At 38.0% G+C, this 144179-nt stretch overlaps 1 pseudogene; it reads left to right on the top strand.

Annotated features, from left to right (window-relative positions):
- Positions 1 to 134733: 134733 nt before the first annotated feature.
- On the top strand, positions 134734 to 135499 carry LOC101123012 (S-phase kinase-associated protein 2-like; annotated as a pseudogene).
- The last annotated feature ends 8680 nt before the right edge of the window (positions 135500 to 144179 follow it).

Genomic DNA, 144179 nt, shown 5'->3' with positions numbered 1-144179 from the left:
ACTGATTCATCCATTTCCAGTTTTTCAGGCTATGGTGTGGCAAGGAAGAAAAAAAAACCCAGAAATCTCAGTGACTTAACATAATCAACATATGTTTCTCTCCGTTTAGATTGGGATGTGGCTGAGGAGCCCTTTTCCACCTTGTCGTCACACTACGGGCAACATGAAAAACAGGAGCTTCCCTCTTGCTGTTGAAGGAAAGAAGTTGGCGAGGAAAGCACACTAGTTCTTAACTGCTCCAGCCCAGAAGGCAAGTGACTGAGGGGTAAAGAATCCACCTGCCAGTGCAGGAGAGGTGGAGACGTGTGTTCAATTCCTGGGTCAGGAAGATCCCCTGGAGGGGGAAATGGCTACCCACTCCAGGATTCTTGCCTGGAGAATTCCATGGACAGAGGAGCCTGGCAGGCTACAGTCCACTGGGACACGACTGAGCAGCTAACACTTTCACTTGAATCATCTGCAACCCACAGACCCATGCTGTTGGACAAAGGAGAAATTCTGTTCATAAAAATGCTTAATTAATTAATTTTCTGTTAAAAATGCTGCATTGCAAACACTTTTCTTCTTCCAGTGAAGTGCTATTTTCATTCTTGGGTCAGGGATTTCTTAATCTATGCTTCTTGCTTTCTGAACTCAAAGAATGTTCCCTAAAGTCTATTTATATATTCAAGGCAATGTTTCCATTGCCTTCTTCTGTCTTCTTTCTGCCCTCCTAGTCTAGAAAAGTTAGGAGACTAATGAAACAGGATTTACTATGTGATTTAAACAGAAACCTCACCAATTATATTTCAAAATTAGTATTAAAAATTAATATCCAGAGTCACTTAATAGTTGTCCCAACAATTCAATGATGTATTTTTTTAGTCTGTCATTTGGGCTAAAAACTGCTTTGAATAGCAACAAGTCATCAGTTTGATTTCTATGAATTTCTTAATACTACTAGAAAATATGTTTGCATATAACATACTAATATGGCATAAGTGTCATTTAGGGTTATTTCATGAGGAGTAAAACAAGGACCATTTCTGAGTCTATAAAGCATAAGACATTCTTTTGGTATGCAATTTATTTTCACACTCTGCATATATACTCTGCAGACACACAAACACACATAAAATGGTCAGAATTTCCCTTAAGGCTGGATTCTCCCTCTGTCCTGAGAATTCTACCTTGTTACATTTATCTGACATTGGATTAAAACTCTCATCAAACAATGTGTTATACCTGAAGAAACAAGAGTTACCTTTGCTCTAATAAAAGTTTTTACTGATTTGTCAGTAACTCTATTCAATGACCCTTACTAGTATCTTTTTTTAATCATACATTACAGCCTCTTATTGCAGAGTATAATATAGGAGGAATATTGTATTAATTTGTTGATTTGGTTGCAAAAGTCTTCCCCAGTGATGCAAATGTATGTAAATGGGCATCTAAATTCTGCTCTTAACATTCTGCTATTTCAGATTTGAGTTATAAAAAAGAATGAGAGTGAGAGAGAGAATTAAAAAAAAAAGAAAAGAAAAGAAGGAAAGACCATAGATTGCTACAATCTTTTTTCTTCACTTATAGAACTGCAAGTTACTGCCCTACTCTCGGTTTAAAAAAATCTTTAGGTTAACTCTACTAAATAATTGTCATTTATCATATCAGAAAATTTGGTATCTAATAGGTTTGGATGGTTTATTGTGCTGTTGCTGATACATTTACAAACACAGAAAATGTCACTATCTTTCTAAAATTTAAATTCATTTTCAATGTGCTGAGTGTTTCCTTTTTTTTTTTTAAAAAATATTTAGCTAGTACAAATTTTGCCTGGCTAAACTGAACTTGTTTGAATATTAAGTATTTTAGGAAACAGAAAGGACAAGGTATTTAGAAGGGTAACTTGGGATATTCGCTTAAATTTCTTTGGGTCATAAGCATCATTCCTTGGCAACATAAAATTATTATACCTTTGTACAATAATAAGATATTGAAAAGTTAAAAAATGGATGTTAAGTCTAACATCCATTTAGCAAAGCCTAAAACTGGGATACTGGCCCATGCTATTTTATTCTTTTATCACTTACATATGCCAGTAACCTTAGTTGCTCTGATATTTTCTGTATTGGATTTATGTGAGGAGTACAATATATAGAAATGATTTTCTTTCAGATCAGTTTGCCATCTGATGCAATAATATATGCTACTTAGCTGAGATATCCCATTAAACAGATGCTCATCTACTGCCTGGCTTGCTCTAAGATTGTTACCAATATTCTTTTGGCTTGTGAATGGTCCACTATATCTTCTTATCCCAGTGGACTACACTTTTTAAATTGCTCATCATTTAAGCAGCTTCATTCGTTTATATGATAGTTCACTCTTTTTTAAATTGTTTTTATTGAAGTATAGTTGAGTTACAATGTTGTGTTAGCTTCAGGTATACAGCACAGTGTTGTTGTTTAGTCGCAGCTGACTCTTTTGAGACCCCATAACATGTAGGCTCTTCTGTCCATGGGATTTCTCAGGCAAGAATACTGGAGTGGCTTACCATTCCCTCCCTCGGGGGCTCTATCTGATCCAGGGATTGAACCTGTCTCTCCTGCATTGGCAGCCAGGTTCTTTATCACTGAGCCACCAGGGAGGGCTTCCCAGTGAGCTTGATCCCTGGATCAGGAAGACCCCTAGAGGAGGAAAAGGCATCCTATTCCAGTATTCTTGCCTGGAAAATTCCATGGGCAGAGGAGCCTGGTGGGCTACGGAACATGGGCCACAGAGTCAGACACAGCTGAGCACACAGACATACAGAGCCATCAGGGAGTGATTCAGGGATGTATATCTATATCTATCTATCTATCTATATTATTTTCCAGATTATTTTCCCTTATAGGTCATTACAGAATATCAAGTATAGTCCCCTATGCTATATTGTTGGATGGGTGGTCCTTGTTGGTTATCTATTTTATATATACTAGTGTGTGTGTGTTAATCCCAAACTTCATCTCTCCCCTCCAACTTTCCCCTTTGGTAACCATAAATTTGTTTTCTATACCTGTAGGTCTACTTCTGCTTTGTAAATAAGTTCATTTGTATCTTTCTAAAATTAAATTTTAGTGTTTGACCACACCATGTGCCATTTCCTGACTGGAGATTGAACCAACACCCCCTGCATTGGAAGGGTGGAGTCTTAACTGCTGGATTGCTAGGGAAGACCTTGTATCGTTTTTTTTTTTTTTTTTTTTTTAAGATTCCGCACGGAAGTGATAACATATGATATTTGTCTTTCTCTGCCTGGCTTACTTTCTTTAGTAGGGGAACCTCTAGGTCCATCCATGTTGCTGCAAATGGCATTATTTCACCCCTTTCTTATGGCTGAGTAATATTCCATTGTGTACATGCACCGCATTTTCTTTATCCATTCATCTGCTGATGGACATTTAGGTTGCTTCTATGTCTTGGCTATTCTAAATAGTTTAGACTTTACTCCTTGAGATTATTTATTGGGGGATTATTTGTGCTAAATTTGTCTTATTGTAGAAAAATTTGAGAACTTTTGTTATGATTTTTTTAAATTCAGTTTAATATTGCCACATTTTAAAGAATGAATGGCTGAAATAGCAGGCTTCTATTTCTGTTGTCTAAAGGCATCGATCACAATGTTTGAAACATATTGAACTTTTTTGTTGTTGTTTGTAAATAACACCCTGAAGCTCCAAGTTAGTGGACATTACCTCCTTATTTCCTCTGTCCTTGTTGTATAAAAGAAAAGAGCATTCAGAGCCCGGTAAGATGGTCCTCTAGGACATTAATCCACCATCTTCTCAGACCTCCTGGCTTTCCAAATAAAGTTGTTATCCCTTGCCCCAACACCAGGTCTCCTGATTTACTGACCTGTCATCGTGACACTTACCATTCCAGACTGCAACCACCCTTCACCTCCTCTGTAATCCTTCATACAGTTAGCTTACTGAGAAGTTTCTCATGGTCATTTTTTCATCCTTTCTATTCAAAACAGGGATCAAAATCTACTAGAACCTCAATAACTTTCTTGAGCGAATGCCTGTATTATTTCTCAGTGGGGAGCCAAGGGTGGGGCAGTCTGTCTCTGGTGTAGGTAATAAAGAATGCACATCTGCAGATAATTTCAATACAATAATAAGGCCAATGAAAAGCTTGCCTACTTTTTATTATAACTATATGGAAATCTATGTTAATAACTTCATGATAAAATATTCCTCTCTCCTGGGAGACACTGCTTTCTCTCTGTGGTGCACCACTGTATTTCCATTATCAGAAACAGATAATACATTTTGTTATAGCTTAATTCTCAACTTTCTTCCATACCCTTTCCAAGAGTTAATGCCTGCTAGAAAATATTCAGAAAAAAAAATTTATTTTATCCTTCTTCTAGGGTACAGATGAAATATTACTTCACAACCCTCTGGTACTTCCTTCCTTTCAGCCTCATTACAACCAGCTCACCTTGATGCTCGTTTCTGTCTGCAACTCCTGGATTCAATCACTTCAAAAAAGGAGAGGTATGTAAAGGTGTGTCGCACCTCGCTTTACCTCTGTGGAGATGGCCTTCAGGTTCTCCTCAGTGTGACTCAAATTTAGAAAGATTTCTTTTTAACTCTAGGCACCTGATCTCCCTTCACTTAGAGCACTTACTTTAGAAAACTTGTGATTTTAACTTTTCTTTCTTTGCTCCTTTGAGATATAAATCTTCTACAACTCAGGAATGCTTTTCTCAAGGACCTGGGAGCCATTTCTTTGAAATATAATCAAGAAAGCCAGTGCCCCTGTGTGCCAGTCTCGGTGGGAGGGTACAAAACTAACTTCTGTGACCACCAGCTATCAAATATAGATGGCCTGGTCACATTGACCAACCTCTCAAACAATGTCTCCCAGATCTCCCCAGGGCTTCAAAATTTGTCTGCCTTTTATTTCAGTGGGGTTGTGTTCAGTCTCTCGCCCCTACTATAGAACTCTTTCCCCCGACCACAATAACCTTGAATAAAGTCCTCTTGTTTAGCTGCTGCTGCTGCTGCTAAGTAGCCAGTGCTATTTTTCTTTTACACTTCTATTTCTCTTTACAGAAGCACAAATAAAGTAGTATGAGTTTAAATAAAATCCGCACTTCAATCAAACAAAAAAGACACAATATTGGGAAGGAAACTAATCCTCAATAGGAATTTCTTAATAACTTAAGAGAAAAGTATCTCCGTAATCTCATAGATGTGTCCAATTACCGGCATACCTCATTTGAGGTAATTTTACTCTCCTTTACTCAGGTACACATTCAAAAAACAAAAATAACAATGACAACACACAATAAAAGCCTCCCTTTCTTCTTGAGTTGCACTGAGCTTTATAAATTGTTATTATCTTCCTTTGGGGAAACCTGACCCTTTACTGTCATGGTTCCTTTAATAAGCAGCCCCTGCTACCCTTAGGATGTAGTACCTTTCTCCACATTACTCAGTCAGTAGTGCTCAGGCCCTCTAGGGACAGTCTGGGGACTTAGGCACCTTTCTTAGGGCTCGCGTGGGCTCTGCAAGTCAGCTCCTCTTAGAGTTTTCACCAACAGCACGAGTTTCAGACGTGCGTATTTATTTGTCACTATGTACAAGGTAACTGCTGAGTCTTACACCCAAACACATTTCCCAAATGACAAACATTTATTCTCAGAGACAGTACATTCTAAACCTAGTGGAGGAAGAGAAATGTATTCCTAATTGCCGCCATAATTTACAAGGCTGCCACTTTCACAGTGAAGTCAGATTTTGGCATTATCATGCAGAACACCCTGAATTCTTTTCCTTCCATCCCTTCCTCCCCATCTCCCCACCCCCAGCTACTTTGTGCCTCTTTTGTTGGCTGAGAATAAAAAAGGGACACATTCTGAAGTCAAATACCACCCTCCTTTGCTAAACAAAGTCCCCCTAAATGCAGTTTTGGCAGACTATTTGTAATTTTTAGATTATATTTTATCTAATAGTCATCTTTAACTCTTTTTTACAGGGAAAAAGGTTTTTTTTTTTTTTTTTAATTTATTCTAGTTAAAATAAAATAGCAAATAGGTGGGCAAGAATTAAGCAAGTATTTAGTTACTTCTGTTTGTTTTTAATTTTAATTAGTCATTATGAAATTTCTAGATTTCATTTAATGCTTGATGTTATAGCTTATTTATTCTCTACCTTCCATAATGCCTATTCCATTATTCTATATGAACTATCAGGGCCTGTGACTATGAAAGGAAAATAGTATTTCACTGACAACAACATTTTAATAACATCTGTTAATCACAGTAGTTTTTCAAATGTCTTAATATATTTTTGAATTATTATACCCTTGCCATTATAAACATACATATTGTCACTATGCCATAATGACTTTGGATTCCAAGTTTGTTAGGGGAAGCACACTGACTGAAATCGCCCACCCTGGCCAGGCAGCATAGTAACCATTTGCATGAGTTGTTTTATAACAGGAGGTCCTGGTAAGGAACACAGAACTAATAAGCCACCACCAACCGGAAGAGTTTGGGAAAGGTCTAAAGGAGACATCACATGTCTGACCACCTCCCAGAATTCTTCTCTCTTGCATCCATCTTGGCTGAACAATGCGTGCACCACCAGGAAGGACTCTTGAGTCAGAATGATTGGCTAAAGACAACTGGGAAACTAATCCCATCACCATAAAACCCGAGACTGCAGAGCCATGTGGCAGAGCTATTCTCCTGGGTTCCCTTACCCTACTGCTCTCCACCCAGTGCCCTCTCCCAATAAAATCTCTTGCTTTGTCAGCACATGTGTCCCTTCGGACAATTCATTTCCAAGTGTTAGACAAGGGCCCAGTTTCAGGCCCTGGAAGTGATCCCCCTTCCTGCAACAAATTGACTTTGGAGAATGAGAAACAGATATCTTTTTGTTCTCAAGAAATGAATATCTTTCTGAAATTCACTGTTTGCACTTTTTTGCTTTTTGACTTCTTAGAATGAAAATTAATGAACACTGGTAAAATTAATCAAGAAAAAAAGTGGGATGAGCAGCATTTTTGCAAATTTCATTGTTGCTACAGACTGAGAGGGTTATGATAGGAGTTTCATTTAAATAATGCTCTTAACTTCTTAATAAAATCTCTTAGTTCTTTAGCCAACTGCTCAAACTGTGACAGAGTGGAATTCAAGTGCCAGATTTTAATTCTGCCCACTGATGACAATATTTGCTTATCTGTGAGGTGTTTAGAATTTAAGATTGATTAAACTATTGCAAATTTAGACTAATGTCAAATCTAAATAGTTTTGTAATGTTCATGCAGAGGAAATGAAAGTACCACCATAACCACTGATTTTGCATCCAGATTAAACAAAATATCTAAATACCTAAAAGCCTGCATTGTGTCTGGAAATGGTAATATTTATCTCCTACTTCCAGTAAACCATGCGGTAATTGTTAAGAAAGTTGGGCTGAATGCTATTCTATTAGTCTTCTAGGACCCTGTCTGACTCTAGGATATAGAAAAGATACTTCGTAGAAGAAACAAGGGGGCATCTTTGTCTTATCCCCATTGAAGATTTATTAATTCACTTATTCCATATAATGACCATTACTTGTGTTTGTGGTAGCTACTTTGGGATTACTTGAAGGTTATAATTATCTCAGATGATCTTCACTTCCAAAAATATGTTGGATTACGACTTTAGTACCATAGTCAAATAAAATAAAATAAAAAGATGAAAATGTTCTCTACCATTATCAAATCAGGTTGAGAGTCATAGTTTTTATGATTCTCGAATTCAATGCAATTAGTAGGGAACAGTGTTATGATTACTGTTCAGAGATGAGATTCTTTTGTAATTTTTACCACAGCATTACTTGTAGTATTCTGATGAATGTAGAGGATTTCTAAAGTATCTTTCACGTCTATGAATTTGTGAGCCATGATAAAATATGCTTTCCTGAAACTGCAACAAAATAAATAAGGAAGACCACTTTCTAATAAGTCTGATAGTATCAAACATATGTTATCAGATACAGACTTTGGAATACATTAGAAAAAGCATCTACTATAAATTTTCTAATGATACAATATATAGCATTTTTGAAGTTTACCAGTGGGCTTTATCTTGCCATTATTTTATAGTCTTTTTATTTCTCTAGCAAAGAGTTACTTGAACTAGAACATGCTTAAAATGGATAAACAGTGTTCAACAAACTTAGTACGAAACTGTGTAATAATTCCTGACATGTAAATGTCATAATGACAGTATTCATTTGCAGCATTGGTTTAATTTTGGCCTTAAAAAAGATGAATAGTGGTAGCTTGTAATGAACGGGTGTCAGATTCATGATCTCTGAGGAAGATTTAGTTTCTGGACCAGGGACCAGTCTTGATCACTCAAGAGCTTTTGTGTAGCAGAATTTTATTAAAGTAAAAAAGAGACAGAGAAAGCTTCTGACATAGATAACAGAAGGGGGATGGAGAGTGCCCCCCTGATAGTCTTTAGCAAGGAGGTTATATAGTTTTTAAATTAGTTATTACAATAAATCAAAAGAATGTCTGAAGGCTGTGAAGATCTTACTAGACCCAATCCCACAATTTACATTTTAAGATAACAGGATTAGCCAGAGGATTTTCAGGGAGGGGAAACTGTCCTCAAACAGGATACATTGTTGTTATATAATCCTTAGCGCAGAGTCCCTGATCAACACCAAAATCAGATTGATTATATTATTTGCAGCCAAAGATGGAGAAGCTCTATACAGTCTGCAAAAACAAGACCAGGAGCTGACTGTGGCTCAGATCATGAACTCCTTATTGCCAAATTCAGACTCAAATTGAAGAAAGTAGGGAAAACCACTCGACCATTCAGGTATGGCCTAAATAAAATCCCTTATGATTATACAGTGGAAGTGAGAAATAGATTTAAGGGCCTAGATCTGATAGACAGAGTGTCTGATGAACTATAGACAGAGGTTCGTGACATTGTACAGGAGACAGGGATCAAGACCATCCCCATGGAAAAGAAACGCAAAAAAGCAAAATGCCTGTCTGGGGAGGCCTTACAAATAGCTGGGAAAAGAAGAGAGGCGAAAAGCAAAGGAGAAAAGGAAAGGTATTCCTATTTGAACACAGAGTTCCAAAGAATAGCAAGGAGAGATAAGGAAGCCTTCCTCAGAGATTAATGCAAAGAAATAGAGGAAAAGAACAGAATGGGAAAGACTAGAGATCTCTTCAAGAAAATTAGAGATACCAAGGGAACATTTCATGCAAAGATGGGCTCGATAAAGGACAGAAATGGTCTGGACCTAACAGAAGCAGAAGATATTAAGAAGAGGTGGCAAGAATACACAGAAGAACTGTACAAAAAAGATCTTCACGACCCAGATAATTATGATGGTGTGATCTCTAAGCTAGAGCCAGACATCCTGGAATGTGAAGTCAAGTGGGCCTTAGGAAGCATCACTATGAACAACACTAGTGGAGGTGATGGAATTCCAGTTGAGTTGTTTCAAATCCTGAAAGATGATGCTGTGAAAGTGCTGCACTCAATATGTCAGCAAATTTGGAAGACTCAGCAGTGGCCACAGGACTGAAAAGGTCAGTTTTCATTCCAATCCCATAGAAAGGCAATGCCAAAGAATACTCAAACTACCACACAATTGCACTCATCTCACACGCTAGTAAAGTAATGCTCAAAATTCTCCAAGCCTGGCTTCAGCAATATGTGAACCGTGAACTTCCTGATGTTCAAGCTGGTTTTAGAAAAGGCAGAGAAACCAGAGATCAAATTGCCAACATCCGTTGGATCATCGAAAAAGCAAGAGAGTTCCAGAAAAATATCTATTTTTGCTTTATTGACTATGCCAAAGCCTTTGACTGTGTGGATCACAATAAATTGCAGAAAATTCTGAAAGAGATGGGAATACCAGACCACGTGACCTGCCTCTTGAGAAACCTATATGCAGGTCAGGAAGCAACAGATAGAACTGGACATGGAACAACAGACTGGTTTCAAATAGGAAGAGAAGTATGTCAAGGCTGTATATTGTCACCCTGCTTATTTAACTTATATGCAGAGTACATCATGAGAAATGCTGGACTGGAAGAAGCACAAGCTGGAATCAAGATTGCCAGGAGAAATATCAATAACGTCAGATATGCAGATGCCACCACCCTATGGCAGACTGTGAAGAGAAACTAAGAAACCTTTTGATGAAAGTGAAAGAAGAGAGTGAAAAAGTTGGCTTAAAGCTCAACATTCAGAAAACGAAGATCATGGCCTCTGGTCCCATCACTTCATGGCAAATAGATAGGGAAGCAGTGGAAGCAGTGTTAGACTTTATTTTTGGGGGGCTCCAAAATCACTGCAGATGGTGATTGCAGCCATGAATTAAAAGATGATTACTCCTTGAAAAGAAAGTTATGACCAACCTAGTTCAGTTAGGTTCAGTCTCTCAGTCATGTCCGACTCTTTGTGATCCCTTGAATCACAGCAGGCCAGGCCTCAATGTTCATCACGAACTCCAAGATTTTACCCAAATTCATGTCCATTGAGTTAGTGATGCCATCCAGCCATCTTATCCTCTGTCATCCCCTTCTCGTCCTGCCCCCAATACGTCCCAGCATCACTGTTTTTTCCAATGAGTCAACTCTTCACATGAGGTGGCCAAAGTACTGGAGTTTCAGCTTCAGCATCAGTCCTTCCACTGAACACCCAGAAATGATCTCCTTTAGAATGGACTGGTTGGATCTCCTTGCAGTTCAAAGGACTCTCAACATAGCATATTAAAAAGCAGAGACATTACTTTGCCAACAAAGGTCCGTTTAGTCAAGGCTATGGTTTTTCCAGCGGTCATGTATGGACGTGAGAGTTGGACTCTGAAGAAAGCTGAGTGCTGAAGAATTGATGCTTTTTTAATTGTGGTGTTGGAGAAGACTCTTGAGAGTCCCTTGGACTGCAAGAAGATCCAACCAGTCTATCTTAAAGGAGATCAGTTCTGGGTGTTCATTGGAAGGACTGATGCTGAGGCTGAAACTCCAATACTTTGGGCCACCTCATGTGACGAGTTAACTCATTGGAAAAGACCCTGATGCTGGGAGGGATTGGGGGCAGGAGGAGAAGGGGATGACAGAGGATGAGATGGCTGGATGGCATCACCAACTCAATGGACATGAATTTGGGTAAAATCTTGGAGTTGATGATGGACAGGGAGGCCTGGCGTGCTGTGAATCATGCAGTTGCAAAGAGTCGGACACGACTGGGCAACTGAACTGAACAGAGTTTAAACTGAGTTTTTTTGTTGTGTAATCATCAGTTCCATGCTGAATGTTTTATGTTACTAAGACTAAGGAATGTAGAGGGAAAAAAAAAAAGTGTTTGTCCTTTCTTCCTCCTTGAGAATTCCAGACACCTATCTTTGCTTCAAGAGTTCTTTTTCTCTTCCTCGGGGACCCTGGACTTCTTATCAACCTGCCTAGGAATTGACTTTCTCTTTCCCCCCTTTTCTTTTAGAAGAATTATGTTGCCAAGGGAAAGGGGCATCTTTTTCATTCCATAACAACTTCCTGCTATTGAGGGGCACAATTCCTAAATTGCTGAGGCACATATTCTCCCAACTGTCATATCGAGGGTCTCTGATCCAGGAGCCCCAAGTAATAGTTGGAGGAGGTTGCAGCACTCATAGGAGCCTGGAGAACCACTTAACTTAAAAGCATTCAGAAAGTTAGAAACAAATCCCATTTTACATTTACAGATGTAAGGCAAAATAATCATTAAACCAAGTTAAAACCTAATCAGAATTAAAAGTTATACTATGTCCATAGTTACATCTGTCCATCTTAGGATTGTTAGATGTCATCACAGAGTTGAAGAAAGCCCTTTCCTTGAAGTGAGAAACCCACCACATTAAAACTTCAGTTGATGGGGAAGAGGGGTGCTCCACAGACTCAGCAGTTAAAAAGAGTTCAGAATAGGAAAGTGTTGTATTTAGGGTCAAATGGCAGACTCAGGAGTTTTGGAGTGAGCAGAAGCAAGCCCAGCTAGATTCTCAGGCCCATCTCAGTTCCTGGCTCAAATAGCAGCTTTTTTGACTCAAAGACTGGGTCAGGAGTTAACTTCCTGGTAATGCCTTTTGAAAAGCTAAAAGCTGAGTCACATAGTTAATTTTAAGGCTTCAGGATCTATGACAATATCTGTGCACAAAAAACAGTCTGTCTTAGAGACAGTACCATTTTTGGGGGGCAGTTCGGGCCCTCATTAAAGCTACGAGTAAAACTTTAAACCAACTGTCTTGTGTTTCCTGAGTTACTTTACATGGGTGTCTTTTACTAATGTCATTAGCCTTTTCAACTTTTTCTGAAGACTGGGGTCTCTAGGAACAGTGTTAAGTGATATTCTATTCCTAGAGCTTTTGACACCCCTTGAGTTACAGAAGCTTTAAAGGTGGAGCATTGTTGCTCTGAATTTTAGAGTTTAAGATCCCACTTACATCATGAGAAGTCAGTACAGTAAGATTTTGCCCATTCCTTAACCTCAGGCTTTAGTGCATACTGCTTTTAGTGTGGAAATAAGTGAGGGTCATTGAGCTTGATAACAATAGGAGCATAATTTTGTGCTCAACCCACAGTTTTCCATCAGTCCACACTCTAGGATTGACAGTTGGTTCATTAAAAACAGCTGGTTCCTTATTCATGAAGACAGAGGCCTGGACCTTGTTCAGTAAATCCCTCCCTGAAGGGGTGAGGGAGACTCTGGCATGATTAGAAACTCGTGAGAAAACAGCAGAGTCCCAGTTGCCACTTAAAGGATGACTAACATAATAATGTTTGCCTCATCCAAACAGTCCGATTACGGTAGTGGATCAGGAAGAAAGCAGGCCAGGGGCTTCAGTGAGCACAGAGAAAGTTGCCCAGTGTCCAAAAGAAATCAACTGATTGGCCCTCCACAGCTATTAATACCGGGGTTCCTCAGGTGTAATTAGGACAGGAGCTTGTGTGGGGAACCCCGGACATCTTCAGTCCTGATTACCTTGAGAGTCTGACCCCTGGGTCCTATACCTCGGAGGGCAGTCTCTGCTCCAGTATGGTCCCCAGACTGGACCTGGAGCTGGGGGCGGCTGAGATTCTTGAAGGCAATCCCGCTTGAGATGCTCCTTCTTTCCATAGTAATAGCAAGTCCATCCCTTTTCACCTGGGCTCCTGTGGGCATTTTTCCTCAGGCTGTTTCAAGAGCAGATCCAACAGCCATTTTGGGGCTTCAGTCTTTCCCCTGGTTTTTTTTTTTGTCTCTTATTTTCCTCCTTATATTCTCTACCATTATATACCATCTAAGGCAGTTGCAACAGATTATCGAAAGACTGATTTGGTCCAAACACCTGTTTCCATAACTTACAGTAGATATCTGGAGCTGACTGAGTAAGAAATCTCTTTTAAGATCATTCCTCCTTCTGCACTTTCAAGATCAACATCAGTAAACTTGTGGAGAGCCTCCCATGGTCTATCTAGGAAATTACCAGAAGTTTCCTTCTCTCCCTGTTCTATGTTAGCCAACCTAGCATAAAGTCTTAGCACATGCTCACCTGAGTCCTACAAGAATACATCCAACAAAGTGACTCTGTTATGGGAACTGCTTGGCTCCCAGTAGGAAGGAGGCTATTTCATGTTCCCTCTTTTCCCTTGCCTCACACTCAAGCCATTCATCTCCAGAAGTATTCAGTTCAGTTCAGTTCAGTCACTTAGTCATGTCCGACTCTTTGCGACCCCATGAATCGCAGCACGCCAGGCCTCCCTGTCCATCACCAACTCCCGGAGTTCACTCAGACTCATGTCCATCGAGTCCGTGATGCCATCCAGCCATCTCATTCTCGTTCATCCTCTTCTCCTCCTGCCCCCAATCCCTCCCAGCATCAGGGTTTTTCCAGTGAGTCAACTCTTCGCATGACATGGCCAAAGTACTGGAGTTTAAGCTTCAGTATCATTCCCTCCAAGGAAATCCCAGGACTGATCTCCTTCAGAATGAACTGGTTGGATCTCCTTGCACTCCAAGGGACTCTCAAGAGTCTTCTCCAACACCACAGTTCAAAAGCATCAATTCGTCGGTGCTCAGCCTTCTTCACAGTCCAACTCTCACATCCATACATGACCACTGGAAAAACCATAGCCTTGACTAGACGGACCTTAATCGGCAAAGTAATGTCTCTGCTATTGAATATGCTATCTAGGTTGGTCATAACCTTCCTTTCAAGGAGTAAGCGTCTTTTAATTACATGGCTGCAGTCACCATCTGCAGTGATTTTGGAGCCCCCAAAAATAAAGTCTGACACTGTTTCTACTGTTTCCCCATCTATTTCCCATGAAGTGATGGGACCAGATGCCATGATCTTTGTTTTCTGAATGTTGAGCTTTAAGCCAACTTTTTCACTCTGCACTTTCACTTTCATCAAGAGACTTTTAGCTCCTCTTCACTTTCTGCCATAAGGGTGGTGTCATCTGCATATCTGAGGTTATTGATATTTCTTCCGGCAATCTTGATTCCAGCTTGTGTTTCTTCCAGTCTAGCGTTTCTCATGATGTACTCTGCATATAAGTTAAATAAGCAGGTGACAATATACAGCCTTGACATACTCCTTTTCCTATTTGAAACCAGTCTGTTGTTCCATGTCCAGTTCTAACTGTTGCTTCCTGACCTGCATACAGATTTCTCAAGAGGCAGGTCAGGTGGTCTGTATTCCCATCTCTTTCAGAATTTTCAATAGTTTATTGTGATCCACATAGTCAAAGGCTTTGGCATAGTCAATAAAGCAGAAATAGATGTTTTTCTGGAACTCTCTTGCTTTTTTGATGATCCAGCGGATATTGGTAATTTGATCTCTGGTTTCTCTGCTTTTTCTAAAACCAGCTTGAACATCAGGAAGTTCACCGTTCACGTATTGCTGAAGCCAGGATTGGAGAATTTTGAGCATTACTTTACTAGCATGTGAGATGAGTGCAATTGTGTGGTAGTTTGAACATTTTTTTGCATTGCCTTTCTTTGGGATTGGAATAAAAACTGACCTTTTCCAGTCCTGTGACCACTGCTGAGTTTTCCAAATTTGCTGGCATATTGAGTGCAGCACTTTCACAGCATCATATTTCAGGATTTAAAACAGCTCAACTGGAATTCCATCACCTCCACTAGCTTTGTTCATAGTGATGCTTTCTAAGGCCCACTTGACTTCACATTTCAGGATGTCTGGCTCTAGATTAGAGATCACACCATCATAATTATCTGGGTCGAGAAGATCTTTTTTGTACAGTTCTTCTGCGTATTCTTGCCACCTCTTCTTAATATCTTCTGCTTCTGTTAGGTCCAGACCATTTCTGTCCTTTATCGAGCCCATCTTTGCATGAAATGTTCCCTTGGTATCTCTAATTTTCTTGAAGAGATCTCTAGTCTTTCCCATTCTGTTCTTTTCCTCTATTTCTTTGCAATGAATACTGAAGAAGGCTTTCTTATCTCTTCTTGCTATTCTCTGGAACTCTGCATTCAGATGCTTGTATCTTTCCTTTTCTCCTTTGCTTTTCGCCTCTCTTCTTTTCCCAGCTATTTTTAAGGCCTCCTCAGACAGACATTTTGCTTTTTTGCATCTTTTCCATGGTGATGGTTTTGATCCCTGTCTCCTGTACAATGTCACGAACCTCAGTCCATAGTTCATCAGGCACTCTATCTATCAGATCTAGGCCCTTAAATCTATTTCTCACTTTCACTGTATAATCATAAGGGATTTGATTTAGGTCATTCCTGAATGGTCTAGCAGTTTTCCCTACTTTCTTCAATTTAAGTCTGAATTTGGCAATAAGGAGTTCATGATCTGAGCCACAGTCAGCTCCTGGTCTTGTTTTTGTTGACTGTATAGAGCTTCTCCATCTTTGGCTGCAAAGAATATAATCAATCTGATTTTGGTGTTGACCATCTGATGATGTCCATGTGTAGAGTCTTCTCTTGTGTTGTTCGAAGAGGGTGTTTGCTATGACCAGTGCATTTTCTTGGCCAGACTCTATTAGTCTTTGCCCTGCTTCATTCTGCATTCCAAGGCCAAATTTGCCTGTTACTCCAGGTGTCTTGACTTCCTAATTTTGCATTCCAGTCCCCTATAATGAAAAGGACATCTTTTTTGGGTGTTAGTTCTAAAAGGTCTTGTAGGTCTTCATAAAACCGTTCAACTTCAATTTCTTCAGCGTTACTAGTTGGGGCATAGACTAGGATAACTGTGATATTGAATGGTTTGCCTTGGAGATGAACAGAGATCATTCTGTCATTTTTGAGATTGGATCCAAGGACTGCATTTCGGATTCTTTTGTTGATCATGATGGCTACTCCATTTCTTCTGAGGGATTCCTGCCCACAATAGTAGATATAATGGTCATCTGAGTTAAATTCACCCATTCCAGTCCATTTTAGTTTGCTGATTCCTAGAATGTCGACATTCACCCTTGCCATCTCTTGTTTGACCACTTCCAATTTGCCTTGATTCATGGACCTGACATTCCAGGTTCCTATGCAATATTCCTCTTTACAGCATCGGACCTTGCTTCTGTTGCTAGTCACATCCACAGCTGGATATTGTTTTTGCTTTGGCTCCATCTCTTCATTTTTTCTGGAGTTATTTCTCCACTGATCTCCAGTAGCATATTGGGCACACACTGACCTATGAGTTCCTCTTTCCGTATCCTATCATTTTGCTGTTTCACACTGTTCATGGATATCTCAAGGAAAGAATACTGAGGTGTTTTGCCATTCCCTTCTCCAGTGGACCACATTCTTTCAGACCTCTCCACCATGACCCATTCATCTTGTGCTGCTCCACGGGCATGGCTTGGTTTCATTGAGTTAGACAAGGCTGTGGTCCTAGTGTGATTAGATTGACTAGTTTTCTGTGAGTATGGTTTCAGTGTGTCTGCCCTCTGATGCCCTCTTGCAACACCTACCATTTTTCTTGGGTTTCTCTTACCTTGGGTGTGGGGTATCTCTTCACGGCTGATCCAGCAAAGCACAGCCGCTGCTCCTTACGTTGGATGAGGGGTATCTCCTTACCGCTGCCCTTCCTGACCTTCAACGTGGGATAGCTCCTCTAGGCCCTCATGTGCCCATGCAGCCACAGCTCCTCGGGTTGCTCCTCCTGGCCCCCACCCCTGACCTCAGACTTGGTTAGCTCCTCTCAGCCTTGACTGTGCCTTCACAGCCTCGCACTCTCGGCCGCTGCCCCTGACCTCGGACTTGGGGTAACTCCTCTCCACAGCGCTTAGTGCACCGGGTCGCAGCCACCTGCGCTTAAAACTCGAGTTTTTGAGTCAGGAGTCAGTGTCTGTCCCAAAATGTACATTACATCTATCCAAGTAAGGTCATGAAATAAAGTTAGTCCCATAAAGTCTTCTACATACTTTTTGGATCCTCTGCTGCTGCTTCTGCTGCTGCTAAGTCGCTTCAGTCGTGTCTGACTCCGTGCGACCCCATAGACAGCAGCCACCAGGCTCCCCGGTCCCTGGGATTCTCCAGGCAAGAACACTGGAGTTGGTTGCCATTTCCTTCTCCAATGCATGCAAATGAAAAGTGAAAGTGAAGTCGCTCAGTCGTGTCCGACTCTTACTGACCCCATGGACTGCAGCCTGCCAGGCTCCTCCATCCATGGGATTTTCCAGGCAAGAGTACTGGAGTGGGTAGCCAGTGCCTTCTCCTCTACTGAGACTGAGGCAACCCCTACTGGAAGGGTGCCCTGTTGGGAGCCCCTGATACAGGGGCAAAGAAAGAGGACAGAGGTAGCCGAAGGTTTCACACCCAAATCTGCACCCTTAGGACTTAAGCCTGGCTTGTCTCACAGAGAGATAAAGAGTAACACATATGGCACTTCTACCCATTTCACTCATTTTCGTCAAAACCAGTCTAGTTGTAAAACTTGATCGTAATTAAGAGACCTTCATCAGGTCAGCATTCCCCATCTTCCAAAGAATACTGTGGGCATTCATCAATATCACAGAAGAAGATCAGGAGTGTCTTTTCAAATTCTAGGGATCGAACTTGTCCCAGTTTTTAAAATACATTTTAAAGGAGTGGTTCTGGAACTGCTAGCTTCCATCTGTAAGAGAGAAAAAAGCAACACCCACAGCTGTGGCTTTTTTCCACTGGAAGCATCCTTCCCTGCTCTAGATGGGGGTCTAGACAGACTTTCCACAGAAGCTCTCCTTTCCTGATCGGACTTAGTCTGTCCCTTACTGACACAGGTGTCTTACTCATCCCTGCCTGTTCTACAGAGGCAGCGTGGAGATGCAACAAGGGTGGACCTGATGGCATCCTAGAATGATTTAGTTCCATATCATCAAGACTTTTATTTGATTTGCCTTTTTCTCTAATGCCATTCGGGGTGGAGCAGAGTAGTTTTTCAGAATGTTTCCCAAACTAGTACTCCTGGGGAAGCATGCATGTTATGTGCGCCTGTACAATTCCTGAGTACAATCTTGACTACAGTAGAAATGGTGAGTCACAAAGGGATGAACGACCAAGATGTCCCTTCTGAATGTCACCATGCCAGTATATGTGATAGCAAAAGCGGTGGCAGAGAGTTGGCCAGTGAGGAAAAAGTGATTTTTGTCCTCAAGCTACTAGGACCAACCCTTCCAGTTCTTTCCCACTGATTCCACAGAAAGAAATATCTAAAGAGTTGAGACAAAAGCCATCAGAGAGCCTCCTCTGGTATACTAAGAGCTAGTACTACCAAAAGAAGCCCATATCACTTCCAATCTGACCGTATCTTGCAATTCCTGATCTGCATCCTCAAAAACCTCATGATCACCAGCAGTGCTTCTATCCATATACATAGGAGGCACAGCCATGACAAAGACTCACTTTCAGGCCACTGGCCCCTGAGGCAGGCAGCCAAGAGAGTAACCTCTAGCCTGAGAGGTGTTTCTGGAGCTAGAGTTCCACCTCTGCCCATATATGCTCCTAGTAACGTTCTAGCAAGGCTTGCCTAGTTTAGCAAGGCTAAGCGCTTCCATACATGGGGTCTAAGTAAAAGTACACTGTAACAGCATAGATCACAAGTCCCTTGAAAGTCTATTTCTGAAAAATTATGTTAGTAGTTCTAATTTCCCACACAATTATGCAATGCTCAAAGAGACCAGGAAAAAGTGACCTAGAAAGGAAACTTCAGTCCACATGCTTTGCCCGTTTCTGGCTGCTCCCTTCACAGGGATGTTGGGGTCTCAGCATTGGCAGGTTGGTGTAAACCCCTGACAAGGCTCCCCTTTTGGGGGTTCCCTTCAGACATTACAAGGCATCACAAAACCACTGAGCAGGGTCCATCACTTGCTTCGTGCAGGGTGTGTCATTCATTCACACAAGCACACCGTAGAGCTACTAAAGTAAAGCAGAAAACGTGTGTGCTGAGAAAGAGGAGAGTCTAGAGCTCTGAGCATTCTTATCTTGTACTGAAGATCCTGGATGAACCCCCAAGATGATAGCTTAAGATGAACGGATTCAGATTCGTGATCTTCACAGAAGATTTAGCTTCGGGACCAGGGTTGATCACTCAAGAGCTTTTGTGTAGCAGAGTTTGTTTAAAGTATGAAAAGAGGCAGAGAAAGCTTCTGACATAGACATCAGAAGGGGAATGGAGAGTACACCCCTGTCTTAGGCAAGGGAGTTATATATTTTTTAATCAGTTATTACAATAAATCAAAAGAATGTCTGAAGGTTGTAAAGATCTTACTAGACTCACTCCCATAATTTACATTTTAAGATAGCGGGATTCAGTTCAGTTCAGTTCAGTCCCTCAGTCGTATCCGACTCTGCGACCCCATGAATCACACCACGCCAGGCCTCCCTGTCCATCACCATCTCCCGGAGTTCACTCAGACTCACGTCCATCGAGTCCGTAATGCCATCCAGCCATCTCATCCTCGGTCGTCCCCTTCTCCTGCTGGCCCCAATCCCTCCCAGCATCAGAGTCTTTTCCAATGAGTCAACTCTTCACATGAAGTGGCCAAAGTACTGGAGTTTCAGCTTTAGCATCATTCCTTCCAAAGAAATCCCAGGGTTGATCTCCTTCAGAATGGACTGGTTGGATCTCCTTGCACTCCAAGGGACTCTCAAGAGTCTTCTCCAACACCACAGTTCAAAACCATCAATTCTTTGGCACTTAGCCTTCTTCATAGTCCAACTCTCACTTCCATACATGACCACAGGAAAAACCATAGCCTTGACTAGATGGACCTTAGTCAGCAAAGTAATGTCTCTGCTTTTGAATATGCTATCTAGGTTGGTCATAACTTTTCTTCCAAGGAGTAAGCGTCTTTTAATTACATGGCTGCAGTCACCATCTGCAGTGATTTTGGAGCCCCCAAAAATAAAGTCTGACACTGTTTCCACTGTTTCCCCATCTATTTCCCATGAAGTGATGGGACCAGATGCCATGATCTTCATTTTCTGAATGTTGAGCTTTAAGCCAACTTTTTCGCTCTCCTCTTTCACATTCATCAAGAGGCTTTTTAGCTCCTCTTCACTTTCTGCCATAAGGGTGGTGTCATCTGCATATAGAAACTGTCCTCAAGCAGGATGCATTGTTATGTAATCCTTAGTACAGAGTTTAAACTGAGTTGTTTGTTGTGTAATCATCAGCTCCAGGCTAAACATTTTATTTAACTAAGTCTATGGCTGGATGGCATCACAGACTCTATGGACATGAGTCTGAGTGAACTCCGGGAGATGGTGATGGACAGGGAGGCCTGGCGTGCTGTGATTCATGGGGTCGCAAAGAGTCGGACACGACTGACCAACTGAAGTGAGTGAGTGAGTAAAGAATGTAGCTCTTCTGTTGACCGGGATGGCTACTCCATTTCTTCTGAGGGATTCCTGCCCACAGTAGTAGGTATAATGGTTATCTGACCTGGTTTTAGAAAAGGCAGAGGAACCAGAGATCAAATTACCAACATCTGCTGGATCATCGAAAAAGCAAGAGAGTTCCAGAAAAACATCTATTTCCGCTTTATTGACTATGCCAAAGCCTTTGACTGGGTGGATCACAAGAAACTGTGGAAAATTCTGAAAGAGATGAGAATACCAGACCACCTAACCTGCCTCTTGAGAAATCTGTATGCAGGTCAGGAAGCAACAGTTAGAACTGGACATGGAACAACAGACTGGTTTCAAATAGGGAAAGGAGTATGTCAAGGCTGTATATTGTCACCTGCTTATTTAACTTATATGCAGAGTACATCATGAGAAACGCTAGACTGGAAGAAACACAAGCTGGAATCAAGATTGCCGGGAGAAATATCAATAACCTCAGATATTTAGATGACACCACCCTTATGGCAGAAAGTGAAGAGGAGCTAAAAAGTCTCTTGATGAAAGTGAAAGTGGAGAGTGAAAAAGCTGGTTTAAAGCTCAACATTCAGAAAACGAAGATCATGGCATCTGGTCCCATCACTTCATGGGAAATAGATGGGGAAACAATAGAAACAGTGTCAGACTTTATTTTTTGGGGCTCCAAAATCACTGCAGATGGTGATTGCAGCCATGAAATTAAAAGACGCTTACTCCTTGGAAGAAAAGTTATGACCAACCTAGATAGTATATTCAAAAGCAGAGACATTACTTTGCCGATTAAGGTCCGTCTAGTCAAGGCTATGGTTTTTCCTGTGGTCATGTATGGATGTGAGAGTTGGACTGTGAAGAAGGCTGAGCGCCAAAGAATTGATGCTTTTGAACTGTGGTGTTGGAGAAGACTCTTGAGAGTCCCTTGGACTGCAAGGAGATCCAACCAGTCCATTCTGAAGGAGATCAGCCCTGGGATTCTTTTGGAAGGAATGATGCTAAAGCTGAAACTCCAGTACTTTGGCCACCTCTTGCGAAGAGTTGACTCATTGGAAAAGACTCTGATGCTGGGAGGGATTGGGGGCAGGAGGAGAAGGGGACGACCGAGGATGAGATGGCTGTATGGCATCACGGACTCGATGGACGTGAGTCTGAGTGAACTCCGGGAGATGGTGATGGACAGGGAGGCCTGGCGTGCTGCGATTCATGGGGTCGCAAAGAGTCGGACACGACTGAGGGACTGAACTGAACTGAGTTAAACTCACCCTTTGCAGTCCATTTTGGTTCACTGATTTCTAGAATGTTGACATTCACTCTTGCCATCTCTTGTTTGACCACATCCTATTTGCCTTGATTCATGGACCTGACATTCCAGGTTCTTATGCAATATTGCTCTTTACATTATCCGACCTTGCTTCTATCACCAGTCACATCCACAACTGGTGATAGAAGGAAGGTCTAATTTTTTTGCTTTGGCTCCATCCCTTCATTCTTTCTGGAGTTATTTCTCCACTGATCTCCAGTAGCAATTGCACACCTACTGACCTGGGGAGTTCCTCTTTCAGTATCCTATCATTTTGCCTTTTCATACTGTTAGGGCGGGCACTCTGATTGAAACCACCCACCCTGGCTGGGCACCATAGTAACCATTTGCATGAGTTGTTTTATGACAGGAGATCGTGATAAGGAATATGGAACTAATAAGCCACCACCAACCGGAAGAGTTCAGGAAAGGTCTAAAGGAGACACTGCGTGTCTGTCCACTTTCCGGAATCCCTCTCGCTAGCATCCATCTTGGCTGAGTGATGGGTGCACCACCAGGAAAGACTCTGAATTAGAATGATTGGCCAAAGACCACCTGGAAACTAATCCCATCACCATAAAACCCGAGACTGTGAGCCACGTGGCAGAGCAGTTCTTCTGGGTTTCCTTACCCTGGTGCTCTCATTCGGGTGCCCTTTCCCAATAAAATCTCTTGCTTTGTCAGCACATGTGTCTCCTCAGACAATTCATTTCCGAGTGTTAGACAAGAGCCCAGTTCCAGGCCCTGGAAGGGGTCCCTCTTCTTGCAACAAATGGCTACTCTGGCAGGGACTCTTTTTCTCTAAGACTGACATCCTGACCACTTGGGGTACTCAGGGGCCAGCTTGCCTGCCAATGGACCAGACCCAGTGGCCGCAACTGGGACCCTTTTGTCCCTGGTCTCCTCCTGACGTGGACAGCTGGCCAGAGTGCCCTGACCAGTAAGGAACAGGAGACTTTATTGACATCTCTCCCCTTCCCTCTCTCTTTCCTCTCCTTAACCTTTCTTATACTTCCCTGTTTTTCTAGTCCCTTGGTCATGGATGCCGGAATCTGGTCGAAGGGCCCTCAGCCTGAGCTGAGAATTTGAGACTGATCACCTCCTCTTGGCAGAAAACTCGAATTCTGGTTCTGGTCTGGTCTGATTTCTGGTAGGGCCGAGTTCCAGACCTCCCTTCTCTGGAGGCCCAGGGAAAAGTCCCATAATGCCTGGGTGTCTGTAGGTGGCAGGAGACGTCTGTAAAGCCACACCTTTTGCCCCCCTCTCCCGCCTCCTCCCCCTTCTTCTTTCAACCTGGCTTCCTTTCCTCCCTTGAAATCTTTGATGTTAGTACTTAGATCTGAAGTTCTGTGTCTCTATAGGAGGTTTTCTGGAGACTATATTCTTGTATTTAAGGGCTTTCCTGGTGGAGCTGATGTTAAAGCATCTGCCTGCAATGTGGGAGACCTGGCTTCGATCCCTGGGTTGAGAAGATCCCCTGGAGAAGGAAATGGCAACCCACTCCTGTATTCTTTTCTAGAGAATCCCATGGATGGAGAGGCTTGGTGGGCTACAGTCCATGCATAGCAAACAGTTGGACACGACTGAGCGACTTTACTTTCACTTTAACTTTGATGAGGACTAGGTTTATATGTGTGTGTTTTAACTCTGTGTTCTGTGTTGTGATTTTTGATGGCCATTTTGCTTTGTCTGGCCACCATTTGGTTTAGACCTGCCGCCATTTTGTTAGAACTTGATTTTCTTTCCCTGTACCTTGAGACCAGGGCTCTCGAGAACACTTATCTAGACCATCTCTAACTCCTGACACCGAGCAAAAACAGAAAAAAGACTTGAAGCTAGATCTTGCACTGTGTCTGTCTAAATATGTCTTGGTATGTCTGTGTCTCTGGGTAATATTTTTGAGGTTAATTTGCAAATGAACTCTATTTATTTGGCTTAAAAAAGGTAAGTGCTTATAAATCAAGTAATTCTAAATTAAACAATAAATTCCAGGTTCATGTGAACTGGGAAATATTCAGTGTTAAATACCTGATATTAATGTTTGTTTGTTGACCTATCTAATATAGAAATGTCTTAGAGTAATTAACATTAAATAGAATATTTTCATTGTACCTAGGTTTAATATAAGTTAAATATTATATCTGTTATAAGTTTGTCAACAAGGAAATTATCTCAAGTGAAGAACTTCTAAAAAAATGGAAATGAGATATGAGCTTTTATATACACTCTATTAAGAATAATTATTCTTTAGAAATATATTTCTAAAATTTCTAAGGGTTGTGCTACGTGTTGAAAGTCTATTGAATAGTTAGGTAATTTCCAAATAAAATAAGATTTTGAAGCATTTACTAGGAAACACTAATTTCCTTTTACAGAGAAACTAAAGAGATTTGGGACTATAAATGAATAATGTTTGGTGCCATCCTAAAATGTTCTAAGGAAGCAAGGGTTTTAGAAATTATCGCTGGTATTTATGCTCACCAATCTATAAAATGCTAATATAAAAGTTAGTTATTGGTTGCTAAAGGAAAGTAGGAAGTATATTTTCAGTTAAAAAAAAAGATATGATAAAATACTAAAAAGAGTTATGCATGATCAGGATTTTCTAAAATTGGATTACAGTTAGTTAGATAAATGGATTTTGTTAAGAATGACACAGCCATAAAAAACTGGTTAGTCAGCTAGGTCCAAGATGGCGGAGCTGACTTTCACTAGACCTTGAACCTTGGTATTTAGGCCTATTGTTACGTATCAACAAGCTAAATGATACACCCATCAACATTGACTAAATCTGACCAAATGTTCTAAACCCTTTTAATTGATCTTTTTGATAAAACTTCCTAAATAGAACTCTTTTGAAGTTCTTTTGATCTCTAGCTAACTTTGGGGTGCTTCAGAGGGCCCTTGGAACATCCCAAAGAGAGATATTAAAACTGTGTTTATTTGGTTGGTTAAATTACATGGAAAAGATTACCAAATGAGTAATAAATCCGCTCATGTTATAACGTATGGTAAAATTACTAATACAGCTATCCTAGAAATTATATGGAGTTTTTAACATTCTGATATGTCCTGGTATTCTAATGGAAAACCTGATGACTTCACAAAAGTTAACAGAAGGACTGAATGAACCAGCAACTATGCTTATAACTTTTATGGTTTCTATCTGAAAAATTATGGGTTTGAATCTTATGTTTTCAGGGAGTAGGGAAAATCTTCCTCTCAAACTAATTATGACAATATAAGTAAACAAAACAATTATATTTTCTATCTGATGCCTCCAAAAATTGGAAGTTCTTAGGTTTCCAGTAAGTTTATCAAATGAGTTAGGTAGGTTATCTCACGGGTACAAAAATCTCAAGAAATTTTTGAGACCTTAAAAAGGGAAGAATTCACCTAGATTTGTTAGGCAGAATCTGTGATAAGCCTTTGGTGTGAATTTCCCAGCCCTGTTTTATTTTGAAAGTTCAATCTGAGACTCTATAAATGTTTTAGCAAAATAAAAAGTCTATAATCAATTATGGTTATATAAATCATCAGACCCAAATTAGTGAGAATAGACCTATTTTGTAAACAAACTAGCCTTAATTGGGTTATATTTAATAAAAATAAGGGTAACTTTAAGGAGAAAAAGACATTTCAAAAATGTTAAATCCCAGTTTGTTAATGGAGGTCTGCATCTAGTAAGACTCATCTCTTAGATAGATAGTTTTCTGCTGTTATGTGATATTAATGTAAAATTTAATTGAATTCTCGAAGAACACCCTAAGTTTATTTCTGAAGCTTATGTCAGTAATCTATCTTTGGATGAAGACCAGATGCCTCATGACCTGCAACCAGGACTGGAAAAAAAACATAATTTAAGGGACTGTCTCCGACATGGATGGAAGGAGTTTTTTTTTTTTTTTTTTTTTTTTATCAGGAGAAGCTACACTACACCAGGATGAGAAGATGACGACATCAGAGGTAGACAGCTTCCCCAAGATGCTGGACCTGATTCGTATGATCATTTATGTTTTCTTGACTTCTTAGACCTTTGCATATAAATCAAATGCTTTTCTATTATAAGCCTGATCCTATGCTAGTTTTAAAAATCAATTCAATTGTTGGGTTTGTGGCCAATTACTTGTGTCTAGTTCTGGGTTACCTTGGTAAATTTCTCTACTACCAGACTCTAACTGGTTGGCCCTGAGAAAATTTACTTAAAAAATAAAAATAGTCATATTCAGGTCACTGTGATATTACTAGATAGGATCCCCTCACCGGGCCAATTAATAATGCCTGCTCTGACTTTGGCCATAAATTTGAGCTTTTTTCTATTACCCAAACTTAATCAGAACAAGAAAAGTTTCTGCAAAGGAGGGGAAAAACTCCCACAATTATGGGATAGATTTATATAGTTAACACCAGGCTATAGTAATTTAGGTTTAAAGTCTCCTCTGTGTTGGAAACAATTAAATCATACTAAGGATAATCAGTCTAGTAACACTAGAAAACTGGGCTATGTGCCTTATAGATGGTGCCAATATATAATTTCCCTGGAAGATAAAGATTCTACAGAGCAGACTAAGTCAGATGACCTGAGATATACTGGGCTACATCTAATGGAAGTTCTTAACATAAGTCTTACTTGTGATTTTACTAATGCTGCTGTCTATGTTACTTGTATTTCACCTGTTTTACAAAATTGCTGTTTCTTACGCTGTCAAATGTGTGTCTGAGGCCTCTAATAGAATAATATATAGTCCCATATGAGATCGATGATGGTTAACAGTATAACTCTAGATATGGCAAGAAGCAACAAGAGGGAATATTTTCCTGGACCAAAAAGCTAGTAAGACAGGTGGTCCAGAGAATTTTGGATACTGTTTTATGGTCTAGTCCGGTAATAGCACATTGAGTGGCCTGTCAACAAAATCTTTGCCAAACCTGAGAATGGACATTCTCAGCACCATGGGATAAAATGGTCATGAAATGCCCCCCTCAAAATCATGGTCAAGTTTATGAGTAAAAAGGGGCTCTGCCAACTGAAGACTGACACTTGCCATCTACATCTACAAAGATTAAATCATGGCCTCTGCAACTTCTGACTTTCAACGCCCCTGAAAGGATTTCAGGGTGAAAATCAGGAATGAGGCACTCTGTGCTCTGGGAAAAACTGGCAGAACAGGCCTTCAGATAGTTAGATCTTTTCAGGAGAAGATTTTATGAGTCCCTATTCTTGCATCTTCTCGTATCTAGAGAAACACTGACGTCATTAACGGTGAAATCTGCTTTGGCTATTAAGGAAAAGTTTACAATTAAAAGGCAAAATAGAGTAGCTATGGTTCAGATATCCTGGGAAATAACTAGGTGATGCTATGGATGTACTTTCAGATTAGACTTTGTATTGCTAAACACTTGAGTTTTCTGAGTCGTGTAAGGCTTGGATGCCACCATTCTCAAAACAATGTCTGCTGGAAGATAGTAACCTTACTTTTTATAAAACTAGGCAACTGGCTACATGGCTACAAGTCTCCCTGAAGTGCCAGGTCCAGTCTGGGTTTCAGGCCTATTCTTCTAAAAAGAAATGAAATTTATTTTGTCTACTAAATTCCAGTTATCACTCCTCCAACTACTTCTAATTGGGTCTGGCAGACCAAGGGATTAGGATTTTAATCATACAAGACTCAGATCTAGAACTTGGAACTCAGAAATATTTCCAATTCAGTGTCTATACTCCAAGCTGAGGCAGTCCTATGCCCCATTTTGACAGGAAGTTATCACAGTCATAGTTGCCCAATTCCCTAAATTAAAACTGAGTGGGACTCTGTGGGGCTCTGGAGTACAGATCTGTTCTGTGTTCTCCATTTCTTATCTGTAGGATATAGGCTTTATTCAGCCTCCTTGACCTTCCCTGAATTCCAAAGCCTGGATTCAAACAATTGCTAGTCAGGGAAGGGAGGGGATACAAAAACAGAAACAATCAAAAGTTGGTACAGCCTCCAGACAGAGTCCTGGTTCCTACTCAAAGAAATATGCATAACAATGTCTTTGAGACCCAACCCAGGTGGAGGATGGTAACTTCAGATTGAACACATAGCTCTGTTGCCTCACCACCAACCAATCAGAAAGGGTCACAAACCCTGCAACCCTCACTCCAAATGTTGCCTTCTGTTTCCAGGGACCAGAGATGACCATTCTGTTAGGTCTCCTGTTTGGCCCTTGTCTATTTCATCTCTGACAGGGGCCAACTAAATTGCTATTGCTACAAGGGTGGAAGCTGGTTTCAGATGTGGAACACCCCAGCTTAGATCAGGTAGAGAGAGACTTCTGCTCTGCTAGGCAGGCCTATGCCCATGCACAGCAGGAAGAAGTTACAGAAGAAAGAGACCTCCGCCCCAATTCCCAAGAAGTATAATGAGTATGAATCTCTCAGAGGGCAGTTGTTCGGGAAACACACTGATTGAAACTGCCCACCCTGGCCAGGCACCATAGTAACCATTTGCATGAGTTGTTATATGATAGGAGATCCTGATAAGGAATACAGAACTATAAGCCACCACCAACCGGAATAGTTCAGGAAAGGTATAAAGGAGACACTGTGTGTCTGTCCACTTCCCAGAATCCCTCTCGCTAGCATCCATCTTGGCTGAGCGATGGGTGCACCACCAGGAAAGACTCTGAATTAGAATGATTGGCCAAAGACCACCTGGAAACTAATCCCATCACCATAAAACCCGAGACTGTGAGGCCATGTGGCAGAGCAGTTCTCCTGGGTTTCCTTACCCTACTGCTCTCCACCCGGGTGCCCTTTCCCAATAAAATCTCTTGCTTTGTCAGCACATGTGGCTCCTCGGACAATTCATTTCTGTGTTAGACAAGAGCCCAGTTTCAGGCCCTGGAAGGGGTCCCTCTTCCTGCAACAGTACTGTTCATGGGGTTCTCAAGGCAAGAATACTGAAGTGGTTTGCCATTCCCTTCTCCAGTGGTCCACATTCTGTCAGACTTCTACACCATGACCCGCCCATCTTGGATGGCCCCACGGGCATGGCTTAATTTCAGTTTTCATTCCAATCCCAAAGAAAGGCAATGCCAAAGAATGCTCAAACTACTGCACAATTGCACTCATCTCACATGCTAGTACAGTAATGCTCAAAATTCTCCAAGCCAGGCTTCAGCAATATGTCAACCGTGAACTTCCAGATGTTCGAGCTGGTTTTAGAAAAGGCAGAGGAACCAGAGATCAAATTGCCAACATCTGCTGGATCATCGAAAAAGCAAGAGAGTTCCAGAAAAACATCTATTTCCGCTTTATTGACTATGCCAAAGCCTTTGACTGGGTGGATCACAAGAAACTGTGGAAAATTCTGAAAGAGATGAGAATACCAGACCACCTAACCTGCCTCTTGAGAAATCTGTATGCAGGTCAGGAAGCAACAGTTAGAACTGGACATGGAACAACAGACTGGTTTCAAATAGGGAAAGGAGTCCGTCAAGGCTGTATATTGTCATCCTGCTTATTTAACTTATATGCAGAGTACATGATGAGAAACGCTGGACTGGAAGAAACACAAGCTGGAATCAAGATTGCCGGGAGAAATATCAATAACCTCAGATATGCACATGACACCACCCTTATGGCAGAAAGTGAAGAGGAACTAAAAAGTCTCTTGATGAAAGTGAAAGAGGAGAGTGAAAAAGTTGGCTTAAAGCTCAACATTCAGAAAACGAGAATCATGGCATCCGGTCCCATCACTTCATGGGAAATAGATGGAGAAACAGTGTAAACAGTGTCAGACTTTATTTTTGGGTGCTCCAAAATCACTGCAGATGGTGGTTGCAGCCATGAAATTAAGACGCTTACTCCTTGGAAGAAAAGTTTTGACCAACCTAGATAACATATTCAAAAGCAGAGACATTACTTTGCTGACTAAGGTCCATCTAGTCAAGGCTATGGTTTTTCCAGTGGTCATGTATGGATGTGAGAGTTGGACTGTGAAGAAGGCTGAGTGCCAAAGAATTGATGGTTTTGAACTGTGGTGTTGGAGAAGACTCTTGAGAGTCCCTTGGAGTGCAAGGAGATCCAACCAGTTCATTCTGAAGGAGATCAGCCCTGGGATTTCTTTGGAAGGAATGATGCTAAAGCTGAAACTCCAGTACCTTGGCCACCTCATGTGAAGAGTTGACTCATTGGAAAAGACTCTGATGCTGGGAGGGATTGGGGCCAGGAGGAGAAGGGGACGACCGAGGATGAGATGGCTGGATGGCATTACGGACTCGATGGACGTGAGTCTGAGTGAACTCCGGGAGTTGCTGATAGACAGGGGGGTTTGGCGTGCTGCGATTCATGGGGTCGCACAGAGTCGGACACGACTGAGCGACTGAACTGAACTGAAGGAATATAGTGGAGAAGGCAACGGCACCCCACTCCAGTACTCTTGCCTGGAAAATCCCATGGCCGGAGGCGCCTGGTGGGCTGCATTCCATGGGGTCACTAAAGTATCAGACAGGACTGAGAGACTTCACTTTCACTTTTCACTTTCATGCATTGGAGAAGGAAATGGCAACTCGGTCCAGTGTTCTTGCCTGGAGAATCCCAGGGATGGGGGAGTCTGGCAGGCTGCTGTCTATGGGGCCTCACAGAGTCAGATACGACTGAAGTGACTTAGCAGCAGCAGCACGGAATGTAGAGGAAAAAACAGCGTTTGTCCTTTCTTCCTCCTTCAGAATTCCAAATCCCTATCTCCACTTAGAGAGCCCCAGACCGCTTTCTCCTCCTTGGCGACCCTGGACTTCTATCAACCTGCCTAGGCATTGACTCTCTCAGATAGGATATCTGAGAGATATCCTATCCTATTTGATAGAGAAGGTTTTTAGCTTCTCCATCTATGGAGATGTCAGCTATCTGCTATATTGTCCATCAGTAGTTCAGGAACGCCAAAATTTTAGGCTTGGTTATGTTTTATTCAAAATGGAATTGAAAGAATATAATCTAATTCAAGTCGTTGTTAAGTTATTAAATTAGTCTTTGAAGCTATTTGACCATTTATTAGAGTTTAATCTTATATTTATTAATAAAAGTACTGCACCTCAATTCATGGATTCTCTTTTAGTATGACACAAATTTCAATTTTTCAAAAAGTCATTCATTTTTACAGTTTTTTGGCTGAAACCTTCCTGAGAAAAAATGAAAAAAATAACAGTATTTATGTATATTGATTTATTTAGTATTTATTGCAGTATGTGAATTCCCTTTTCTTGCTTGAGATGATTGAGTACATGTCTCAATATTCCTTCCAAGGAACACATTCATATGAATTTAGAATACATGTGGAAATTCTAGAAGTAAAAATCTTTCATAAGAAAATATTTTGCTCAAATGCTATTTCACTTCAATGAAAATGTAGTTACTCTTCTCACAGTTAGTAAGTAACAATAGAAAAAAAAAATAGTCATCTTAACCTCACATCAGACTCCCTGTTGTCTTATTTTTTCCTTCATGATCATTCCAGGAATAGTTATTAATGCCAAATTACGACTCATCTCTATATATGAAAATGTGAACTATTGCTCCATTAAAGGAATAGTTATTATTGCCAAATTACTACTCATCTCTATATATGAAAATTTCAACAAACACAGAACTTTAAATGTTTACTGAATATTTATTCTGCTCTAAGCAGTCTACCAGATTATAATTATTTTATTATTGCTGTAAGGCACATCGTTTTCTTGTTAAATGCCTTTTATTATAAATTCCATTTACTTAATAATCCCTTGGGTCCTTGCTAAATCTCTTCAGTCATGTCCAACTCTGTGAGACCCTATGGACTGTAATCCCTTATTTCCAACTAATTTCCAGTGTTTTCTCAATTGTAAATAAAGTTCTCATTAAACTTGGGTTCAGAGCTGCGTTTTTAAAAATGTATTCCCCAGTAGTATTATCATACATTGGTGAGGAAGTTGACAGAAATAATTAAATACTCTTTCCAAATTCATACAGTTTATAAGTAGACTAAGAATGATAAGTTGGATCTTAAACTCTACTTAAGTGTGACCATTCAAATATGCATACACAAACAAGAGACTGTCAGATAGAGGTGCTACTGCCTGGTTGAACGTGTGCTGTGAAAGTGCAGAATTACTGTAGAGCAAAGCGCTGAAGGAAAAACATTTTCATTCCTTTTAAGTCAGAGCTGCTGCTGCTGCTGCTAAGTCGCTTCAGTCATGTCCGACTCTGTGTGACCCCATAGACGGCAGCCCACCAAGAAAGAACACTGGAGTGGGTTGCCATTTCCTTCTCCAGTGCATGCAAGTGAAAAGTGGCAGTGAAGTCTCTCAGTCGTGTTTGACTCCTAGCGACCCTATGGACTGCAGCCCACCAGGCTTTTCCATCCATGAGATTTGCCAGGCAAGAATACTGGAGTGGGGTGCCATTGCCTTCTCCGTTTAAGTCAGAGCAGGTGGTTACAACTCTTCCACCAACAAAGACTAAACTGGGAAGGGAGGCAGTACAGATTGTTTCTATTTAGTTCATGATAGTGAAGAGAGTAGTGAGACATGGGGTGTCAGCTTTGGCCTTAGTTGAGAATACAGACATAGATTTTCTTGTGAAAAAGTTAAATACTTAATGAAAAAGGGATAGAGCACAGGCCATGGGTTATAGGTTGGTGGTGGTTTAGTTGCTAAGTTGAGTCTGACTTTTGAGATCCCATGGACTGTAATCTGCCAGGCTCCTCTCTCCATGGGATTCTCCAGGCAAGAACACTGGAGTGGGTTGCCATTTCCTTCTCCAGGGGATCTTCCTGACCCAGGGATCAAATCCGTGTCTTCTGCAGTTCAGGCAGATTCTTTACCAACTGAACTACGAGGGAAGCCTGTTATAGCCTGAAAGAATCTTAATATCAGCTCCATTTATCAGTTATGTTTCACAGATCCCTTTTGCTCAGAAAGCTGATTGTCAGTGTACAATGCATGCAGCCTATCATACGCTGAGCTAGTGGTACTGACAGGGCTGGGAGTAATTGACTTGTTGTAAATTATGGGATAAATTATGATTTGCCATCCCAGAAGGAGAGGACTGTGTGTATCACACCAGGTGCACATCATAGATCAGTGTCAATATTCATGATTACACCTGTGAGTAAACCTATTTCACTTTTCTGTACATCCAATAAATTGTATTAATATATCTAGACAGAAGATTTATCCACCATGAGGTAATGATGGCTGGTACAGAAGTAATTTTTCTCTATTTTTTAAGGAATGCTTGCTACATTTTCAGTAACAAATATCAAGAAAAAAATGTTAGAAGTGTACATTTAACATGCTGAGTACTGCTTCATTCAAATCTCATCACGTTTTAGATCAGTAGAAAAATTGAATGGAACAATATTATGAGATGAAAAAAGCAAATGAGACTTATTCCTATCTTTTCTTTGTCATCTTCAGGGGATTTATGCCCCACCAATTTGGGATATTTTCTTTCTATATTCGGAACCATCTGCTGCCACTTTTTCATTTCAGGTTGCTAATTCATTTTGTATTTTGAGAGGTGATAAACTCATTCATCTACTTCTTTAAGCCTTATTTCATGATCCGTACTATAGAAGAACTATCTTCTAGATCAGTTCAAAGAATTTGGGGGGCCTAAGATATATTTTCTATTCCCTATGTTTCCATTTTTAAGTCCATATTTATTGTTCAATGATCCTTATATCCTTCAATTGTATCGCAGACAAGTAAGATGTTACTTTCTCTTGTGTACAGGTAAAATGGTACCCATATAAAATAGTTAAGTGAATGACACTGCTGTCATCATTTACTAGTTCTTCAATTTAAAGTTCCCTAAACAGTTTGAGAGATGGCATGAATTTTGTAAATGCTGCTCAAAGGTGATTCATTATGTATGAACACCTATACATGGGAGCTTTTATAACATAGTTATGTACAATACTGTGAAGTTTATGGTTTTTGTTTAAGTCTGATCATTTTTTTTTAAATCAATCAGGTGACTTTTCTTTCTTTCTTTCTTTTTCAACGTGAATGATCTCTCAGGACTTTACCCCACAAAAAAAAAATTCCTATGGGAACTCATTCAAGAGTAAGAAAAAAGGAAAATATGTTCCTATAGAGTGTACCAAAATTTTCTTTATGTCTCAGACATGGACTTGAGTAGATGGAACTCATCATTATTGGTGACAAAATTTTCTTTAGGTCTCAGACATGAGCTTGTGTAGATAGAATTCATCATTGTTGTAATCTCTAGAGTTTGTCCTGCCTGACTCCTACAGACTGAATGTTTGTGTCTCCCCAAAATTCAGATGTTGAGACCTTATCCTCAATCTAATGGTACTTGATTGAAGGATTGGGAGTTGGATACATCATCAGCATGGAGCGCTCATAAATGGAATTCAGTTCAGTTCAGTTGCTCAGTCGTGTCTGACTCTTTGCGACCCCATGAACTGCAGCATTCCAGGCCTCCCTGTCCATCACCAACTCCCGGAGTTCACCCAAACCCATGTCCATTGAGTCGGTGATGCCATCCAACCATCTCATCCTCTGTCATTCCCTTCTCATCCTGCCCCCAATCCCTCCCAGCATCAGGGTCTTTTCAAATGAGTCAGCTCTTTGCATGAGGTGGCCAAAGTATTGGAGTTTCAGCTTTAGCATCAGTCCTTCCAATGAACACCCAGGACTGATCTCCTTTAGGATGGACTGGTTGGATTTCCTTGCAGTCCAAGGGACACTCAAGAGTCTTCTCCAACACCACAGTTAAAAAGCATCAATTCTTTGGTGCTCAGCTTTGTTCACAGTTCAACTCTCATATCCATACATGACCATTAAAAAACCATAGTCTCGATTAGACAGACCTTTGTTGGCAAAGTAATGTCTCTGCTTTTCAGTATGCTCTCTAGTTTGGTCATAACTTTCCTTCCAAGGAGTAAACATCTTCTAATTTCATGGCTGCAGTCACCATCTGCAGTGATTTTGGAGCCCAGAAAAATAAAGTCAGCCACTGTTTCCACTGTTTCCCCATCTATTTGCCATGAAGTGATGAGTTCCCAGTGCATTTCCTTGCCTCTTCTGCCCTGTGAGGGCACAATGGAAAGACAGCCATCTGTGAAGCAGGAAGATGCTCACTCATACTGGATGCAGAATCTGCCAGTGCCCTAATGAAAAGATTGCTTTCAGCATCAAGAACCAAATTTTGCCAGTTTGGGGGCAACATTGCTTCCTTTGAGAATGCATGATTTACTCCTTTCATTGAAAGCTGTTATTGTTTATAAAAGTAGAAAATCATGCATAAGTTATGATATTACAGAGAGGTGATCAATAGGATTGAGGTATACTCAGAAGAAGGAAGAGAATGATCAATTGCTTACTGAGCATCCACCAATGTGCCAAACACCATGCTAGGTATTTTGCATATATTATTTAACTAAATCTCCTAAAAAATCTTCTAATTAAGCTGCATTATTTGGTTCAAGTGATCCTATTTCTCCTATAATTCTTGGCTCTGTTAATATTGACTAAATATAATTTTCCTTTTAAGATCTCTTAATATCAACTAGAGCAGTGAGTTTTAGTAGAGTAGTATACCTTAGGGGCAGTGCAGGGCTTGGAAAACCTCTTTATCTTTTAAGCTACTGACAAATCATATTTATTGAAGTATACCTGTTGGATCAGAGAAGGCAGCCGCAACCCACTCCAGTACTCTTGCCTGGAAAATCCCATGGATGGAGGAGCCTGGTAGGCTGCAGTCCATGGGGTCGCGAAGCGTCGGACAGGACTCAGCGACTTCACTTTCGCTTTTCACTTTCATGCACTGGAGAAGGAAATGGCAACTCACTCCAGTGTTCTTGCCTGGAGAATCCAAGGGACTGGGAAGCCTGGTGTGCTGCAGTCTGTGGGGTCGCACAGAGTCAGACACGACTGAAGTGACTTAGCCGTAGCAGTAGCAGTAGCAGCATACCTGTTGGATTCAAGTTATTTTGTGTCTGTGTGTGAAAAAATGAATTCTATTTCTTTAACAAATTTTAAAAGCTGCTGTTATGGTATAATGAATCTTTGAGAGATTAGATCTTTTGCCTCTGGTTGCATACTAATTTAGTTGCACAATGGAAGTAGATTCCAACTTCTTATCCAGGAGACAAATTAATTATTATCTGTTATTTGCTTTAAGGTATTTTGTTAATGCTACTTAAATTTTATGCTAATTGTTTATTAAATAGAAAGTGTCTTTGCATTTTGATTACAAAAAGTCATTCAACTATCTTCGATAGTCTTTTGAGAACTAATATTTAGTTCTTGCTCCAAACTGAAATATATTACTTGATTCAGTCTGGTGAGGAAAAGTCAACTATCCAGTGACAGTGTTCTGAGAAGCACATAATGTAAATGAACCACAATTCTGATTTTTTTTTTTTTTACAATACTAGTATTTTTCAAAATACCATTGCTAAAATTGAGTGATGTGGAGTGAAATTACTTTTATTATGTTTCATACAAGTTCATTTTGTTGTGTATATTTTAGATATAAAGGCTTAAGATTATAATTTTATATTCAATAGGATCTGGCTTCTATGTGAACCAGCTTCTATTCTTTTTAGAAGATCATGTAGGATGAAAATGTGAATCAGTGAGATTTACATTTTTATTTTTTAGAAGGCCATAACTAATAATGTGAGGTATACTTTTAAAATAGCTTGTCAAATGCAGTGATATAATGTTTTTTTGATGACGTGAGCTTAATAGCACAAAGAGTAAGCATTAATGAGTTGAATGAATTGTTGGTTTATGAGAAGGTGGATAAGAATGGACTTTTTGGTTCATTTTGTGTTTCCCTTTACTTCTCTATCTGTTCAAATCCCCCACCTCACCACGCACAAGTATAAGTTTTCACTCCCTCCTCTGTGTGATAGGCAGAGCATTTTACTTATTCTTTTTTATGTCACATATATCTTTCTCCCTTGTTCTGCAGTTGTCCCTGTACTTGTTTTATCTCCCCTACAAGATTATCAGCCCTCAAAAATAGAGCCTGCAGCTGCTGCATTTTCCTGTTTCCTTTTTCTCTCATGACTATGGCATGTGGCCCAACATTTGATGAATTAATGGATGGATGCAGGCTCAGAGAGGTGGTTTCCTTCATTTTGTGGCCTCCTATTGCTCTCATAATAGAAAATGGCACCTTCTACTTCCCTCATTTTTCTCCCCATTGTTCAGTTGAGAGAATGAATTTATATCATTTTAACCCAATATTCTGTGAAGAAGGATACCAATTAATTCTAGTTGTGGTGGCAGCATTTAGGATGTTGTCTCTTCTTTATTAAGATTATAACCAGCAACTGAATGCAATAGGTCAGAAAGTAGCTGTCAGATGGCAGCAACTTCCAATCAATATCCACCTGGATTGCATTCAACCTGGTGACTTGGAGGTGAGCATTAATCCCTTGAGTTATCACTTCCTCAAGAAAAGAACATTTGTTTTCTTCCTAACTTAGGCATTTATGATTGCTTTTAAAATCTCCTCTGTTTCAACATGTTTGAGAAGTGAAATTGCATATACAAATGTTCATCTTGACTTTATAAAGGTTTACTGATGTGTTCAGATGCATATAATATATATTTTCTTTTACAGAGCAAATCTTGGTAGGAAGAAAAATTATGTGTTGATCTAAATGCAAACAAATAAAAAATATGTGTCAGTGTTGACTAGAGTATTTCAAAGTGCTAAAGAAGTAGAACAAAATTTTTTCACAATGAAATATAATCTCTTTTGGAGGTCTCTTTCAGTAACTGTTTTAAATCAGGAAAATGTGAGTGGACTACATGGGGTGATGTTGAGCAAAAGTGGCTATCTTGGTAGCTATTCTATTTGACTCTTTTGTTGAAAACAGGATGAAACACAAAGTTACAGTTTTAACTGTTCATAAGATTACATTTTATTACAAAAATGTAACTATTTTCTAACTTTTCACAGCACATATAAAGACAAAGCATTCCTAATATTTGTTATATGTACTCATAAACGTCTTCAAGGGCTTCCGAAAGCATGGTTTTTCTATGTAGTGACGTATATAGCTACCTGGCTACAGGAAATTCATTCAAAGTATAAATAAGTCTCAGATCTCTCCATTGGAACAACATATGTAATGCTACCATCCATCTGTCTGTACTATTACCACTCTAACCAGAGTCTAAATTCCAAACATTTCAAGGTAGAATTAAAAGATGCATCAGTATTGAAAAGAGTATTTTAAAGTGCTAAAGAAATAGAATCATTCTTTCCCCCCCAACAGTGAAATACAGTCTCTTTTGCAGGTAAAAGAGACTGGTAGGATTATGGAGCAGGAAAAGGTGGTGATGAGGAGTCTGAGGCAGATTAATGAATTCTCAGACAGAAATAATTCTTACAGAGACCCAAAACTTTTGAGGTAAATTCACCAGATTCACAGATGCAAATTCAGTGGATCTAGGAAATAGGAAAAATGTCCTTTTATTAAAAAGTAAGAATTTTTAAAAATAAATATACTGTTAGGAAGAAACTGCTACTGTATTTGCCACAGATCTTAGTTGTCTTCAAATAGCAAGACTTGATTTCATGCACACCCTTCTTAAAGAGAAAAGCAAACTGGTTTCCATTGGAGTTGTGGTGTCTTTTTTGGGAATTGCAGTAAAGATATTAAGTAACTGAGGAAACATTAAGTATCAAGAGTTTAAAGATATTTCTGCATGTTAAGTTATTTGATACATTTACAATTAGGCACTAACTGTTGCTGCTATTGGTTGCCTATTTGTTTCTGATATAAAGCTTGATAAAATGACATCATTTCATGTAGAGGAACACACAGGAAATCTTGAGAAAGAACCATATAAATGAATATTTGCCCTTACTAGGTAAATTATAAATACAATTTACAGATATAAGAGTTAAAAGAATATGACACTAGTATAGAGGTAGTCAGATTAATTGTAAGAACAGAAGGTAGAGTTAAGAAACCCATACAGATGACATTTCAAAGGGGGAAAATGAAATATTCAATACATATTACTGACACAAATGTTCCTGTAGTCACTAAAGAAAAAAACAAAACAAAAAAACAAAACAATTGACTATGGGGAGGGGTAAATAATTCATTTCAATTTTCTACCTACCTCTTTGCCTTAAATATAAAATTAACCTCAAAAGTGAAATCATAAAAATGCAAGAGAAGAATATGAATGGCTGTGTTCATAATACTAAGTCCAGAATGTGATAACGATGGTAAGAAATTCAGAATCTAGACCTAAAAAAATTGACTACATAGTAATTAAACCTTAATTGAATAATGAAGAAAGACAAAATTCAAAAAACAATCTGGGAAAGATATTCATAAAATAAAAGACTAGAAAGCTAATGTTTTTTTTCTATCAAAAGCTTTTAGCCATCAATAAGAAAAGACCCTAGAGAGTTGGGTAAAAATATCATGAGGAGGTTCAGGAAAGAAAAAATTGTCATACAATAGTAGTAGTCACATATATTGTTCAGTTGCTAAGTCATGTCTGACTCTGGTGACAGTATGGACTGTAGCCCACCAGGCTCCTCTGTCCATGGGATTTCCCAGACAAGAATACTGAGTGGGTTGCCATTTCCTGCTCCAGGGGTTCTTCCCAACCCAGGAATGGAACCCTCAACTCTTGAATCTCCTGCATTGGAAGGCGGATTCTTTACTGCTGAGCCACCAGGGAAGCCTGTAGTCTGTATTGTTGTTGCTCAATCAGTCAGTCCTGTCTGACTCTTTGCAACCTCATGGACTGCAGCACGCCAGGCTTCCCTGTCCTTCACTATCTCCCAGAGTTTGCTCAAACTTATGTCCATTGAGTAGAAATGCCATCCAACCATCTCATCATCTGTTGCCCCCTTCTGCTCCTACCCTCAATCTTTCTACATGTAAGATTAGTTATTATAAGATTAATAGTCTGTATAAGATTAGTTAGAGGTTTTCCCAGGAATTATTTCAAAGAAAGCAACATTTTATGTGAATGTTTCCTAAGTTTAAAATGTTGACTCAATTTTTAAAAATTGTGCTGGTGAAACAAAGCAAGTTTGGCCTTGTGCTATGAGTCTGAGAGTATGATTGGGCATGATTTGAGAATGATTAGTTTTTTTCAGACATCTAAGAAAGTCTGCTACTCAGCATTGGACAGCCTCTATAGAATTGAGGAAAGAACAATTCATGAGAATAGCAGTTACCTTCTACTAGTTATGGTAAGCAGACATTAAGCAGCACTATATATGTGTGGAATAATTTCACAATAAATTGTAATAGATAATTTTCTTGGGAACTTGAGATTAAAACATTTAACACACTGCTCAGAGAGGAATATTGGGTAAATATTAGAGGTAACTAATAATCTATAGCTAATCAATATAAGACCATTAAATAAATCCTGGTATATTAATATAGCAGATGAAGAGACCTTGATTTGCTATGAAGAGACACAGCATAAACTTTTAACTTATACTACAATATGTACATTTACAGCATTTTGGGATAACCAGTAAAAAGAAGCAAGCAAATATATAACTTACAAACCAACAGAAGGAAAAAGAAGACAAAAATAGTAACTCCATGCTGCTAAGTCACTTCAGTCGTGTCTGACTCTGTGCGACCCCATAGACTGCAGCCCACCAGGCTCCCCCGTTCCTGAGATTCTCCAGGCCAAAACATTGGAGTGGGTTGCCATTTCCTTCTCCAATGCATGAAAGTGAAAAGTGAAAGTGAAGTCGCTGAGTCGTGTCCTATGCTTCGCGACCCCATGGACTGCAGCCTACCAGGCTTGTTTTCCAGGCAAGAGTACTGGAGTGGGTTGCCATTGCCTTCTCTGATAGTAACTCCATAAAAAGCAGAAAAAAAGGGAAAGAATTTGTCTGTTGAAAACACAGAATAATATTTTAAAACTATATTTAAATAAATAATTTATTTTAATATTAAAACTAAAATAGAAATGGACAATGTACAAGTATTTTTGGATTTAAGCATATTTTATTTTTAGACTAGTCAAAATTATATAAAAATATGAGAGTAATTGTGTTGGAATAGAAAGAACTGGGAATTACTTGAATTAAAGGCCAGCTGGGCCATTTTCCATCAAACTACATGTTTTAGGTTTATTTCCTTACTTTCAGAGTCTGCTCTTCCCCACTTGTGGATACCAGATAATATATACTTCACAGATGCTTTGTGACAATTGTTTACAGTGAGTGCAATGTGGCTAGCACAATGCCTCATCCATATAGAGTAAGAGTACATTTTCTCTACTTTTATGTGGATACCAAGGGGAAAAGTGGGAGGGAGGTGGGATGAACTGGGAGATTGGGATTGACATATATACACTATTGATACGATGTATAAGATAGATAACTGATGAGAACCTAAGGTAGAGTAAGGAAACTGTTCAGTGCTCTGTGGTGATCTAAACAGGAAAGAAATGAAAAAGCAATGGGATATATGTATATGGATAGCTGATCCACTTTGCATATACAGTGGACTGATATGTCCACTGATCTACTAGTTTCCACGGTAGAAACTAACACAATATTGTAAAATAACTACACTTCAATAAAAATGTACAAAAAAGAATACATCTTAAAAACTATGACTGAAATTTACTCATGTTATGTAAAAACAACCCAAATTAATGATTTGACTAATAGAGCTGTCAGTTTTTAGATAATGTCCTTAGTTGTTTGTTTGTTTTTAAGACATACGATGCATTTTCAAATATTGACTTTATTTTTTAATGAGAGAAAAAGTTAATACTACTTGGGTGAATATGAGATGTATTATCTTTAGCAATTAAACTCACAAGATTCTTTGCTATTGGTGTCATTTCTTAAAAATAATTAAGGTGATAAAACACCCATTTGGATGTACTAGTAATAAGCTGGGAGTTGAGCTGGGATTAGGGGGTTTTATCTCATTTCATGTATATTATAGTACCTAGCATATTTTGATGCTTAATGAACATTAATAATGAGAGTAGTAATAATTTCAATTTAGTTTTCTATATAGAATACAGATGTAGCAGAAATTTCTGCTGATCTTTTTCTCCTAAAGGAAACTGAGTATTACTCACAATTTATTTCTGCTATTGGCTAAATCTATGTTCTCCAGCAAATTATTTCTTATCTTTTTACCTATGATTCCATCTATAAAATGGGGATAATAATACAGACCTAGTTAATTATTTAGTTCTTCAGAATGCTGAGATGGTTTATTCAAGTTAATTATCTGAAAGGTAATTCAAGTTCAGTCTTTTATTAAATGTATTTATATGATTTTGTACAATATGACTTATCAAATATACATAGCACTACACTGGATGTGGAAAATAAAAATAAAATGAATTCAAAATATCTGAACTGTAGCAGGCTAACAACAGAGATGGTAATTGTATAATGGGATTATTCAAATCTGCTAGATATGATGATTTAAATGTGAAAAAATTATCTCAAGAATACTAATTTTTTCTTGTTATAGTTTGACTAGCTAAGATAAAAAATGAAATATTTTGTTTTAAAATTTGTGTGCTTTATATATATATGGATATTTATTAGTTTAAGGTATCAGATTATTAGAATTAATATCAATTTATGGTGATGTACTGATATTCATATTTACATTTCACTTAATACTGTTTTGCAAAATAAGGCATCTACCATTGATAAAAAGCACAATATAATAAAAATAATAAAGAGGTTTTTGTCTTTAAAATAAGAATTAAGTAAAATGAAGATTGAATTAGTATCTAATACATAACAGACACTGTTAGGCAGTTTGGACACAGTGATAATCCTTAGAAGAAATGCTATGAAGTAGGAATTAATAAGTTAAATAAAGTAATATGCCCAATTCACATAAACAGTAATGAAAGTCACCTTTTTGGTCTTTAGGCATCCACAGTCTAGGCTCCTTTTTAAAAAATAATTCTCTTCAAATAATTACTATCCTTTAACTTCTACTATTTTATCTAACATATATACTTACTGATATAGTTTATCTCTCCCCCTCTTTCTTTTTCTTTCTCTCTCTTTTCCACAGACATTCTTTTCTTCACAGTGTAACTCTTACCACATGCCCAACCTCATGCAGCCTTACCGCTGATAATTCTTCATTGGCTCTTTTTTCCTTTTTCGTGTGTGGTAGATACAGCTAGTTGGGTACCAACATCCATTCTCTCCACCACCCCCTCCTTTTTTTTTCCTTTAATAATAGAACCTAAAATTTTAGCTGAATACATGGTCACCAAACACTTCCTTTTCCCAGCTTCCTTTGCAGTATATGTACTTATATGACTGCATTCTGATTTATAAAAGAAGGCAGAAGAATCATGTGGGCATTTTCTCTTAAACTTACAAAAAGAGAAAGCATACGTGGGCTTCACCTTCATCTGTTTTGCCATCATGTGTGCTGTGAATAGATGCTGCATCTTGGACCGTTATGGAGGAAGCCACAAGTAATGGAGCAACAGGACGGAGGAACCAGGGCTCCCGACGAGAAGTGCACCATATCAGCCCTGGCAGGGCCAGCTTGTGGGGTCCTATACAAAAGGAAAATTTGGGTTCCATGATAAACAGCAAGAAAAATGTCACTAAAAGGACTAAACTATGTTTTTTTCTTTTCTTCCTCAATCTGTCTCTAGACTTACAATGCTTTTATTTGCTATTTAATATCACTCCAAGTAAAGAAAACAAAGTTAAAGTATTAATGTGAACTGTAACATTCATCTTTGTATTGTTTATAATGCCACTTTTACAGGAAAATATAAGAGCATTTAACTTATGTGCATAATTAATGAAATTACACAGTTTGCATTTTATATCTTGGATATGCTTACATCAGAAGAATAGAAATGCTGTACAAAACTAACCCAACTCTTTTTTAGTTCACTTTTTGATAAACACACATTATATCAATGCCATTTACCTTTGGCTTACTAATAAGTAAGGAAGGATTGATGGAGGAGGAAATGGTAACCCACTCCAGTGCTCTTGGCTGGATAATCGCAGGGACAGAGCAGCCTGATGGTATACAGTCCATGGGGCAGCTAAAAGTCAGACACGACTGAAGTGACTCAGCACGCACTGAGTGTGTGCTCAGTTTGCTCTGCCATTCCCTTTTCTTCCTTTTCATCCTTCTTAGTACTAAGTGATGAGCAAATAAAGGGAAGTACATGAGTGAAAAAGGATTCAATGGAGTTCATGGTAGTTTGTGTTTCTTAGAGTACCATTGCCACTTTTGTGCCCTTAAAGGAAATTCTAGGTTGACCAAAAAGCATGGACTCTTTTGGGCTGTCAGCACCTCCCTTAGTCTTAGGGAATTCACACTTATATTGTACTTTGAGTTCCAATAAACTTAAGTACTTTGTGGATTCACTTGGATTCTATACTCACTGGGCATTGCAAAGGTTATACATGAATGAGAAAAAAAATCACAGTGTTTATTTCCTCTGCTCATATATATATACTCCATTTTCCCCTTGGGCTTTATTTTGCAAATATCAGTTCAAAGATAAAATTACTCAGTTTCACTGCGGCTCCTGAAGAACATTAAACCTGGTGGTGGGGGTGGGGGAGCCTTGAGTGACTACTGAGGTTGAATGTCCTACTCTGTAGGCTTTTATAAACCCTTATACTTCAGACACTTCAAACTCTTACACATCATAGTCAACAAAAGAGTCAGAAATGCAGTACTTGGATGCAGTCTAAAAAATGACAGAATGAACTCTGTTCAATTCCAAGGCAAACCATTCAATATCACAGTAATCCAAGTCTGTGCTCTGACCAGTAATGCTGAAGAAGTTGAAGTTGAGTATTTCTATGAACACTTACAAGAACTTCTAGAACTCACACCCCCAAAAGATGTCCTTTTCATTGTAGGGAACTGGAATGCCAAAGTAGGAACTCAGGAAATACCTGAAGTAACAGGCAAATTTGGCCTTAAGTATAGAATGAAGCTGGGCAAAGGCTAATAGAATTTTGCCAAGAGAACACAACAGTCATAGCAAACACCCTCTTCCAACAACACAAGAGAAGACTCTACATATGGGCATCATCAGATGGTCAATACCGAAATCAGATTGATTATATTCTTTGCAGCCAAAGATGGAGAAACTCCATATAGTCAGCAAAAACAAGAATGGGAACTGACTGTGGCTCAGATCATGAATTCCTCATTGCCAAATTCAAACTTAAATAGAAGAAAGTAGGGGAAAGCACTAGACCATTCAGGTATGACCTAAATCAAATCCCTTACCATTATACAGTGGAAGTGACAAATAAATTCAAGGGTTTAGATCTGATAGAAAGAGTTCCTGAAGAACTATGGACAGAGGTTCGTGACATTGTACAGGAGGCAGTGATCAAGACCATTGAAAAAGAAATGCAAAAAGGCAAAATGGTTGTCTGAGAAGGCCTTACAAATAGCTGAGAAACAAAGAGAAGATAAAGGCAAAGGAGAAAAGGAAAGATATACCCGTTTGAATGCAGAGTTTCAAAGAATAGCAAGGAGAGATAAGAAAGAATTCCTCCAGTGATCAAAGCAAAGAAATAGAGGAAAACAGTAGAATGGGAAAGACTAGAGATCTCTTCCAGAAAATTGGAGATACCAAGGGAATGTATCATGCAAAGATGAGCAAAATAAGGGACAGAAATGGTATGGACCTAATAGAAGCAGACGATTTTAAGAAGAGATGGCAAGAATACACAGAAGAACTGTACAAAAAAGATCTAATGACCCAGATAACCACGATGGTGTGATCACCCACCTAGAGCCAGATCCAGGAAAATGAAGTCAAGCGGACTTCAGGAAGCATCACTTCGAACAAAGCTAGTGGAAGTGATGGAATTCCAGTGAGCTATTTCAAATCCTAAAAGATGTTGCTGTGAAAGTGCTGCACTCAATATGCCAACAAATTTGGAAAACTCAGCAGTGACCACAGGACTGGAAAAGTCAGTTTTCATTCCAACCCAAAGAAAGACAATGCCAAAGATTGCTCAAACTACATACAATTGCACTCATCTCACACGCTAGCAAAGTAATGCTCGAAATTCTCCAAGCCAGGAACCAACAGTATGTGAACCATGAACTTCCAGATGTTCAAGCTGATTTTAGCAAAGGCAGAGGAACCAGAGATCAATTTGCCAACATCCACTGGATCACTGAAAAAGCAAGAGAGTTCAAGAAAAACATCTATTTCTGTTTTATTGACTATGCCAAAGCCTTTAACTGTGTGGATAACAACAAACTGCGGAAAATTCTGAAAGTTGGAAATACCAGACCACCTTACCTTCCTCCTGAGAAATCTGTATGCAAATCAGGAAGCAACAGTTAGAACTGGACATGGAACAACAGACTGGGTGCAAATAGGAAAAGGAGTATGTCAAAGCCGCATATTGTCACCCTGCTTATTTAACTTATATGCAGAGTGCATCATGAGAAATGCTGGACTGGATAAAGCACAAGTTGGAATCAAGATTGCCAGGAGAAATATCAATAACCTCAGATATCCAGATGATACCACCCTTAAGGCAGAAAGCAAAGAAGAACTAAAGAGCCTCTTGATGAAAGTGAAAGAGGAGAGTGAAAAAGTTGGCTTAAAACTCAACCTTCAGAAAACTAGGATTATGGCATCTGGTCCCGTCACTTCATGGCAAACAGATGGGGAAACAGTGGAAACAGTGAGAGACTATTTTTTGGGGCTCCAAAATCACTGCAGATGGTGACTGCAGCCATGAAATTAAAAGACACTTGCTCCTTAGAAGAAAAGCTATGATCAACCTAGACAGCATATTAAAAAGCAGAGACATTACTTGGCTGAAAAAGGTCCATCTAGTCAAGGCTATGGTTTTCCCAGTGGTCATGTATGGATATGAGAGTTGGACTATAAAGAAAGCTGAGCATCGAAGAATTGATGCTTTTGAACTATGGTGTTGGAGAAGACTCTTGAGAGTCCCTTGGACTGTAAGGAGGTCCAACCAGTCCATCCTAAAGGAAATTAGTTGTGAATATTCATTGGAAGGACTGATGCTGAAGCTGAAACTCCAGTACTTTGGCCACCTTATGTGAATAATTGATTCGTTTGAAAAGACCCAGATTCTGGGAAAGAAGGAAGGCAGGAGGAAAAGGGGATGACAGAGGATGAGATGGTTAGATGGCATCACCGACTTGATGGACATGAATTTGAGTAAGCTCCAGGAGCTGGTGATGGGCAGGGAAGCCTGGTGTGCTGAAGTCCATGGGGTTGCAAAAAGTCAGATATGACTGAGCAAATGAGCTGAACTGAACTGAACTGAACACTTCAGACTTTGTCCTGAAACCCAACTAAAAGTCTTTTACTAGATAAAGTGCCTGCCTTAGCATTTGACATTTGATAAAAACTCAGTAATAGTTTTAGTTAGTAGTAGTAGTGGTAATACTAATAATTCTTACTATGTATCACTGTTCCTTATGAATATCTTTTCTCTATAGCTACTCTAGTATTATCAGTTATTTCAACTGCATACACAACTCATCTATCAAAGTTCCATATTTATAAGCTGCTGGGTATGCATGTGATCAACCATGTCCAACTCTTTGCAGCCCCATAGACTGTAGCCCTCCAGGTTCCTCTGTCCATGGAGTTTTCCTGGTAAGAATGCTGGAGTGAATTGCCATTTTCTTTGCCAGAGGATCTTCCTGACCCAGGACTTCTTGAAAAGGAGTAGGTTGATGCTCACAAAATCCAATCCAAGATGATCACATTCCTTTATGATAATTAGCTTAATTAAGGTAAACAGAAATAATTTATTCTGAATCCTTGTGACAGGGGAAAAAATTAGCAATAAAAATATTTTTTACAGGTTTGTGCTTATCAGTCTGAACAAATTACCCCAATCAGATGAGGACTGGTAAAGAAGAGTACATATATTTACTACTGACACTAAATATGGTAGAAAAGTGGTAGTGGACCCATCATCTTCTTGGTTAAGTATTAGATTAGAGAGCCTTGACAGATTTGCTTAGCTAGAATACTGGCTACAAAACAGAGCACTCAGTGGCTTTGGTAAGAGGCAAGTGGGTTAAAAGGAGTCTTGAGGTTTATTCACCCTAATATAAAATAAAAATAATGAACATACAACTACAGAATTCAGTCATTGGATGGACTAGCAGAAATTCAGAAAGGAAAGAAGCAAGTTAATCCAACTATAGAGGTCAATTTCTTAGGCTTTATAAAAAAACGGTAACAAGTTATACCCTCTTCTATTTGTCTAAGTTCCTAGAGAGCTGGAACAAGTCTTATTTCTCTTGTCCCCTGGTGCTTAGTCTTGTGACTTGCACCCAGTTGACACCCCTTAGATATTTGTTTTATTCTTTCCACAGCAAAACACAAGACAAGCTTAGACAAAACTGCAATGAATTGAAAACATACTGACACCCTCAAATAGCTGTCAAGGATTTAGAGGCCATGTCTTAAATGGTTTGGACATCTGGTGATGTCCAAAAATAGAAACTCCAGTAGAATATTTTTTTTTTTTTTTTCAAAATTGAAGAGAAAAGAAAGAGATCTAGAAGCAACCCTTGAAATCCCTATAGGAACATAATAAGGAAAAGGCTTTAAATAGAAGCCTTGAACAGAAAGCTTCATGTTCTATAGGGGTTTAAAAAGGCGGAAGGATTGTCTCTGAGAATATGATGGATGAAAGTCTATTCTATGTATATATAAGGAATGCTGATATCATATGATTCACTCAATTAAGTACTCACTTGCAAATATGCAGTCAGATCCTAACCATTTAGAAACTATTTATCTCCCTCTTAGAATATTTTCATCTATCTATGGATAGAACAGTTTGCTGAGGTAATAACCTGTAATTTTCAAATCTTTAGACATGTCAGAAATTAAGAATTCATTGGAAAAATACCCACTTAAAATAAAAGTAATATATAACAACATCTTATAGAAAGTTCAATACTGTCCTAAATTCAGACTCTTGACAAGCTTGTAGAAACATACTAAAGCCATCATTAAGCAGTTTTTCATGGGAAGGATGCAAGTAATGGCTAATATCAAACACTTCTTGAACATTATCAATATATATAGAAATAAGTATCTAGAGAGTCTTTGTCCCATTTCATCATTTTTAGATACCAAGAACTCCAAGGAATAGGTATTATATAGATAAGTTAATTCACGTAAATTATAATTATAGTGATATCTCACCAGTGATACCTCACCTCTAACTAATGACTTTGTCTTGAGACATGAACTTTACAGTAACACTTTTTAAGTCTTAGTCCTAATCAACATCTTTACACCACTTTCATCAGTTTGGAATTTCCTTGAGGTTTTAAAAGACATAGTTGCTACATTTTAAGGTACCAAAGGTATACAGAGTTTAACTGCCATCTCTAGCCCACTTAAATCATGAAAAAATTACATGACTTCCTGACTTCCTGATTAGGATTAGCAAAGGTGTTTTGCTTTCTTTACTTATATCAGTGTAGAAAAATGCAAATCAAGCCAACAAAACTGAATTATCAACAAATAAATGTCTGGGTCAGGGAGAAATGGCCTTTATACCTTGGTCCTCTTGAGGCTTGAAGGGCTTGCTTGGCTGTGATCATAGAACTGAGGGAAGACTTCACTGACTGGAGAAATCTCAGCCTCACAGGGCCCAGTAGGCGTAGACGAGGGTCAGGAGGAGGAAGATGGCCACAGACCCAGAATGTTCTTGTGGTTCTCCTGCCAAAGCAACTTCAGCTCCCTCTTACAGCTGGACGCTTTGTTCATCAGGCTGCTTTTCTCCTTCTCCTGAGACCCGCTGGCCTCTGAGCTCAGTTCCGCCTCACAGAGCCTGGAGTTCACAGCCTCCGGTCACTCCAGCATTGTGACAGACTGCGTGACTGAACAACGACGACAAAATGAACGTGAGAAATCTGAAACTTACTAACTTACTAACTTAGAAAACGCCTAGTATTTTAGAGGTGTTTTTATTTTAGAGGTGTTTTCTTCTGTTTTGTCACATTTTTGGTATCTTTGAACTTCCAATACCTTCCAGGTAGTCAGATGGGAAATCTTGTGGGGTTAGCATTTGAACATGGACCACTGAACTGAAAAACTACAAGTTTTCCTGTTTTCTCCCATGATGACATCTTGTTTCCGTGACTTTTATGGTCTGTCTAAATAAAGTTTGCTTTTCTATCTGTACTGAGGTCTATCTATCTATACATGTATATATCTATGTATTTGTTTGCTGTTCAGTCTCTACGTGGTGTCCTACTCTTTGTGACCCTATGGACTGCAGCACATCAGGCTTCCCTGTCCTTCACCATCTCCCAGAGTTTGCTCAAATTCAAGTCCATTGAGTCGGTGATGGTATCAAACCATTTCATCCTCTGCTGCCTTCTTCTCCTTTTGCCTTCAATCTTTCCCAGCATCAGGGTCTTTTCCAATAAGCTGGCTCATTGCATCAGGTGGCCAAAGTATTGGAGCATCAGCTTCAGAATCAGTCCTTCCAGTGAATAGTCAGAGTTGATTTCCTTTAGGATTGACTAGTTTGTTCTCCTTGCTGTTCAAGAGACTCTTAAGAATGGGAAAGATATTTGTTGCAGTACTTTAACCATGTACAGGCTTCCCTGGTGGCTCAATGGGTAAAGAATCTGCCTGCAATGCAACAGACACAGGAAATGTGGGTTCAGCCCCTGGGTTGGGAAGAGCCCCCGGAGGAGAGCATGGCAGCCCACTCCAGTATTCTTGCCTGAAGAATCCCATGGACAAAGGAGCCTGGCGGACTACAGTCCACAGAGTCAGAAAGAGTAGGACACAACTGAAGCAACTTAGTACACACACAACCATGTGTACTGATTTAATCTGAAACCTTTCCTATAAGAAAATAAATTGTATTCATTTTATTATGCCTTCATTGTGTGAAAACCACTGCATGAGAAAGTGTCACCATTACAAATGCATGGAAGAGTCAGTCCCTGCCCTTAAGCAACATCTTTTATGGCATAACTTTCACATGGATATCTCAGGGTTTTCTGAAGATGAAACCAAAATAAAGTTCTTTTGAAAACAAAAGGAACTGGAAGAATGGATAGCAAGCTATATGAGAAATATGAGTTCGGTCATCCAGAACTTTCTCAAAATGTAATGTTGGTTTAGGCTCACAGTCTCAAAGCAAGCAGAGTGTAGCAAAGATTTAGCTCTAAGAAGCTGCACTGTGTCTTTCTTTAAAAAAAAAAAATTCCCCAATTTGTCTATGGAAGGCAGTATAATGTTCCTGTCACTATAGTCCTGATTATTAAAGCTCAACCTTTTTTATCAAAAATTGGCTGGTGAGAAAATTAGAAACAGAGGTGGAATTAAAGTCATCTCCCCTGGAGATCATTCAGCTGATATTTATTGAGGCTTGCAGGGTAAGTACAAAGTACTTTGTGACAGCATAGCACAAAATAGCAAAAATGTGTTCCTTTGGCAGAAAAAAAATGACATTTTTTTTTTTTTTAAGAACAACCATATAGTAATGGTCAGTTTCGCCAAATATTTTCCCCTCGGGTTAATTGTTCCAACACTATTCTAAAAATTTATTTTCATCAGTGAAATTACTAAGATGTGAATAAACAGAAACAAACAGGCATTTAATTTTTTGCTAATTCCTTTAGAATAATTATGAATTTATTTATGAATAGTTCAGCTGATTTTTTTAATTATAGATATTTACCCTGCACATATATTGAGATTATTATCGATAATTGTTGTTTTTCACTTAAACTTGACATTTGTTGAATTCAGTAGGTGAAGATTTATTTGCCACAGTTATACAAAATCTGTTGAGTTCCCTCAGGTTCTTAGACACAAAAAGAGAATAAAAGTTCAAAGCTGCTTTATTAGCCTGATTCCCTAACACTCCCACTAGAATCCGTTCCTCACACCCAGCAGGAAACACTCCCATTGCCCTCTTGGATATGAATTAAGACCTGCGGATTCTTGAAACAATTTATTCATTCACCCTCTTCCTTCAGTCACTAAGTAGTAGTGTAGTAGTGTTAGTCGCTTAGTCGTATCTGACTCTTTGTGACCCCATGGACCATGGCCCACCAGGCTCCTCTGTCCATGGAATTCTCCAGGAAAGAATACTGGAGTGGATTGCCATTCCCTTCTCCAGAGGATCTTCCCTACCCAGGGATCGAACTCAGGTCTCTTGAATTGCAGGCAGATTCTTTACTGTCTGAGCTACAGGGAAGATCCTCAATCACTGAAGTAAGTGAGAAATTGAACAGGAAAGCGGGTTAACTTTTAGATTACAGCAATTGCACTCATCTCACACGCTACTAGAGTAATGCTCAAAATTCTCTAAGCCAAGCTTCAGCAATACGTGAACTGTGAACTTCCAGATGTTCAAGCTGGTTTTAGAAAAGGCAGAGGAACCAGAGATCAAATTGTCAACATCCACTGGATCACTGAAAAAGCGAGAGAGTTCCAGAAAAACATCTATTTCTGCTATGTTGACTATGCCAAAGCCTTTGACTGTGTGGATCACAATAAACTGTGGAAAATTCTGTAAGAGATGGGAATACCAGACCACCTGACCTGCCTCTTGAGAAATTTGTATGCAGGTAAGGAAGCAACAGTTAGAAATGGACATGGAACAACAGACTGGTTCCAAATAGGAAAAGGAGTACGTCAAGGCTGTATATTGTCACTCTGCTTATTTAACTTCTATGCAGAGCACATCATGAGAAACCCTGGGCTGGAAGAAACACAAGCTGGAATCAAGATTGCTGGGGGAAATATCAATAACCTCAGATATGCAGATGACACCACCCTTATGGTAGACAGTGAAGAGGAACTAAAAGCCCCTTGATGAAAGTGAAAGTGGAGAGTGAAAAAGTTGGCTTAAAGCTCAACATTCAGAAAATGAAGACCATGGCATCCAGTCCCATCACTTCATGGCAAATAGATAAGGAAGCAGTGGAAGCAGTGTTAGACTTTATTTTTGGGGGCTCCAAAATCACTGCAGATGGTGACTGCAGCCATGAAATTAAAAGAGGCTTACTCCTTGGAAGAAAAGTTATGACCAACCTAGATAGCATATTCAAAAGCAGAGACATTTCTTTGCCAACAAAGGTCTGTCTACTCAAGGCTATGGTTTTTCCAGTAGTCATGTATGGATGTGAGAATTGGACTGTGAAGGAAGCTGAGTGCCCAAGAATTGATGCTTTTGAACTGTGGTATTGGAGAAGACTCTTGAGAGTCCCTTGGACTGCAAGGAGATCCAACCAGTCCATTGTGAAGGAGATCAGCCCTGGGATTTCTTTGGAAGGAATGATGCTAAAGCTGAAACTCCAGTACTTTGGCCACTTCATGCAAAGAGTTGACTCATTGGAAAAGACTCTGATGTTAGGAGGGATTAGGGGCAGGAGGAGAAGGGGACAACGGAGGATTAGATGGCTAGATGGCATCACGGACTCGATGGATGTGAGTTTGAGTGAACTCCTGGAGTTGGTGATGGACAGGGAGGCCTGGAGTGCTGAGATTCATGGGGTCGCAGAGTCGGACACGACTGAATGACTGAACTGAACGGAATGTCCTCTGCTGCTGCTCCTAGTTTGCCATTAATCATTTCCCCTTTCACTCAGTGACAGGAAGAAAAGTAACATGGATATCAGGAGCCCCAGATACCACGTCTTTAATCAGTGATCCTATCCTAAGCCAAGGTCAAAAAGAATTCTAAGCAAAGCCTGAGGAAATGGTGTTGAGGGCAGAATTGATGAGAATTGGATCAACCTGATACTCTTAATGAGTATTTAAGTCAAGTGCATTACCTAGTTCTGCATCCAGCAGGGGTAATTTGCCTAGTTCCTACGAACAGGTCAAGAGCAGAAGTAAAGTGTTATTTCTGGGTCTAAAGCAAGGATTACCCAAAGCATATTGTGTATGGCTAATGGGCTAAGTTTTTTTTTTTTTTTTTTTACATTTTCAAAGGGTTCATAAAAGATTATATATATATATATATGTGAATACACACACATATATACCAATATTATGTTTTCATATATGTGTATACATATGTACACAGACACACATGCAACAAAAATTATATATGATTCATAAAGATTAATTTGCTATTTACTATCTATCTGTATACACGAAAAACTGTGAGTGTATACTATTACTTCTTGTTCCAACCCGACACTTATAGAATTCATTTTAGCATCCAATTTTTTTTTATTTATAAGATCTTTCTCCACCACTGATAATCCTGACTCCTCAACCAGCCTCCCTCCCTCGTCCATCTCAGGCTTTTGTTCCTCTGCTTCAGTTCATCCCAGGGTTCCCAGAGGGGCAGAGTGGCAGAAGTAGAGGAGCTTCAAGTTACTCCAAGATCCAGGTGGTCTTTGGGGGTCAAGGAAGCTGAGGATGTAGCTTTGACAGGAAACTCCACAATTGTGAAGTTACTTCTTATCATATGGGGAGCAGGTTGGGGAGAGTTACTTATTCCCAATCTCACATCCACAATTGCCTTCAGCTACTTCACAACTCCCTCCTCCTCCTTCTTCTTTTTTTTTTTTTGACCAACAATTTAACAGGAAAAAGAGGAACAAAATGATAAAGAAGTATCCACATTAAAAGTATACATCAATTTTTAGACTGGTAAAACTATAATAAACCTTGTTCATTATTAAGTAAATACTAATTAATACAGTATTGTAAAGTAAAATACAGTAAAATTTAAAAAAAGAAAAAGAATAAAAACATTAGAAGCCAAACAAAAGAAAAGAAAACAAAAACAGATATAAAAACTTATCTGTCATATGAGAAGCATTGAAAAGATTGATATTAAATGCTAACAGACGTGGGAAACATTCTTGTGCCTCTGATGAGAGTGTGCAGGGTGTCTTATCTTGGATGGTACCTAAACGGTGTCTGAACCTAAAGTCTACCACATCTTTCGACACAGCAATGCTGGATCAAGCTGTTGTATGTTTTAGGTTTACTTGCATATGTGGTCAGAGATACAAAAATGAGTTTATTGCAGCATAATAATGATTTGGAAATGCGGTCAAGTTAAAAATGGAAGCCATCGTAGGCATTTAGAGATATCATTCCAACATTCACGGACTATTATGGTTCTTAAATATTTATAAAAGAAATGCAACATCAGAAATCTCTAGTCTTGAAAAATCAAGGGGACCAACAGTCAAGAAATATAAGATAAAGATTTTACACATTAAACTTGGCTTTAATTTCATTTTGTATACTAGGAGTGGTGGCATAGTTGTATGCTTACTTGTTAGCTTAAAAAAGCATAAAGCAACTTAAGAATGAAAAGTTTGGTCTGATTAGGTATTATTTATTTTAAATTTAAAAAGCCTTTAAATTACAATAATAACATATTCTTATTTTTGTAAATATCAAATACATATCACAATATTAAGAAAACAGAAACAACCAGTACTCACATGCTCATAATCTGATGATTTCCCTATCAGTCATCTTTTTCCATCTTATACATACACATATTTCCAACTTTACATTGCATCCTCATGAACTTTTTTCAGTATCATTAAACATTTTAGAAAAGAATGAGTTTTAAAGCTGCCTATCATTCCATATGTACTGTAATACAAAAATGTATTATATATTTAAAAATTTGTTTTGGACACATGAATTGTGGCTATGATGGCAAAATTAGCATCTCTGAGTTTAAAGTCATGTCCCATCTTTAGAAAGATGGTACAAACATGTAAATTCATAAAAACTTGGCTCACAGAGCATGAATAATATCCCTTAAAAGAACTAACAGATTTCCATAAAGGTAGAATCTTCTACTTTATACTCTGACTAAAAAAAGATCAGTGATCTTAGAGTAGACATTATGGTTGGTGGTATTGCTTAAGATAACAGCAGGTAGAGAGGTGGATGTGGGTTGAAATTTAGCTTAAGCTAGTACAGTGCCTGATAGCTTAGGATGTGAAAAGATTAGACTCTGGATTTGAACAGATTTGAGTCATAACCAGACTTCAGTTACTACTTGTGTGACCCAGGACAAGAAAATTAACATCATTCAACTTTATTTGTTTACCCAAACAATGATACTAAAAACAATTACCTAAAAATGTGATTTGAGAAACAACAAACGCAACATCTTTAAGTTTCTGGACCATGCTTTGTCTTCAGTTAACAACAAATTTTGTTATCATTATTATAGGTAGGTAAGCAGAAATATCTATGAGGAGTGAATGTATTACAATGTTATGCACCTCTATTAACAACAGTTTTTTAATTAACATGGTTTATTCTATTTTGCGCTTTTGAACTGTGGTGTTGGAGAAGACTCTTGAGAGTCCCTTGGACTGCAAGGAGATCCAACCAGTCCATTCTGAAGGAGATCAGCCCTGGGTGTTCTTTTGGAAGGAATGATGCTAAAGCTGAAACTCCAGTACTTTGGCCACCTCATGGGAAGAGTTGACTCATTGGAAAAGACTCTGATGCTGGGAGGGACTGGGGGCAGGAGGAGAAGGGGTCGACCGAGGATGAGATGGCTGGATGGCATCACTGAATCGATGGACGTGAGTCTGAGTGAACTCTGGGAGTTGGTGATGGACAGGTAGGCCTGGCTGCAATTCATGGGGTCGCAAAGAGTCAGGCACGACCGAGTGACTGAACTGAACTGAACTGAACTGATTCTATTATGTTGTCTTTTAGTCACTAAGTCATGTCTGACTCTTTTGCGACCTCATGGATTGTAGCCTGCCAGGTTCTCTGTCCATGGGATATTCTAGGCAATAGTACTGGAGTGGGTAGCCATTTTCTTCTCCAGGCGATTTTTCTGACCCAGGGATGGAATCCAGGTCTCTTGTGTATCCTGCACTGGCAGGCATATTCTTTACTACTGATCCACCATAGAAGACCATTCTTTTATGTGAAACTCCTGGGATAAAGTCAGATCTGATTAATGTGAAATCTGAAAGTGAACATGATCTCTATCACAAAACTTCACACCTATATACTATAGGTCTGCAAGATTTGCAAAGAGCCTTATCTATTTTATTTCCATCACAACATTGAGTGGTAAATGAAAGCTGTGATAGATGTAGCTACTTTTTCACATTTTACAGATGAGGCAAATCAGGTATCATTCAGTGAGTGATTTACACATAAAATGACATGGTCAATAAAATCTTAAGTTCTGGAGCTTCTTTGCACAACACCACCCTATATCTTGTGTCTGCCTCCATTTTTTTTCAATAATTATGGAATGGAGGTATCAGTTGGAATATTTAAAAAAATCCATAAACCTTCATCTTAATCTTATTTCTAATACAAGTAATAAATGAATAAAGCAAACAAAACTAAAGAGGTCAGACAGAGAAAATTGAAATAAAAAAACTCAACCCCCCTCAAAAGAACAAACAAACAAACAAACAAAAACCCAAACTTGCCTATAACTGATGTTCCCTATACCTACTTGCCAAAAGTAACTGAATAGTTTCTTATGTGTTTGTTTAAATACTTGTAATTCATATGTCAGACTATATATGTATATAAATACCTACATAATTATTTCTATAATATGTGACTTACTGTACATTCAATCATGCTCCTTTGGTTTATTCCAGTTAATATATTTTATTAAAAGAAAATGTAGCACATTTTGTTTTCATATTGTATTGTATTTTATGCATGAGTATAATACTTTATTTACACAATCTACTGTGGATGGATATTTAGGTTATTTCCATGTTTTTCACCAAGTCTTTTTTACTGTGTATTATTGAATAAGGAAAATTTTACAGAGGAATGCTTTTTAATGAATGTAAAAAATTATCTATGTGTGTAATTTTGGATATGTGTAAGAGAAACAGAAAAAAGGAAAGCTAGAATTTTACAGAAAATGCAGGGTTTTAGCTGACAGTTTTGCTTGTAAGCCTATATTTTGACCTTTCAGTACTCGCATAATACAATAAGCAGAGAGAATTTTCAGTACACTGAAGCTTGTATTCTCACAGGTTTTTCACTCCATCAATTGTTAGAGGAGGAATGATTTCTAGAGTTGAGAAGAGAAACCTAAAGGCAAGGCTGTTGGCCATTGCAGCGACATCTATGATATCAAAAATAAACCTGGAAATGGAAACTGTGATGAAGCCAGTGTCAAGAAAAGGAAAGGTCAGGGTAAAAATCTTCCCAGAGTGGCTGCTCGGAAATGCTAACATGTTCAGATTTGGATGGTTTAGATGGATGCATCTGAAAAAAAGTAGTGTGATACAGAAAACACTGCAATGGGAGTAAAGTGGCAATGCTTGGATCACTAAATGAAGCAAAATGAAGTGTTCAGTGAGAGGAGAAAGGTCTCCTCTAATGCATCCAAGAGCTCTATTTCTAAAGTTACTTGTGTGGAGGCGAAAGCATTAGGGGACTAAAACCCTTGCTGAGGTTACCTGCAATTTGATGATGCCAGGCTGTTTGTGGAGCTACACTCTGATGCATTTTTACCTTCTGTGTGAGGTTCATGATGGTTTATTTGAAAGAATTGTTTTAGCATTAATTTGTCAGTTCAAGTAACCCAAGGTCAGTTCAGGGTCTTCCATTCAAGGCCAAAAGTCCTAGAAATTCACCACCCCTTTCTTGGCCATCAAACACCTACCCAGAAACATTAATATGCTTAAAAACAGCTAAATTTCATTTTCCACTTATTTGAAATGTCATGGATCTGATTTATGAATATTAGGCATATATATTTTTTGCCAGATTATCACTCAGAACAAGGGCTATCACTTATTTCAGCAGTAAAAACTATTCTAAGCTTTAATGGTTCAGAAATAATCAAGAATACTTTGACAAGAACCAAAAAATTCAAAGTAAAGCTATTTTGTATCTTGGCTTGTCATTTATTTTTTAGCCATCATAATTCATGAGCTTTTCAAAGAAAAACTATTGCTGATTATTGAGTTCACTTTGAGGAACTCTAGGATGAGTTGTTTCATAAGCTGGAAAACTTCTGTTATTTTAAATTGCAATGTTTGTTTAAACTCAAAACATGCCCTATTTTGATTTACTTATGTCTAAAGATAGTCTTTCCATGAATACAACTTAAAAAATAATAAATAAAATATTTCTCTTATTTTATGCTCATCTTATTAGAAACCTTGCTATGATGGTACTGCCTTTGAGATTCCAAGAGCTGTTCAGTCTGTATTTTAGGACTGGCCCTGATCCATTCCCACTCAGCATGTGCTATAAAAAGAAACAAAGAAGTTGTCAAAACTGTTTAAACATACAGAACCCAGGTTAGATCCACCTGTTGCCAAAAACTTTTCCTTAAAATGAAAAACAAAAGTCAAGCCTATTTTAAAATAAAAATCTGTTAAGTAAGGATTTACTACTGTAGGAATTACTTTTATCACTGCTGGTTGTGGTGGTAACAAATAGATGGTATTCTAATGAAGTCAAGATTAAAACTGTGGTCAAAGTTGAGAAAGAATGAAACAATCTACATATTTCTTAATTTTGGAAACACTAGGAAAATACTGAAGGGCTAACCCTGACGGCAGAAAACTGAGAGGAAGAGAGGAGGGCTACTGAGAGCATGGATCAGGCCAACTTGGCTGATTGCCCAGAGAGGGCAATGGACTTGCTGATAGCTTCTGATCCTCTAGAGCCCCCTGAGGTACCAGGCTAAGGCTTTTGTCAAAGGCCTCCCCTGGAAAGGGCTTGAAACTCTCAAAACTACCTCCTGCCTAGCTTCACGGTCTTGTGCTTCTCCCTGTTTCCTGGGTTCTTCATTGATGATTCTTCCCTGTCTGTTGGTATAGTCTCGCCTCCCATGGGGTCATTAGTATGAATTGACTCTCCTACAAACTTCTGAACTGTGTCCTTATTTCTTTGCTATTTTTACCCACTTGGTAAAGAGACCACTGCAGGAGACCATCTAAAAATGGCATTTCTTTCCCAATCCTTGGAATCTCTTACCCTTATACATTGTCCTAGAAAGTATCATTCACCCAGGGGAAGTTAACAGTTGACACTTTCATTTCCACTCACTTTATTCTAGTGTAGCACGTTGAAGGTGGTCAGAAATTGACTTTCAAAATCAAGCTATATTCAGTTAACACATATAGGCTAAAGGCAATTATGTTTTTCCTTTAATCTTTTCAAAAAAAATTGTTGGCGTGACAATGTCTTACATTAATGTAATTATTTCAACTTACAGTTTATCAAATCAGCAAAAGCAATCTTTAAATCAGTGTCATTTTTAAGCCTTAAAATAAGCAGTTCTCTGAATTTGGACAGCTTATTTCTGGCAGTTTGCAGATGGACAGCCTCATGGCATTGCTGAATGTATGCATTAGAACATAATTAGCTACATATAAAGATAGGTTCAGCTCTTTCTAAATGGGTTAATCAGTTCTCACTGAATTCAGAAAATATAAGGGAAATTCAATGCTCAATGTTTTTAGATTTGTTGGCTAAGACTTTAGATAAGCTGGATATAAATAAATATGTGCCCCAATGGGAACTACTTCTGTCATGTTCAGCCTTTCTATCAAGTTATCAAAGCATGTTAATTACTTAGTTGTATTCCAAGAGATTTCTTTGTTCTGATTTCGGTTGTTTTTATTTATAATCAAGAGTTTCACATTTGCATCATTAAATAGATAACTTGTGTGGTGCTCTGCCTTTGTAGGCTGGTTTTGAAAAAGCAGGGTTTTAGTATTAGTAAGTCCAAATATTAGAATATCCTCTCTAAATGAGTTGTAAAGTACAACTCATTAAAACAAACAAACGAACAAAAAACCCAAGCTTCTATCTGGTTTTTATTCTGTGCCTTACCTGTTCCCTGAGTCTTTTGTTTCTTCTACTCTACATGCCATGTAATGTTGCTGTTCCTTCAGGGCTCTCCCTGGCTTTTCTTTCCTGTTTCCATTCTCTCTGTATTTGTCCTTACCTAGTGCTATGCCTTTAAATATTCTCTGTATGTTGATGGTTCTGTAATGTGTTCCTCAAGGACTGGCCTCTTTCCTGTGCTTCTTCATCTGTGTGTGTAATAAATGTCTCAGAGTTAAAATGCTCCAGAAAGCACCCTTGATCACCTCACCTCAACCTTCCATGCGGCTGTCCTCCACTTCCAAATCTTGTCAGTCTTGGCAAAAGATATCACCACTGATCCAGATTTCCAACAGAAATCCTGGGACCTATTTTTAATGACTTTCTTTCCTTCAGCCACAGATCCAATCAACTAAAAGTATTATTGATTCTACTTCTAAATATATAAAACCCTTTCAGTTCTCAATTGTCTCCACTACCCCCTTTTAGTATAAATCACCATCACCTCTCTTCTGCCTCATTACAGTAACCTCCTAACTGGCCTATTGCTTTCACCTAAAGTCCTCTTCAAAAGTTCCTAAATATGAGAGCTTCAAATGCCTCTTATTTTTTCTTCTAAATGTCATTATTGAAAAATGTCAGATAGATTTAAAAGTAGAGAGAACAGTACAATGCATTCAGACTTAATAATCCATTAGTATTAATTATCACTTGTTTTTATTATATTTCTATTTGATCTATAGTGTCCCTCACTCTGAAATTTTGTAATTGCATGTCCTTTATAATGACATCTTTTAACATTTTCCTTTGACTCATATGTTTTCTGAAACCTGGTAGTTAAATTAGGGATTACAAGGAATAGGAATTCATATTGTGGCAGGAATACTTCATATGTGACATTTATATTTCATAGTGCATCATATCAAAAGTCACACTCTCTGATTGTCTCTTTTTTAGAATTGTTAAAAGTGATTAGTAGGTTAAGGTTTTGTCAGCCTGGTACATTCATAATAGTGGAGTATGTGTGTACTGTGTGTGTGTTAGTGTGTGTGTGTATTGTGTGTGCATGCTAAGTCATGTCCGACTATTTGCTGCACAATGGACTATAGTCCGCCAGGCTCCTCTATCCATGGAATTTTCCAGGAAGAATATTGGAGCAGGTTGCCATTTTCTTCTCCAGGAGATTTTCCCAACCCAGGGATCAAACCTGCCTCTCTGTGTCTCCTGCATTGGCAGGAGGCTTCTTTACCAGCTGAGTCATCAGGGAAGCCCCGTAATAATGGTCTCCAACCATAATTAGTAGTTTTAGTTATTGCTGATGGGCCTCCCCAGTGGCTCGGCGGTAAAGAATTTACCTGCCAATGCAGGAGATGTAGGTTCATCCCTGGGTTGGGAAGATCCCTTGGAGGAGGGCATGGCAACCCATTCCAGTATTCTTGCCTCAATAATCTCACGGACAGAGGAGACTGGTGAGTTACAGTCTACAGTGATGCAAAGTGTCTGACATCACTGAGCATGCATATACAGCTATTGCTGGTGATTGTAAACTAAATCCATTACTTACTAAGGGTTGCAAAATTGTTATAAGCTAACTTTACACTTTTTTTTCATTTATTTGCTGGGATATGTCTATAAAAAGTAATTTTATTATCTAAGCTGTTAATATAGAGGTGAATTTATACAGGAAATATATGATAAATCTTTTCCTTTACGGATTTTCAGAAGAATAGATTTGTTTTCTAATTGAGTATTATTATTAAATCATAGATTTTAACATATTTATATTATTTTTAATATATTGCTGTTGTTCAAATTGACCCTTTTTTGGCCAGTTGAACCAGTTCAGATTGAATCCTGAGTTTCGACAACATGACCCAAATGTGTCCACTCCTGCTATGATAAGGTCTCCTATGCTTTCCTTGTACATTTCTTGCCTCATACCTGGAAGTATCCAATTTTTAAAAAACTTTGGCTCCTTTTGGAGAAATGATATTTAAAGATCTTAATTTAAGAGCTAGTGATGCTCTTTGATTGATATATATTGATATGTATTTCTAGATTTTCTCACTGGACAGATCTTAGAAAAAAATTAAAGATAAAATACACCGTGAGATCATATTCAATTTCCAACTCCAATATTAATTTGACTTTATTAGTTTTATGTTTACATATTTTTTCTTTTATAGTGAATCTCTTTGATCATAATAACAGTAGAATAAGTATTTTTTGGTCATCCTAATGTGTGTGTGTTTAAATGATTTGTATGTCAAATATGGACACGCACAAATGGGTACAGAAACAATATAATTACTAAAAACAGTTTAAGATCTTTGAGTGTTTTTCTCTTTGGGCTATATCCCACTGGAGATGTACAAATTACTATGTTTTAAAATCACTTGCCGGGAGAAATATCAACAACCTCAGATATGCAGATGATACCACTTTAATGGCAGAAAGCAAAAAGTGACTAAAAAGCCTTTTGATGAGGGTGAAACAGGAGAGTGAAAAAGCTGGCTTAAAACTCAACATTAAAAAAACTAAGATCATGGCATCCAGTCCCATCACTTCATAGCAAATAGATGGGGAAAAAATGGAAACAGTGACAGACTCTTTTCTTGGGCTCCAAAATCACTGCAGATGGTGACTGCAGCCATGAAATTAAAAGACGCTCCTTGGAAGAGAAGCTATGACAAACCTAGACAGCGCATTAAAAAACAGAGACATCACTTTGCCAACAAAGGTCCAGATAATCAAAGTTCTTCCAGTAGTCCTGTGTGGATGAGAGAGTTGGAACATAAAGAAAGATGAGAGTCTAAGAATTGACTATTTCAAACTGTGCTGTTGGAGAAGACACCTGAGAGTCCCTTCGACTGCAAGGAAATCAAACCAGTCAATCCTAAAGGAAATTAACCCTGACTATTCATTGGAAGGACTGATGCTGAAGCTCCAATACTCTGGCCACCTGATGCGAAGAGCCGACTCACTGGAAAAGACCCTGATGCTGAGAAAGATTGACGGCATGAGGAGAAGGGGGCGACAGAGGGTGTGATAGTTGGATGGTATCATCAACTCAATGGACATGAGCTTGAGCAAACTCTAGGATATGGTGAAGGACAGGGAAGCCTGGTGTGTGGCAGTACCTGGGGTCACACAGAGTCAGACATGACAAAGATTGAACAATAACAGCTAAAGGTTTTACTGTAATCAGATTGGTGTCCATGAGTTAGACAAAGTATAAGATATATGGCTGTCCTAACAAGAAAGGAACTGTTATTCCCATTTTAGAGATGAGAAAATTGGGCCTCAGAAACGTTAAGCTGTCTGATAAACAGCACATATTAAGTGATTTTGCTGAAACTCAATATCAGGTTTCTTTAACTCCAATCTTATGCTCTGTGTCTGGATAAACTGAATATGAAGACATACGATGCAGAGTTTTCATGACTTCTAACCATTAATAAATCTGTAGTTTAATAGCAAGTGCTAAAAACTTTTACAAAACATATTTCTATGGAGAAAATTTGCCCATTTCAGGGTATTTTCATTTACTTCCATCTCTTCAGGCAGGAATTTTCTGACTCCATAATTCAAACACTTAATTTTTAACCATGTGATAAACTTTTGACAGTCTCTACAGTGTTAAAAGTATTCACAAACACTTGTTAAGTTTTTGACCTAGTTAAAGTCTTGTAACTAAGTTAACTAGTTTTGAAATGCTCTTTTTTTCTGTTACAAAATAGCCTATTCAGCATTACACCACTCTCAAACTCACTACATCTGTCGGTTTTCTTCCACAGTTTCATGTCAGACTGCCATTTTACTCTGCAGCCTCTATTAAACTGTGTCTTGCATTGCATAGAAATGGCCTAAAATTCTAAAGGGACAGAACATTTAAATGGCCAGGTATGTATATTTTTCCTCATGGTAGCCACAGCAAAAATATCTGAAGCATAAAACTTAACAGAAAACTACGAAATTTCTATCAAACTGTTTTTGTCACAACTCTCTAGAATTCTGTGTAAGAAAACATATGTCTCTACAATTATTTATTAGTTTTATATCAGCATTTGTTCTTCACTGCTAAAGACTTTAAGTAGAAGGAAAATATTGGAAACTAAGGCCATTATTTTATTTCCCAATCTTCTCTAATTTTCAAAACCACCTGGAACATAAACACACAGATGCCCTGTTCTTGGAGGAGCAGGTTGAACAGGTTTGGATTGCAGCCTAGGAATCTGCATTTAAAAAAAAAAGAGCATCTGCTTGTGATTGTAGGACTAATTTGGGATTATCACAGGTCTAAATGCTCCCAATTTACATTCAGAATTATTTAAAGGCAAGAAATATATCTTTGTCAACAAAGAATGTTCTGAAACTTAAATGTGCATATGAATTAAGTAGGTGTTAAAATATAGATTTGGTACATCTTGGGCAGGGCCTGAGATTCTGCATTTCAGAAAAGTTCTCACTTGAAGCCAGTGTTGCTAGTCCATGGAGCACACTTCAGGTAACTCTCAAACCTATGTAATTTTAAGAATCACCTGAGGATTAAAAAGCATACCTATGCCTGAGTCTCACCCTGGCTCAGTGAAATCAGAATCTTCACAAAGGAAAGGTAAGGAAATACATATATATTTTTAAATTCACAGGTAATTCTAATGTGTAGCCAGAGTTTAAAATCACGGTCTTTAATGAAAATGCAAGTGAAAAAGGAAAACAAAATTTTCTTTTCGTAATTGTTAAACTCACAGAACTCATGTTACCTTAAACGCTAAAAGTAAGCAAAGGAAACATAAGTGCCTGAATAGGTATTCTCTATATCAAGAAAATCTCTGCTGGTTCTTCTCTACCTTAAATTTAGATTCCAATACTAAGGCATTTGCCTTATTATTATTATTATTTTTATTGACTGTTATTACTACAGTTCCTCTTTTATGTGCTGGGATTAGGTGAGTATGGGTGGACATCTGGGAGGAAGAGACTCAATATTTATTTTCTGTGACTATGATATTCAGAGTGTATGGGAATTACAAGCCTGGTGTTGCTATTCATGGTCCTGGTACTTGATTCATTTATTTTCTCAATTTTAGGTGTTAGAAGCCATCAAAGTTTTCCTTGCCTTATTGCATCTTCTTCCTTTATACCCCTCCCTATCTACTGATACATATGAAGTAACAGGCATTATATTGTGGACAATTTTGAAAGCACCAAAAGAGAGGGAGAAGGAAAGTGAGAACCATCACGGCACCATGAAAGGTTATTTGCTGCTGCTGCTGCCAAGTCGCTTCAGTCGTGTCCAACTCTGTGCGACCCCATAGACAGCAGCCCACCAGGCTCTCCCGTCCCTGGGATTCTCCAGGCAAGAACACTGGAGTCGGTTGCCATTTCCTTCTCCAATGCAGGAAAGTGAAAAGTGAAAGTGAAGTCACTCAGTCATGTCCGACTCCTAGCAACCCCGTGGACTGCAGCCCACCAGGCTCCTCCGTCCATGGGGTTTTCCAGGCAAGAGTACTGAAGATAAAATAGTTCTAACATTTCTCTCTTTCTCAGAACACATCAAACTCTTAAAATCTGTAGTAACACAGATAAAGTTGAAGATGTCACTGTGTATTTTTTTTTTCATGGCGGTTTAGTTGCTAGGTTATGTCCAACTCTTGTGACCCCATGGACTGTAGCCTGCCAGGCTCCTCTATCCCTGGGATTCTCCAGGCGAGAGTAGGTTGCCATTTCCTTCTCCAGAGGATCTTCCCAACCCAGGAATCGAACCTAGGTCTCCTGCATTGCAGGCAGATTCTTTAGCAACTGAGCTAAGGTCATTCATAAAAGTGTTAAATGATTTTTTTGCAACTGCTACTATCTGCCATTTGTATCCAAAATTTTTCAGTTTTTCCTTTATTTCTGCTCAAAAATAAGTTTATAAAAAGCAATTATGAATTCGATGTTTTGCTATGCAAGTAACTGCTCCTGGGTATGCCCTCCTCTCACAAACAGCTAGAAAACTATATACAATAAAGGAAAGAGCTGTTTTTATATATTGGCAACAGGCAGCCTAGGACTGTCATCCTTGAGAAAAGGAAATAAACAAGATGGACACTATGATTTCCCTGGCTTTCTGCCTGGAGGCATATTCTTGATCATGACCCAAGATAGGGCTCTCAAGTAGACCACATGGGTCTCGCTGAAAAAGATAATAGAAATCAGAGGTTAGGAAGGCTAATATGGTATCCCCCAAACAGGACAGAGTATGAAAAGAGAAGAAGCATGGGGAGTAGCTTCAGCAATCATCATAGGAGTCACATTGAGTCTATTGCTGAGTATTAATCTGCACAAGCACAGAATGAAATTACATCAGGCTGGTAAAGAATCATCAGATATGTAAAAGATGAACAATTACCAGAGCCTACACAGAACTGGGGGATACGTAAGTTTCAACAAGGCAGGTTAGAGAGTATCTTGCTGAATACTCAGGGCCTTCAAGATAGATTCCTGAAGAGTAATACTTTAATAGTTGGATGAAAGTAGCTCTAGGGCCTTTCAACATTCACAGAGGAGTGGATAAAGCAGATGTGGCACACGTATACAAGGGAATATTACTCAGTCATAATAACGAATGAAATTGGGTCATTTGTAGAGATGTGTATGAAGCTAGAGATTGTCATACAGAGTGAAGTAGGTCAGAAGGAGAAGAAAAAAATATACACTAAAGCACATATGTGGAATCTAGAAAAATGGTATAGATGATCTTGTTTGCAAGGCAGAAATAGAGACAGACATAGAGAAAAAATTGTATGGACACCAAGGGGAAAAGTGGGGGGATAAATTGAGAGATTGGAATTGACATAAATATTGATGGACTCCCCAGGTGGTTGGTGGTAAAGAGTCTGCCTGCCAGTGTAGGAGATGCAAGAGATACCGGTTCGATCCCTGGATTGGGAAGATCCCCTAGAGTAGGAAATGGCAACCCTCTCCTGTATTCTTGCCTAGAAAATTCCATGGACAGAGGAGCCTGCAGGTTACATTCCATGGGGTCCCAAAGAGTTGGACACAACTGAGCACAGAGTCCCTTGGACTACAAGGAGATCCAACCAGTCCATTCTAAAGAAGATCAGCCCTGGCTGTTCTTTGGAAGGAATGATGCTAAAGCTGAAACTCCAGTACTTTGGCCACCTCATGCGAAGAGTTGACTCATTGGAAAAAACTCTGATGCTGGGAGGGATTGGGGGCAGGAGGAAAAGGGGACGACAGAGGATGAGATGGCTGGATGGCATCACTGACTCGATGGATGTGAGTTTGAGTGAACTCCGGGAGATAGTGATAGACAGGGAGGCCTGGCGTGCTGCAATTCATGGGGTCACAGAGAGTCGGACAAGACTGAGCCACTGAACTGAACTGAACTGAACTGAAGTAACTGAGCAAGCACACACCTTTAGCTTTATATTATTGATACTATGTATAAAATAGATAACTAATAAGAACCTACTGCATAGCTCAAAGAACTCTACTCAATGCTCTGTGGTGACCTAAATGGGAAGGAAATGCAAAAAAGAGATATATGTAATGTATACATATGGCGGATTCACTTCACTGTACAGTAGAAATTCACATAATATTGTAAAGCAACTATGTTGTGGTTGTTGTTGGCTAGTTTCCCAGTCATGTCTGACTCTTTGTGACCCCATGGACTGCAGCTCGCCAGGCCTTCTTGTCCCTCACCATCTCCCAAGTTATCCCAAGTTCATGTCCATTGCATCAGTGTTGCCACCCAGCCAACTCATCCTCTGTTGCCCTCTTTGCCTTCTGCCCTCAATCTTTCCCAGCATCAGGGACTTTTCCAATGAATCAGCTGTTTGCATCAGATGACCAAAATACTGCAGCTTCAGCTTCAACATCAGCCCTTCCAATGAGTATTCAAGGTTGATTTCCCTTAAGATTGACTGGTTTGATCTCTTTGCTACCCAAGGGACTTTCAAGAGTCTTCTCCAGCACCGTGGTTCGAAAGCATCAATTCTTTGGTGCTCTCCAACTATACTCCAATAAAAATTAATAAAGGGGCTTCCCTGATGGCTCAGTGGTAAAGAATCTGTCACCAATGCAGGAGACACAAGTTCGATCCCTGGTCTGGGAGGATCCCGCATGCCACGGAGCAACTGAGGCCGTGTGTCACAACTATTGGTTCTGTGCTCTAGATCTGGGGAACCACAGCTGCTGAAGCCCAAATACTCTAGAGCCTATGCTCTACAACAAGAGAAGCCATGGCAATGAGAATCCTGCACAGTGCAACTAGAAAGTGGCCCCCATTCACTGCAGCTAAAAAACTCAGCATGCAACAAGGAAGACCCAGCACAGCCCAGTGCAGCCTAAATAAATAAATAATTAATTAAAAAATTAAGAAAAGAAAGAAAGTAGTTCTAGAGTAAAGCTACACCAAAGCAACCACCCACCACAAAGTAAAATATTAGGCTGATCCAAATTAACTACTTCCCAAAGAAATGTCAATATTCTTTGAAAGAAAGCAACACATACATGACATGCAATAATATAATATTACAGTGTCTAGAGTCCAGTGAAATATTAATAAGGCTGCAAAGAGGCAAAAAGAACATGACCATTACTAGGAGAAAAATAAAAAAAAATAAAAACAGACTTATAAATGATGGAGATAATAAAATTAGCAGCAGCAATTTAAAACTACCTATTATAAACATGTTCAAGAATTAAATACAATAAATATAATGTGAAGAGATGTAGAAGATATAAAACAGGACAAAGTGGAAATTCTGGGGCTGAAAAAAGAGAATATATCAAAAATTCTTTTTTCCAGATTTTGGGCCATTGAATAATGGCTATAGTTCAAATCTGTTTTCAGTCTCCTTGACCTACCCTTCCTTGGAGACTAATTACACATACATTAGGCTATTTGACATGATCCCACAGCTCACAGACACTCGTTTATTATTCTTTTCTGTAATTTTTATTCTGTTTTTCATTTTGGATAGTGTCCAATGATATGTTAATTCACCTTTCCCCCCTGCAACATGTAAACTGCTGTTCTCATCCAGTGTATTTTTCATTTCAGATGTTATAGTTTTCATCTTTTGATGATTTAGTTGAAGTTTTCAAAAACTATTTTTCATATATCCATCTACATTTCAGTCTGTCCCTGAGCACTGCTCAGTCCTCAGCTCAAGACTCCAGAGGCACCCTCTGTAGATCTCTGCGACTCTCTCTCTGCAACTTTCTCAAGTATCTGTCCTGCATATCCTAGCAGCTCCAGCCTCCCTGAAATGCCAGCTCCATCTTCTCAACTCAGAGTTTTTTGTCCCTTTGCTGCAGCCAGGAAACTCTCTCAGGACAGTAAATTTGTGTAACTGTGGAGCTAACCTCCTTTGTTTCCCATATCTTAGAGACCACCATAGTTGACTGCCTGATCTGCCTTGTTTAAACACCCTAGTTTCATTTATTTTGTTTGGTTTTTAATTTTAATTCCAGATGGAAGGGTATATCCAATCCCTGTAACTCCCTTGGATGAGAGTGGAAATTCCTTGATTCTTAAGAAAAAATATTGGTACTGAAGGAAAAGAAAAGCAGTTCTTTCTCTGTAACAAATCTTCCATACTGTCTTAATCTAATAATGAGAAAATTTTAAGTGTAGTTTCAATAGCAAATCTTTTTTAGTAGGGAGTCTTACTGGCTCGTATCTATTGCAATGAGTTTTCTTTTCACTGACCTCACTTTATTTTTAAACAAAGTTTTGTTACGTTAATGGGTGTTCATCATAAAAATGTGGATAATGCAGAAAATATTTTAAATGAATTTTAAAAGTATCTCTTAATAAGTTAATCTATAACACCTGTTCAAAATATATCTTGGTAAAAAACAAGTGTTACTAATAGCCTCACAAAATAATTAGTTAAAAATAGAGAACAAAATGTCTACTTTGTGTCTTATTGTATATAAAGTATTCATTAAAATGTGGATATTGAAGCAAAAAAGAACTTTCTAAAAAAGAATCAAAGCAGATTAAATGCAAAATTGTAGTCAACGTTATTCAGATGTATACAAAATCCACTGAGACAGAAAATATCATTTAGAAATTATTTTTTGGAAAAAACATTTTTAAATATGTCACTGAAAGTAGGAAATTGAATAGTTGTTTGTAATCATGAATTTAGGATCAAATAAAACAGAAAAGACCAAAGGGGAAAATAAAAGAAAAAAACTTTTAAAAAAAGTCAAGTATGCCCTGCAAGTGCGGACACTTATAAAATGACTCCACAATTCACAAACTTATCAATGAGATGAAAAAAATGAGAACACTTTCAATTAACTTGTTTTTGAACACTTTGCCATCTTAAACAGATGATTTTTGATGAACTTCTATTTGTCTTTATTGTTTGATTCTGAAAATTCTCCATGATATTTTTCCCAGGAGGGGGTGTGTGTGTGTGTGTGTGTGTGTGTGTGTGTGTGTGCGCGTGCGTGGCCAGTAGGGTCTGACTCTTTGAGACCCCATGGGCTGTAGCTCACCAGGCTCCTCTTCCAAGGAATTTTCTAGGCAAGAATACTGGAGTGGGTTGCCATTTCCTTCTCCAGGGGATCTTCCCGACCCAAGGATAGAATCACATTTCTTGGGTCTCCTGTATTGTCAGGTAGATTCTTTACCACTAGCACCATCTATGCTTTAATAGCTTTAATTTATTTATTTTCTTTTTAAAAGATTAATTCTACATAAGTGAAGTAATAATACAGAAATCATACATATATATATATACAAAATATTTTGTAATATGACATTTTAGAAATAATGTTATGATCAACCATCCATACTTTACCTAGCCATTCCCTCTTTATTAGAGATTTGTTTGAAATTTTTGCTATTATGAATAATTCCTCAAAGACTCCATTTCAGAATATTCCCTCTTTGAATTTCTGAAATAGAATTTATTTGAGTTGATTTTAAGATGACTGTTCTTAATCTGCCTTTCACAGATCATAGCTGATTTTCAAAATATATGGAATGGCCCCAGTGAGCACCAGACTCACTGTTCTCTACAGAATCTATAGAATTCTCCATAGAATTTCATCTACTTGAAGGATGCTTACAGGTAACTTAAATGACATTTCCTTTTATGCAAGATAATTATCTCTCTTTGTAGTTGACTTTATAGTTCTCTTTTGTGCAAAGTGAATTGAAGTCGCTTAGTCATGTCCAAGTCTTTGTGACCCCATAGATTGTAGCCTACTAGGCTCCTCTATCCATGGGATTTTCCAGGCAAGAATACTGGAGTGGGTTGCCATTGCCTTCTCCAGGAGATCTTCCTAACCCAGGGATTGAACCCGGGTCTCCTGCATTGTAGGCAGACGCTTTACCATCTGAGCCACCAGGGAAGTCTATATTTTGTGCAAAGTATTCATATATTGAAAAAATTTCCTTGTGGGAGATAGTTTCATTGTCAAATCTTCCTAAATATCACCCATATATACCAGATGGTAGAAGGAGAGAGAGAAAGAGACTTTCACTGCATAAATATAAATATTTCTTCACTATATCATAAACTGCTGACCTCATAACCATCCAAAGAAGTCAATGCTAATATCAAGTTTGTTGTATTTCCAGATAAGTGGCTCAGAAAGGAGAAACTATACAGAATGCCATACTTCAGTATATAAGTTCTCATAGGAGAAACAATTGTGAGGAGAAATATTGAATGTTCTCTATTATTCCAAACCTTGGTATAAATCTTTGGGAAGAAAAAGCAGATTTGTTACAGACATTTGAAAATAATTTTAGAGATTTCCATGAAAGTGACTTTGAATAACATTATTAAGCTCCCATTACATTCTCTGTTGGTGTTCTTCTCTCTTAGTTTTCTCTTTATTTCCTACTTTGTTGCCTTCATGCATGGCTGTTTTAGTCTCTTCAGTTCAGTTCAGTTCAGTTCATTTCAGTTCAGTCGCTCAGTTGTGTCCGACTCTTTGCAACCCCATGAATCGCAGCACGCCAGGCCTCCCTGTCCATCACCAACTCCCAGAGTTCACTCAGACTCACGTCCATCGAGTCAGTGATGCCATCCAGCCATCTCATCCTCTGTCATCCCCTTCTCCTCCTGCCCCCAATCCCTCCCAGCATCAGTCTTTTCCAATGAGTCAACTCTTCTCTGGGCCAGTCATATTTTTCAAACTGAGAATAATAAGAGAAAAAACTCAGGTAGAACTTATCTAGGTATTTTGTGAGTATTAACTAGTTTATTATTGCTGTCATTCTTTCACTCAGTCATGTCCAACTCTTTATGACCTCATGGACTGCAGAATACCAACTTTCCCTGTCCTTCACTATCTCCTAGAGTTTGCTCAAATTCATTTCTATTGTGTAAACAATGCCATCCAATCATTTCTTCCTCTGTCAACCACTTCTCCTCTTGCCCTCAATCTTTCCCAGCATCAGGGGATTTCCCAATGAGTCAGTTTTTCACATCAGGTGGCCAAAGTATTGGGGTGTCGGCTTCAGCATCAGTCCTTCCAATGAATATTCAGGACTGATTTCCTTTAGGATTGACTGGTTTGATCTTCTCACAGTCCAAGAGACTCTCAAGAGTCTTTTCCAGTACCACACTTAAAAAGAATCAATTCTTTGGTGCTCAGCTTTCTTTATGGTCCAACTCTCACATCCACACATGACTGCTGGAAAAACCATAGCTTTGATTAGATAGAATTTTGTTGGCAAAGTAATCTATCTACTTTTTAATATGTTGTCTAGCAGAGTACATCATGAGAAATGCTGAGTTGGATGAAACACAAGCTGGAATCAAGATTGCTGGGAGAAATATCAATAACCTCAGATATGCAGATGACACCACCAGAAAGGTGTCAGCAAGTGGCAGAAAGTAAAGAGGAACTAAAGAGCCTCTTGATGAAAGTGAAAGAGGAGAGTGAAAGATTTGGCTTAAAACTCAACATTCAGAAAACTAAGATCATGGCATCCAGTCCCATCTCTTCATGGCAGATAGACAGAGAAACAATGGAAACAGTGAGAGATTTTATTTTGGGGGGATACCAAATCACCTGCAGATGGTTACTGCTGCTGTGAAATTAAAAGATGCTTACTCCTTGGAAGAAAAGTTATGACCAACCTAGACAGCATATTAAAAAGCAGAGACAATACTTTGCCAACAAAGGTCAGTCTAGTCAAGGCTCTGGTTTTTCCAGCAGTCATGTATGGATGTGAGAGTTGGACTATAAAGAAAGTTGAGCGCTGAAGAATGGATGCTTTTGATCTGTGGTGTTGGAGAAGACTCTTGAGAGTTCCTTGGACTGTGGGGAGACGCAGCCAGTCCATCCTACAGGAAATCAGTCCCGAGCATTCATCGGAAGGACTGACATTGAAGCTGAAGCTCCAATATTGTGGCCACCTGATGTGAAGAGCTTACTCATTTGAAAAGACCCTGATGCTGGGAAAGATTGAGGACCAGAGGAGAAGGGGACGACAGAGGATGAGATGATTGGATGGCATCACCAATTCAATGGACATGAGTTTGCATAAGCTCTAGAAGTTGGTGATGCACAGGGAGGCCTGGCGTGTTGCAGTCCATGGGGTCGCAAAGTGTTGGACATGACTGAGCGACTGTACTGAGCTGAACTGAACTGAGGTTGGTCATAGCTTTTCTTTCAAGGAGCAAGCATCTTTTAATTTCATGGTTGCAGACACCATCTGCAATGATTTGGAGTCCAAGAAAATAAAGTCTGTCACTATTTTCATTGTTTCCCCATCTATTTGCCATGAAGTGATGGGACTGGATGCCATGATTTTCATTTTCTGAATGTCAAGTTTTAAGCCTTTTTTTTTCACTCTCCTCTTTCACTTTCATCAAGAGGCTCTTTAGTTCATTTTTGCTTTCTGCCATAAGAGTGGTATTATCTGCATTTCTGAAGTTATTGATATTTCTCCTAGCAATCCTGATTTCAGCTAGTGCTTCATCCATCCAGCATTTCACAATATGTACTCTGGATATAAATTAAATAAACAAGGTGACAATATATGGCCTTGATGTGCTCTTTTCCCAATTTGGAACCAGTCTGTTGTTCTATGTCCATATCTAACTATTGCTTCTTGACCTGCATACAGATTTCTCAGGAGGCAGGTAAGGTCTGGTAATCCCATCTCTTTAAGAATATTCCACAGTTTGCTGTTATCCACACAGTCAAAGCATTTGGCATAGTCAATAAAGCAGAAGTATATGTTTTTCTGGAACTCTCTGGCTTTTTCAATGACCCAATAGATGTTGGCAATTTGGTCTCTGGTTCCTCTGCCCTTTCTAAATCCAGCTTGAACATCTAGAAGTTCTCTGTTTACGTACTGTTGAAGACTTGCTTGGAGAACTTTGAGTATTACTTTGCTAGCATGTGAGATCAGTGCAATTGTGTGGTAGTTTGAGCAATCTTTGGCATTGCCTTTCTTTGGGATTGGAATAAAAATTGACCTTTTCCAGTCCTTTGGCCACTACTGAGTTTTCCAAATTTGCTGGCATATTGAGTGCAGCACTTTCACAGCATTATCTTTTAGGATTTGAAATAGAGCAGCTAGAATTCCATCACCTCCACTAGCTTTGTTCCAAGTGATGCTTCTTAAGGACCACTTGACTTTGCACTCCAGGATGTCTGGCTGTAGGTGAGTGATCACACCATCGTGATTATCTGGGTCATGAAGATCTTTTTTTGTATAGTTCTATGTATTCTTGTCACCTCATCTTAACATCTTCTGCTTCTGTTAGGCTGATACCATTTCTGTCCTGTATTGTGCCCATCTTTGCATGAAAATTTCCCTTGTTATCTCTAATTTTCTTCAAGAGAAAATTAGTCTTTCCCATTCTATTGTTTTCCTCTATTTCTTTGCACTTATCACTGAGGAAGACTTTCTTTTCTCTCCTTGCTATTCTTTGGAACTCTACATTCAAATGGGTATATCTTTCCTTTTCTCCTTTGGCTTTTGCTTCTCTTCTTTTCTAAGTTATTTGTAAGGCCTTCTCAGACAACCATTTTGCGTTTTTGCATTTCTTTTTTGGGGATGGTCTTGATCACTGCCTCCTATACAATATCATGAACCTCCATCCGTATTCTTCATGCACTCTATAAATCTAATCCCTTGAGTCTGTTTGTCACTTCCACTGTATAATCATAAGTGATTTGATTTAGGTCATACGGAAGTGGTCTAGTGGTTTCTCCTACTTTCTTCAATTTAAGTCAAACTTTGCAATAAGGATTTCATGATCTGAGCCCTAGTCAGCTCCCAGTCTTATTTTTACTGACTGTATAGAGCTTCTCCATCTTTGGCTGCAAAGAATATAATCAATCTGATTTTGGTGTTGACCATTTGGTGATGTCATGTCTAGAGTTGTTTCTTGTGTTGGTGGAAGAGGGTGTTTGCTATGACTAGTTCATTTTCTTGGCAAAACTCTATTAGCCTTTGCCCTGGTTCATTTTGTACTCCAAGATCAAACTTGCCTGTTACTCCAGCTATCTTTTGACTCCCTACTTTTGTATTCCAGTCCCCTATGATGAAAAAGACATCTTTATTTGATGTTAGTTCTAGAAGGTCATGTAAGTCTTCATAGAACTGTTCAATTTCAGCCTTTTTGGCATTAGGGGTTACGGCATAGACTTGGATTACTGTGATATTAAATGAGGGTTTGCCTTGGAAATGAACAGAGATCATTCTGTCATTTTTGAGACTGTATCCAAGTACTGCATTTCAGACTCTTTTTGACTATGATGGCTATTCCATTTATTCTAAGTGATTCTTGCCCACAGTAGTAGATATAATGGTCATCTGAATTAATGTACTTGATTAATTAATGTACTGATTATTGTACTTTGACATTGGTTATTTTCTGCTGTTACCACTAAGGATAAAACTCAGCTGTTTAAACTCATGTTTCAGAATTTGGAAATAAGAGTGTGGGTACAGAATATATGTAACAGGTGTGATGCTTAAAATAACAAATTTGATGCTCATCCTTTTTAAAATATGAGTAATATATAATAATGCTAACCTATTTTTGGTTAATAAATATCATCATATGACTTACTGGAGAATAAATTTAGGTAAAATCGATGTTGCTAAGAAATAGAGACTGTCTGTGACAGAAGTTGAATACACCTTACACTTATTTCTTACTGGTTGAAATCAATCTTTTGCTATGATATTATTTCAAGATATGTTAATTCAAGATACGTTGTCACATTCTTAATTACTTCCTGACTATTTTGCTAAAGCAACTGGAAAATTAATTTTGAGTCAGAGTTACAGAATAGTATTTGAATACTCTATCAGACTCTATATCTTTTATGCAATAATTTATGGAGATTTCTCTTAGAGAGAATAAGTTAGCATTTAAAAACAGGACTGGCTCTTTAAAAAGTTACTAAAACCTAACATTCAATCATGAAACTTTATCAAGTCTGAATTCCAAATTATAATTACTCTAAAAATTTTACTGCCAGCTAGAAGTTGTTGCTGAAGTTTTGGTAGCAAGTGTTTTCATTTATTAAAGGATTTTCACATTCATTTCTCTGGAATATTCAATTTTAAATGTCCATCTAGCAATTCTACATTCCTCACCTTCTTCCTTTCACATGAAAGGAATTCCTGTGTGGTTAATAATTATTAATAATAAAAGGACTTAGGAAGAACATAGATGCTTAAAGTTGAAGCTATTCCTGGTTAGCAGAGCTATACTAACTGAATATGTCCTCCTTCCAGATCTCCAACTATGTCTTCTCAGTGTCTAAACATGCCTTCCCATTCCACCCTTCTTCAATGTTTTCATCTTTCCATTCCCATGCCCCTTCTCATTGGCATCTTATCTATTCCCACAACTCTGACTGCCATCTGTTGATATCTTACAAATCTGTATCTTCTGAATAGACTTCTATTCTGATAGACTTGTAAATTTATCTCTCACAAGCACATCAAATTCAGTGTGCTGTTTCCAACCTACCTCTTACTACTGAGACTGCTTCTGATACTAAATTTTCTTGTTCTTTTGCATGGAAATACCATTTACCCACACAGCCTCGATAATGCATGTCTAATATCCATTATGTGCATATGTGCTATGTTGTTTCAGTCATGCCCAACCCTGTGTGACCCTATGGACTATAGCCTGCCAGGTTCCTATGTCCATGGGGATTCTCCAGAGATCTTTCATACCCAGGGATCAAACTCAGGTGTTTACGTCTTCTGCACTGGCAGGCAGGTTCTTTATCACTAACACCACATGGAAAGCCTCCAGTATCCATTAAAAGACCACTTACTTTCTCTCACTAACAGTTAATTAGTCATTAAGCTTGACTGATTCTATATTTTAACAATATTTCTGTTTGCACATTTCACGTTTTGGGATCAAACTCTTATTATTTTTTGCATAGACTAATATAGAATTTCTCAACTTCAATAGTATTGACATTTTGGGCTGAAAAATTCCTTGCTGTTGGCAGGCTGTCTTATGCATTGTAATATGTTTGGAAACATCTCAGTCCTCTACCCAATAGATGCTAGAAGCATCCCCCACTGGCAGTTGTGAGAATCAAAATTGTCTCTAGATGCTGATAACTATGCTCGGCGGGGCAAAATCACCCCCACTGAGAATGCCTGGACTAGTACAACCAACTCATAACTTGTCACCATGTTGTGAGACTTTTGCAATCCATCTTCCACCAAAGTGAATTTTCCAAAATTAACTTATGACCCAAACTCTCCAACCCTTTACTGACTCCACAATGTCTAAAGAAAAGTAAAAACTTTTTCAAGCTATTTATTGAATCATTAATCTATTCTTTTCGGATGGTAGTATTTCTGAAGGAGACAAGAGTCAACCTCCAAAGTTTTGTATTTAATATTTTCATGATGTAGACAGACACATACTAACATTCTCTTTGGTAATATTTAATCACAACTTCTAGGTAGCTTTAAATAAATTTGGAAAGATATTTAATTACCCCAACTTTTCCTGTCCTTGATTTCTTATATTTCTATATAGTTGGACCAAACAGAAAATCTTGATACAGTAAGAAGGCAGTATAATCATTTAAATTATTGTTAATGAAGAAGCTTACCTAGAAAAAGGAAATCAAAACATAGGCTACAGGCTGTTAATTTTAATTCCTATTCTTCCCAAATAACATTGAAGAAAACCGGAGAAACAAAAACAACTGCCCTACAGAAAGAACAGCATATATTTCAATGCACAATTCAGAAGTACCTGCATTAGTCAGAAATGCCATGGCAATAACCTGACCTATTGTTAGAAATATAGCAAGTACATTTTTCATTGTTCCCCAGTGGGACTTTATGGCAACCAGTATTGATTGTGGGAGTTCCAAACTTCTATTAGACTTTTCTTATCTCTTACATGATAATTACTTTAGTTCAACAATAAGACAATTTAGGATGTGAAAATAAGCTGATGTAAGCTGGGTCAAATGATGCCAGTACTTGGGCAAACCTTATTTGAATTATGTTCTTATTTGATGTCAGTGCATAAAATCCCAATACAGGTATTTCTCATAAGACTTTACATTATTTTACATGTTATTACATATGATTTCTACTTGATTTTAGGAATTATTGTTTTATTTTTTAAGAAGTATCATATGTTCAGTTTACCATTAACACTTAATATGACTCAATACAACTGAATAGCATCAAGAGTTCATATGAATGTAGACACAATGTGATGTGAAGCAGGATTCAAGGTTGATGGAAAAAAAAGAGGAAACATTGGCAAAGGTTATATGCAGAAGAAAAAAAGTGGGATGTCACTTGGTCTTGATAGTAGATGGAGTTTTATTTCTTTGAGATAGAGACTAACATAGACTGTTTTAACTTGTTTCCCCTAATGCAGCATCATAAAAGCCTACAGCAAACTCTCAGTTCCTCAGTACCTGGAAACCCCATTAACATTTTGATCAATATAGTGTAGTATTTAAAAATGGACCCTGGAGTCAGACTGTTTAGACTTAAGCTCTAATTGTACAACTTTCTAGCCATGTGGTGTTGGGTAACTCAGTACCTGAGTTTTCTCTTCTGAAAATTGGGCTGGGTACTTATATGCCACTTATCCCATGAGGCTGTGATACTAAATTAATAACCTATCTAAAGTACTTAGAAAATTGCTTGTCATTGAGTAGTCACCCAATAAATGACATCTATTATTCCAGTAGTCATGTATGGATGTGAGAGTTGGACTATAAAGAAAGCTGAGCATCAAAGAATTGATGCTTTTGAACTGTGGTGTTGGAGAAGACTCTTGAGAGTCCCTTGGACTGCAAGGAGATACAACCAGTCAATCCTAAAGGAAATCAGTCCTGAATATTCATTGGAAGGACTTATGCTGAAGCAGAAGCTCCAATATTTTGGCCACATGATGCGAAGAACTGACTCATTAGAAAAGACCTTGATGCTGGGAAAGATTGAAGGCAGGAGAAGGGGGTGACAGAGGATGAGATGGTTGGATGGCATCATCAACTTGATGGACTGAGTTTGAGTAAATTCTGGGAGCTGGTGACGGACAGGGAAGCCTGGCCTTCTGCAATCCATGGGGTCACAAAGAGTCGGACACAACTGAGTGGCTGAACTGAGTGGCTGAAATGTTATCTGTCGCAGAATAAACCTTGTAAGTGTAAAAAGAAAAGGACAAAAGCAGGTAGCATCTCAATAGCCAACCTCACATGACTGAGGCAAACACCACTTAATACAAGCTGCAATGACTTTCTTCAGAGAAATGTTGTCTTTCCATCTGTTTTATCTTTCTTTAGACCTCTGTTTCATCTTCATGTGAAAAGTTCTAGGACTCAATTCCTTCCCAGGTTACCTTATGGTTATAGTGTCTTCAGTACTTGGCCTAGTTTTGAGCTTGTAAGAGGAAATAAAAGCAGTTACCTCTTTTAAATCTGAAAAGTCTTCTGTGGTGGATTTCAAATACAACTAACACATAACATGCCCACATTTTTCCAGAAAATCTTGGCCAAAGAAATGTGAACTTGTTTGATATGCTTACTTGCGATCTGCAGATAATATCTCCTTTTGCTGTTTCTATTTTGCTTTGTTCTACAATATCTCTTTCTGCCTTGTTTCCTATCAAAAGCTAATATCTTATTCTTATTCCCTAATTTGACATTTTGCCATGCTTATCAGGTAAATGTTATTTATAGTATTCGGGAGCTCTTGTCTGATGTCCTAAAGACTTCGGGAGAAAGGTACTATGGAAAATATTACTGTTGTTATTATTAACCATATCAATAATAGCAGACTACAGCTGTAGTCTGGGAGGAAATCCAGCCAAGTGTTTTTGCAGGTATTTTGAAGTTTACACAGAAAAAGCTTGAAATATGTCTCCTCCTATATTCTGGGCCAAGCTAAACCTTTGATTTATGTTAATCGTGTCTGAAAATTCAATCCCTAAGGCCTTGGCCTTTTCATGCTCTCATTTAGAATTCATTCTCTTGAACTGGCTGGTAATTACTGGCCAATGTCTTGACCACCCAGGTGCACGCTGGCAAAGGTACCCAGCTTTTGTGTTCGCATCTTCTGCTGAAGTAAGCACTCTTTCCTGCTATTTAGCGACTGTTAAAATCATCTGCAAAGTTGCAAATATTCTGCTCTTTAGTGCAGAGAGAGCTGGCAGTGTAAGTCTTCCATTTTTTTTTTTTTTTTTTTGCATGATGCAAGTAAACCATGTATGAGTAGGAAATGAATGAAACTACTCTGGATGCTTATTTCTTTGGATTGAATTGTAAGGTTCAGATCATACGGCCAGAGGAGGCATCTCTGCTGCTTTCCACAAATTCTTCCACATAATGCTCTGAACAAGTGCTAAATGGCTAAGGGCAGGGATTTCATCCTCCTTAAATGAAATGAACGAGGGATAAAAAGCCAAATATAAGTCACTTTAAGAATCACTTCTTGTCTGAAGAGTCTGAAATTCTGTCTTTGAATTGACACCTTCTCTTCACTCCACCATCTGTAACTTATATAGAAGCATAGGAAGACAACAAATCATTAAGGTTCAGCATGACCTACTGACAACAAAGACAGTTGTAAAGTGGTGCTGAAAGTGTGCCTTTAAAGACTTCACTGCTTCACTGAATTTATAATTCTTTTTTATCTATGAAGCTTTTTCAAGGAAAAAAACTTGTTCTTACTAGTCATAACATTGGGAATTTAAATAGATGGATAAGCTCATACAGAGCAAATTATAAGTGTCTAAAAATATAACTTAGGTATCCACATTTGAGATTGGTCAATGGAGCAACTTCTCAAGAAATACTGTTTTAACACTAGTAGATATTGTCATTTTTGACATATTTATTGAGAAATTTTGAGTAGGAAGAACTTTAAATTCTACTCTTCAAAGAAAATCACCAAGGGAACCAGTTACTTCTTACAGCTAAATGTATATCTCTCTTATGAATCTGGAACCTTGAATTTAATGTATTAATGTTAATTATAGATATCAAAGATGATAGTATGAGTGAGAAAGTGAGAATCTATTTAATGAATAAAAGTTACAGTGAGATAATTATTTACTTTTACTTTCCAAGAAACTGTTCAACTATTTCAACCTATGTAATTCATAGTTTTGATGGTAAAACAATATTTTTTTTAGCATCTACCTAAGGCGGAATGAGATTTCTGGCTCTTTAGAACTACATTGTCCAATATGGTTTAAGTAGTCTTGTGTGGCTAGTGAGCATTTGAAATGTGGCTGGTCCAAACTGAGATGCACTGAAAGTATAAAATAGACACTGATTTCAAAGATTTAGTTAAAGAAATACGTAAAACATATCATTAATAGTTTTTATATTTTAAATGTTAAAACAATACTTTGGATTTAATGGATTAAATAAAATGTATTACTAAAACTAATTTCATCTGTTCCTCTTATATTTTTAGGGAAAAGTGAACAGTCCATAGGGTCGCAAAGAGTTGGACACAACTGAGCGACTTGACCTGACCTGACGTGAACAGTTTAAAAACTAAAATTTCAAACTACATCTGTAACTCACATTCCCCTCTTAGTGGATTGTGCTGCTTCAGAAAATAAGCATTGTTAGCAAAGTGAGTGCTAGGAGTATGGAATGAAGCGGCCTCATGTGGTCTGTTCCCAAGTCTGTCCGCTTTTTCTGATATCTGAGCAGTATGGAAAGAGAACTACAGACATGAGCAGAAAGACAAATTTTTACAAGGAACTATGAAAACAGTTATCCCTGCTTGAGAACTACTCTTAAAGACAAAATAGGAGTGAGGAGGATTTTCCTACTTCTCTTTAGAGCACCTGATGTTTTCCATGGCTTCTTTCAGGTCGTCTGGAAAGAAGCTGGGGGAATCCATCGGATGTGGCAATCTCCCCAGATGCTTGGGGGAAGAAGGTCAGTACTAGTCAGACACAACAAAGTCCAGTGTACAAGTGTCACAGACACAGCAGCACCTGGTGGAAGCCTTGTGTATAACCACGAGTCTATTGAAGAACATCAGACCTCGTGGAGGACTGCATGAGTGATATGGGAGGATGTTATCAAGAGCGAGAGTCCTATCACCATCGCATTTCTCCATCTGTACTTATAACCTAGTGAAGACTTGGAAAAATTGCATTTGCCAAATTTATTCTTAGTGGCAAAACTTAGAAAGAATATTCAGATTTGAATTTTAATCACCACCTAGTTATAACTTTTTAAGCGATTCTTTCAATTATTATTATTATTTAGAGCTACTAGATTCTATTTTAAAATTAACCTTTAATTTTGGAATACATGTCAAGTTTTTCAATGATTGAGGGTTTATTTTTGTGTAAGTGTTTGGGAAGACCTATTTCTCTCCATGGATTTATTCTATTTCATTTCATTTCCCAGGCACAGGCTGGTTTGTAGACTTTTTAATTTTCTTTTGTATAAGACCCAAATTTTATAATAAATTCCCTACTCTAGAATATTCATAGTGATTCTGTTTCACTACTTGAACCCTGACTGTTGCAAGTAGCTCAGTTAAAGCCACTCCATGCATCTCCTCCAAATGCTGCCTTTCTGAATGGGAGGAAACATTAGCTGGAGGTGCTGATTATCTCTGTGGGTACAGTGGTGGGGAGGCAGAAAAAGTGGATATGGCCATATTTTTATTCATTCTCCAAATCTAGAGCTAGGTGATAGATTTTGTTTCAGCAAGAGCACTTACAACCTTTAGCTGTGACTAAGAATTTGGAAGCCACCAAGGGAGACTGTGTTCTCAAGAACAGAAGTAAAGATTCCATTGAACTTAAAAATAGTAAGTCAACAGAATAAATTTACTGAAAAAATACAGGCCTCTACTGTGTTTAGCTTACTTTTGTCTTGCTTATTTGATCATGCTTATTTGAAATTGACTCCTATATGACAACCCATTCTGCTGAGTTTATTGTTAAAAGGCCAGGAATGATGAATGAATCTAGTGAAATTATGGATTTCTATTGTTGCTAGGCTAATAAGTCCCAACTAAATCTTATAATGCATAATACATATATGTGTGACATTCTTTGGGATATAAATGATTGTGGAAATGCAGATGCTATAAATTTTGCCTTCTGGACTATCATCAACTTCAGCTCACAAAATAAATAAAAAGGTAAATATGTTGAATTTAGTTATGGCCTTTCTCCAAAGGGAAGAAAAGAGAATAATTTTAAATATTACTTCTCCATGGAGTGACAAGAAATGTTGGCTAATTTTCATAAATTGAGAAGTGCAATCTGATTTAGGGCAAAATTACTACTTTTAAGATAAATGCAATTATATTGCTCTGTTTTATTATCATCTACTGACATGAAATTGCTACTCCACAATCTTCTAAACATTTAAATAGGTCCTTTGTAATGGATAGATGTATGTGCATAGTGTATATTTTTTATACAGCAATTCAGTTCAGTTCAGTTCAGTCGCTCAGTCATGTCCGACTCTGTGCGACCCCATGAACTGCAGCACGCCAGGCCTCCCTGTCCATCAGCATCTCCCGGAGTTCACTCAGACTCACATCCATCGAGTCCATGATGCCATCCAGCCATCTCATCCTCTGTCGCCCCCTTCTCCTCCTGCCCCCAATCCCTCCCAGCATCAGAGTCTTTTCCAATGAGTCAACTCTTTGCATGAGGTGTCTAAAGTACTGGAGCTTCAGCTTTAACATCATTCCTTCCAAAGAAATCCCAGGGTTGATCTCCTTCAGAATGGACTGGTTGGATCTCCTTGCAGTCCAAAGGACTCTCAAGAGTCTTCTCCAACACCACAGTTCAAAAGCATCAATTCTTTGGCGCTCAGCCTTCTTCACAGTCCAACTCTCACATCCACACATGATCACAGGAAAAACCATAGCCTTGACTAGACAGACCTTAGTCGGCAAAGTAATGTCTCTGCTTTTGAATATACTATCTAGGTTGGTCATAACTCTTCTTCCAATAAAAAGTATAAATTCCTTACTGGGTATCTGATATTGGGCTATATTTCAATCCTAAGAGATAAGCCATATTATTACCCTGATTTCACAAATGAAGAAACTGAAGCAAAAAGAAGTTTAATAATTTATCCAAGATGACATGGCTCATAGAAGAAGGAGTCAAAATTTGAATATAAATAGGTTAGCTCTTAACTTCTATCCTGTACTGGCAAGTTCTGTAGAACTATAACATCTGAAGATTGGTGGCTCTGGGTGACATTGGTTATTTTGGATGATCTGTTTCTTGTTTCTAGGTAAATTTATTCATTTGGTAAGAGTTCTTTGGCAAATGACTCTCCCATTGCATACTATTAAAATGGGACTGTCAGTGTAGATTATTTTCTACCTTCTAGAACTAAATGATGGTCAAATAAATTTTATCCAAGAAAATAATTCTTAAGCAGAATGACACAAGAAAGAGAAGTGATTGGATCTGGGCTATGTCCATGGTAATTCTTTGCATAAAGCCCTCCATTTCTTCTTAGGACACATTTTCCTGAGGGTATCCCTGGTTCCTCTTCCCTGAGGCCTAGTTTTTCAGCTTTTCTCTTGATAATTTTCTTCCTGTGACTTGTCCTGCCTTTCACATTTAAGGGCTCGAAAGGAATAGTTTTTTTGGCATTATTTTAAAACGAGATACAATTCACATTCTTTTACACAAAGTTTACCATTTTAAACTGTACAATTTGATATATTTTTAGACTATGTATAGGGTTATGCAACCATCAGCATTATCTAATTCCAGAATACTTTCCTCACTCCAAAAAGAAACGTTGCTCCCATTAGTGGTCACTTTCTAGGCTCCTTTCCCCCAATCTCTGGGATTCACTCTCTCATGATCAATTCATTTATACTGTTTAAATACCCAAAAATATTCCTTTTATAGCTTTTTCTAATTCAGTCATTCTCTATTTTTATCCACTGAATTTAAAATAAAAACAAAACAAAGTGTATTTGTGTATCGAGGGAAAATAACTATGACATTTAACCCATATATTTTTTGTGGCTTCCCAGGTGGCTCAGATGGTAAGGAATCTGCCTGCAGTGTAGGAGACCCAGGTTTGATCCCTGGGTCAGGAAGATCCCATGGAGAAGGTCATGGCATCCCCCTCCGGTATTCTTGCTTGGAAAATTCCACGGACAGAGAGACCTGATAGGGTACAGTCCATTGGATTGCGAAAAGTTGGACATGACTGCTCCCATGTGTTTTTTAGACTTCCTTAATTCTCTCTCTCTCTCTTTTCAGTATTAATGTATTTCTAAGTGTGAGAAATTGCAGTCTAATGCATACATTTACTCCATATCTGGGTGAATTAAAAAAGACAATAGATTGAAAGTATTTGCAACATCGTATTCCATAATCTTCAACAAAATATTTGTCTTTTTCCACCCTCCAATCACACTTCCTTATTATTAAATAGATAAGAAAAATTTCATCTTTAATTAAGCAATTTGAAGAAATTTGAAATTCCTTTGAATGTATACTATTTCTCATATTTCCCAATATCATATCTGAAAAAAAGGATAGTTTTCTTATCATGTGCTTTGTACTAAAGAAAGCAGCAGGGAGCAACATTTAGAACTGGACATGGAACAACAGACTGGTTCCAAATAGGAAAAAGAGTACGTCAAGGCTGTATATTGTCACCCTGCTTATTTGACTTATATGCAGAGTACATCATGAGAAACGCTGGGCTGGAAGAAGCACAAGCTAGAATCAAGATTGCCAGGTGAAATATCAATAACCTCAGATATGCAGATGACACCACCTTTGTGGCAGAAAGTGAAGAAGAACTAAAGAGCCTCTGGATGAAAGTGAAAGAGGAGAGTGAAAAAGTTGGCTTAAAGCTCAACATTCAGAAAATGAAGATCATGGCATCTGGTCCCATCACTTCATGGCAAATAGATGGGGAAACAGTGGTTGACTTTATTTTGGGGGGCTCCAAAATCACTGCAGATGGTGACTGCAGCCATGAAATTAAAAGATGCTTACTCCTTGGAAGGAAAGTTATGATCCACCTAGACAGCATGTTAAAAAGCAGAGACATTACTTTGCCAACAAAGATCCATCTAGTCGAAGCTATGGTTTTTCCAGTGGTCATGTATGGATGTGAGAGTTGGACTATAAAGAAAGCTGAGCACCAAAGAATTGATGCTTTTGAACTGTGGTGTTGGAGAAGATTCTTGAGAGTCCCTTGCATTGCAAGGAGATCCAACCAGTCCATCCTAAAGGAGACCAGTCCTGGCTGTTGGTTGGAAGAACTGATGTTGAGGCTGAAACTCCAATACTTTGGCCACATTACGTGAAGAACTGACTCATTTGAAAAGACCCTAATGATGGGAAAGATTGAGGGCAGAAGGAGAAGGGGATGACAGAGGATGACATGGTTGGATGGCATCACCGACTCAGTGGACATGGGTTTGGGTGGACTCCAGGAGTTGGTGATGGACAAAGAGGCCTGGAGTGCTGTGGTTCATGGGGTCGCAAAGAGTTGGACATGACTGAGCAACTGAACTGAACTGAAGTATTTAGTTAACAGCTACTACATAATGGTGTCTATTTACCCAAGAACAGTAATTAAATAGTAATCAATGTTTTCCTCTGGAATATTCTAGAAAAAATTTTAAATAGCCATATTTTTTCAATTTAGTAACTTTTAAATAATTCTATCTATGTATTTATTTATTTTAGACCCAGCTGTGCTAGATCTTCATTGCTATGGGCTTTTCTCTAGTTGCAGAAGGCAGGGGCTACCTCTAGTTGTGGTGCAAAGGCTTCTCATTGTGGTGGCTTCTGTTCTTGTGGAGCACGGGCTCAGCAGTTGTGGCATGTGGGCTCAGCAGTTGCTGCTCCCGGGCTCTAGAGCACAGGCTCAGTAGTTGCAGTGCGTGGGTTCAGTTGCTCTGGCAAGTGGGGTCTACCCACGCCAGGGACGGAGGCCATGTCTCTTAAATGGGCAGGAGGATTCTTCTCCACTGAGCTACTAGGGAAATCCCTCAATTTAGTAATTTTGACTCCTGTGTCCATTGTTCTTGGGCAGGATATCAACTCCTGTTTCTCAAAAGACCTGCTGAGGTCTTAGAAAGTAGAAATGTGACTTTTTAAGAACTTAAGCTCTGGAGTAAGCCTGCCTGTGGTCAAATCCCACCTCTCTTCTTACTAACCACATGAACACAGGTAAATCACTTAACCTCTTTGTGTCTGTTTCCTTATGTATAAAATTAGAATAAGGCAACCTATCTGAAACATTTTTTTTAATCAGTGGATGAGATAATAAAAATAAAGTTCTTAAAAGAATGAGTAACATATTCCAAGGACTCATTTAAAGCTAGCAACTGATACAAACTGGAACTAGCCTTCCTCACTTCAACTCAATGATTGAAACAGCAACAGTTTAATTAAGATACACCCAAGAATATTCCCTGTGAAAGATTAATGAAATACTATATCGTTGAAACTGTAATCATAATAATAGCAGCTCTAAATTGTTGAACATCCAGGGCCAACATGTTGATATGTCCTTTATTTGTTTTTCTGTTTAATCTCTCAGAAACCCTATAAATTAGGTAGTTTTTCCATTTTACACAGCAGTAAACCACATTCAGAAAAATAAGATCATGGCATCTGGTCCAATCACTTCAGGGCAAATAGATGGGGAAATAATTGAAACAGTGCAAGACTATATTTTGGGGGGCTCCAAAATCACTGCAGATGGTGACTGCGGTCATGAAATTAAAAGATGCTTATGCCTTGGAAGAAAAGCTATGACCAACCTAGACAGCATATTAAAAAGCAGAGACATTACTTTGCCAACAAAGCTTCGTCTAAAAGTATGGTTTTTCCAGTAGTCATGTACGAATGTGAGAGATGGATCATAAAGAAAGCTGAGCACCGAAGAACTGATGCTTTGGAACTGTGCTGTTAGAGAAGACTCTTGAGAGTCTCTTGGCCTGCAAGAAGATCAAACCAGTCAATCCTAAATGAAATCAGTCCTGAATATTCATTGGAATGACTGATGCAGAAGCTGAAACTCCAATACTTTGGCAACCTAATGCAAAGAGCTGACTCATTTGAAAAGACCCTGATGCTGGGAAAGATTGAGGGCAAGAGGAGAAGGGGACGATGGAGGATGAGATGGTTGGATGGCATCACCGACTCAATGGACATGAGTTTGAGTAAACTCTGGGAGTTGGCGATGGAAAGTGAAGCCTGGCATGCTGCAGTCCATGGGGTGCTGAAGACTCAGACATGACTGAGCCACTGACCTGAACTGAAACCACACTGCAGACTAGTAAGTAACTTGCTCATGACTTGCACTTGCTTTACACTGTCTTTCCAAAAACTTATCTGTTAAAGTGATTCCCAGTGACTTCAAGAGCTCCCAGAACTCCAAGAGCTCATATATATTAATTTACTAGATCTTCTAAAATGTTTCCTTTAAGGTAAACCATCAGTGGGCCTTGTCATATCTTCTTTTCAGGGGCATTTAATTGAGAAAGCACTGAAGAAACACAAGTAGCAGACAAAGAGCAGAGAATAATTGTGGGCAGATTTCACTTAATAAGGAGAGCTGATGTTTTTCAGGAATTTGCCATGGGGACAGTGGTAGGGTTAAGATCTGATGCAATGTCTCTCCTTCAAAATGTTAACTCTAATGTCCATTTCCACAGATGGAGAAGAAAGGCCCAATGAAGGAGAATCAAGACATGTCCTTGGAGTTGCTTTTGCCAACCTGAATAGTATTTGAAGCACCCATGAAGAACCTCATCCATTCAGCTTACTTAGGACCATTGGTGGAATCTGATAGCCAGGGAATAGACAATCTCTTGTAGGCCACATAAGTATGAGAGGGAAACAAACTTCCCAGGGTAAATATCACATATCATCCTAAAGTGGCAGTCTTAGTAAATATAAGCAATCAAGAACACTATAGTTTTTAAGGTACACTTTATATTAAACCATATTAGGGAGTATATTATCAGAGTCCCAGCAAAGAATAGAAGCCATATTCTAAAGTACTTAATTAAGCAATTAACAAGGGGACTATTTGTTAACATGTGAACAGAACAACAAAGGATACTGAAGCACCTATGAACCAGAAGCAGTGGGAAACTATTACCAAATTCAGAAGAGTGATTATTTCTCATTCCTGTTTAATTCACCACAGTAACTGTCACATGAAAGAGAAAATGTGAGTTGCTCAGTCGTGTCCCACTCTTTTTGACCCCGTGGATTGTAGCCTACCAGTTTCCTCTGTCCATGGAATTCTACAGACAAGAATACTGGGGTGGGTTGCTATTCCCTTCTCCAGGGAACCTTCCCAAACCAGGGATTGAACCTGGGTCTCCTGCATTGCAGGCAGATTCTTTACCATCTGGGCCACGAGGGAAGCCCTAACCGTGGCATAACTTGTCATTATGATCGTCATCATTATAGCTATGTTTCATGACGGCGTCTCATGCGCTGGCCACTAAACTAAATACGATACACTGTTTCATATGTTCTCAGCCATCTTGTGATTTGGAAACTACTGACTATATTTTACATAATGAAAAGTGAAATTCAGAAGTCAAAAAATGGATAACAATTCAAACAGGGGATAGGTGTGAAGCAGAATTAAAATCATGCCTGATTGATTCAAAATATAGTGCTATCCAAGTTATAGTAAGTGAAGGTCCATGTTAGAGATCAAATAAAAGATTTCTCCTCCATTCACTATAAAATTTTGATTACTTCAAAAGCCAACCAGTAGGCTTCCATCTAAACTCTAAGGAAAAGTTAATGAGATAAAACTATATCACTTATCGCTCTTTTGCCAGAAATTTGTTTCTGCTTTGTCTCGCAAACAGATCACAAACTCCTCACAGAAGGATTCCTTGTGTTATACAGCTTTATATCTCAGAGACTTTGGTGCTTTGCGAATATCAGTTCTTGTTTATTTATATAATTTTTTTCTGTGCTTATTTCCATAGTTCTCCACATGCCTCCAAGCCTGGTTCTCACAGGGTTTTTATGATAATTAGGTTCTAAAGCAGCAGTTTCCATATCCTGAATGTACGGTGCCCATTATGTTTAGTTTTCAAATTAAGGTTAATTTTGTCTTCCCAATGCCAAGTTTGAAAGTTTTAAGATGTCCAAATTTGCAAAGATGGGCTTTGCAAAACTACAATTGGAAATTAATTTTACAAATGACAAATATTGAACCTATCTGACTCATATCTCTTTTATAATGGTTTTGTTAACCATAGGCATTCCTAGGAAATGTTTCTGACTTTGGTAGCTAAAAGTGAGAGAAGGAATCCTTACTGCATGCTGACCCATCTGACTGATCTTGAAATCAATGAGGCCGGGTCATTCAGGACAATCTTGCAAACTGCTTAGCAAAGCATTGAAGCTCTTCTGTGGCTTGGACCCAATTAAATGCAAACTTGAATTTTCCAGCCTCTTCTATCACTCTCTCGACCCATGCATCTCCTAGACTGTAGCTGCAGAGAATGTTTAAGGATTATGTTGTGCCCTTATGAGTCTCCCTATTTCACACTGCTGACTGCCTCTTCCTTGAATGCTTCACCTCACATGGACTCAAATAAACAGGGATACAGCTACATTTTGCAATAGAGTCTACTGGTTCCTACTACACGTTCTAGAGCCAATCCCATTTTTATAGTTCTAATATATCAACTAGTTGTCTGACCTTGAGCTTGACACATAGCCATTCTGAGAATTAGTTTCTACATCTCTAACAGGAGCAAAATACTGTCTATCTCAACACAGCTATTGTGAAGTTTAAAATGAGTTATGAAAATAAAATTATCACATGATGTCTGATAATACAGTAAATGTTCAATATGTAATAGCTACTGTAATTTTAATTTATATCAAATATTTTCTCTCAATGAAGCCTTATTCTTCTCCAGCTAGATGACTGACTTTCTTCTTTGCTCTCTTAGCACATTTTAGTCACCACTATATTGGCACTTTCTTCATTAATAATTTATATGACTGCATTCCATAATCAGAATTATATAACAAAATTCAGAAATATGACATAAATTTGACATAAATCAGAAATAATATGACATAACTCCATAATTCTAGGTGGCTTAGTGATAAAGAATACGCCTGCCAATGCAGAATATGCAAGTTTGATCCCTGGATCACGAAGATCCCCTAGAAAGGGAAATGGCAATCCACTCTCGCATTCTTGCTTAGGAAATCCGACTGACAGAGGAGCCTGGCAGGCTATAGTCCGTGGGGTCACAAATAGTTGGACATGACTAGCATGTCAACCAAACATGCTAAAGCAACTAAACAACAACAATACCATAATCAGAACACAGGTCTTTAGCTTTTTATAGCTTTAGCATAGTTGGTTCCTGTGTGCTTATTAGGAACTGAATGAAATGAATGAATGAACAGTGAATGGAGGCTAAGATACAAAATACTCTTAATTAATATAAAGACGTTGATTATTCTAAAGTGACCAAGTTACTCAAAGTGAGTAATCTGGATAATGAGAGACTCTGTCTTAGGATACACTTGATAAGACCTAGTCAGCAGATAGGCTTGGCAATATGATCTTGCTGACTCATTTAATCAATCATTCATTTCTTTCTGAAATTAAGAAGTGGGGAGCCTTTCTTATCTCTATATTTTATAACAGTGAAAAAATAAATGATCAATGCTCAATACCTGGGATCAATGCTCAATACCATTAAAGTGGTGTACATTTTGCAATTCTTAATTAAATTGTGGCAAACACATTGCAGTCTCCATGGCTAGCTTCATCTGCATATAGCAGCATAATCATTTTTTTCCCTTATAGTAAAGACTTGTTATGAGTCATAAGTCTTCTCCAGAGGGTGTGGTTATCATCTGATAATCACACTCTTGGGAGATTAAAAACACTTATCTTTGGATCATGACTGGGAATGCCCCAGGGGTGTGATTATCTCAGGAAACTCACACTTTCTGTCATGCCTAATTGCTTAATTATTATAGCGGCAAGTTCACACCACCATACAAGAGCTAAAGTTGTGTCAGCATTTCCACTATAAATTCTTTTTCTAAGACTCTATAGCTTAGCAGTTTAAAAAAAAAAATCTATGTTTCTTAGAAGCACTGCATTAAAGGTGTTATTCAAAGAAACATATTTCTTCAATAGATTATTTTTATCTCAAAAATTGGGTCCTTGTCCCCATAGTGAGTTGACCAAAGAAATAAGTGTTAATTAAATGTCTTTAAATCATATATTTTTCTGAGCAGCTGGGAAAATAACACACATTCTAAAGATATAAATATGATTTCATCTACCTAAACAGCAAGAATGGCTCACACAATTTCCAGTTCCCTTGAAAATATGCTTACACATTTTAGGATCATTCATAAAAGACTTTTCCTTTTGCAAGTAAAACAAGCCAGCCCATAGTTGAAAAATATCATATATAAGTAAGTTCCAAACCTCAGCTAAATATTTTCTTAGGTCACATGCTGTTAACTTTCTAAAGAAAATTGAGTAAAGTCTAGTTAGTTAGAAAATGGGGAACAAGGAGATGCAGGCAAAACACTGCATAGTTGCTTATAGTAAGGCTTCTCAGTTTTATCAGTGTCTCAAAGGTGACAAGTGTCTCAAAGCCTGGAAGAGGCTGATTCACGTAGATCGAAAATATGAGAGATCAAAGATTATGAGATACTGTTGTTCTTCAGTTGCTAAGTTGTGTCTGACTCTTGGTGACTCTATAGACTGCAGAATGCTAGCCTTCCCTGTCCTTCACTATCTCCCAGAGTTTGCTCAAACTCACGTCCGCTGAGTCAATGGTGCCATCCAACCATCTCATGCTCTGTACCCCCCTTTCTTCCAGCCCTCAAACTGTCTCAGCATCAGGGTCTTTTCCAATGAGTCGTTTCTTAGCATTAGGTAGCCAAAGTATTGGAGCTTCAACTTCAGCATCAGTCCTTCCAATGAATATTCAGGGTCGGTTTGCCTTAAGATTGGTTTGATTTCCTTGTTGTCCTAGGGACTCTCAGGAATCTTCTCCAGCACCACAGTTTGAAGGCATCAATTCTTTGGCACCCTGCCTTCTTTACGGTCCAGCTCTCACTAGGCTGCATGACCAACGGGAAAACCATAGCCTCGACTATACAGACCTTTGTCGGCAGAGTAATGTCTCTGCTTTTCAACACACTCTATGTTTGTCATAGCTTTCCTGCTGAGAAGCAATGATGACAAACTATTGGAAGGATTTATGCTGAAGTTGAAGCTCCAATACTTTGGCCACCTGATGGGAAGAGCTGACACATTGGAAAAGATCCTGAGGCTGGGAAAGATTGAAGGCAGGAGGAGAAGAGGACATTAGAAGAAGTGATGGTTGGATAGCATAACTGACTCCACAGACAAGAGTTTGAGCAAACCCGGGAGATGGTGGACAGGGAAGCCTGGTGTGCTGTGTCCATGAGGTTGCACAGTCAGACATGACTGAGTGACTGAACAGCAATAGTATTTAGAATTGTGCTATTTACATTTCAAATAGTTATTATTTTTACAGATATTTTTCTATTGCCAGTTCCTAGTTTAATACTGTTATAATCAAAATACTCCATATGAGCCACATTAAAAACATAAATTGAGATGTATTTTATGGCCCTGCATACAGTTTATCTTAGTGACTGTTTCCTGTGCACTTGTGTATTCTGCTGTTGATGGGCATTGTGTTCAATAAATGCCAATTAGATCAAATAGATTGAATGGATATTTAGGCTTATTTATTTCAATTTTCTTGTTTGTTCCATTAATTATTAGATAAGTGTTGAATTCTCCAAGTATAATTGTGGATATTTCTAATTCATTTTTATTATGTTTTTGCTTCATGAATTCTGAAAGTCCCCAATCAGATGCAGAAACTTTTAAGATTTTCATGTCTTCTTTATAAATTGATTCTTTTATCATTATGAATTGTCTTTTATTCTCTCTGATAATTATACTCATTATTTTTAGAATGTCAGTTATCACTATAAATTAAAGTCAGCTTTTTATGATTAGTGTTTGCTTGGTATAGCCTTTTCCATACTTTAACATAATGTATACTATCATCTGTATCCTTATATTTAAAGGTTATTTCTCATAAACATATTTAGATCTTTTAACTAGGATGTTAAACAGTTTATTTTTAATGTGATTATTGAAATGTTTGAATTTAAGTCTCCTTTCTTGGTAGTTGTTTTCTATTTTTCCCATCTGTTCTGTCTTTCTTTTGTAACTGCCCATCTTTGGGTTAGTTGAGTAATTTCTAGGGTGTTATTTTATTTCAGTTATTGACCACGGCACAGGCAGTAAGATACTCATAAATAATTTTGATTCTTTCTAAGATTTTTAAACTTGTTTAGGGAAGCAGTAGAGTAACATTTATTTTACAATAAAATACCACTTTCCAATGTTTTAAATAGTTTGATTCATTTTTTCCCCAACTTCTTATTTATGTAGAGTTGTAAGTATAATGTGAAAGTTGTTCAGTCAGTGTGACTCTTTGTGACTCCATGGACTGTATAGTCCATGGAATTCTCCAGGCCAGAATACTGGAGTGGGTGGCATTTCCCTTCTCCAGAGGATCTTCCCAACCCAGGGATCGAACCCAGGTCTCCTGCATTGCAGGCAGATTCTTTATCAGCTGAGCCACAAAGGAAACCTAGGGTTGTAGGTTGGTCCCTTTTAATCTTTTAAGGGTTCTATTAGCTTTCTAGGTCTGTTATAACAAAATACCACAAACTCAGTGGTTTAAATAACAGAAATCTACTGCCTCAGAGTTCTGGAGGCTAGAAGTCTTACCTGGGTCATGCTGATTTACAGGGCTCTAGAGAAGGATCTGTTCCAGGCCTCCCTCCCTGTCTCTGGCATTTCCTTGGTTTGGCAGCCTACTTTAAACATCACACAGCATTCTCTCTCTAGGTACATCTCCATATCCAAATTTTCTCCTTTTATAAGGGCATCAGTCATATTGGATTAGGGGGCCCATCCTACATTAAATAAGACCTTATAATAACTAGTTACATGTTCAACAACCCTATGGGTAAATAAGGTCACATTTCTGGGTTACTGGGGTTCAGTACTACAACATACATATATTGGGGAAGGCAGTTCAACTCATAACAAGGATAGAAGCACAGTGCCCCACATGAGTAATTTATGATATCAATCAGAAATTCTGCCATTCACAGATTAAGAAAAATTATATAGACTGCTACTGCATATAATATGACTTCGATTGGGGATTATTGCTATTTAAAAGTTACCATTGCACAGATATATTGGGGTGCACAGGAAATATTGGGGTACAATTACTAGGTCTGACAGGGTATTCCCTTAAACATGCAACTTTTTCATTAAAAAAAAATATTTATTTATTTATTTGACTGTGCTGGGTTTTAGTTGCAGCACATGGGATTCTTCATCTTCGTGGTGGCATGTGAGCTCTCAGTTGTGGCATGTGGGATCTAGTTCCCAGATCAGGGATCAAACCCAGGCCCCCTTTACTGGGAGCTGAGAGCACAGAGTTTTAGGCTCTGGACCACCAGAAAACTTCTGCAACTTTTTCTAATTACTGTTAGGTGGTTAAAAGTCTTTGCTGTATGCTATGTCGATTTTGTGTTTTGTTTCATTTCCTTACTGTATTATTATTATTATTCAGTTCAGTTCAGTTCAGTCGCTCAGTTGTGGCTGACTCTTTGTGACCACATGAATCGCAGCATGCCAGGCGTCCCTGTCCATCACCAACTCCTGGAGTTCACTCAAACTCACATCCACTGAGTCCGTGATGCCATCCAGCCATCTCATCCTCTGTCGTCCCCTCTTCTTCCTGCCCCCAATCCCTCCAAGCATCAGAGTCTTTTCCAATGAGTCAGCTCTTCGCATGAGGTGGCCAAATTACTGGAGTTTCAGCTTTAGTATCATTCCTTCCAAAGAACACCCAGGACTGATCTTTAGAATAGACAGGTTGGATCTCCTTGCAGTCCAAAGGACTCTCAAGAGTCTTCTCCAGCACCACAGTTCAAAAGCAACAATTCTTCAGCGCTCAGCTTTCTTCACAGTCCAACTCTCACATCCATGCATGACCACAGGAAAAACCATAGCCTTGAATAGACGGAACTTAGTCGGCAAAGTAATGTCTCTGCTTTTGAATATATTATCTAGGTTGGTCATAACTTTTCTTCCAAGGAGTAAGCGTCTTTTAATTTCATGGCTGCAAGGCAGGAGGGGCTTAAATTGGGATACTGAAATTGACATACACACACTACTATTTATAAAACAGATAACTAATAAGGACCTGTTGTATAGCACAAAGAACTCTATTCAGTACTCTGTAATGACCTATATGGGAAAAGGAATTGAAAAGGAGTGGATATATGTATATGTACGACTGATTCACTTTGCTATACAGCAAAAATTAATACAACATTGTAAATCAACTATACTCCAATTAAAAAAAAACATCGTGATAGCATTAATATCCATAAGCTAGAGCAAAAAACAAAAATGTTGATTAAAAAATATACTGAGTAGACATGATAATAGAAGTAGATAAACACATTTTGATATGTAAATGGTGGTTTATAAAATTTAGTAGTATTTCTATATTCTTATCATTTGCCAATGAAATAGGAGTAAATAACTGCTTTCACCAACATGTGAACTGCCTATAAATTTAGAAACACACAGCAGGAAAAGCTTTGTATCTAGGGTAATACTGTGTGTGCATGCTTAGTTGCTTAGTCATATCCGACTCTTTGTGACCTCATTCACTGTAGCCCACTAGGCTTCTCTGTCCATGGCATTCTGCAGGCAAGAACACTGGAGTGGGTTGCCATGCCCACTTCCAGGGGATCTTCCTGAGCCAGGGATCAAATCTGGGTCTTTTGCAAGCAGTTTCTTTACTGTCTGAGCCACCAGGGAAGCCAAGATAATAATAACAATAATAAATACTTTATGCCTATTAACCTGTTTATACTAACCATAACTCCAAAGGTAGATATAATTATTCCCTGGAAACTGAGGCAATGGGTATATTTAGTGACCTACCTGATGTTTCCCCTTTGTTCTCCAGAATCTGCTCGGTGCTTTGGAGTTAACACAGCAGATAAATTCACTGTGATCTCAGGTCTCCATATCTGCAAATAGGTTCATTCTGATGACGCTAATGACATCATCAAATGCTGCAGTGTGTAGACATCTTTTATGTTTTCTTTGCCTCTACTCTGTTGTCTATCAGTTCTAATCTATTATTTAGAGTTTTTCAAATGTTCTATTCCAGGGCTTTTCCTTTTCTTTCTCATTAAACTAACAAAGTTTTGTTGTTTTTGTTTTCCTTGGGGGGGGGTGTTATATTTTTTGTAATTCTAAAATACTTTTGGTGAAAAGTTAGGAATCTGAACATTCTTCCATCCTGCATCCTGAGAAGGAAACCCTTAGAAGGATTTTAAGCAGAGATGTACAGGGTTTTAATGACCAGCAAGACTATTTAGGAATTTCTTTTTTTTAAGCCAGGGTCAAAGTAAAATTTTAACTGTGAAACTGGGAAAATGGTTGTTTGTAACTGATCGATTTTCATCTTAGGTAGAGAGTAGGACAAAAATTTTCACTTTTCTTTTCTTTGTACCACTCCAGTCTCTACCTCATCAAAGTAGGTTTAAAAACAACCTATTAGGCATTTACATTTACACTTGCTAAATGATATATCCCTTATAAGACCTCAGTGTCAAGATACTTTCATAGGACAAAATAGCCAATAACTGCTTAGTTTTTAAGAAAGGCCACTACAAAGGCTGAACGCTTACTTTAACCACTTTTTTTTTTTGTTAGTATAACATCTATTTCTTTAATCTTATAGATTCTTTTTCTTTAGTTCATGGTTCAGTCCTCATTTAATTAATAGAATGTTGGTGTCCTCCAGATATTCTTGGAAATTTTTTTTTTTTAATAATAGGATCATGGCCACATATAAAGTACCATCATATGTATTCATTGCTGATAAATTTAAAGGCCACGGATATAATATTTAATATAATAAAAAGTAGAGAAACTAAAATTTGGGAGATTAAGTAATAAGGGTTGTGAAAAGAACTGATGTTTATTCAGTGCCTGCTATTAATACTAACTTTTAACCTTTTCAAGAAATTATCATGTGTTAGGTACTATGCTAAGCATGTAACATTTATTAACTTATTTGCTTTCCTAATAATCCAAAAATGAATTCCCTCATTTCAAAGATGATGAAGGCTTGTAAAATGAGGAGTTGAAGGGCCTCTCAAAATTATCTAGTGGTTAATCGGTCTTTCCAGGTGGCTCAGTGGTAAAGAATCCACCTACCAATGCAGGAGAAGCAGATGTGAATCCAGTCACTGGGTTGCAAAGATCCCAGTGATCTTACTCCAGTACTCTCACCTCGGAAATCCCAAGGACATACGAGCCTGGCGGGCTACAGGGTTGCAAAGGGTTGGACACGACTTAGAGATTAAACAACAAAGTCATTGATCATGTGAGAATGAGACAACAAACTATTCATTCAGATAGAAATGGTAAAAATCAGGCAAAATAGCATGTCTCTCCATTTTTTGCTTTTCTCCAAACCTGTTTTCTTATAATGCCAATGTCAGAATATTGATTATGTAAGCTTTTCCCCCTGGTCTTATCATTTTGATAAAAATTCTGAAAAAAAAAGTAAAATTCAGATAGGATATGCAATTTTTGTTAAGATACTAGCTAAAGCAGAATTGGAATACATAATTCCTGATCACAGGGACTGCCGTTTGACCACATACATTCATGATCTGGTTTTAGAAACTCGGCCAATTCAAATTAAAATATTTCTGTTTGTTATTCACTGCAGATGGTGACTGCAGCCATGAAATTAAAAGACACTTACTCCTTGGAAGGAAAGTTATGACCAACCTAGATAGCATATTGAAAAGCAGAGACATTACTTTGCCAACAAAGGTTCGTCTAGTCAAGGCTATGGTTTTTCCAGTGGTCATGTTTACATGTGATTATTGGACTGCGAAGAAAGCTGAGCTCCTAAGAATTGATGCTTTTGAACTGTGGTGTTGGAGAAGACTCTTGAGAGTCCCTTGGACTGCAGGGAGATCCAACCAGCCCATTCTAAAGGAGATCAGTCCAGGGTGTTCTTTGGAAGGAATGATGCTAAAGCTGAAACTCCAGTACTTTGTCCACCTCATGCGTAGAGTTGACTCATTGGAAATGACTCCGATTCTGGGAGGGATTAGGGGCAGGAGGAGAAGGGGATGACAGAGGATGAGATGGCTGGATGGCATCACCGTCTCAATGGATGTGAGTTTGGGTGAACTCCGGGAGTTGGTGATGGACAGGGAGGCCTGGGGTGCTGTGATTCATGGGGTCACAAAGAGTCAGACACGACTGAGCGACTGAACTGAACTGAACTGAATTACCCTCCAGAAATGACTGCCCAAGGAAAGTGAGATCATATGTTGATAACTGATTCAGCCTTATCTTGCTTCAGTTGCATTTTATTATAAACAAAATAACTTATGTGTAAGTTACAATGGTCCCACCTACTACTTTCAGAACAGTTTCACTTCAACTAAATATAAGGAACTTAATCACTTACTTTATCAAAATCACATGTCACTGGTACAGAGCTAATCTCACCTTGTATATTCACTTGTCAGATAGTTAGCAGGTTTAATGTGTTCTGAGTGTACACTGTGTAATCAATTGACTAATTGGAAAATTTTAAATGCACTTTTTGCTTATTTTAATTTTCTTTATATTCATAACATTGTATTTCCTTGTGGCTGATGTACCACAGGCAATATAAAAATTACTTATTTTATGAATATTTAACACAAGAATACCTCTGTTGGATGATATAGTCTGTTTAATACAAGAAATAAGGAATTAAATTTGTAGAAAGCTTTCTTTTAACATTTTAACAGATGTTTTATACTGAATTTAAGCATCTTAATATATGAATGAATATATGAATGAAACTTTAGAGCTATGAATCAAGATCTGTTCCCCAATTTTTGAAGAGATGTGCCAAGTATCTAAAAGGTCAGATGAGCAGTCCAAAGTCATACAAGAAGCATTAGTCAGACAAAGGAGATAAGGATGCAAGTTTTTCTGTCTCCTGGTATATATTTTATTAGTTACTTTTTTTAATCTAATAAAATATAGTCCTAGTTATCTGTAACATATGTTTATTTAATATTATATCAAAGAGAGGTGGTAACTCTGGCTATTTCCATATCACTCACCCAGTGGTATATTATATATCCCTATATATATATATTATATATACATATAATTATAAGGATGAATTGCTGAATATTGGATGATTGATATGAAGGAATATCAGATTTTCAAATACTGAACATTTGGCAAAACTGAAAAAGACATCATTTCTGCATGCCAGATGAAACTTACTGGCTTCTCATATAGATCAACATGTTTTTCAGGAACAAAAATTATCTTAACCAAAAATTATAATTATAACTCCATGTGTCTTTAAAACACATGTAAAGTTTTTATACAATATTCTTCAATAAATTCTATTTTAAATTCTCTGTGCCAGGCATTTTCACAGCCATTTGGTCCTTAAAACATCCCTTTGAATAGATAGGAAAATATTACCATCATTTCAAAATTTTATTTTATTTAGTTTATTTCACCATTTCCACATCAATAGTTAAAAGGAAAATCAAGGGTAATTAATTTAAATTACTTCCCCAAGGTCACATATATTGGACATGATAAATCTGGAATATCTCCTGGGTCTTAAATCACATTATGGTTGTAATTCTCCATCTTCATATGTTAATACTCTCGTTATATAATGTCCTACTTGCAAGTCAGCTGCCCTTGCCTAAAATTTGCTACCTCTGGCAGAGGAATAGATGGAAATTAACTTGCCTCCAAAAATAGTGAAGCTGAAATTTACTATCAGTGAGTTTTCAAAAATGTTATCACTGCAAATAGTGAACCACTTCACTTCAGGCTTACATAATTTCCAAATTATCATTGGTAATGATTTAAACTCAAGTTATTAATGTTTTAAAAAGAATAAATAAGAAAACAACAAGTAATTAGATAAATACATAATATAAATTGTAATATGGTGAACTTAATATTATTAAAGAAAGAATTGGTAAATACTATTTTAAAATCATAATCTTGGTGAAGAAAATGGGAGTTTTTAAAAGCTGTTTGAAAACCTGTGAAGAGTTCTGATTTATATGGTATTGCTATTTGGTATAATTTTACATATAACATATATATAATTTTATATAATTTTTATATAACAGAGCTATTTGATATAATTTTAGAAGATACTAATGTTGCTAGGATGTAAGGGTATAGTTTTCTCACATTTTATCAAGGTAAAAATGCCAATTTGTGATTTAAATAAGAATTTTGAAATTTCATTCATATGTAGGGTCACTCAAAAATTCTAAATAATTCTTCTAGTTGTTTTAAACTTCTACTTTAGTTTTTTGGAACTTAAGAGATTATGAAGAGGCTAGAGCAATTTTAGGGCTCAGTGGCTCCGTGGTTAAGCATCCACCTGGAATGCAAGAGACACAGGAAACCTGGGTTAGATCCCTGGGTTAGGAAGATCCCCTGAAGAAGGAAATGGCAACCCACTCCAGTTTTCTTGCTGGGAAAACCCTGTGGACAGAGGAACCTGGCTGGCTATAGTCCATAGAGTCACAAAGAGTTGGACACGACTGAGCACGGATGCAGAGCAATTTTATTTTAAAAGTAAATCATCACTCTGGCATCCAGGTGATTTATATACTGGCTCACATTTTTTCCCTGCTATGTTAATAAAGACAGTGTTTTTACTTTTCAGGGAGATTTACAAATATTTTATTCTAAAGTAAAGGAAATGAAAAAAATACTATAATCTCACTCATTTCCTTAGAACTCACTCTTTCAAATATAAACTGAATATCTGGATATATAAATGTTTCCATCCTACTTGTTTATTTTTAAAAGCAAAGGTGTATTGTGTGAGGCTTTTATAATGCCACTGAATGAGTGAAGCTAATCTTTTCATTCACAACTTTGGACACTGCATAAACTCTATTAATCTAATACTAGACAACCTAGATAGTATATTCAAAAGCAGAGACATTACTTTGCGGACTAAGGTCCGTCTAGTCAAGGCTATGGTTTTTCCTGTGGTCATGTATGGATGTGAGAGTTGGACTCTGAAGAAGGCTGAGCGCCAAAGAATTGATGCTTTTGAACTGTGGTGTTGGAGAAGACTCTTGAGAGTCCCTTGGACTGCAAGGAGATCCAACCAGTCCATTCTGAAGGAGACCAACCCTGGGATTTCCTTGGAAGAAATGATGCTAAAGCTGAAGCTCCAGTACTTTGCCCACCTCATGCGAAGAGTTGACTCATTGGAAAAGAGTCTGATGCTGGGAGGGATTGGGGGCAGGAGGAGAAGGGGATGACAGAGGATGAGATGGCTGGATGGCATCACTTACTCAATGAACGTGAGTTTGAGTGAACTTCGGGAGATGGTGATGGACAGGGAGACCTGGCGTGCTGTGATTCATGGGGTCGCAAAGAGTTGGACACGACTGAGTGCTGAACTGAACTGAGACTCTGGGAATCTGTTATGCCTCTACCTTGCCAGTTCTATACAAAGGAACACAGGTGGCCATTTCAACAAGAGGCTGTCACTATCTGTTAGTGACATACTATTCTTATTCCCTAATTTCCAATCCATATAGTTATGAATTTCCCAACCCCCAAATTCACATGTTGAAGTCCAAAATGTGACTACAAGATAAGGGATTTAAGTAAGTAATTAAGATTAAAGGAGGTCACAAGGTTAAATGAGGTCATATGGAGCTATCATCCAATAGAACTTGTGTCTCTCTGAAAAAAAAAAAAAAAAGAAGAGACATGAGTGAACACTTTCCCTCTCTCAAACACAGAGGGAAGGCCATGTTAGGACAAAGCAATATACAGCTCAGGAAGAGAGACCTCACCAGAAACTAGTCCTGAAGATGCCTTGATCTTGAATCTCTACTCTCTAGAAGAATGAAAAGATATATTTCTGGTTTAAATCACTCTCTGTGATATTTTGTAATGGCAGTCTCAGCAAACTATGCACATTTATACTCAGTTTTCCCTGGCTTTTGTGACTTGTATACTGTCTTTTATTTTCTCTTTATGCTAGGCTTCTCAGAAGTGCTGCTTCTTGCTGCAGGATAATGTCTTTATCATTCTACCTCCCACCAAGAAATAATAGTCAAACTAATAAAATTAGAAATGACTCTAATTTCTAAGAAGTATATCAAAAACAAAGAATAGAATAATTAGCCATCAAAAATAGACTTATACAATCTCTATCAAAATATAATGGCATTTTCTCCCTCAGAAATAAGAATATTTACCCTAAAATTCAGTGGGATCTCAAGGCAGCTTAAATAACTAAGAAATCTTGAAAAAGAAGAACAAAGTTGAAATGTTCACAGTTCCTGATTTCAAACCTTATTACAAACTATAGTAATCAAACCAGTATGGTACTAAAGATCAACATATAGATCATTTTGGAATAGAATAAGAGCCCAGAAATAAATTCTTCTTTATAAGGTCAAGTGATTTTTGATAGAAGTGCTGAGACCATTCAATGAAAAATTGAAAGTCTTTTCAACAAATAGTGTTAGGAAAACTGAATATTCTCATGCAAAAGAATAAAGTTGGACACTTACCTTACATCATATATGGAAATTAACTCCAAAAGGATCAAAGACCTAAATGTCAGACTAAATGTAAAAGCTTAAACTATAAAACTTTTTGAAGAAAGCATAGGAGAAAAACTTCATGTCATTGGACATTGAAATGGTTTCTGTTTCTTTGATATGATATCCAAGACATAGGCAACAAAAATTAAAATAAATTAGATTACATCAAAGTAAAAGAAAAAAACAGCAAAAACAAAAAATTGTGCCTCAAAGGACATAATCAGTGGAGTTAAAAGGTAATCTACAGAATGAAAACCAAGTTTGTATATCATTTTTTCTGATAAGGAGTTAATATCTAGAAATACTGAAAGAACTACAACTCAACAATAAAACAATTCAATTAAAAAATGAGTAAAGGATTTGATAAAATATTCCTGCAAAGAAGATATACAAATGTCCTACAAGTGCATAAAAGGATGTTCAAAATTAGGAAAATGCAAATCAAAACTACCAGGAGATACCACCTCAAATCCATTAGGATGTCTACCGTTAAAACCCAAATCTAACAAGTATTATCAAGGATGTAGAGTAAAGGAAAGCCTGGTGAACTGTTGGTGGGAAGGCAAATGGTGCAGTTGCTATGAAAAATATATGGAGTTCCTTCAAAAAATTAAAAATAACATTACATAGGATCCAGCAGTTTCACCTCTAGTTTAACACTTATTATGGACTAAATTGTGTTTCTCCAAACTCATAAGTGGAATTCCGAATCTCTAGTACTTTAGACTGTGATTGTATTGAGAGATAGGGTCTTTAAAGTGGTGATTAAATTAAAATGAATTTGGCCCCAATCTAGTATGACTGGTGTTTTTGAAAGAAGAGGAAATTAGGACATGAATGTGTGCAGAGGAAAGACTATGTGAGATCACAGGGAGATGGCCATCTACAAGCCAAGGACAGCCTCAGAAGAAAGCAATCACTATGGTGTGAATTTTTGTGTCCTTCTAGTATTCATGTTAGAATTCTAATGCCTAGTGTGATGGTATTAGAAGGTAGGGTCTTTGTGGGATAAATAGGTTGAGGGTAGAACCCTCATAAATGGGATTAGTGATCTTATAAAAGAGACCTCACAAAGATCCCAGCTTCTTCCAACATGTGAAAACATTGAAAAGTCTGCATCCTGGAAGAGGGTCTTCATGTAACCACACTAGCAACTTGACCTCAGACTTCCCACCTCCAGAACTATGCAAAATATATTTCTGTTGCTTATAGGCTCCCTGGCCTATAGTATTTTTTTTTGTAGTAGCCTGGAGGGACTAATACACCAACCCTATAGCAATATTCACAACAGCTAAAAGATGGAAACAACCTGAGTGTCTCTTGCCAGATAAATGAATAGATAAAACTGGAATATTATGTAGCCTTAAAAAACTCAGGTTATAGCTAAGAGATTCATCCATTCACATGGATGAACCCTGTGGGGACTATGCTAAGTGAAGTAAGAGTGTCACAGAAAAATAAATACTGTATGATTCCACTTACATGAGGTACCTAAAATGATCAAATTCATAAAGATCGAAAGTAGACCCAGGTGGTTGACAGGGGCTAGATCAAGGCAGGAATGGTGAGTTGCTAAACAGGGATGAGGATTTCAGTTTTGCATGTTGAGAAGAATTTTGGAGGTTGGTTGCACAGCAATGTGAATATACTAAACACTACGGAACTATATACTTAAAAATTGTTAAGATGGTAAATTTTGTGTAATATGTGTTTTACCACAATTTAAACAAAAATGGTTTTATGCAAAGTGAAGATCCTATTTAGCTGTTAGTGGTTGTTATTGTCTTGAACATCAATATGAGTATATTTTTAACTGTAGTGAGTATTAGATATACAGAAATTGGAGTCGCCAGATAAAGCACAAGATACACAGTTAAACTTGAATTCAAATAAAAAAAGAATACTCATTATTATAAGTGTCTCAAATATTGCACAGCACATTCTTATATTTAAAATAATATTCATTGTTTCTTTGAAATTTAAATTTAATTCAGCACTATGCATTTTTATTTGCTAAATGTAATAAAAATAAGATATTTGCCATAGGAGCATGCTGTTCTGTATAAGAGATATGTATTACCTTATATTTGAGTATATGAAATTGTAAAGTCAGGGACTATCTGACATGCCAAATTATAAGGACCAGTGACATTTTGAGAGCTATAGGTGGCCCTTGTAAAGGCGTTTCTTCTATAATTAGCAATTCTAACCTCAAGTTTTTACTCTGATTCCTCACTCTCTTGTGGCACTTGAAGTATTTCTACGTTTAAACCTATTTGACCTCTTTTTGAAATGCAACATTTTTTGCTAAGGATAACATCTTAAAAGTATTTGCTGAGGTATAGAGAATTGCTTTACACACATGCACACACATTTATTTCTGTTATCAAATAAATATATTAAAAGTTGACTCAAATCAGTTCAACTTTGGAGAATTCTACAATGATTGATTGATAATCATCATCATAACTCAGACATAAGCAAATAGTCATATATGAATAAGCAAGAGCAGAAAGCACGTGCATTTATAATCAGAAACTCTGTGTCTGAATCCTGGCTTTGTTCATTTTTGATTTGGTGATCTTGGACAAGTTATAAAGCCTCTTTTGTAACATTGATGCAATAATAATACCTATTTCTCAGGATGTTGTATTATTGAAAATTGAAAATGAGTGTAAAATTATGTATCAACCTATATTTTCATATGGAACATGTAGAAAGCTATTAGGACATGAGGAATTTGAGAGGAGTAAGTGAGAATGAGCTTGACGAGAGTATGAAGCACTGCCGTTGGCAAGTGGGAAGAGGAGGAGATTAAGTTCTCAGGAAGTAAAAAAGAGAAACACACGGAAAGGTACAAATGCACTGAAGTGGCAATAAAGACAAATCTTGAACCACCTACATATTTCTTGCTCTTTCTCACTTTGGACAAGTAAACAGAGATACAGAATCAACTGTTTAAAGTGAAAGACTTTAGTGGATGAGAGATCTGGGGTTATATCCCACTTCTAATTTTATGGATTAATATACTGAATATACTCTGTGACAAAAGGGAGAAAAAAGAAATGGTATACACTGAACAACTAATGGAAACCAGATACTTTATTAAACTTTTAACACAGAGACATTTACTCAGTGCTTCTTATCTTTTTTTTTCCCAAATGAGAAAATTTATACGTAATGCAGTTAAGGAGCCTAAGATCACACAGCTCATTAAGTAGCACAACATAGATTGAAACTCAGACGATCTAAATTCAAAGTTTTAATATATGATACATATCAGTTCAGTTCACTTCAGTCACTCAGTGGAGTCCGACTCTCTGCAACCCCATTGACTGCACCACACCAGGTGCACCACCCTGTCTATCACCAACTCCCAGAGATTGTCAAATTCATGTCCATCAAGTCGGTAATGCCATCCAACCATCTCATCCTCTGTCATCTCTTTCTCCTCCTGCCTTCAATCTTTCCCAGCATCAGAGTCTTTTCCAATAAATCAGTTCTTTGTATCAGGTAGCCAAAGTATTGGAGTTTCAGCTTTAGCATCAGTTCTTCTAATGAATATTCAGGACTGATTGCATTTAGGATGGACTGGTTCGATCTCCTTGCTGTCCAAGGGACTCCAAAGAGTCTTCTCCAATACCACAGTTCAAAAACATCAGTTCTTCGGCACTCAGCTTTCTTTATAGTCCAACATTCACATCCATACATGAGTACTGAAAACCCATAGTTTTGACTAGATGGACATTTGTTACCAAAGCAATGTCTTTGCTTTTTAATATGCTGTCTAGGTTGGTCATAGCTTTTCTTCCAAGAAGCAAGAATCTTTTAATTTCATGGCAGCAGTCACCATCTGCAGTAATTTTGGAGCCCCAAAATCTAAAGTCTGTCACTGTTTCCATTGTTTTCCCACCTATTTGCCATGAAGTGATTGGACTGGATGTCGTGATCCTAGTTTTCTGAATGTTGAGTTTTAAGCCAAATTTTTCACTCTCCTCTTTCACTTTCATCCAGAGGCTGTTTAGTTCCTCTTTGCTTTCTGCCATAAGGGGGATGTCAACTGCGTATTTCAGGTTATTGCTGTTTCTCCGGGCAATCTTGATTCCAACTTGTGATTCATACAGTCCAGCATTTCTCATGATGTACTCTGCATGTAAATTAAATAAGCAGGGTGACAACATACAGCCTTGTACTCCTTTCCTGATTTGGAACCAGTCTTTTGTTCCATATCCAGTTATTACTGTTGCTCCTTGACCTGCATACAGATTTCTCAGGAGGCAGGTCAGGTGGTCTGATATTCCCATTTCTTGAAGAATTTTCCATAGTTTGTTGGGATCTACACAATCAAAGGCTTTGGTGCAGTCAATAAAGGAGAAATAGATGCTTTTCTAGAACTCTTTTGCTTTTTCAAAGACCCAATCGATGTTGGCAATTTGATCTATTGTTCCTCAGCCTTTTCTAAATCCAGCTTGAACTTCTGGAAGTTCACAGTTCATGTACTGTTGAAGTCTGGCTTGGAGAATTTTGAGCATTACTTTACTAGCATGTGAAGTGAGTGCAATTGTGTTGTAGCTTGACACAATTGTTCTTTGGCATTGCTTTTCTTTGGAATTAGAATGAAAACTGACATTTTCCAGTCCTGTGGCCACTGCTGAGTGTTCCAAATTTGCTGGCATATTGAGTGCAACACTTTCACAGCATTATCTTTTAGGATTGAAAATAGCTCAACTGGAATTCCATCACATCCTTTATTCCAAGTGATGCTTCTTAAGGCCCACTTGACTTTGCATTCCAGGATGTCTTGCTCTAGGTGAATGACCACATCATTGTGGTTATCTGGGTTATGAAGATCTTTTTTGTATAGTTCTTCTGTGTACTCTTGCCACCTCTTCTAAATATCTTCTGCTTCTGTCAGGTCCATACCACTTCTGTCCTTCATTGTGTCTATCTTCTCATGAAATGGTCTCTTGATATTTCTAATTTATTTGAAGGGATCTCTAGCCTTTCCCATTCTACTGTTTTCCTCTATTTCTTTGCACTGATTACTGAGGATGTCTTTCTTATCTCTCCTTGCTATTCTTTGGAACTCTGCATTCAAATGGGTATATCTTTCCTTTCATCTTGCCTTTCACTTCTCTTCTTTTCACAGCTATTTGTAAGGCTTTCTCAAACAACCGTTTTGCCTTTTTGCATTTCTTTTTCTTGGGGATGGTCTTGATAACTGCCTCCTATACAGTCTCATGAACCTCCATCCATACCTTCAGGTACTCTGTCTATCAGATCTAATCCCTTGAATCTTATTTGTCACTTCGACTGTATAATTGTAAAGGATTTAATTTAGGTCATACCTGAATGGTCCCGTTTTCCCTACTTTCTTCAGTTTGAGTCTGAATGATGCATATAGACTTCCTGAATAGTCCTTTCCTCCTGTTTTACCCATAGAATTAGTTGGTATCTAATCCTAATGCCATGGAATGCATATGGCAAGGAGGTAGAATATATGAATCCCATTTTCACACTTAGCAATTTGCATTAATACATTAGAGGACAAGCTATCTTAAGTAAACAAATACTTTTGGAAAAAAACATTGTGTTTCTGGATGCTATATTATATTGAATACATTATCAAAATAATGAACTTAATACAATTGTGTAGATGCATTCAATGAGAAAAGTATAAGCTATTTAATAAGCAGTGCTGAAACAGTAATGTATTGACCTGGAAAAATTAAAAAAAAAATCTCTGTCTCATACTATATGCAAAAATTAACACTAATTGAATAAAAAATCCAATACTGCAAGAATATCTAGATAGCTTAGTGGTGGCTGCATAGTTTTGTAGTGGTGGCTGCATGCCGCTGGAGGGACTTTGAGAACATACCCCAAGTTCAATGGCAGAGAAGCACCATCAAGACAGTAGGCACTGGAGTGGCAGCTGCAGAGCACTGGAGTGGCTTTGATGAGATACCTCACTTCAAAGGGCAAAGCGGAAGCTCCAGAAAGATGGTAGGAGGGGCGAAGTCATGTTTAGAATCAAACCCCATACCTGCCAGAGATGCTCAGAGGGCTGAAACAAAACTTGTGCACACCAGGACCCAGAGATCCCACAGAGACTGAGACAGGACTGTGTTTGAGTGCCTCCTATGGAAGTATGGTCAGCAGTCAACTGCTGCAGGGCAGGGGCTCTGGGTTCAGTAGACCTGGATATGGCATAAGCCCACTTGGAGGAAGTCGCCATTAACCCCACCATAGAGCCACCAAAACTTATACAGGACTGGGGAAACAGACTCTTGGAGGGCACAAACAAAACCTTGTGCTCACCAGGACCAAGGAGAAAGGAACAGCGACCCCACAAGACACTGACACAGACTTGCCTGTGAGTGTCTAGGAGTATCCAGTCGAGGTGTGGGTCAGTGGTGGCCTGGTGCAGGGTCGGAGGAATGGAGTGTAGCAGTGCCTGCATGGGACCTTTTGGAGGAGGTCGCCATTAGTCATTACCTCCACCATAGTTTGCCTCAGATCAAATAACAGGGAGGGAACACAGCCTCACCCATTAAAAAAAAAAATTGGATTAAGGATTTACTGAGCCTCCCATCAGAACAAGACCCAGTGTCCCTTCAGTCAGTCTCTCTTATGGAAACCAGGAAGTTTCCATAAGCCTCTTATCCTTCTCCAAAAGAGGGCAGACAGAATGAAAAACACAGTGACAGGAAGCTAACCAATCTGATCACTTGGACCATAGCATTGTATAACTCAGTGAAACTACGAGCCCTGCTGAGTATGGTCACCCAAGACAGATGGTTCATGGTGGAGAGTTCTGACAAAATATGGTCCACTGGAGAAGGGAATGGCAAACTACTTCAGTGTTCTTGCCTTGAGAACTGCATGAACAGTATGAAAGGGAAAAAAGATAGGACAATGAAAGGTGAACTCTCCAGGTTGGTAGATGCCAAATATGCTACTGGAGATCAGTGGAGAAATAACTTTAGAAAGAATGAAGAGATGGAGCAAAAGCAAAAACAACACCAAGTTTTGGATGTGACTTGGATGGAAGCAAAGTCTGATGCTGTAAAGAGCAATATTGCATAGGAACCTGGAATGTCAGGTCCATGAATCAAGGCAAATTGGAAGTGGTCAAACAGGATATGACAAGAGTGAACATCAACATTCTAGCAATCAGCAAACTAAAATGGACTGGAATGGGTGAATTTAACTCAGATGACCATTATATCTACTACTGTGGGCAAGAATTCCTTAGAAGAAATGGAGTAACCATCATAGTCAACAAGAGTCCAAAATGCAGTACTTGGAGGCAATCTCAAAAATGACAGAATGATCTCTGTTTGTTTACAAGGCAAACCATTCAATATCACAGTAATCCAAGTCTATGCCCCAACTGGTAATGCGGAAGAAGCTGAAGTTGAATGATGCTATGAAGACCTACAAGACCTTTTAGAACTAACATCCCAAAGATGTCCTTTTCATTATAGGGGACTGGAATGCAAGATTAGGAAGCAAGAGATACCTGAAGTAACAGGCAAATTTGGACATGGAGTACAAAATGAAGCAGGGCAAAGGCTAATACACATGGACAATACAGATGGTCAATACTGAAATCAGATTGATTATACTCTTTGCAGCTAAAAATGGAGAAGCTCTAAGCAGTTAACAAAAGCAAGACCAGGAGCTGACTGTGGCTCAGATCATGAACTCCTCATTGCCCAATTCATATTTAAATTGAAGGAAGCAGGGAAAACCACTAGATCATTCAATGATAATCTAAATCAAATACCTTATGATTATAGAGTGCAAGTGACAAATAGATTCAAGGGATTAGATCTGATAGACAGAGTACCTGAAGAGGTATGGATGGAGGTTTGTGACATTTTATAGGAGGCAGTTATCAGGAACACCCCCAAGAAAAAGAAATGCAAAAAGGAAAAATGGTTGTGTAAGGAAGCCTACAGATAGCTGTGAAAAGAAGAGAAGCAAAAGGCAAAGGAGAAAAGGAAAGATATTTGAACTCCCATTTGAATGCAGAGTTCCGCAGATTAGCAAGGAGAGATAAAAAAAAGCCTTCCTCAGTGATCAGTGCAAAGAAATAGAGGAAGACAATAGAATGGGAAAGACTAGAGATCTCTTCAAAAAAAATTAGAGATACCAAGGGAACATTTTATACAAAGATGGACACAATAAAGGACAGAAATGGTATGGACCTAACAGAAGCAGAAGATATTTAAAAGAGGTGGCAAGAGTACACAAAAGAACAGTACAAAAAAGATCTTGACCATGCAACTACTATGGTGTGATCATTCACCTAGAGCCAGACATCCTGGAATGGAAAGTCAAATGGCCCTTAGGAAACATCACTACGAACAAAGCTAGTGAAGGTGATGGAATTCCAGTTGAGCTATTTCCAATCTTAAATGATGATGCTGTGAAAGTGCTGCAGTCAATGTGCCAGCAAACTTGGAAACTCAGCAGTGGCCACAGGACTGGAAAAGTCAGTTTTCATTCCAATCCCAAAGAAAGGCAATGATAAAGAATGCTCAAGCTATGACACAATTGCATTCACTTCACACGCTAGCAAAGTAATGTTCAAAATTCTCCAAGCTAGGCTTCAACTGTACATGAACTGTGAACTTCCAGAAGTTCAATCTGGGTTTAGAAAAGGCAGAGCAACCATAGATCAAATTGCCAACATTCATTGGATCATGAAAAAAGCAGGAGAGTTCCAGAAAAACATCTATTTCTGCTTTATTGACTTTACCGAAGACTTTGACTGTGTAGATCACAACAAACTCTGGAAAATTCTTCAAGACAAGGGAATATCAGACCACCTGAACTGCCTCTTGAGAAACCTGTGTATAGGTCAAGGAGCAACAGTGATAATGGACATGGAACAACAGACTGGTTCCAAATCAGGAAAGGAGTACATCAAGGCTGTATATTGTCATCCTACTTATTTAACTTATATGCAGAGTACATCATTGAAAATGCTGGACTGGATGAATTGCAAACTGGAATTAAGATTGCCAGAAGAAACATCAATAACCTTAGATTTGCAGATAACTCCACACTTAATACAGAAAGCGAAGAGGAACTAAAGAGTCTCTTGAAGAAAATGAAAGAGGAGAGTGAAAAAGTTGGCTTAAAGCTCAACATTCAGAAAACTAGGATCATGGCATCCAATCCAAACACTTCATGGCAAATAGGTGGGGAAACAATGGAAACAGTGAAAGACTTTAGATTTTGGGGCTCCAAAATCACTGCAGATGGTGACTGCTGCCATGAAAGTAAAAGATGCTTGCTCCTTGGAAGAAAAGCTATGACCAACCTAGACAGCATATTAAAAAGCAGAGACATTACTTTGCCAACCAAGTTCCATCTAGTTAAAGCTATGGTTTTTCCAGTACTCAGGTATGGATGTGAGAGTTGGACTGCAAAGAAAGCTCAGTGCCAAAGAATTGATGCTTTTGAACTGAGGTGTTGGAAAAGACTCTTCAGAGTCCCTTGAACTGCAAAAAGATCCAACCAGTCTATCCTAATGAGGTCAATCCTGAGTATTCATTGGATGGACTGAAGCTGAAGCTGAAACTCCAGTACTTTGGCCACCTGATGGGAAGAACTGACTCATCTGAAATTACCCTGATGGTGGGAAAGATGGTAGCCAGGAGGTGAAGGAGACAAGAGAGGATAAGCTTGTTGGATGGCATCACTGACTCAACGGACATGAGTTTGAGTAGGCTCCAGGAGTTGGTGATAGACAGGGAGGCCTGGCGTGCTGCAGTTCATGGTGTATCAAAGAGCCAGACATGACCTGGCGAGTGCAGTGATGGACTGAATGTATAATACTATAAATGTAGACTACCTATAACTCTGAGTTCTACTAAATAAAATTTAAGCCTTTTGTATGGCAAAACAAGATAACACACAAGATCAATAGATATGATACATCTGAAAAAAAGACAATGCAAACGCAGGCAATGAGTTCAGTAAAACACAAAGAGTTTGTACAAATTAACAAGGAAAAGACAAAACATGCAATATAAAAATGGATGGAAGATATGAATACACAATGTGCCAAGAACAAAACCAAATAACTAGCACACTTGGGAAAAAGGAAATACACTAGTTTCCGGTGAAACAGAAATCAATATAACAATGATTTAATCTGAGAACATTTGAAAATTTTCTAAAACTTAATGCTGGCATGGATATGAGGTATAAAGTATTGTCTTAGATTGCTGGTAGCACTGTAATATGATTTACTTAATTTAGTGTTTTGTTTCTGAGGTCCTTATATTAATATGCAATATGAGAATCTGCTAATATCTACAGTTTTAAAAAAATGTTTTTAAGAATGCTAATCTTTTCCTAGAAAGCTTTTCTATAGAGACTCACCCCCAAATCCAACTTTAAGAGCTTATACATAAAAATACATATGGTAGGGTTGATCAGGATAGTATAAAACAAAAGTAAAAATTATAAAAATCCCAACTGTGAAAATGTGTGTATGAGTATATATATTCACATATATGGTCTATAAAGATCATCAAAACGTGGAGAAAAAATGCATGTAGGCATACACTAAGGTATTAATATGAATTGTCTAAAGGGAAGAGGTTGGAATAGACTCTTGCAATTGGGGAAAAAAGGGGACAGATAAGAGAAATGTGTTCATGCTAAAACAATATGTATAATTCCACTTACAAGAGAGCAGTGGAAATTAAAACATACTTTTTGTTTGTTTTAACATATTTGGATCAAATAGAAAGATTATACCTTGGTATTTGGAGAATTCCTATTTATGAAAAGAAAACTAAAAGTTGAATTAATAAAATGCAACATGAACTTAAAAAAAAATACAGCTGCATATAGAAGCAATAAACTAGATGTTTTAAGCTTATTCAAAATAAGCCCAACAATACTGAATAAAATAAATGAAACAATGATTTTGGAAATCAAGCTAGCCATTCATATTTTCTCATAGTGGAACCTTTATATTATTTGAAGTGGGATGAAAACCAGGAAACTTGTTTCTAGCTAATAACTAGCTATTGATAGTAAATGATCCAGGAATATGTTCATTTAAATTGGGTTTGGTAAGTTTAAAAAAATTTTTCTTTTGAAAAATTGTTGAGTAAAATTTTAAGTTAAATTGTGTTTTTATATTATTTAAAAAAATTTTTTTGGAGTTTACTTGACTTCACTTTAAACTGCTAGATGTTCATTCTTTTTATGTTCATATTTAAGGAAGTGCTGAGGGTCACATCACTCAAAGCCAACACCATCATGCATCCTACCATGATGATCTGTGATGAGGGGAGAGGTTGGAATGACACAGAGAATAGGTAGATTTTACAAGTCCAGTCCAAGGAACTTCTCACTATCCTACAGAGCATCTCTTTTCAGTGGAAAGGGAAAGGGCTGCACTATGAAGACAATAGAATTCCCTCTATTTTGTGTAGATTTATGTTTTTCATGAGATACACATTCTGTATAAAAGCATTTGTACAGAATATAATGTTTTACTGAAAGTAAATTATTTCTTTGTGGTTTAGTAGTGCTTGGCTGAATTGTCTCACCCCCTCTCCAATTCTTGTGTTGAAGCCTTAACCCCCAACACTACTGTATTTGGAGACAGGGCATGTGAGGAGGTGATAAAGGTTAAATATCAGAAGAATGAGGCCTATCCAACAGAGATGATGGCCTTAGAAGAAGAGGGAGAGATATCAGATATATCAGAGTTACCAGAGCTCACGTTCTTCACCTTGGAAGAATGGACATGGAGAGAAAGTGGCCACATGCAAGCCAAGAGAGAACTCTCACCAGAAACTGAATGCTGCCAGAGACTTGACCTTGGACCTTCCAACCAACATGCCTGTTCTCTATTCCATTTGTGGTTGTCTCGATTCTTCTAATACCTGCCAAAGGGGATGAACATTCATTTAAAACAACAGCTTCATTATAGTCAGTTTTTTCTCATTTAATGATTAAATTTACTACCAAATTCACCATGTTTGAAAGCTATTATGATTTTATATTGCAATTTCTTTTTAAAATTTTAGTGAATATTTGGAAAATAAGGATTTGGCATTAGCTGTTTTTTATACTTAGAAATTGCACTTATACAATTTTTCCAGTGTGGCATTTGATGTGATGGTAATTAAATCTTTAGTTGACACAGATGTTTAAAAGTTACTCTCTAGACTTCAGTATTTCAAACTCAGAAATATAAGAAGTTTGTTGAACATCAGCTTTAAGATTACTGTACAAAACAAAGAACTGACTCAAATAAATTTAAGTGACTAACCAGTTCAATTCAGTCACTCAGTGGTGTCTGACTCTTTGCGACCCAATGGACTGCAGCAAGCCAGGCTTCCTCATCCATCACCAACTCCCAGAGCTTGCTCAAACTCATGTCCATCGAGTCAGTGAGGCCATCTAACCATATCATCCTCTGTTATCCCCTTCTCTTTCTGCCCTCAATCTTTCCCAGCATCAGGGTCTTTTCCAATGAATCAGCTCTTTGCATCAGGTAGCCGAAGTATTGGAGTTTTAGCTTCAACATCAGTCCTTCCAATGAATATTCAGGACCGATTTCCTTGAGGATGGACTGGTTTGATCTCCTTGCAGTCCAAAGGACTTTCAAGAGTCTTTTCCAACAACACAGTTCAAAAGCATCAATTCTTCGGCACTCAGCTTTCTTTATAGTCCAACTCTCACATCCATACATGACTACTGGAAAAACGGTAGCTTTGACTAGATGGACATTTGTTGGCAAAGTGATGTTTCTGCTTTTTAATATGTTTAGGTTGGTCCTCCAAGGAGCAAGCATCTTTTAATTTCATGGCGGCAGTTACCATCTGCAGTTATTTTGGAGCCCAAGAAAATAAAGTCTTTCACTGTTTCCAAAGTTTCCCCATTTATCTGCCATGAAGAGATGCGACTGCATACCATGTTCTTAGTTTATTGAATGTTGAGTTTTTATTCAACTTTTTTACGCTCCTCTTTCATTTTCATCAAGAGGCTCTTTAGTTCTTTGCTTTCTGCCATAAGGGTGGTGTCATCTGCATATCTGAGATTGTTGATATTTCTCCCTGAAATTTTGATTCCAACTTGTGCTCCATCCAGTCCAACATTTCTCATGATGTACTCTGCATGTAAGTTAAATAAGCAGGGTGACAATATACAGCCTTGGCGTACTCCTTTCCTGATTTGGAACCAGTCTGTTGTTCCATGTCCAGTTCTAACTGTTGCTTCTTGACCTGCATACAGATTTCTCAGGAAGTAGGTCAGGTGGTCTGGTATTCCCATCTCTTGAAGAATTTTCCAGTTTGTTGTGATCTACACAGTCAAAGGCTTTGGTGTAGTCAATAGAGCAGAAATAGATGTTTTTCTGGAACTCTCTTGCTTTTTCAATGATCCAACAGATGTTGGCAATTTGACCTCTGGTTCCTCTGCCTTTTCTAAATCCAGCTTGAATATCTGGAAGATGACAGTTCACATACTGTTGAAGCCTGGCTTGGAGGATTTTGAGCATTACTTTGCTGGGGTGTAAGATGAGTGCAATTGTGCGATAGTGTGAACATTCTTTGGAATTGCTTTTCTTTGGAATTGGAATGAAAACTGACTTTCCCAGTCCTGTGGCCACTGCTGAGTTTTCCAAATTTGCTGGCATATTGAGTGCAGCACTTTCACAGCATCATCTTTTAGGACTGGAAATAGCTCAACTGGGATATCATCATCTCCACTAATTTTCTTGAAGAGATCACTCAGCTATAAATTTTTTCAGTCATGAGAAAGGGGAAACTTTTGCTGGCATAGTGACTGTGGAAGAAAATGAGAATTGAAATGGAAACCACAACTTGCCAAGTGTATCCCAAATCACAAGATACACAAGATATATAAAGGGTGCCATAGAAAATTATGTTTATCACACACCATCTAAACTTCTCATTCTTTTATCCCCGTTTATTTAGACCTTTCTACTTTAGATAAGACCACAGGTGAACTGCAAGGAGATTAAACCAGTCAATCCTAAAGGAAACCCACCCTGAATATTCGTTGGATGGAATGAGGCTGAAGCTGAGCTCCAGTGCTTTGGCCCCCTGATGTGACGAGCCAACTCACTGGAAAAGACTCTGATGCTGGGAAAGATTGAGGGCAGAAGAAGAAGGGGACAACAGATGATTAGATGGCTGGACAGCATAACTGACTCCATTCACATGAATTTGAGTAAACTCCAGGAGACAGTGAGGGTCAGGGAAGTCTTGTGTGCTACAGTCCACTGGGTCACAAAGAATTGGACATGACCTAGCAATCGAACAACAACAGCAGGTGAACTGGTAAACAACAATTTCACAGGGATTCATAAATCCTAATATTAAAGACTTCCAATAGTTTCAGCAACTTTCTGGGCTACACACTGACCAATCTCTCCCAAGGTCACCGTATGAATCCAGCACTTAAATCTCTAGAAACATTCTTTTCCCAATTTCACTCTCTCCCCTTTGAGATACTCTAAGTATACATGATAGGGGGTCTTCAGAGAGAGAGAACCAGGCATGGGTTTCTTGACAAAAAAGAAGCCATTCTGGGCCTAAGTCAGTGTGTGATCTGAGCCTGTCCATAATGTCTGCGCTTGAATGGGTCTCAGTAATTAAGGATCTCAAGAGAAGTGAGGGAAGGCAGGAACAAAGGAAAAGCAGTCAAGAAACAATAGATCAGTGATAAAAGTCCTAGTTTTTCCTCAAGGGATATGCATAACAATATGATGTATATCTTTGAGTTCTGCAATAAAGGCCCTGAATAAAGGTGGAGGATGAATTTCTGACTTCAGTCTACAAATTCTGGACTCTGTTGATCCTTGCCCCAATTCTATAATGAATTTTTCTGTGCCCAAGACTCTTCATGAATATGCATGCACTGCCCAAGTCTTTATATGAGTATGCATGTATACCTAGCTTAAAAATTCCACAATATTGCTGTTCATGGACACTACTTTGGGAAAGAGCCCTGATGCTCTCCTTATTTGCTGCAAGAAATAAATCCTTCTTTTTCCAACTCTTTGGCTTGGTTGTGTCTTTTGCCTTGACATCTACCAAGAGGTAAACCCAGTTTTCAGGTAATATTTTGTATAGACAAACTTATTTAAAAGAGTAAGTTATACCTGACATAATTATATATCATTATAGTATAATACCATACATGAAACATGATACATTGTACATATTCATGTTATAATTTGACAGGTCCATTTAAATGGTTATTCTTTTTCTATTTTTCTTTTTATATTCAGTTAAAATTAGAAGTTCTAAAATCATAGAGCAAAGTAAGTAATACATTTTTAGAATTTAAACTGTTACATGGTAAAAGTATCTTTTTCATGAAAAGAAATACTTTTTGTCATATAGCTATCATCATGGCAGATTAAAAATTGCTTGGCAAGATATAGTGAAGAAAACATCTTAACCATGCAGAAACTAAATGATCTTAGTAAAAATAAGTTAGTCTCCCTGAGCCTTCCTTTTCTCATTTGTAAATTGGGTATAGAGAAGAAAACAGTAGAGAATTGCAGTTAGGTGAAGCTATTGGCCTTAGTGACTGAGATGGGAAAACAATACCTGACCCATTCTACTCTTTCTTCAGTTGTTTGGTGTAAAGTAAAATTCATATTTTTTGGCAAGACAAGAAAAATTTGCACATAAAAAATTCTCTGCCCTTAGGTGACCTCTCTCTCTGCCTGTGCATTGGGCATCTGTGTTATGCCTCACTCAAACCTCCCCCATCAGCAGCAATATCTGCTCAATCATAAACAGCAGCTTTCTAGCATTGACAAAACAACTTATTAAAAGATAGTATTCCTTCTTGATATTGTAAAGGGTCACATGACCCACCACGATGACACTTAGATCTGGATTATGCAAACTGTCAATAATATGTCCTTTGATGTACAGTCCTCTGTCTCACAAAACTTGCATATCTGCGTCTTGGCTTCTAAGTGGCAGAACAGTTCTCAGATCTTTCTTAGATACTCCTTCCAGGTGGTGGTGGTGGTGGTTTAGTCGCTAAGTACTCTTGTGACTGCATGGACTGTAGCCCTCCAGGCTCCTCTATCCATGGGATTTCTCAGGCAAGAGTACTGGATCAGGTTAATATTTCCTTCTCCAGGGGATCTTCCTGACCCAGGGACCAAACCTGGGTCCTCCTCTTCCTCAAATTTGGCTCAAATAAAACTTGCCATTTCTTTCTAAGATCAACTGATTAATTTTTTGTTGATACTAGTTTGTTGATACTAGTTGATACTATTCTCCCCATCAATTATTCCCCAAGGCTAGAAAACAACAATTCAAGTTAGTTTCTATGTCTCTAGGCAAGTTATCATTCTTCCAATATAACTCAGGCTAGGCATACTTACCTTTCTCTGACAGGCTCTGCTCCACCTGATAAAAAATTATCATCAGCCTTTCCTTGCTATGTAAACAGATGTATGAAAACAGAGGACATAAAGAGCTTGACTTTAAAAATATAATTTTCCTTAGATTTTTAATATGTACAATTCTCACCAAATGTTCTTGTTTATTATTTGGGAGATTACAAAACCCTGCAACTCTATATATTTATAATAACTTGCTATCCATTTTCATTCAAATGAGACATCATTCAAATGTTTACTTTTGGAAGCCCACCAAAAGTGGTAAACCAGAGTTAGCACACATTATGTTGTTCCTTTCCCTGAGAATCGGTCTTCTGCATTGTTGTTGAAGGGACGAATATCCTTATATTGCCATGTTTTACTCAGAAATCATATATGATAAAATATCCTTTGCTATTCTTCAATATTCAGCCTGAAATGATAAATTATAAAAACATTCTTTTAGGGTTTTTTAAAATTATGGCTAGTATGAGTTACCTTGGTGTTTTCTTTAACAAATTTTGATAGAAAAGAATTTAATATGTCTTCATCACTTATCTATTATATTTATAATAGATAGGAAAATGTACCTAAGTAAGTAAAAATTTAGAGCATAAGCACTGAGTTCACAAAGATAAGGCCAGAGAATATTTAAGTATGTGACAAACTTGGATTATGTAGGCAATATTGGAAATTCTGAGAAAAAAATCAAAATAGTTTCCCCTTTGGGTGGCAGAGTTGTTTTTTGGCCGTGCCGGGTCTTCGTTGCTGTGTGGGTTTTTCTCTAGTTGTGGAGAGTGGGGACAAGTCAACTAGAAGTCATGGTGCTTATGCTTCTCATTGCAGGGGCTTCTCTTGTTGCAGAGCACTGGCTCTAGGGCAGACGGGCTTCAGGACTTGTGGCTCCCAGGCTCTAGAGCACAGGCTCCAGCGGTGCAGAATTTTTAGGTTGTGAATTAATGAGATTGTGTTTTTATCATTCCACTTCTTATTGCCTTATTTTAAACTCCCATAAATCATGTCTAATTTTCTCTAGTCAAAAATGAATGAAATGACAAAAGTTTTTTAGTCATTTGTAAAGCAGTAAAAGAGTCAACTTAAAACCATATTCAGTCAGCAAAGGCAGAAACTCTGATTTATTTTTTGATTGCTATTCATATTTTTATAGTAATTATAAAATAGAACGTATGTCTAGTTCAAGTGGCTTATTTAGTTTCAAGTATTTTAAAGAGGCTCTGAATTTGTGCAGGCATGTAGAACTACAGCTCAGAATTTTGATGGGATAATCTTACTATGCCAAATATGTCGATTGGAATGAGTAGTTGCATTTACATTAGTGACTGGGCAACAACAAAAGTATATTTATATTCTATCACAAATGAAGATTTATTTAAAATTATTTTATTCCTTGATCTAAAATGAAACTCCATACATATCTGAATAATCATTATTTTTGAGTCTTAACAACAGGCTTTGTCATATATAACCCCAGGACTACTAGAAGGTAATCAAGAAGTTCTACCTTTTTTAAGGAAATCTGTATGAAAGTTTCAAAGTCACTCTCCTAACCCAGGTTTTTGTGTCAATGGCTTCCTAATTCTAACTGAACTAAATCCCAAATTCTCAGCCTGTCTTGAAAAATTTCCACTTTGGGGACTGTTATAAACTGGATTATGTCCCTTGAAAATTCACAAGTTGAAGCCCCAAGCCCAATAGACTATATTTTAGATAGGACTTTAAAGGAGGGTAATTAATGATGTCACATACTGCGGCCTAATCTTATAAGACTGGTATCCTTATACAAAAAGAAGGGAAATCAGATTTCACTCTCTCCACAAGGATAGAGAGGAAGGGTCATATAAAGATACAGGAAGAAGGTAGGCATTTACAAGCCAGGAAAAGAGGCCTCACTAGAAACCAAATGTACTGACAAATTGATCTTGCATATCTAGCCTTCAGAACTATGAAAAAATAAATTTTGTCTTTTAAGCCACCCAGCCTGTGGTATTTTGTTATGGCAGTCCAAGATGACTAATACGGAGAATTAGTCTCCCTGTGAGTCTTCTCATCTTCTTCTGTTGTAGCTACATTCATATTAGTATCTTTTGCTTAGAATCCTGCTTCTTACTTATCTTCCCCAAGTCCCTTCTCCCTTGGTAGCCACTAATTTGTTCTCTGTATCCACGAGTATGTTTTATTTGTTTTTTAAGATTCTATATATGAGTGAAATCATACAGTATTTTTCTTTCTTCACTTATTCTACTTGGCATAATACCTTCATGGTCCAGCCACGTTGTTACACATGGCATGTCTCCATCTTTTATATGGTCGAGTAGTATTCCTTTATGTATATAAATATATATATTCCATTATATATGTATCAGAATGTTATCCATTGATCCTAAACACTTAGCTTATTTCTATATCTTGGTTATTATGAGTAAAGCTGCATTGAACATAGAGGTGCATATATCTCTTTGAATTAGTATTCTCATGTTTTTCAGATAAATATCCAGAAGTAAAATATTTGGGGCATATGGTAGTTCTATTCTTAATTTTTTGAGGCTCTCTATACTGTTTTTCCTAGTGGCTGCACTATTACAGTCTTAATAACAATGTATAAAGATTGCATTTTCTCCACAAGCTCTCCAACATTTACTATATATATATTTTTTCTTCTCAATAACAGTTATTCTACCAGCTGTGATATGAGATCTCATTGTGGTTCTGATTTGTATTTTCCTAATAATTAGTGCTGTTCAACAGCTTTTCAAGTACCTGTTAACCATCTGTGTGTCCTTCTTGGAAAAATGTCTGTCCAGACTCTTTGTACATTTTAAAATCCAGTTGTTTGTTTTATCTTGTGAGTTGTATGAGTTTTTATTTATTTTGAATAGTGACCACTATGAAGCATATGATCTGAAAATTTCCTCTCTCATTCAGTAGATTATCTTTTCATTTTCTTAAAGTTTTCTTCTCTGTGCAGAAACTTTTGATGTGGTCCCATTTATTTTTGCTTTTGTTTCTTTTGTCTTTGGAGTCAGAGCCACAAAAGTGTCATTAGGTCCAAGGTCAATTAAATTACTATATTTTTCTCTAAGAATTTTGTGCTATCAGGCCTCACATTGAAGTCTCTAATCCATTTGGAGTCGTGTATGGTATAAGATGGGCTCCCAAGGTAACTCAGCTCGTAAAGAAATTGCCTACACTGCAGGAATCCCCGGTTCGATGTCTGGGTCAGCAAGTTCCCCTGGAGAAGGGATAGGCTACCCACTGCAGTATTTTTGGGCTTGCCTGATGGCTCAATGTAGGAGGCCTGGATACAAAACCTGGGTTTGGATGATTCCCTGGAGGATGGCATGGCAACCAACTCCAGTATACTTGCATGGAGAATCCCCAGGGACAGAGGAGCCTCGTGGGGTACAGCCCATGGGGTCACAAAAAGTCGGACATAACTGGGCGACTAAGCACAGCACAGCACAGCACAGCAACTATTATTCTGCAGATATTGTCCGCAAGTCCCTTAAGCTGTCTTCTTTTTAAATTCTTTTTTCATTTTGCTGTTCTCTCTGGGTGAGTTCCGTTGTTTTGTCTTCCAGATCACTGATTCCTTCTTCTACCTCATACAGTCTGCTGTTGAACCCATCCAGTATTTTTTTCTTTTTCAGATCAGTTATAACTTCTGTTTGGTACTTTCTGATATGTTCTCTCTATTTATTGAAAATCTCACTGAGTTTATGCATTCTTCTGAGTTTGGTGAGCATCTTTATGACCAGACTTTATGTCAGGTAAATTGCTTATCTCCATTTTGTGTAGTTCTTTTTATGAAGTTTCATTTTTTTTTTTCAACTGCAACATATTCCTTTGTCTCCTCATTTTGCCTAATTCTTTGCATTTGTTTTCATGCATTAAATGTATAACCTGTCTCTCCCAGTCTTGAAGAAGTTACCTTATTGAGGGGACAAACTGTGGGGCTCAGAAACACTATCCTGCTTGGCTACCAGAGCCAGGCACTCAAGGAGGTGTCCCCAATGTGAACTGTTTTTCCCTCCTGTTGTGTTAGGGCTGCAACTGTTGTGGGACACTTACAGGGAGTGTTGAGCCCTGGGTTGATTGAAGGATCCAACAGGGGCTGTCATGGGGCACTGTTGGGCAGGGTTATCACTGGACCAGCTAAACCACAGTTGTAGAGGCTCTCAGCAGAGTGTGCCCACTGGTGTCAATGGTGGAGAATTCCAAAATGGTCCTCTCCTATGCCAGTATTTGGCTCAGATGGTAAAGAATCTGCCTGCAATGTGGGAGACCTAGGTTCAATCCCCGGGTCAGGAAGATCCCCTGGAGAAGGAAATGACAACCCACTATTAGTAATAAGGCAGCCTGAGATTGCATAAATAACACCTATCAGTAACTTAGTCCTCAAAGAGTGTCTCAGTTGTTTTTTGAGTCTCTGGCAGATGCTTCAAGATTAGTTAAGCATGCTCCGTTCACCTAAGGCCCATGCATTTTTCAATCACATTCTTTACCGCTGGTTTTTTGGTTGTGTGTGCCTGCTCATGAGCCCTTTAAGAGTGTTTTTTTTTTTTTTTTTTTTTCTTCCATGCAGTTCTGTAGTTTTCCTAAGCTTATTCCTCATTGATTTTTCAAAGTCAGGTCTTTGGGGAACTCAAGTGCCTGATGTAGAGTTCAAATTCCCTGCTCACTCAGAGAAAAGATCCATAACTTTGTGATCTCTCCTGATTGTGAATTGCCAGGCTGGGGTGTGGGTTTTTCCTTATCAAGCCCATATCAATGCTGCTTTGTTTTGTTTTGTTTTGTTTTGTTTTGTTTTTTTAATTTAGCAAAAGTTCAAGTTTCTTTTATCCTTTGTTTTGGAGGTTCTGTTCGTTCAATTTTGAGGTCTCTTTTGGGGGAAATTACTCCCAGATGGCACTAGTGGTAAAGAATCTGCCTGCCAATGCAGGAGATGAAAGAGATGTGGGTTCCATTGCCAGGTTAGAAACATTCCCTGTAGGAGGGTATGGCAACCCACTCCAGTATTCTTGACTGGAGAATCCCATGGACAGAGGAGCCTGGCGGGCTACAGCCCATAGGGTCGCAAAGAGTTGGACACAACTGAAGTGACTTAGTACACACTGCGCACATTCCATTTGCAGTTATAGACCTGTTCTGTCTGTAAACTTCCTACACCACCATCTTAAAGCCTCCTTCCACTTATCTCCCACACTTGATTGCTAGAGTTGCACCTACAACTTAAAGCCTATGTTAAATCTCCCCCACAAAATACCTTTTTGTTTTCTCTTTCCCATATATTCCTATCCACTGAAAGCATATAATTGCTCTTGCTTGAAGCTCCATTAATACTTCTCATATATCTAGCAGAGATATGATATATTGACTTAACATTTTATCTACTTGGAGATCTGTCTCAACTTTTCTATTAGATTAATTAAACAATATATAAATTGGTTAAGCTTCTTTGAGGGTCTACTATGTGCCAATTTGATTACCTGTCAGACATTTGTGTTTTCAATTACTATCTATAGTTTAGTTCAGTTACTCAGTCATGTCTGACTATTTGCGACCCCATGGAGCGCAGCACGCCAGGCCTCTCTGTCCATTGCCAACTACCAGAGTTTACTCAAACATATGTCCATTGAGTCAGTGATGCCATCTAGCCATCTCATCCTCTGTTGTCCCCTTCTCCTCTTGCCCTCAATCTTTCCCAGCATCACGGTACTTTCAAATGAATCAGCTCTTCACCAAGTATTGGAATTTCAGCCTTAGCACCAGTCCTTCCAATGAATATTCAGGTCTGATCTCCTTTAGGATGGACTGGTTGGATTTCCTTGCAACCTAAGGGACTCTTAAGAGTCTCCTCCATCACCACAGTTCAAAAGCATCAATTCTTCAGTGCTCAGCTTTCTTTATGGTCCAACTCTCACATCCGTACATGACTACTGGAAAAACCATAGCTTTGACTAGATGGACATTTGTTGGCAAAGTAATGTCTCTGCTTTTTAATATGCTGTCTAGGTTGGTCATAACTTTTCTTTCAAGGAGCAAGCATCTTTTAATTACATTGCTGCAGTCATCATCTGCAGTCCAAAAAAAATAAATTCTCTCACTGTTTCCTTATTTATTTGCCATGAAGTGATGGGACCAGATGCCATGATCTTAGTTTTCTGAATGTTGAGTTTTAACCCAGATTTTTCACTCTCCTCTGACTTTCATCAAGGGGGTCTTTAGTTCCTGTTTGCTTTCTGCCATCAGGGTGGTGTCATCTGGATATCTGAGGTTATTGATATTTCTCCTGGCAATCTTGATTCCAGCTTGTGTTCCTTCCAGCCTGGCATTTCGCATGATGTACTCTGCATATAAGTTAAATAAGCAGGATGATAATATACAGCCTTGACGTATTCCTTTCCTGATTTGGAACCAGTCTGTTGTTCCATGTTCAGTTATCACTGTTGCTTCTTGACCTGCATACAGATTTCTCAAGAGGCAGGTCAGGTGGTCTGGTGTTCCCATCTCTTGAAGAATTTTCCACAGTTTGTTGTGGTCCACACAGTCAAAGCCTTTGGCATAGTCAATAAAGAAGAAGTAGATGTTTTTCTGAAAATCTCTTGCTCTTTTGATGATCCAACGGATGTTGAAAATTTGATCTCTGGTTCCTCTGCCTTTTCTAAATCCACCTTGAACATCTGGAAGTTTATAGTTCACGTACTGTTGAAGCCTAGCTTGGAGAATTTTGATTATTCTTTACTAACGTGTGAGATGAGTGGAATTGTGCAGTAGCTTGAGCATTGTTTGGCATTGCGTTTTGGGATTGGAATGAAAACTGATGTTTTCCACTCCTGTGGCCACTGTTGAGTTTTCCAAATTTACTACCTAGAGAACCTTGAATATAGAAAGTATTAAGCAATGTTGAGTTAAATTTACTTGAGTTGCTTTTGAATCAGGTTAGGTAACTAGTATAATCCACTTGAAATTATCAGAAAATATCAAGATATGTAACTAAATAAAGGTAAGCACCACAAACTAATTTATTTTTCACAACACTGTGTGGCTTTCTCTATGTTGAAATTCTTTATGTGGAACTCATATGAGCTCACTATTGAATTTGCAGGGATAAAAATCAATTCTCTCATTTAGAAAGAAGCAGCTATGTAAAATTTTGCCCCAGATCCTTTACTTAAAATAGTTCCCAGTAGCGAACATTTTCTTTCTAACTTTTCTTCTCACTCCAGCTGCCTAAAAAATCCTTTTTTTCCCTCTTGCTATCATTTTATGAATTATTCTGTGTCTGCCCTTAATACAAGATTTCGGGAAACAATGGAATATATAGATATATTGAGATATATCTCTGTCACTATAGATGTACCTATATTCTAATGGAGATTTAGGGATGCAAAGTAAAACATTAATAGGCTGAAAAGTACAAGCCTGAACATAGCTTTTATAATATTTATCTCTTGAAATTTAAGTTGATAACTAACATGTTTTCAGTAACCTAACTGACACACCATTTTGTTAATTAGTATTTTTTTTAATCTTTTAATGCATTTGTGAAAAATTTCACAATGTATTATAGAGCTACTTTTTGCCTAGATGATGTTTGCATCTTTAATAAAAAATATTTTTGACATATTTTATATTTCAGAAGGTATACCAAATCAGTTTGCCTGTCCCCTATGGAAATAGTATATTTCTCCACCCAGTTGGTTTTAGGTTTGGACACTTGACTTACTTTCCCACAAAAATATGAGCAAAAGGAACACGCACTACTTTTATGTCTGTCCATCAATTTCTCATTCTTGCTCTTGCCATGAAAGAGTAGTGTGTGCTGAGGGAGGTTGTTCCTTTAGCCTTGAACCTAGAGTGAAGAAAAAACAACAATAAAAAAAAATGAGCAGATTCATAACTCTAAACCAGAAAACGTAAGTCTAACACAGTTAAAGTAGAACCATAGAAACGAGGACCATTTTGTAAGAGAGAAAGAAGTTTGCTCTTATAAGTCACTGAGATTTGGGACTATTTGACTAAGAATTTAGATAGTAGTAATGCCAATTATAAAATATGCACCAAAAAATCTTTATTATTTAAAACCTGACAAATAATTTACTAAGATTCAAGAAACATCCAGGTCTAACTTATATTTATGTATTTATCTATGGTTAGAATTTGGAGAAGGCAATGGCACCCCACTCCAGTACTTTTGCCTGGAAAATCCCATGGATGGAGGAGCCTGGCAGGCTGCAGTCCATGGGGTCACTAAGAGTCGGACACAACTGAGAGACTTCACTTTCACTTTTCACTTTCATGCATCGGAGAAGGAAATGGCAGTCCACTCCAGTGTTCTTGCCTGGAGAATCCCAGGGACGGGGGAGCCTGGTGGGCTGCCATCTATGGGGTCACACAGAGTCAGACATGACTGAAGTGACTTAGCAGCAGCTGCAGCAGCAGCTACGGTTAGAATATTTAAAAATTTAACAAATCATACATTTTAGGTTTATATCTTTTAAAATGTATACCAGAGACTTACACTTCTTGGTAAGACAGAGTATTGTCGTTAGTTGTTCAGCTGCTAAGTCATGTCTGACTCTTTGCAATCCATGGACTGCAGCACGCCAGGCTCCTCTGTCCTCCACTATCTCCCAGAGTTTGCTCAAATTCACGTTCAGAGCATTGGTTTTGTTATCTAACCATCTCACCCTCTGCTGCCTGATTTTCCTTTTGCCTTTAATCTTTGCCAGCATCAGGGTAGGCATACTTTTAAAATTATCATGAAGTTCAACCAAACGTCTGGACATATTACATAAGAGAAACATAAAAAGACACTGAAATTTGGAGAGAAGGTGATAAATTTTTCAGGGACCTCAGAAACTGAGGGAAAACAGTGGTCAGTATCCTGGATTTTTTTCTTGTCTCATATATCCCAGCTTAAAGCTGAACAAATGGGCAACAAAGAAATACCAAAAAGCACAGACAAAAAAATTATAGCAAAAGCCTGCTCTTTCACCAAAGGAATAGCCTAGCAAAACAAACCTTTTAGACAATAACCACTTTATTGCAGCTGAACACCAGACAGGATTCCTTTGGAAGGAATGATGCTAGAGCTGAAGCTCCGGTACTTTGGACACCTCATGTAAAGAGCTGACTCATTGGAAAAGACTCTGATGCTGGGAGAGATTTGGGGCAGGAGAAGGGGACGACCGAGGATGAGATGGCTGGATGGCATCACTGACTCGATGAACGTGAGTCTGAGTGACTCCGGGAGATGGTGATGGACAGGGAGGCCTGGCGTGCTGCGATTCATGGGGTTGCAAAGAGTCGGACACGACTGAGTTACTGAACTGAACTGAACTGACACCAGACAAAAAATATGTGGCCTGATTCCAATGACACCAACAAAGACTGACTGTGGAACCTCGACTTCCACACCTGTAAGGCTGCCATAAGGCAATTCAGTATCTCCACTGGGATGATGTTAGAATGACAAATAGAGAATTTCATCCTTGCTAGATGGTGACAAAGTGACTGCCTTGTCCTTTCTCTACTAGAATAGTGTCAAAGTAGGACTAGAGGAGGGTTGGAATGTTTACCATGGCCACTCTTACCATGATGCCAGTGGACCTCAAAGAGGATCGGAAACTCCCATTCCACCTAGGAGTAATGAAGAACCCTCCCTGCCCTTGAACATCACTTTAAGTGCAACAGTATAGACTGAAAGTAAAATGATGAAAGAAAGATATTAAATGCAAACATTTATCAAAGAAATGCAAGAATAGACATTTTAATATCAGACAATAAGATGAAGTGAAAGCCGCTCAGTCATGTCCAACTCTTTGTTACCCCAGGGATGCCTCTGCCAGGCTCCTCTGTCCATGGAATTCTCCAGGCAAGGACACTGGAGTGGGCCACCATTTCCTTCTCCAGGGAATTCAAGTTTCCAACATTGCAGGTGGGCAAAGAAAATTACCATAGACAGAAAAGGACATTATATGATGATAAAAGGATCGATTCACTCCACAGCTATCACAATTACATATGTATCAAATGTTATTAAGCAGCAAAATATGTAAAACAAAACCTGAGAAAACTGAAAGAAAAAGTGAACGAATTCACAATTGTAATTGGAGACCTCAACACTACTTTTTCAACAACTAAAAAGAAAGTCAGCAATTATTTAGAAGAGCTTAACAACACTATCAATCAACAAATGTCAATGATCTTATTGACATTTATAGAACGTAAAAAGTCCCAATAACAGTAGAAAACAGTAGAAATCATATGCCATGAAACACATACCAAGGCAGACCATATCTCGAGCCATAGAATGAACTTCAACAAAGTTTAAAACTTGAAATCATACCGAATGTGCTCTCTGGGAAGAAAAATTTATAGCACTAAATGCATTCATTAGAAAAGAATAAAAGTCTGAATAAACAATCTAAGCATCATCCTCAAGAACAGAGAAAAAGAAGAGCAAAAGAAATCTGATGAAAACAGAAAAAGGAAATGCTGCAGATAAGAAATCAATTAAATTAAAAAAAGGAACACAGTAGAAAAAACAATCAATGAAGCTATGAGCTAGTTCTTGTAAAGTTCAATAAAATTGATAAATCTTTAGCAACACTGACAAGAAAAAAATAGACATTATACACATCAAATGTCAGAAATTATATGGGATATTATTACAGATGCTGTGAACTTCAAAACAATACTTAGGACATGGTCCAAAGAATTCTACTTATATAATTTACATAATGCACATAATTCTACTTACATATACAAAATAGACTAATTCCTCAAAGAACATTAATAACCACAACTCACCTGATATGAATTAGAGAAACTGAATATCCCTATCAGCTCAGTGCAGTTCAGTCACTCAGTCATGTCCAACTCTTTGCAACCCCATGAATCACAGCACGCCAGGCCTTCCTGTCCATCCCCAACACCCGGAGTTGACTCAAACTCACGTCCATCGAGTCGGTGATGCCATCCAGGCATCGCATCCTCTGTCAGCCCCTTCTCCTCCTACCCCAATCCCTCCCAGCATCAGTCTTTTCCAATGAGTCAACTCTTCGCATGAAGTGGCCAAAGTACTGGAGTTTCAGCTTTAGCATCATTCCTTCCAAAGAACACCCAGGACCGATCTCCTTCAGAATGCACTGGTTGGATCTCCTTGCAGTCCAAGGAACTCTCAAGAGTCTTCTCCAACACCACAGTTCAAAAGCATCATTTCTTTGGTGCTCAGCTTTCTTCACAATCCAACTCACATCCATACATGACTACTGGAAAAACCATAGCCTTGACTAGATGGACCTTTGTTGGCAAAGTAATATCTCTGCTTTTGAATATGCTATCTAGGTTGGTCATAACTTTCCTTCCAAGGAGTAAACGTCTTTAATTTCATGGCTGCAATCACTATCTGCAGTGATTTTGGAGCCCCCCAAAATAAAGTCTGACACTGTTTCCACTGTTTCCCCATCTATTTCCCATGAAGTGTTGGGACCAGATGCCATGATCTTTGTTTTCTGAATGTTGAGCTTTAAGCCAACTTTTTCACTCTCCTCTTTCACTTTCATCAAGAGGCTTTTTAGTTCCTCTTCACTTTCTGCCATAAGAGTGGTGCCATCTGCATATCTGAGGTTATTGATATTTCTCCCAGCAATCTTGATTCCAGCTTGTGTTTCTTCCAGTCCAGCGTTTCTCATGATGTACTCTGTATAATAAGTACTAAGAAAATTTAATTTGTAATTTTAACACTTTTAGAAAAGAAGTTTCAAGGTCCAGATATTTTCAGTGTAAAATCCTACAAACATTAAAGAAGAATTAATACCAATTCTCTAATCTCTTTTAGAAAACAGAAGAGAAGGGCATACTTCTCTATTCATTTTGTGAAGTTTGGTTCCCTGATTCCAAAACCAAAGGATGTACCTGCCTTCTCTTGCCCATTACTCCCCAGTGAAAAAAGGAAAGAAAAAAAAAATCAATAGCTCTCCTAAATAAAAACATAATAATCTTTAAAATATTAGCAAATATAAGTAAGCAAAACATAAAAATATTATATACCATGACCAAGTATCCTGGGATACTAGTCTAGTTCAATATTTTGAAATCAATCAGTATAATTCACTATATTAACAGGCTGAAGAGGAAAAACTGCGGCATCATATTCAGTCCAGAAAAAATGTTGACAAAGTTTAATACTCATTTATGATAAAAGCTCTCAGAAAAGTACAAATAGAGCAGAAATTCCTCAACTGATCTAAAAAAATGCAGCTCTTGCTATTCTTAATAGTGAAGACAAGTGAGTACTTTCTTCCAACTATTGGGAACAAGGCAGGAATGTCTACTCTCACCACCCTCATTCAACATACTGCTGGAAGTTCTAAGTGGCATAAGGCATGAAAACGTGAATAAAAGGCAACACACACACACACACACACACACACAGAGAACAGAAAAGAAAGAAAGAAATCTGACTCTACCTGCAGATGATATACTTTTCTACAAAAAAACCTGATATTCCATATTGAATACTTTGCTGTTATCTTACTGATCTTATTCCAATAGGTTTCATGAGAACGTGATATGGGAGTGCTAACGAAAGACATGACACTTCAGAGTTTTCAATTATCTTCACCTGTTTTGTTCCTAGTATATTCAAATTTATTTGCATAGGATATTTATTTATTTTTATAACACTCTGAAGTTAAAAGAAGAGATTATTCAGATCCCTCTACTGTTGTTTAAGACAGTTCCAGGATCAATCCTCAGGATGAGTTCCTGGTTCTAAAAAAAAAAAAAAGTAATATAGGATAAAAATGACAGATGAAACCAAGATAATTTAAATGACACATTCAGAAGTCAACTTCCTAAGAATTCAAAGACCACCCAATGAGAGGTGTATGGAAAGGTTAGACTGTGTTTGGGAATTTGAGCATCTTTTGGAAACCTCTACCCAGATGTGGTTGGTCGACTCTTGTCCCGAGGGGTGGTTGCCTTCCGCTATCCACGATCATTTATGGAACAACTGTTAGTTGAACATTTCAGCCCTTTTCTTCTACAACACCTGGACCTGTTGAACTCTGTGATCCATGTGTCTACCCTGCATGGCCTTCTGTCTCATTGTTCCAATTTGCAGAATCTCAGCCTGGAAGGCCTCCAACTTTCAGATCCCATTGTTGATAATCTTGCTCAGAACACAAATTTACTGTGACTAAACCTTTCTGGGAGTTCTGGATTCTCTGAATCTGCCCTGAAGACTGCTGAGCAGCTCTTCCAGACTGGATGAACTGAACCTCTCTTGATGCTATGATTTCACTGAAAAGCAAGTACAGGTGGCTGTTGCACATGTGTCAGAGACCATCACCCAGCTGAATCTCAGCAGGTACCGAAAGAATCTGCAGAGATCAGACGTCTCTACCTTAGTTGGAAGATGTCCCAATCTTGTCCACCTAGACTTAAGTGATAGTGTCATGCTGAAAAATGACTGTTTTCAAGAATCTTACCAACTCAACTACCTCCAACACCTATCACTCAGCCGGTGCTATGACATAATATCTGAAACTTTATTTGAACTTGGAGAAATTCCCACATTAAAAACACTACAAGTCTTTGGAATCCTACCAGAAGGTATTCTTCAACTGTTAAAGGAAGCCCTCCCTCATCTGTAGATTAATTGCTCCCATTTCACCACCATCGCCAGGCTGATCATTGGCAACAAGAAGAACCAAGAGATATGGGGCATCAAATGCCTACTGTCACTGGAGAAACCCAGTTGTCTATGAAGCTTCTATGGCAAGATGGTGTCTCCTCTTTTCTTTGAACAGGGAAAGAAAGCAGGAAGCCCAATTGTGGAGAGCTTAGCTATTTTTATTCTTGGTTTTCTGTTGCCCTCCTCTACAAATATATTAGAGAACCACTGGTGACAGAAAACTATGACGTGATGCTTTTTAGAAATGACTATGAAAGCTTTGCCAAAGCATTTGACTGTGTGGATCACAAGAAACTGGAAAATTCTGAAAGAGATGGGCATGCCAGACCACCTGACCTGCCTCTTGAGAAACCTGTATGCAGGTCAGGAAGGAACAGTTAGAACTGTTGGAACAACTGTTGGAACAACAGACTGGTTCCAAATAGGAAAAGGAGTATGTCAAGGCTGTATATTGTCACCCTGCTTATTTAACTTATATGCAGAGTACATCATGAGAAACTCTGGGCTGGAAGAAGCAGAAGCTGGAATCAAGATTGCTGGGAGAAATATCAATAACCTCAGATATGCAGATGACACTACCTTTATGGCAGAAAGTGAAGAAGAACTAAAAAGCCTCTTGATGAAAGTGAAAGTGGAGAGTGAAAAGGTTGGCTTAAAGCTCAACATTCAGAAAACTAAGATCATGGCATCTGGTCCCATCACTTCATGGGAAATAGATGGGGAAACAGTGGAAACAGTGTCAGACTTTATTTTTGGGGGCTCCAAAATCACTGCAGATGGTGATTGCAGCCATGAAATTAAAAGAGGCTTACTCCTTGGAAGAAAAGTTATGACCAACCTAGATAACATATTCAAAAGCAGAGACATTACTTTGCCAACAAAGGTCCATCTAGTCAAGGCTATGGTTTTTCCAGTAGTCATGTATGGATGTGAGAATTGGACTGTGAGGAAAGCTGAGTGCCGAAGAATTGATGCTTTTGAACTGTGGTGTTGGAGAAGACTCTTGAGAGTTCCTTGGACTGCAAGGAGATCCAACCAGTCCATTCTAAACGAGATCAGTCCTAGGTGTTTTTGGAAGGACTGATGCTAAAGCTGAAACTCCAATACTTTGGCCACCTCATGTGAAGAGTTGACTCATTGGAAAAGACTGATGCTGGGAGGGATAGGGGGGAGGAGGAGAAGGGGACGACAGAGAATGAGATGGCTGAATGGCATCACCGTCTCAATGGACATGAGTTTGGGTAAACTCCGGGAGTTGGTGATGGACAAGGAGGCCTGGTGTGCTGATTCATGGGGTTGCAAAGAGTTGGACACGACTGAGCGAGTGAACTGAACTGAGCTGAAGAACGCTCTTATCACGCTATACTCTTAAGAGCCTAAGCTCTATGCTTTTTGAAATTTTAGAGAGAGTGAGCCTATAATTTCAAGATACCTTAAATAGCAAAATTTGAACCATCTTCCAAGTGCCATTCTTCATAAATCTATTTAGATTCAAGCTTAAAAATCACCACCAGCAAATCATTTTCATAGCCTAGATGGCAACTGAACATTCTTCTCTTTAATTTTTCAGCACTGCTTTATTATAAGACATAGATTGCAAACAATGGTAAGCTATTTGTATTGTAAGCTGAAAAGAATGAGAATCATAGAGTAGATCTGCAGCAATCTCTTCTGAGGATGGCAAGAAAAACAGACATTTCAACTGAGCCTTTAGATTTGCAATCAGATTGATGGAAACAAATAGCCCCAGGACATTCACCTTAAAACCTAAATAAGGAAACAAACAATCAGCCAACCAGAGGTGTAGAATTGGTATAGAATTTAAAGGTTCAAGAGACAGCTTTCTAGTTAACCTGGGGTATCCTCTAATGCACATTAATGAAGTCTCCTTTATGTACAGTTGGGAAGGTCTGCTGGAGGAGGAAATGGAAAACCAATCCAGTATTTTTGCCTAGAGAATCCCATGGACAGAGGAGCCTGGAAGGCTACAGTCCATGGGGTTGCAAAAAGTTGGATATGATTGAGCAACTAATATTTTGAAATCCAAGCCTATTTACGATTAGCTATAAGGCTACCAGATAATTGATTTTCTCTGAATACCTTTGTAATGTTGAGAACAATAAATGGTTATAAAATACAACTTTAAGAAATACTGAAATGGGGATCAAATTTTGCTGCTTCCCATCCTTTCATTCCAAAGAAACATTTCATTCCATAGCTTTGAACTCTGACAATCTAACCTAACTTACTTTTGACTGAAGTCATAACATTGTCTTGAGTTGTATGTGTGAAAGTGAGAATGGTATTTTTCCTTCCAGCCAAACATTATTCTGGGCCACAGGTACATTGTCTAAATAAAACTATTCTGCCCAAGTCTGGAATATCCATTTTTCTCTTCTTGCACAGTTGCATCCAGACAGTAATTTAGATTCTTGGTGTGATCTGAAGATATTTAGAGATCATATTTAAAAATTCTCACTGTAATTTGTATAAATCTGTATAAATTGAGTGTAAGTCCAAGCTGGGGAGAAAAATTATTTAGTATGATACATCATTCATCTAAGGCAAATAAAAAGAAAATTATTTATTTTAGATTGTGTTCAAAGGAAGAGGAAATTAGGACATGAAATACTGTTTAGGTTGGTCATAACTTTCCTTCCAAGGGGTAGGCGTCTTTTAATTTCATGGCTGCAATCACAATCTGCAGTGATTTTGGAGCCCAGAAAAATAAAGTCAGCCACTGTTTCCACTGTTTCCCCATCTATTTGCCATGAAGTGATGGGACCTGAGGCCATGATCTTAGTTTTCTGAATGTTAAACTTTAAGCCAACTTTTTCACTCTCCTCTTTCACTTTCATCAAGAGGCTCTCTAGTTCTTCATTTTCTGTCATAAGGGTGGTTTCATCTGCATATCTGAGGTTATTGATATTTCTCCTGGCAATCTTGATTCCAGCTTGTGTTTCTTCCAGCCTAGCATTTCTCATGATGTACTCTGCATATAAGTTTAATAAGCAGGGTGACAATATATAGCCTTGATGTACTCCTTTTCCTATTTGGAACCTAACATTTAAAGATAGCTCCATGAAGGTGAAAATTTCCAGGATTTTAAAGGTAGGGACAGTCTTCCATATAAATTACAGAAAACAGTAGAAATAGTTAGCTGAGTTGAAATCTCATTCTTTAAGGGTAATATTCATATAGCAAAGATACAACATCACTGGCATTTAATCCTTCCAGTACAGTCAAGAACAGCAACTATGTGAATCAGTTTGACATAACATCAAGTCTTTTTCTCTTCTTGCAATGATTATCTCATAAGCATATAAATAGTACTATTTTTGGAAGGATTAAAATGGACATCCCAATAAGTAAAAATAGACTTATAAACAGTATATTATATAACTGATATTCATTTAAAGAAACCAGGTAACTGTAACATTACATGCTAAACATGGGAAAGTTCATTTTTCAAGCCAATTTAGGAAAATTAAAAGTGAAAATAATGATTAATTCTGTTGGATTTGTCTATTCTAACATCCAAATAAGGAAAGCATATTTAAGAGTTAGGCTTCTTTAGTAGATTCAGGTTTTTTAAGAAAAATTCATTGTTTAAGTGAATGAAATTTGCTCTAAAATTTTTTAAGTGAATGAATTTTGTTTAAAAATTTTTAATGTAAATGAATGAAATTTAATAATGTTTCTCCAACTCAAACCTAGGCCACTGATTTCATTTTTGGATCCTAGAGAGAAAAGAAGGAAATGTTTTCTATTTATTTTAGTTTGTTTTCTTTTTACCACAATTCCTGGCTCTATTAAGAAAACTAAGACCATTAAACTATGAGAAGTTTAAAATATTCTAGAATTAAATGAATTGCCAGAATTAAATAAACCCTTTTCACAGAACAGTTACTCCACTATGTGAAGTTTAGACTCTAAATGGAACAGATAAAAATGCAAACTGAAATCTGTAACTACCTATTATTTTAATAATGTTTCAGTCTCTCACTTATCAATTTAGCATTGGGGATATTGGTTTAATCTTGAACAATTTTCTTCTGTTTTTAGAATTTATCTCCCCAGCAATTAAATCTATTCCTTTTCATCTTTACCAGAAGCCATTTCCATGTTAAGCAGGTTAAATTATTTTCATTTCAGACTTTAACATGTAGTTTTATACCTAGCTTAAAAAAATCCCAACTTAAAACAAATTGGACCACCACCCTAGCCCTGATTTATGTTTAAAGCTTTAAACAAAAAGTTTGCATCTGTTACCCTCAAAGTCTGTAATTAGTAGTTGAACCATACAAAGAATCAACATGATGTCATGTCTAGACAACATGTAAATTAATATGAAAGCAATTGATTTACAAACTCTATACTAATACAAATTAATCTGAATTAAGTTTAATCCTCAGTTATTAACTGATTAAGTGTCGCTGTTGGTAGCTACAGGATGGTGATTTCCATCTGTGAATTTTAAGGACACAGTCATTGATTCTGTATGGAGAAATAGTAAAAGCATAGACCATACACAATGATGTTCCATCACTGCTCCTTGCACAGAGAAGTAAAACTGAAATACACAATTTAAAAACATATAGGAAGCTTTTCTCAAGTGTCATAATTAACTTTTGGCAAAAGGGATGTTTCAGGCATGTTGACTCTGGCTCTGACTGGCACACCATCCCTCTGAGAAAGTGCATTCATCTGTTCTGAGGGAGAATTCACTCTTGCTTTGAGCAAACATGTAATCAAAATTGCCAATATATTCTTTCTTTTTAAGCAGAATTATTACAATTTACTAAGTACTGACCTCTGTGAAAGACCCTTGGATTTTGGGGTGACAATACTCTCAAGTCTTCAGAGAAATCAACAGGTGCGTACTCTGAACCCAGAGTAGGCTATTATTCTAAAATCTCACACATAGTGTGGGTGCTAGAAATGTCTATCTGTCTCATTTACTAATACATATATTTACTTGTTTTTAAATATTATGTGTCCTCAAGTGTTTTTCCAAAGCATTGTTTTGTTTTGCTTTTTCTGAGGACTATTTGCTTAAATAAAGTTAGCTTTTATTCATTTTAGAGGGCTAAAATCTCAACCTCAATATCATTAGAATATAATAAAAATGTTAGCTTTGCTTTCATTAACTAGTTCGCATAATTGTGTAATATTTCTTCAGATAACTAGAAATCAAGAACCATCATTTAAATTATGAAAAACATTTTATGTTTTTTAATTTGGTGATCATGTTGGTTTAGTTTGTCAGAAAACTCTATAGCTCATGTTGGAACAAAATTCAGAAGTATTTTGTGACTATAATATACATAAGCTTGATAATTAAAAAGCAACTATGTTATATCAAAATGAGGGTCATTGTATTTATATAGACTCTTTTATAGACATCCTACTCATTGTCATAATAACTGAGGCTGTCATGACCATGGTCTGCACCTCACATGAAGCCCTAAACAATTCTGACAGGCTGCAGCTCATTAAGGGACAGTCATTTTGTTGAAATGTCTATCAGCTTGCAGGGATGCACTAAGATGAATAGGCCCAAAACAATAGGCCCATTTGTTAGAGCAGTAGCTTCTCTAATACATGATGAGACAATCAAGCCAAGCTGCCTTCGGCACAAAGACATAATTAATCAAATGGACAAATGGTTCAAAAATTGCTCTAGTATATTCTGTAGTGGACAGAGGTTTCCATGGAAACATTGGCGTTTGCATCACAGTTAATGACCATTCTGTACAATGAAGTCTCCCCCTTCGCACACACTTCTTCACTCCCTCTCCACTAGGCCTGCTCTCCCCACTCCTCCAGCCATTAAAAAATACAACCTGGAGAAAAACAAACAAAATGAGGAGAAAGCAGAAAAGAGAATCCCCAGTGTCTGATTTCCCTAACAGAAAATCTGATAGTTCTATGTCACTATTTATGAAATTAATTGTAAATTTTTATCGTGTATTCAATACTTTAAAATACCTATGTAGAAAACTAACCTTAAATTGTGACTTTGCATGCTATTAAATAATTACAGTGACTTCATTGAAGTACTTACAGATACAAATTAGATTACTATCATGATTTAAATGTATTTGAAAAAATTGAATTGCAACCTGTCTGAAATGTTAAATGAAAATTTAGTAAAGCCTTGTGAAAAGGGAGACATTAAATTTATTGTCAGTCTCTGGAAAAGGATACACAAATACCTCTTCAGTATGACTGCTTTTACCTTGAGTTCTAAAGCATCACTGCTTAATATTTAATATTGAATCAGTTGAAGGCTCTCCCTACTTTGCTGTTGTTTGTTGTGTTTGACTCTTTTGCAATCCCATGGACTGCAGTCCTCCAGGCTCCTCTCTTCATAGATTTCCCAGGCAAGAATATTGGAGTGGGTTGCCATTTCCTTCTCCAGGTGATCTTCCCGACCCAGGGACTGAACTTGTGTCTCCTGGTTTGAAGGAAGATTCTTTACCACTGAGCCACTGGGGCCTTAATAAAACAAATTCCCTATAGGTAACTGCATCTGTTGAAGGTAGCTTCTCGTTACTGTATGATGGCTTTGACTTTGAATCATTGCTCTCCACCTTCTTTCCAAAATGCAGCTTATCTGAGTGTTCTTTTCAACCACAAGAAGGACAGTTGTTCAGAGGTGTCCTGACAAATGAAATATGATCCATTCTGGTAGTTTAAGAACCACAAAATTGGCTAAGTTTTATGCCTATTTTTCAGTCTTCTGTAGTACTTGAAACAAGAGTTTGATTCTTTGGAAAAGATATTGCAAAGTAGCTTCATGAAATAGTTATCTGTTTTTTGCCCCTTCTAATTACATTTTTCTCTTGTCACTTTCTTGAAAAATCTCTGTCTTTGTATGAGTAGCTGGATTGCTTTGCAGTGTCCCTTGAGGATTGTTTTCTTATTTTTTATTTATTTATTTTTTAATAATATAAATTTATTTATTTTAACTGGAGGCTAATTACAATATTGTATTGGTTTTGCCATACATCAACATGAATCCGCCATGGGTGTACACATGTTCCCCATCCTGCAACTCCTTCCCACCTCCCTCCCCATACCATCCCTCTGGGTCATCCCAGTGCACCAGCCCCAAGCATCCTGTATCATGCATTGAACCTGGACTGGCGATTCATTTCACATATGATATTATACATGTACCACTCTCCCAAATCATCCCATCCTCGCCCTCTCCCACAGAGTCCAAAAGACTGTTCTATGCATCTCTGTCTCTTTTGCTGTCTCACATACAGGGTTATCATTACCATCTTTCTAAACTCCATATATATGTGTTAGTATACTGTATTGGTGTTTTTCTTTCTGGCTTACTTCACTCTGTATAATAGGCTCCAGTTTCATCCACCTCATTAGAACTGATTCAAATGGATTCTTTTTAATGGCTGAGTAATATTCCACTGTGTATATGTACCACAGCTTTCTTATCCATTCGTCTGCTGATGGACGTCTAGGTTGCTTCCATGTTCTGGCTATTATAAACAGTGCTGCAATGAACTTTGGGGTACACATGTTTCTTTCAATTCTGGTTTCCTTGGTGTGTATACCCAGCAGTGGGATTGCTGGGTCATATGGGAGTTCTATTTCCAGTTTTTTAAGGAATCTCCACACTGTTCTCTATAGTGGCTGTACTAGTTTGCATTCCCACCAACAGTGTAAGAGGGTTCCCTTTTCTCCACACCCTCTCCAGAATTTATTGCTTGTAGACTTTTTGATAGCCATTCTGACTGGCATGAAATGGTACCTCATTGTGGTCTTGATTTGCATTTTTCTGATAATGAGTGATGTTGAGCATCTTTTCATGTGTTTGTTAGCATCTGTATGACTTCTTTGGAGAAATGTCTGTTTAGGTCTTTGGCTCGTTTTTTGATTGGGTCGTTTATTTTTCTGGACTTGAGCTGCAGGAGTTGCTTGTATATGTTTGAGATTAATTCTTTGTCAGCTGCTTCATTTGCTATTATTTTCTCCCATTCTGAAGGCTGTCTTTTCACCTTGCTTATATTTTCCTTTGTTGTGCAGAAGCTTTTAAGTTTAATTAAGTCCCATTTGTTTATTTTTGCTTTTATTTCCAATATTATGAGAGGTAAGTAATAGAGGATCCTGCTGTGATTTATGTCAGAGAGTGTTTTGCCTATGTTCTCTTCTAGCAGTTGTATGGTTTCTGGTCTTACATTTAGATCTTTAATCCATTTTGAGTTTATTTTTGTGTATGGTGTTAGAAAGTGTTCTAGTTTCATTCTTTTACAAGTGGTTGACCAGTTTTCCCAGCACCACTTGTTAAAGAGATTGTCTTTTCTATATTCTTGCTTCCTTTGTCAAAGATAAGGTGTCCATAGGTGCATGGATTTATCTCTGGGCTTTCTATTTTGTTCCATTGGTCTATATTTCTGTCTTTGTGCCAGTACCATACTGTCTTAATGACTGTGGCTTTGCAGTAGAGCCTGAAGTCAGGCAAGTTGATTCCTCCAGTTCCATTCTTCTTTCTCAAGATTGCTTTGGCTATTTGAGGTTTTTTTTTTTTTTTTATATTTCCATACAAATTGTGAAATTATTTGTTCTAGCTCTGTGAAAAATATCGTTGATAGCTTGATAGGGGTTGCATTGAATCTATAGATTGCTTTGGGTAGTATACTCATTTTCACTATATTGATTCTTCTGATCCATGAACATTGTATATTTCTCCATCTATTAGTGTCCTCTTTGATTTCTTTCAT

This window comes from Ovis aries, chromosome 2, assembly GCF_016772045.2.
Source record: "Ovis aries strain OAR_USU_Benz2616 breed Rambouillet chromosome 2, ARS-UI_Ramb_v3.0, whole genome shotgun sequence".
Taxonomy (NCBI): Eukaryota; Metazoa; Chordata; class Mammalia; order Artiodactyla; family Bovidae; genus Ovis; species Ovis aries.
Note: the sequence above shows the minus strand (reverse complement) of the source record. Positions and strands in the feature narration are given on the sequence as shown.